The sequence below is a fragment of the Amblyraja radiata genome, chromosome 9, assembly GCF_010909765.2.
Source record: "Amblyraja radiata isolate CabotCenter1 chromosome 9, sAmbRad1.1.pri, whole genome shotgun sequence".
Classification (NCBI taxonomy): domain Eukaryota; kingdom Metazoa; phylum Chordata; class Chondrichthyes; order Rajiformes; family Rajidae; genus Amblyraja; species Amblyraja radiata.
Genome location: NC_045964.1, coordinates 74,054,896 through 74,170,439, shown reverse-complemented (window position 1 = coordinate 74,170,439; position 115,544 = coordinate 74,054,896). Strand labels below are relative to the sequence as shown.

Genomic DNA, 115,544 nt, shown 5'->3' with positions numbered 1-115,544 from the left:
GTCAGGAGCTGCGGTTTCCTCCCACACTCCAAAGAAGTGCAGGTTTGTAGGCTAATTGGTTTGGTATAACTGGAGGAATGTACCCTGGTCAATACGCTTCCCCAACCATCACAGATTCACTGAGGGAAGACACAAAATGCTGGAGTTCCTCAGCGGGTAAGGCAGCATTCATGGAGAACTGGGATGTGATGCTGAGGCTTTATAAGGCACTGGTCAGACCGCATTTGGAGTATTGTGAGCAATTTTGGATTCTGTATCTGAGGAGGGATGTGCTGGTGTTGGAGAGGATGCAGAGGAGATTTACGAGAATGATCCTGAAAACGATTGGATTAATGTACGATGAGTATTTGACGGCTCTGGGCCTGTACTCGCTGGAGTTAGAAGAATGAGGGGAGGACCTCATTGAAACTTACAGAGAAATGAAAGGCCTGGATAGAGTGGATGTGGAGAGGATGTGTCCACTAGTGAGAGAGTCGAAGAACAGAAAGCACAGTTTCAGAATAAAAAGATGTATCTTTAGGAAGGAGATAAGGAGGAATTTCTTTAGTCATAGGGTAATGAATCTGTGGAATTCATTGCCACAGACGGCTGTGGAGACCAAGTCATTGGGTACTTTTAAAGCAGAGATTCTTGATTGATAGAGGCATTAACGGTTATGGGGAGAAGGCAGGAGAATGGGGTTGAGAGGGAAATGGGGTTGAGAGGGAAATTTAGAACAGCCACGATTGAATGGCAGAGTAGACTCAATGGGCTGATGACCTAAATCTGAATTCCATATCTGAACATGGACAGGTGACGTTTCGGGAGAGAGTCAGATACAAGGGTCCCGACATGAAACGCTGCCTATCCATGTAATCCAGGGATGCTGTCTGTCCTGCTGAGTTACTCCAGCACTTTGTTTCTTTCCTTGGTAAACCAGCATCTGCAGTTCCTTGTTTCTACAGATTCATTTCACTTGCCGCTTGTACAACCAACCATGCTGCGTTCTGCATTTTTCTACAAAGCAGTAGTATCGCATTTTGAAAGTAATTTGTTTGATGAGGTGCTATACAAATGCTGGTCCTTACTTACTTCTGCTCAATTTATATTTCACTGATATGCATTGATCCAAAAGGAATATAATAGTGTAATGGGATGGAAACACAGTGATTTACATTACACAGAACATTGCCCTGGAACATTGGACTCAAGTACAGTTTATCACAAACTTTCAAGTATCATTCTGACACACTTTAGATTTCTAAGTTAATTGATATATTCTCTGAGAAAAATGGCAATATCTTGTGTATATTGTAAAAGTCAGGCAATAAATATTTATTCAAATGCATATCTAGAAAAAATTGTAGAATGAATGTGACCTAATGCACTGTGAATGGCACTTGATGTGGATTTATGTGTATAAACTGAGATTATATTATGTAAAAAGTTAAATTAATTGAATGTATTATTATCCCATGACTTATGGGTAGAACAGAATGCCTGCACATTATGTTGTACCCAGAGCAACCTACAGAAGATACCTTATCAAGCAAATGTTGATACATTGATATATGAACATGTAATGCAATGTGCATCTTTAAATAAATACTATTAATACAATGCTGTATCAAAACAAGTGATTTGTTTCAGCCTCTGAATGAAACACTGTGAGGGTAACACGGTGGTGGAGCAGTAGAGTTGCTGCCTCACAGAGCCAGAGACCTGGGTTCGATCCTGACTACGGGTTCTGTCTCTACGGAGTTTGTACGTTCTCCCTGTGACCGTGTGAGTTTTCTCCCGGCGCTCCGGTTTCCTCCCACATTCCAAAGACGTACAGGTTTGTAGGTTAATTGGCTTTGGTAAAGATTGTAAATTGTCCCTAGTGTGTGTGTGATTGTGCTAGTGTGCGGGAATCACTAGTTGGCATGGATTCATCGGGCCGAAGGGCCGAGATTCGGCACTGTATCTCTAAACTGAACGTAAGTAAACTAAACATGGTTTAAATAATTTGTGAAACGTGTGTTTCCCATGGGTTTAACTCAGATTTCTGCAGACAATTATATTTAGATTTTAGGTACACAAAAAAGCTGGAGAAACTCAGCGGGTGCAGCAGCATCTATGGAGCGAAGGAAATGGGCAACGTTTCGGGCCGAAACCCTTCTTCAGACTATTATTTCATCAAAATATTTAGATTTTAGTTTGGCGGCATCAAAGTCAATGGTAAATATAGTCAGACTGCATGCAAACTGGCTCTTCTTGCCAGCTTCTCAATCCTGACTATTTGCACAAATCCTATTTGATTCTCTCCACACTCCCATCAGTTTACCTCAGATTCAGCCACTCACCTGTGCATAAGAGACAACCTAGAGTGCCCAGTGAACCTGCATGTCTCTGACATGTGGGAGGAAACTGATAAACCTGGAGGAAACCCATGAAGTCACAAAGAGAACGTGCAAACTCCACACAGATAGCGGCAGAGGTCAGAATTGAACCCAGGTCTCTGGAGCTGTGAGGCAGCAACTGTACTCGTGGTTCCACTGTGCCGCCACAAACTAGAAAGAAGAACAAATTGCTGTACTCCAACATGGCTTAAATTAAAGTTTGTGTTGCATCAGCCAGATGCAAACTAACCTCTTCCTATAGACACAAAATGCTGGAGTAACTCAGCGGGACAGGCAGCATATCTGGATAGAAGGAATGGGTGACGTTTCGGGTCCTGTCTGTACGGATTTTGTACGTTCTCCCCGTGACCTGCTTGGGTTTTCGCCGGGATCTCCAGTTTCCCCCCCACACTCCAAAGACATGCAGGTTTATAGGCTAATAGACAATAGGTGCAGGAGTAGGCCATTTGGCCCTTCGAGCCAGCACCGCCATTCAATGTGATCATGGCTGATCATCCCCAATCAGTACCCCGTTCCTGCCTTCTCCCCATATCCCCTGATTCCGCTATTTTTAAGAGCCCTATCTAGCTCTCTCTTGAAAGTATCCAGAGAACCTGCCTCCATCGCCCTCTGAGGCAGAGAATTCCACAGACTCACCACTCTCTGTGAGAAAAAGTGTTTCCTCGTTTCCGTTCAAAATGGCTTACTCCTTATTCTTAAACTGTGGCCCCTGGTTCTGGACTCCCCCAACATCGGAAACATATTTCCTGCCTCTAGCGTGTCCAAGCCCTTAACAATCTTATATGTTTCAATGAGATATCCTCTCATCCTTCTAAACTCCAGAGTGTACAAGCCCAGCTGCTCCATTCTCTCAGCATATGACAGTCCCGCCATCCGGGAATTAACCTTGTAAACCTACACTGCACTCCCTCAATAGCAAGAATGTCCTTCCTCAAGTTAGGGGACCAAAACTGCACACAATACTCCAGGTGTGGTCTCACTAGGGCTCTGTACAACTGCAGAAGGACCTCTTTGCTCCTATATTCGATTCCTCTTGTTATGAAGGCCAACATGCCATTAGCTTTCTTCACTGCCTGCTGTACCTGCATGCTTACTTTCAGTGAGTGATGTACAAGGACCCCCAGATCCCGTTATACTTCCCCTTTTCCCAACTTGATGCCATTTAGATAGTAATCTGCCTTCCTGTTTTTGCTACCAAAGTGGATAACCTCACATTTATCCCCATTAAACTTCATCTGCCATGCATCTGCCCACTCCCCCAACCTGTCCAAGTCACCCTGCATTCTCATAACATCCTCCTCACAGTTCACACTGCCACCCAGCTTTGTGTCATCTGCAAATTTGCTAATCTTACTTTGAATCCCTTCATCCAAATCATTGATGTATATTGTAAATAGCTGCGGTCCCAGCACCGAGCCTTGCGGTACCCCACTAGTCACTGCCTGCCATTCTGAAAGGGACCCGTTAATCCCTACTCTTTGTTTCCTGTCTGCCAACCACTTCTCTATCCAAGGTACACAAAAATTCTGGAGAAACTCAGCGGGTGCAGTAGCATCTATGGAGCGAAGGAAATAGGCAACATTTCATGCCAAAACCCTTTTTGTGTACCTTTGATTTTCCAGCATCTGCAGTTCCTTCTTAAACACTTCTCTATCCATGTCAGCACTCTACCCCCAATACCATGTGCCCATATTTTGCCCACTAATCTCCTATGTGGGACCTTATCAAATTCTTTCTGAAAGTCCAGGTACACTACATCTACTGGCTCTCCCTTGTCCATTTTCCTAGTTACATCTTCAAATAATTCCAGAAGATTAGTCAAGCATGATTTCCCCTTCGTAAATCCATGCTGACTCGGACCGATCCTGTTACTGCTATCCAAATGTGCGGCTATCTAATCTAATTGGCTTGGTAAAATTGTAAAATGTCCCTAGTGTGTGTAGGATAGTGGTAGTGTACAGGAATCACTGGTCGGCATGGACTTGGTGGGCCAAAGGGCCTGTTTCCGTGTTGTGTCTCTAAATTAAACTAAAACAGAGGCCAGTTCAGGGCACAAACTGGAAAATAACGGTTATATGAAATTGTTAAATTTGGTGCTGACATCTAAAAGCTGACATATGTTCAGACAGAAGAAAAGACAAACAACGCTCGATGGGCTCAGTGGGTAAAGTGGAGGCAAAGTTCTAGTCAATGTTTCAGGTCGAGATCCTCCATTAGATCATGTTTATACTCCATGATAAGGCACTAGTTCTTGTCAACTTTGCACTTCTTTGGAATAGTAAAGGAAGCCAAAGGCAGGCATCTCTGCGCAGGTAGAATGGAGAATTAAGGTGGCAGGCAACTGGGAGCTCAGTCACCTTCACAAACGGACAAAACAATGACTCTAAAGATAGACACAAGATGCTGGAGTAACTCAATGGGTCAGGCAGCATCTCTGGAGAGAAGGAATGGGTGATGTTTCGGGTTGAGACCCTTCTTCAGACTGGAGTCCAAATATGGATCTTGACCCGAAACATCACCTTTTCCTTTTCTCCAGAGATGCTGCCTGACCCGTTGAGTTACTCCAGCGTTTGGTGTCTATCTTTGGTGTAAACCAGCATCTGCATTTCTTTCCTGCACAAAGCAATGACTACCTGCTTTTGGTTTATCTAATGTCGAGGACAAACTATGAAGGATGAGTGGAGCGCACTAGAACTGGAAGAATCACTACTTCACCTGGAAGGAGTATTTGGAAATCCTGGGTCAAGGAGAGAAGCAAAAGGATAGTTCTGTGAGAAAGGGAATGGGGAATTGATGTAGATGGAAGAATGAACCAGAACGTTGCAGGGGGATGGGGGGGGGCAAAGTGTGTGTGGTGGTGGCATCATATTGAATGTAGGAAATCAAAGAAGATGATCTGTTGAATGTTGAGCATTCCTGAAACAGAAATTGTGTTTCTCCCTCAATAGATGCTGCCTGTCCTTGTGGAGTGTTGTTTACACATATTGCTGTCCCTATTGAATAATAATAATAATAATAATAATATATCTTTTATTGTCATTGCACGTCAGTGCAACGAGATTTAGTGTGCAGCTCCACTGATGTAAAGAAAGGTAAATAAATACAATACATAAATAAACAAGCTGAATTGATTGACGTGACCATCTGAGGGAGATTATCCAAAGGGAGTGGGTGGGGGGGCACTCATTAGGGCCGGTTCAGAGCCGCTATAGCTCTTGGGATGAAACTGTTCCTGAGTCTAGAGGTTCGGGCGTAGAAGGCCTTGTAACGTCTGCTGAAGGGAAGTAGTTGAAACAGACCGTGGCAGGGGTGTGATGAGTCCTTATGGATGCTGAGGGCCTTCCTGAGGCACCGCGTGTGGTAGATGCCCTCCAAGGCTGGTAGCTCTGTCCCGATGATCCGCTGCGCTCTGTTGACGACGCGCTGAAGAGCTCTGAAGCAAGGATGTAAGGGAACTGGAAGTATATACTTAATATATTTAGAGAAAATTTACAGGACTGCTAATCGGAAGGGGCAGATTGTCGAGTGAGGCAGGATTGATTCGGCTGAGCTTGCATTTGTTGTAGTTTAGACTGAAACATATTAGATCTTGAGGTTCTTTGACAAGGTGAATGTGGAGGATGTTTCCTCTTGTGAGAGAATCTGGAAGGAATGTCACTGTACAGCAATAAGATGTTGCCAAGTTAAGAATAAAACTCCCGGTGAGTCTTTGGAACATTTGTTCTCAATGGACAGTGGAAACAGAGTGCTTGAATAATTTTAAGCAAAAACTAGAGAGATTTGTGATCAGAAAGGGAATGAAAGATTATGGGGATAGACAGAAATGCAGATTTGAGGTTGCAGTCAGATCAGCCACGATCTTATTAAATTGCAGGAAGTAAGTGGTTTATTCTGTGGAGGTTCATATTGCTTCTCGCCACAGAGCAGCCACTGCTTATTATGGAGCAGACTACTGTATATAAGAGTGTTCAAGAAGGAACTGCAGATGCTGGAAAATCGAAGGTACACAAAAATGCTGGAGAAACTCAGTGAGTGCAGCAACATCTATGGAGTGAAGGAAATAGGTAACGTTTCGGGCCGAAACCCTTCGTTTCAGCCCGAAATGTTACCTATTTCCTTCGCTCCATAGATGCTGCTGCACCCGCTGAGTTTCTCCAGCATTTTTGTGTACCTACTGTATATAAGATATTGCTCCAACACAATGTACTGTATTTTCATTCCACTGCCCCTTTGCTGAGCATCATATTGAAAATGTTGTTGTGTAATTCTAATGCTAGAGACTTGTCCATTAAAAGGTCTGGATACAATGGATGTGGAGAGGATGTTTCCACTAGTGAGAGAGTCTAGGACCAGAGGCCATAACCCCAGAATAAAAGAACGTACCTTTAGAAAGGGAATACTGAGTTGGATGATCAGCCATGATCACATTGAATGGCGGTGCAGGCTCGAAGGGCCGAATGGCCTACTCCTGCACCTATTTTCTATGTATCTATCTAAAGGAGATTAGGAGGGATTTCTTTAGTCAGAGAGTGGTGAATCTGTGGAATTCATTGCCACAGAAGGCTGTGAAGGTCAAGTCAATGGATATTTTTAAGGTGGAGATTGATAGCTTCTTGATTAGCACAGGTGTCAGGGGTTATGGGGAGAAGGCAGGAGAATGGGAGGGGAGGATGGATCAGCCATGTTGAATGGTGGAGTAGACTTGATGGGCTGAATGGCTTCATTCTGCTCCTACAACTTATGAATTTGTGGATTTATGAGCTTTGTGAACCTAAGATGGATTTGACTGATGATCGGTTTAACTGATTCACCTGTGTCAATTTGTAAGAGAGAAGGTCTGATTATCAGCTGATATGTCCTAACAGAAAAAAAAACATTCCTTCACACCAGCCTCATCTGACAAGGGACAGATGCCATTTGAGGAACTGAATGTAGACAATGAATCTATTAACGGGGTTGAAAATGCCCACTCAACATTAATCCTGCAATTTTCCATGTTCAGTTCAGGGCACCATGTTATAGAAGAGATGTTGTTGGAAAGGGTGCAGGGAAGATTTACAGGGATTAGTTTAGTTTAGTTTGAGATACAGTGCGAAACAGGCCCTAAGGTCCACTGAGTCTGCACCAACTAGCAATCCCCTCATACCCTACACACATTAGGGACAATTGAGGCAGGGACTAACGCAATATTTAAGAAGCAATTAGACAGGTACGTGGATAGAACAGGTTTAAAGGAATATGGGCCAAGTGTTGATGGGACATGTTGGTCATGTGAGCAAGTTGGGTCGAAGGGCCTGTTTCCACTATTCAATCTATGATGCTAATATTGCCATAATCTGTAAGATTACCAAACATAAAATAGGTACAAGAAAGATATTTAAAATGGAGGCACATGGTAATTTCTTTGCACAGAGGGTGGTGAGTCTCTGGAACTCTGTGCCTCAGAGGAATGTGTAGGCAAGATTATTAGAAATATTTAATACAGAGGTGAGATTGTTAGATGTATTTAAGAGGCAGATAAATTATTTTGAAAGACCTGGGAATTGAGGGATGTGGGGAACTGGCATAGAAGAGGAGTTGAAACCAGCAAAATCGACCATGATTATAATAAATGGCAGAGGAAGCTTGAGGGGTCAGCTGGCCTATCCCTTCCATTATTTGCCCGTGTCCTTAAGTACAAGCAATGATTTAACGATCCGTTCTCACCTTCCATGTCTGGAGATGGAGCAACTTGTTCAGCCATGGATCTATGCCGTGCTGTCAGGTCAGTAATCGTAAGGTTCAATTCCCTGGTCATGTAGTGTCATAGAGTGATACAGTGCGGATACATGCCCTTTGACCCAACATGCCCACACCAGCCAACATGTCCCATCTACACTAGTCATAGAGTAATACAGTGCGGATACATGCCCTTTGACCCAACATGCCCACACCGGCCAACATGTCCCATCTACACTAGTCATAGAGTAATACAGTGCGGATACATGCCCTTTGACCCAACATGCCCACACCGGCCAACATGTCCCATCTACACTAGTTCCACCTGCCCGAGTTTGGTTCATATCCCCCCAAACCTGTCCTTTCCATGTACCTGTCTGTTGCTTAAATGTTGGGATAGTCCCTGCCTCAACTACCTCCTCTGGCAGCTTGTTCCATACACCCACCACTCTTTGTGTGAAAAAATTACCCCTCAGATTCCTATTAAATCTTTTCCCCCTCACCTTAAACCTATGTCCTCTGGTCCTCTATGTACTTTTGCTTAGAAGTCCAGGCTGATGTACCAGTGTGATGCTGAGAATGTGCTTTGCTGTTGGAAACACCTTCTGTTGGATGAGTTAAACGGCCCCATAGAAGAAGCGTCCACGTGGTGGGGCTGGGAACTGGAAGTATCCTGAGCTAATTCTGCCACCACCATCATCTATTGTGACAAGTGATGGCTCCCACTGATTGTCGCCGGAAGCTTGCGTCCTTTTCAGGACGGACGATGACAGTGAGGTCAACATTTGTAACAAGATGGGCACAAAACGAAGAAGTTGTTAAACTATACTTCATGGATAAAGAAAGCGTCGGAGATATTCCCTGCATTCTTCTCTGAGGAATTTTATGTCTGGGGAAGGGTCTTGACCTGAAATGTCACCTATCCATTTTCACCAGAGATGCTGCCTGACCCGCTGAGTTACTCCAACATTTTATGTGGCCCTATTGAACCAAAGTGGGCCATATAATCCCCAAACACAACACGACACCTCAAAACACAGCCTCTCCCATAATGGCCACTTTGCCAGTGCCTGCCTTCCTTTTGTATACCACGAGAAGTCACACCCAGGCACTAATCACTGCTCTCCTCCTCTCAGCTGCTCACTTGCTGAAAGGCATGAGAATGGGGTTAGGAGAGAGAGAGATAGATCGGCCATGATTGAATGGCGGAGTAGATCTGATGGGCCGAATGGCCTAATTCTACGCCTATCACTTATGACCCTACGACATGTTGGTCAATGTAGGCTTTGGTCCGAAGGTCCTGTTTCCACGTTGTATGACTTTATGACATGGACAGGCGATGTTTCAAGTTAGGACTTTTCTTCAGACTGAAGAGACTGAATAAGGGTCCTGACTCAAAATGTCGCCTATTCATTCATGCTTCCAGTGATATTTCCAACCTGCTAAGTTATTCCAGCACCTTGTGTTTTGCTTAATAATGTCCCTCGCTCTCTTCCTGATCTCTCAGTCTCCAGTCTTGCACATGTGTGCAAAAATAGATTGAAAATCACAGTGAAGGCATGGGTCACGTTTAACCTCTTTGCCCTTTAGTTTTAGCCATTGACTTCCCTAATGCCCAAAGATAATCCTGAATCATAAAATTACAGTTACAGCAAAAAATCAATTAGACGTCTGGCACATGCCATGCTGCTGGAATTTCAACTGACATTTCGGATTGAGTGTAGACGAGATAAGAAGAAATCAGATTTCATTAATGAAGCAGTTAAAAACAATAGAAAAGACGATAAGGGGAAGTAATGTCAACTGATGTATTTGGAGAGATAAAGGTTTGATCAAAGTCCTTTCATTCGGGCTGTTAATCTTTAAAAAGGCAAGGAAGGGAAGTCTGTGATAACTCCCGAACTACATTTGAGGAATTCAATTAATGCTGCTCTTGGAAGCAGATGCTGCCTCAAGCTGTTTATGTAGAGGATACCAGACCCTTTCATAAAAAATGCCGTTAGACCGAAAGACCGTCTAAAAAAAATTCAGACTGCTACCATTCATCACGTTCTTTCATGATCATTATACTTTGCAAACTTCAGTTTTAACTTTTTCTTATAAGATCTTTTAAATCTATATTTGCTTTTTCTTGTTCTCGTGAAATTTGCTGCAAACTTAACTTATTATTCTGCTGAGTCAAAATAAAGAGCTTCAAAAGTGTGTGTGTGTGTGTGTGTGTGTGTGTGTGTGTGTGTGTGTGTGTGTGTGGGGGGGGGGGGGCGGGGACGATGGAGAGGGCAATAAGAGAGAGGGCTTGTACTCATCGTCAAACACTCTCTCAGTGCTTGTGTGAGAGCTCCAGATGAGTGTCAGCATTGTGGCCAACTCTGCAAAATGAAACCAGATTTGCTCTGGGTTTTTTTGGATCTGGTGAACTACTGCCAGTTTTAAAATGAACTTGGCTCCAAAGCTCGTCAGCTGAAATCAGCGCTCCTCCCACAGTGTGCAGAAAGTTCGGAGTCAGGAACAAAGATCTTAGAGCAGAGCTCTTTGGTCAGGAAAGCTTGAGGTCGTCGTTACTGAAAGCTTGACCACTGAGAACTGCCTCTTCCTGAGATCCCCATTTGATCGCAAAGTACAGGAAGTCAAAGACAGAGAACCCACAGCCACCCCGCCTTCCTCCCTTGCAGCGCCTGGTACTTTTTAAAGTCTGCAACAACAACAAAAAAACCAACGCCATCTTTCTGGCTGAGAGGCAGAGTGCTGTATTTTATTTTTACACATGAAATGTGAAGCCCTTGTCAACTTTGAGAAGTAAAGTTCGCCCCCCACCCCCTCTCCCCCTCCCCATTCTGAGCGCTGCTTCAATGGGTCTACACAGCAGAGCTGAACGATGGAGGCAATGATGAAGAGAACATCTGGAGAAGAAATGGAGACTGGAGTCACGCCAGGGTATGTAGTTTAACATAAAACAGACTGCATAGTTGTAACTCTTCTGGAGAACACCTCACCACCCAGCGGCATTTGATTTATGCATTTCACTTTATCCACATTGAGTGCAGCTTCGGTGAAGGCAAAGATTCATCTCAACACTGCTATTGTGTCAAGTAATCTGTTGACAGCATCATTCGCACTTGCTCGCTGATGTGATGTGACTTTGTGCTATGGCCGCACAAAGTCTATCCTCTGAACAGGATGCAGCAAAACTTACATCTTGTGTTCATTCAGCCCACTGCTAGGTGCGAATGATGAGTGCGGCCAGTCTCATCCTCCAGCCCCTTACCAGCCCCCGCCGTTTCCCGGGATGAGTATTCTGGACAGGCTCATCAGGACTTGCCCGGTGTGGCTGCAACTGAACGCCAGAAAGGAGAGGGTGGCAGAAGTCCTCCAGAAGGAGCCACGCGGGGTAAGTTTGTGCAAAGTACTGTTTCCAAGTCCGGTCAAGTTGCGTCTATTGTCAGTTGTACAGGTATACAAATGGGAAATCTTGCTCGCAGCAGCGTCACTGGCACACGGGGAAATATATTATACACAAATTACACTTAAATCCCTTGAAAACATTTAAGTCTAGACTTTGTAATAGCTGATGTGCAAGAGGTGAAGTGCCCTGAGGGTGACTATGTTAGCTCATTACAGAGATATATAACTAAATGTGGCTGGTCAGAGATTTACAACTCCAGTCAATTGTAAATTGTCCCTGGTGTGTAGGGTGGTGCTATTGTATGGGGTGATCATTGGTTGGCCCTCGTGGTCTAGATACGCCAAGCTTCCACGCTGTATCTCTAAAGTTAAAGTCTGAAGTATAAAACCTCATTTATTGCACTCCATTACTCAGAGATAGCATGCATATTTTTGTTGTTACTCATGTGTCATAAAGTTTTATCCTGGCACAAAGTGAGCCTAAAGAAGGGTCTCGACCCGAAACATCACCTATTCCCTTTTTTCCAGAGATGCTGCCTGACCCGATGAGTTATGGGCCTGTCCCACTTAGGCGATTTTTTTAGGTGACTAGGCTGTCGCCAGGGTGTCGCCTGTATGGTCGTGAGTTGTCTCCTCAGTCGCCCAAAGAGTTGTAGCTTCTTTCTGGTCACCGCTGGATTTTCAACATGTTGAAACATTTTCGGAGACAGTTGGCGACAGTGGGTTTGACGCCAATGAGCGTAGCTTGACTTGTCCTGACGTAGGTGCTGTCGTAGTTGTCGCCAGGTTAACGTAGGTTGTTGCCAGGTGACGTAGGTTGTCGCCGGTGCTGACTTCGTTATTTTTTAGTTGTTAAAGTAATATGAATCTATTTCAAACTTTGTCGAAGGGGGGTCCAGTTGCCGTTTATTTGACGACCTGCTACGACTATGACAGTCGCCGGCAGTCACCTAATAATAGCATAAGTGGGACATGCCCATTACTCCAGCTTTTGGTGTCTATCTTTGATTTAAACCAACATCTGCAGTTCCTTTCTGCACACGCTGCCTAACCTGCTGTTATCTCCATCACTTTGTGTCTTTTTTTGTAAACCAGCATCAGGATTTATTTGTTTCTGCATTTATAGTTTTATCCTTATGCTTTGGGGCAGCTAATTGTTGGCTTGAATCTGCTGCCCTCAGACAGACCACTCCTGAACCCACCTGGTCTGGATTCAGGGGGACTACCTTGGCTGTGTCCAACAATAAAGCCCCAAGCAGAGTAACATTGGAAACTCACAATCTCCTAAACTCCCCTAAGAGACAACTGTGCCCACACTATTTCCCTCATCCATGCTCAAAGGGCATTTACACATCAATGATGAGGATGTGTCCCAACAGCATGTTTCTATTGCTAGTTGGTTGCCATTGGTCTTGGTATTAGCCAATAATGATAGCAGAGTGGAAATTCGGTAGCTAATATACTAAAGATAGACATAAAGTGCTAGAGTAACTCAACGGGTCAGGCAGCATCTCTAGAGAAAAGGAATAGGTGATGTTTTGGTTAAGACTCGGCCATTTACTATCTAGGCTCACTGAGGTCACCCTTGGCTCAGGCTAGTGACACTCTGCTCCGAATCATTGCTGAGGTACAGAGGCACTGCCAGTAGAGCAGTGAACCACTATGTTAGCTGTATTCAACATCCATTGTCTCTGTCCACATTCCAAACTTGTGTGAATTAATAGGTTCAGTGGTGACTGGAAGATGCCCCTAGTTTGTGGATGATCTATTTGTAGGGGAAATAAGGGAGAGAGGGGTTGGGTTTAATGTTTGTAGGCTTGTAGGCTACCCAAGCAGAATATGAGGTGCTGTTCCTCCAGTTTGCGTATGGCCCAGGACTAAAAGGTCAGTATGGGAATGGGAAGAGCAGTTAAAATGGTTAGCAACCAGAAGATCTAGTAGGCCATGGTAGACTGAGCGCAAGTATTCAGCAAAACAGTCGCCGAGTCTATGCTTGGTCTTGCTGATGTACAGAAGGCCACGTCGGGAACACTCTTTGCAATAGATGAGGTTATAGGAAGTGCAAGTGGATCTCGGACTCATCTGGAAGAACTGCTGGAGTTCATGGATGGAGGTGAGGGAGGGGGACAGGTGTTGCATCTCCTGTGGTTGCAGGGGAAAGTACCTGGGGAAGGCATGGCTTGGGTGGTAAGTGATGAAATGAATTGAATACATTTTATTAGCCAAGTATGTATACATAGTAGGAATTTGCCTTGGTGCTTTGCTCGCAAGGATTCAAACACGATATACAGTAGGCAATTAAAAATAAAACATCATTTAAGATTGTGAAAATAAAATACCAGAGTAAAAAGAGGCTACAGACTTTTGGTTATTGAGTAGAGCAACTGCTCATGGGAAAAAAAACTGTTTTTATGTCTGGCTGTGGCAGCTTTGACAGTCGCCTCTCAGAGGGAAGTGATTCAAAGAGTTTGTGGCCAGGGTGAGAGGGGTCAGAGATGATCTTGCCCGCTCGCTTCCTGGCCCTTGCAGTGTACAGTTCATCAATGGAGGGAAGGTTGCAGCCAATAACCTTCTCAGCTGATCGGACGATTTGCTGCAGCCTCCAGGTGTCGTGCTTGGTGGCTGAGCCAAACCAGACCATGATGGAGAAGGTGAGAACCGACTCTACGATGGCCGTGTAGAATTGGACCATCATTGCCTGTGGCAGATTGTGCTTCCTCAGCTGCCGCAGGAAGTACATCCTCTGTTGTGCTTTTTTGACTGTGGAGTCGATGGTAGTCCCCCCCACTTAAGGTCCTTGGAGATGATGGTTCCCAGGAACTTAAAAGACTCCACAGATGTGACTGTGGTGTTGTTGATGGTGAGTGGGGTGAGGAGAGGGGGAGCTCTCCTAAAATCTACAATCAATTCCACTGTCTTAAGAGCCTTGAGCTCCAGGTTGTTGCGATGGCACCAGGACGCCAGCTGTGACACTTCCTGTCTGTAGGCAGATTCCTCCCCATCCTGGATCAGTCCAATCAGGGTTGTGTCGTCCGCAAACTTGAGAAACTTGACAGAGGTGTCTGCGGAGGTGCAGTTGTTGGTGTAGAGGAGAGGGGAGAGGAGAGAGTACGCAGCCTTGCGGTGCTCCTATGCTGAGGGTCAGCAGGTCCGAGATGTGCTTTCCCAGCCTCACATGCTGCTTCCTGTCTGTCAGGAAGTTGGTGATCCACTGACAGAGGGGTTCAGGCACAGTCAACTGGGAGAGTTTGGATTGTAGTAGCTCTGGCATAATGGTGTTGAACACAGAGCTTTAAGGGCCTGTCCCACTGCGGCGACCTAATTCGCGAGTTTAGAAGAGTTTGCCCTCGACTCATACTCGCAGAATGGTCGACACGAGGTCCTAGGAAGTCCTTGTAACTCTCCTTCATGCTCAAGACTAGTCCCCGCGTACTCGAGGCCTCAGCTAGGTTGCGGCGTTTTTTTCAACATGCTGAAAAATGCCCGCGAGGAAAAAATTGATATTTTTTTACTCGTAGGTTTAGTCGAGGTAGGTCGTAGTAGGTCGTAATGCTATCGTAGGTAGTCGAAGGTAAAGCTCGTTGAGAAAAAAAAGGTACGTAAACCAACCGGTAATGTTAAATGCCCACTAAACTTTATTAAAAGTTGTCTGGCTTCTTAAAAGTGTCTCTCTCCCCTTCGCTTCTCCCCCCCCCCCCCCACACACTCTCTAAAGGATTTACCGTAACTGTGTGTGTGTGTGTGCGTACGTGTGTGCGTGCGTGCGTGTGCGTGTGTGCGCGCGCGCGCGGTTGATCGATCCAGCTCGCGGTTTCATCGCTGACGGTCGATGTAGCTCGAGGTTTTCCAGGCGAGTGCCCTCGAGCTTGAAGGTCGAAGCCACTCTTCTGAACTCGCGGATTAGGTCGCCGCAGTGGGACAGCCCCTTGACATTAGTTCTTACTAACTCTGCTTTAGGCTCCAACAGTAGACAGAAACCCGTTAAATTTAGATCCTAGTATATAATATGCACTTCTGGCACAAGAAGTTCCTCATTTCCTCATTATTCAGCAGTCTTATAAACGTTCCGATGTAAACGCTTCACACTTGATTCATTAGTTTCAATTTCATTAAAAAATATATATATACATCTACTTTCGTTGCTTGATCCCATTCTTTAGTTTCTGTTCACGCACAAAAAGCTCAAGAGACACATAGTTCTATCAAAGATTGCAACTGGCGGACACCAGGGGAATCCGGGACATGGCAGAACTTAAAATCTCGTGCCTTTCCGCGGGGCACATGCATATAATGCCTTATTGTTATCAGATACAAATAAATCCATTACCTCAACAAGATTATTTTGAAGAGGTTATACCTATTGACCCATGTTTGTCATACACCGAGAATCCACAGATTAAAAGCTCACATTCTATAAGTACAAGGTGCGGTGGGTTGGTTGGGGAGCGGGATGTGGATGAAGGAGAGATGTTACAAAAGGAGCCTGGGTCTCTCCATATAATGTGGTGATGGTATGGATGGAAGGTCCACCTTCATCAAGGTGTAATTGGATGTCCACATATACATTAATCTCCTGTCTCAGGGTGAGTTTTGCACTGTAAACTCTCCATGTTATTTGATGAGCCTGATGTTACCGTGTTTGCTAGTGACACTAACAGAAAAGGCTGTAAATACACCAGGTTAGGAAGCTTTTGTTGAATAAGAAACAAAGTGAATCTTTCAGGTTGAAGACCATTCACCAGATGGAGTGTTTTTGACCTGAATACAACTCTGTTTCTCTCTTCACAGAGTGTGTGTGTGTGTGTGTGTTTGTTCGCTCTACCCTGCCCTAGTGGGACAGGGCCTTAAATCCACTACCATGTGTGTGTCTGTGTGTGTGCTCTACCCTGCCCTAGTGGGACAGGGCCTTAAATGCACTACCGTGTGTGTGCGCGCGCGCGAGAGATCCGGCCCGCGGCTTCATCGCTGACGGTCGATCCAGCTCGAGGTTTTTCAGGCGAGTGCCCTCGAGCTTGAAGGTCGAAGACAGTCGCTGAAAGGTCTTGTTAGTGGGACAGGGCCTTAAATCCACTACCATAATCCTTGCATAGGTCCCCTAGCGGTCTACGTGCTAGAGGATGAAGTACAGGCCTAGGTTGACCGTGTCATCCACTGATCTATTGGCCCGGTATGCAAACTGAAAGAGGTGGGCCAGTACAAGTCTTTCAAGGGTTTTCATGATTACAGAGGTCAGAGTGACAGGCCTGTAGTCATTAAGGCCAGTAATCCTTGGGTTTTTGGGTACAGGAACAATAGTGGAGATTGAAGCAGGCAGGGACAGTATAGAAACATAGAAACATAGAAATTAGGTGCAGGAGTAGGCCATTCGGCCCTTCGAGCCTGCACCGCCATTCAATATGATCATGGCTGATCATCCAACTCAGTATCCCGTACCTGCCTTCTCTCCATACCCTCTGATCCCCTTAGCCACAAGGGCCACATCTAACTCCCTCTTAAATATAGCCAATGAACTGGCCTCGACTACCCTCTGTGGCAGGGAGTTCCAGAGATTCACCACTCTCTGTGTCAAAAAAGTTCTTCTCATCTCGGTTTTAAAGGATTTCCCCCTTATCCTTAAGCTGTGACCCCTTGTCCTGGACTTCCCCAACATCGGGAGCAATCTTCCTGCATCTAGCCTGTCCAACCCCTTAAGAATTTTGTAAGTTTCTATAAGATCCCCTCTCAATCTCCTAAATTCTAGAGAGTATAAACCAAGTCTATCCAGTCTTTCTTCATAAGACAGTCCTGACATCCCAGGAATCAGTCTGGTGAACCTTCTCTGCACTCCCTCTATGGCAATAATGTCCTTCCTCAGATACAAACCCACGCTAACCAAATAATCATCCTGCCATTACTTTCCAAATTCTCCACAGCACCGCCCTTCCAACCCCACCCACTCAAACGTCCCACCACTGTGTAGACAGAGTATTCTCAAGGAGAAATAGACATGCTTTCATCTGTATTGATATTCCTGTCAGTATATACTAGAACCTTTTTTCTGCTTTGGAAATATCCATGTATTTGAGAGGTTAATGAACTGAAATATCCAATTCTCTTTCTTTTTTGATTGCTTATTTATTTTCCCTGTGAGGTGTATGTTATGTGTGCAGCATTTGGCCTGTTCGTATGTGAGCACAACAATTCTGTAAGATATATATCTTTTACCAAACATAGATCCAATCACCTGATACATCTATCCCTTCTTGTAGGAATTGAGCAAAATCTATAGACTTAACACATAAACTTATCTTGTGCTTAAAAGTCAGGTTCAAAATGACATTGTAAGATTAGTGTTCTTCAGGTGTACTCACTATATTAAGAGCTGTACGCATCGTTAATGGCTATTCACCGGTCCAAGAGCTTCAATCTGAGGTTTCAGTTTCTGTACTGCATTTTAATAACCTATATACTAGATTATTTTGTTCAACATAAGTTGTTTACCATTGAATGCTGGATTTAATGATGTGCCTTTCTTCTATTAAACACTCTGATGTATCCCCTCGGATTTCATTGACAAGAATCTGCTGAGACCTGTCTCTGTAGTTTATTTTGAGTTTAGTTTTGTTTTGCACATTTCATTTCGTTTTGTACATTTCATTAAAAAAAGATTCAAAGTGCTGAAGTAACTCAGTTGGTCTGACAGCATCGTTGGCTACCCAAGCAGAATATGAGGGTAGAGGAGGAAACATTGTCTGGCCCTAGAGATTTCTGGCTTTTCTGTCCCCCAAATAGCTTTTTCACCCCAATTTCTATTGTTAGTGATGGAGAGGTGGCCAGACTGATAAAGGGCAGCAAGAAGAGGGTGCCTAGTGGAGGAGGGCCCAGTCTTTGCAGACTGGAGTCAGGCTGTGAGTAGGTATGAAGTGATGATTGGGGAGGAGTGGGTGGGGAAGAGCCCAGACTTTGCAGAATGGAAGGTACACAAACAAGCTGGAGAAACTCAGCGGGTGCAGCAGCATCTATGGAGCAAAGGAAATAGGCAACATTTCGGGACAATTTTGCAGACTGGAGTCAGGCTGTGAGTGGGTGTGAAGTAGTGATTGGGGAGGAGTAGTTGGGGGAGGGGGTACCAGGGTTATGTTTCTGTCTTTCAAACCTGCAGTAGAACTCATTCAGGTCGTTGGTCAGCTGACGATTGCAGCTGGTGATTTCTTGCAAGCCGTTCCACACCGAAGATGAGTCATTAGCTGAGAACTTGCACAACTTCTCAGAGTACCTTTCTTTGGCAGCTCTCATTCCTCTTCACAGCTTGTACTTGGCCTGCCTGTAGAGGTCTGCATCCCCACTCCAGTAGGCCTCATCTTTAGACTGGTGGAGCTGTCTGAGTTCTGCTGTAAACCAAGACTAGTCATTGTTGAACCAGATCCGGGTCCAGTGTATGTATACTCATCGAGGCTTGTGGTTGCTTCCCTGAACACATTCCAATTAGAGCAGTCAAAACAGGACTGTAGGTTCTCAATGCCCTCGCTTGTCCACCTTTTCATTGTTCTGACCACAGGCTTAGCAAGATTTCTGCCTGTAGGTTGGAATAAGGTGAACTAAACAATGATCAGAGAGTCCCAGAGCCACACGGGGAGCAGAGCGATATGCGTTCTTGATTGAAGTGTAACAATGGTCAAGTCTGGTGAGTCAGGTAACGTGATGTCTGTATTTTGGAAACTCTCGGCTGAGCTCAGCCTTGTTAAAATCCCCCAAAACAATGACACAGAAACACTGTACTGTATCACAGTATGGTATGGCAACTGCTCTGTCTCCGACCGGAAAGCACTGCAGAGGGTGGTGAAAATTGCCCATCGCATCACCGGTTCCTCACTCCCCTCCATTGAGTCTGTCCAAAGCAAGCGATGTCTGCGGAGGGCGCTCAGCATCGCCAAGGATTGCTCTCACCCCAGCCACAGAATGTTTACCCTCCTCCCATCCGGGAGGCGCTACAGGTCTCTCCGTTGCCGGACACCAGCAGGTCCAGGAACAGCTTCTTCCCTGCGGCTGTTACATTACTCAACTCTGCCAATCACCCCCCCCCCCCCCCCCCCCCCCCCCCGGACACTCCTTCCCCCAAATTGCATTACTGCTGCTGTATGTACGTATATATATTTATTGCTCATTATTCTATGTTCGTTCATCTGGGTGAGATTCTAACTGCATTTTGTTGTCTCTGTACTGTACACTGCACAATGACAATAAAGATTGATTCTGAATCTGAATCTGAACATGCCATTAGCTTTCTTCACTGCCTACTGTACCCGCATGCTTACTTCATGGAAGTCACTCTCTACTCTCATTACCTGGTCAGCGAGTTGCGTTTGTGCCTGATGTACGCAGGCTTGGGGGGGGATTAACTCCAGTGAGAATAAAAGAGGTAAATTCCTTTGGAGAATAAAAGGGTTTGCAATTTATAGAAAGTGATTCCAGATTAGGAGAACAGGAGTTAGACAGTACCGTGATGTCGCTGCTCCGGTCCTGCTTAGTATAGAAGCATATTCCACCGCCTGTTGATTTCCCCGCTGCCTCCGCTTCACGTGAACCAAGTCGTTGTGGAGGGAGCAGTCTCTGCGGGCGGTAGAAAGGGGTGGATATGGGAAGGTGTGATTTCAGGCAGCATTTCTGGAGAAAATGGATATGTGACGTTTCAGGTCAGGACGACTATTTCAGGACGATTGTAGAGGGGGGGGGGGGGGACTGGGGGCAAGAAAAGACCATGTTCTCATCCTTAAAATGTAGTGCAGATATAGCCCCATCTCTGTTGCTGAATTCCTTTTAGAAGTGCACCTTTTCAATTCTCTGTCCAGATCCTTCCTACCAAAGTGAATCACCTCACACCTTGATTGGGTTATTGTGTCCAACAAAAGAGTCGGATTAACTTGGATCATTCACTAAAGGGCCACGTATGAATAGGTCATTGCAATCCAATGGATCACTGCAATAGATAGTGAGATCGTTTAGTTTAGAGATACAGCGTGGAAACTGGCCCTTTGGCCCACCGAGTCTGTACCGACCAGTGATCCCCGTACACTATGCACTGTTTACAATCTTACCTAAGCCACAAACTACAAACCTGTACGTCTTTGGAATGTGGGAGGAAGCCGGGACACCCGGGGAAAACCCACGTGGGAGAACGGACAAACTCCATACAGACAGCACCCGTTGTCAGGATCGGACCGGATCTCTGGCACTGTAAAGCTGTACCACTGTGCTGCCCAGAAAAGTCTCGCAGATTCTCAGGGCTATCTTGTGTAGATTCCTTGCAAGGGCACAGAGTGAATATTACCAGTTAGGATTGATTCCATACACTGTAAATCAACTTGGCCGTATTCCATGTGCCATGGTGTGATGCAAACTCATGTTTCTGGATCACTGGTTGGGATTTCTGGCGTTTAATCCAGTACAACCTTCACTGACTATTTAGTGGTGCTGTTGAGTACAAGGATGCCATTCACATTGGACTGGCAACGAGCCCATTTACTGCCGGCTCGGATCGGTTCCCTATTCCCTTAAACCACAGGCAGGCACGAAACTGCCTGTTTTACAATAGAACAGAACGAGGTGTCAGTGAGGGAGCAGCACAATAACTGCATTGCCATTAATAATGGTGATTTAACATGTTGATTCACAAGATGTGGTTATGCCAACAATGATAGTCCATCTTTGTCAATGCCAGTGTACACACCAGGGGAGGCAGATAAGAGTCAAGCATAGACAATAGGTGCAAGAGTAGGCCATTCGGCCATTTGAGCCTTCAATATGATCATGGCTGATCATGTTGATGCTGTGGAATTACATGTAGGCCAGACCTACGAGCTGGATGATTTTCTTTCAACATCAGTCCAGCATTTTGATGATTTCTGAAACCAACTTTTCGTGGAAAATCTTCATTTATTTTGTTAAATTCCTCACCTGCTGTGCTGAAAAAGTGAAGGCTGCATTGGATACAAGACAGCCCAGTAATGTTCATGTCTCGCTCCTTCTTCGGGATGCTTCAGTATTACTTGAAAGTTCTGCTGTGATTGCCGACCGCGTTGTATCCCTTTCAAATTATTGTAACAAAGGAGAACGTTGGCCCTGAAATGAAGAGAGCTGGAAGGTATGTAAAATACTTAGAGAAAATAAATGTCCATGATGACTTGTGGCAGACATTATCACTGTCAGATTATTTATTTTAGTATTCATGCAGGGGATGTGAGCTTGCAGGCTGACCCAGCATTTGGTTCCCATCCCAAATTGCCCTTGAGAAGGTGGGAGTGAGCAGCCATCTAGAACTGTGGCAGCCCTTGAGTCGTGGGTTTACCTACGATGCTGTTTGGGGGAGAGTTCGCAGATTTTGACCCAGCAACGGTGAAGACATATTTCCATGTCAGGATGGCATGTGACTTGGAGAGCAACGTCCAAGTCTGAGTTGCATGAAGTGCATTCTGCAAACAATGCAGAGATTTTACCTTGAACTATGATACCTCCAACTATGGTCTGGGTGCTATCATTACTCATAGAGCAGAATCGGCACAGCAACATAGTGGTGCTGCCTTACAGTAGCAGAGACTCACGTTTGAGATTTTTTTTAATGGGTGTTCTTAGTAGAAAGGGTGAGGAAGAACCACTGAATATAATGTATTCGGAAGGGTTCCACAAACTCCCAAAGTTGGGCTTATAGGACTTGATATTACAATCCCTACTATAATTGGCACCTTCTTACTATCTTGAGTGGGGGTAGGGGTAAATACTTCATTGGGGTCATCAGGTGGGCACCCTCCTTCCTTGGTGATTCGTTGATAGGCCCACGACATCTCCAGAGGGCTCAACAGCAACACCTCACTTCCTAGGTGCGCTCCCCTCATAGGAGATTAGAGAACAAAATCAAAGCACATGAGATTGAAGGTAAGACACAATCATGCATAGATAGGTTGGCAGACAAGAATCTGATTAGGGAAGAATGACTCTTTTCCAAGTGGCAGGCACGAACAATAAGTGGGCTGCAACAGGGTTCAGAGCTTGGATACTGACTATTCACAAAATATATGTTATTAATTCAGTTGATGGAACTAAACACAATATCTCCAGGATTGCAAGCAACAGAAAGATGAGTTGGATTGTGAGTTTTGTAGAGCGTACATTGAGGCTCCAGTAAGATTGGGACAAGTTGCTTCAGTAGATGTACTGCAGATGTGGTTTAATGTGGGGCAAAAACACAAGCAGATAATGATCTGAATGGTAAGAGATTAGGGATGGGGAAAATGCAATGAGAATCGGGTATCCTTGTGCAGCATCAATGATTCAATGATACTTTATTGTCACATGTGCCTACGTACAGTGAAATGCTTTGTGTTGCATGCAACCCTGTACAATCATGCAGCAGACCTCACCAAGGCAGTACCCACGTTTGTGGCACCGACAATTACATCAAGTTAATTGGACAGACTTATGCTGCTCGCATGGCAAATATTGATGACGCAGGTGCAACAAACAGGTGGTCATGAAGCCACTGGCTATGTTGGCCTTTATGACTGGAGGATTTTGAGTGCAGATTCAGCGATATCCTGCTGCATTGTGCAGGGCCTCAGCGAGACTGTATGGAACTCCGGTGTCCTCTAAGGAAGGATGTTCTTGCCACAGAGGGAGTGCAGAAAGGGTTCAACAGACAGACTCCTGGAATGGTAGGATTGACATGGGAAGAGAGATAGGAACAATTCACATATATTTGCTTCAGTTTAGCCAGATAGAAAGATTAAAACTTTTAAAATCTTGACAATACTGGGCAGATAGATGTGGGAAACATGTTCTAGTTGGCAGCAAGTCCAGAGTTTCTCACAGCCGAGCATATATGTTAATCAAATTAACGTACATGTTGAGATAAGGAGAAATGTTTTGACTCCAGGCTGGTGAACTGGTAGAATTTACTATCATTTCTGTGGCGAAATAGCTCAAGAAGGAGAATACGATAAATCTAATTGTGTGTGTGGGGGGCGGGGAAACTTTTTTAAATCTTTCCCCTGCACGGAGAACCCGACTTTTTCTCTGTCGGGTCTCCGTTGTCGTTGGGGCCGAGCACCGTGGAGCGGCCTCCAACCGTAACGACCTGGGGCTCCAGTTGCGGAGCCTGCGGACTTGCCAACCATCGTGGAGCTGGCCGAGTTAGGAGCGGTGGTGGCGCGCTGCTGCGACCCGACCCAGGAGATTCGGGGGCTCCAGCCGCAGGTCTGGTGGACAGTAACACCGGGAGCCCGCGGGTCCCTGGTGGGAGACCGCTTTTCGGCGCTTCCGCAACGGCGACTTCTCCCGCCCGAGTCGCAGGGTTGAGGATGACCCGGAGCGGGGCCTTACATCACCCGGCGCGTCTTTAAATGGCCGCGGGACTTGTTGGCACACGCCGGGGGCTCCAACACCAAGACCCGGAGCGCGGCCTTGCATCACCCGGCGCGGCTTTAATGGCCGCGGGACACTTACCATCGCCCGCCGGGGGCTTTGACTCTGACATCGGGAGGAGAATGAGGAGTGCAGGGGAGAGATAAGACTTTGCCTTCCACCACAGTGAGGAGGAGATTCACTGTGATGGATGTTCGTGTAAATTGTGTTGTGTCTTGGTTCTTCTTGTTTGTATGACTGCAGAAACCAAATTTCGTTTGAACCTCTGGGTTCAAATGACAACAAATAAATTGTATTGTATTGTATTGTAAAAGGTAAAGAGATCAACGGATAAGAGGAGAAGGGAGGGATAGTTACTTAATTTAGATGATCACCCATGATCTTTTTGAAAGCCAGAACAGGATCAAGGGGCAGAATAGTATCATTTGAATTTCATTGTTTCAGTGTTAAGAACTGAGTACACCATGTGGTGTAACATTGATGTGAAGTTGTACCAGGCGCCCACCGTTACTTAGTTGGGAGTTACCATCTTCAACGAATGACATTCTCGAGATATCTCACCCTGTACTTAATCACCTACACCTTCAGCAACACACAAAAAAATGGCGCCCACAGATATTACACTTTCTTAAGCACATTACTACAGGGGCACCATCTACAGGGGAACCATCGAGAGTATATTGCCCTACGGCATCACTTCCTGGTTTGGGAGCTGCAAGGCTTATGAGCAAAACCAACTCAACAGGATAGTGAAGACCGCCAGCAGGATCATTGGTGCCCCACTCCCTTTCCTGTTGGAGATCTATAAGAAGCGCAGCATCAGCAGAGCCATCTCCATTATCAAGGACCCCTATCATCCATCACACCACATCTTCTCCATTCTGCCATCTGGGAAGAGGTACAGGAGCATCAGCTGCAGAACCAGCAGGATGTTCCACAGCTTCTTCCCACAGGCAATAAGACTGGTTAACGGACTGTGTCCCCTCCCCATACATCATACACCAACACATCTAACCTCGCCCATACGTTGACAGCTAGGCACCTGTCAAAGTAAAGCCACTGTTCGGTCTGAATACCTGTTTTTATTTCAATTTTTAGGCCTATTTTAGATATGGTAATTTTTAATTTTTTTAAAGCTATATGTATTTATTCTGTTTTTATTAACCGCACTGATGGTAACTGATCGAGAATTTTTTTTTTTGTTTCATCTGTGTATGTAAGTACTCAGTTAAAATGACATTAAAGTAAATACTGAATACTGAATACTACTGGCAGTTTTCTCAAACTGTATTAATGCCTCAATGTGTGGGAGTCTGACCAACCGTGCCTTCCTGAGTGAGTCTCGCATTTAACTGCTGGTTAAAGACTGCAGATCTGCTCTTGGGGAATAAACTCCTATACTAAATTCATTATTCTTTGATGCAATATATAAATATGATTTGCATGATTATGTAGATTTCACTGAAGTGTGACATCTGTGTTCATGTTTTACATCGTGTGTTCAGTTCATATTTTAACCTGCAACTTCCATCATGCTTGCTTGCATGAACGGACTGAAGCAAGCTAATGCAGGCATGTTTGAGTTTTTTAGCATTATTTCTTTCTCAGTACTTTTCGGGTGTTGTGGTGGTGAACACAGTATTTCCAAAAGTGTGCTCTTATAATAGTCCTTCCTTTGTACAGTCGAGGGAGGGATTATCTTCTTTCCACCATGACCCCGTCAGTTCCACAACACTTCTCCACTGCCCTCTCTATTGGAAGTTGTCCTTTATGACACACTCTTTCAGATTTTAATTTACCTTAGTTTAGTTTAATTTAGAGATACAGCGAAGAAACAGGCCCTTCGGCCCACCGAGTCCGTGCCGACCAGCGATCACCTGTACACTGGTTCTATCCTACACTCTAGGGACAATTTGCATAATGAATGAATGAATGAATGAATAAGTTTAAGCCAATTAACCGACAAATCTGCACGTCTTCAGAATGTGGGAGGAAACCTACACGGTCACAGGGAGAATATCCAAACTCCATGCAAGGTATGCGTGACAATAAACTAAATTAACTAATTCCATACAGACAGCACTCGTAGTCAGAATTGAGCCAAGGTCTCTGGCTCTGTAAGGCAGCTACTCTACCTGTGCCACCCTGTGAAATGTAGGTTTAGTGTTACAGACAGACAGCATGGAAACACTCCATCTGCCTACTACATTGATGCCTACCACTAAACACACATTTACACTAATCCTACATTACACCCATTTAAGTTTTCCACATTCTCATCAACTCTCCACAAACTCTATCATTCATCTATTCACCTGGCACACTTTACAATGGCCAATTAGCCTGTCCTTGGGACGCGGGTGGAATCCAGAGCACCTGGGGAAAACCCACACGATCGTAGGGAGAACATTCAATCCCCAGGCAAGCAGCAATCTAGGTCAGGACTGAAGCTGAGTTGCTAGAGCAGTGAGATGGCAGCTTTAACACCCGCTCCACTGTGCCAGTTCATGTTTCATGGTTGAGCCACCTTAAATCCCTGTGTTCATAACATATTAATACACTCACAGAACCTTATCAACGCATCAACATCTTGATTAGCTGCTATTTTAACAACTCTTCCCCCTCACAAATAAAGCACATGCCAGCTGGATTCTCTGAACCCACTGACTCTGAGTCAGAAGATCATGTGTGTTCAGCTCCCACTGCAGATGTTCGAGTGCATAATCAAGGCAGCAAGCACACTGCAGCCCTTTACAAATGTTACAAGCTTAGAGCTCGAGTTTTCAGATAAACTATTAAAACACCTTTCATAGAAAATAGGTGCAGGAGTAGGCCATTCAGCCCTTCGAGCCTGCACCGCCATTCAATATGATCATGGCTGATCATCCAACTCAGTATCCTGTACCTGCCTTCTCTCCATACCCCCTGATCCCTTTAGCCCCAAGGGCCACATCTAACTCCCTCCTAAATATAACCAATGAACTGGCCTCGACTACCTTCTGTGGCAGAGAATTCCACAGATTCACCACTCTCTGTGTGAAAAATGTTTTCCTCATCTCGGTCCTAAAAGATTTCCCCCTTATCCTTAAACTGTGACCCCTTGTTCTGGCCTTCCCCAACATCGGGAACAATCTTCCTGCATCTAGCCTGTCCAACCCCTTAAGAATTTTGTAAGTTTCTATAAGATCCCCCCTCAATCTTCTAAATTCTAGTGAGTACAAACTGAGTCTATCCAGTCTTTGTACAAACTGAGTCTATCTAGTCTTTCAAAGGACAAAGGACATTTATTGTCACATACACCACTTGGTGCAGTGAAATTTGAGTTACCATGCAGCACACTAATAAGATAAACAGCTGTAAGATATTGACCTGTAATATTTCAAAAATCTTTATTCAGAATAAAAAGTATACTTAAAACAAAACAATGGAAATCTTAATACATTCTTAGTGTCTATACATTCAATATTGCTGGTGTCATATAACTTCTGGGTTGTGATGGGGTTCTTTGTTGATCTTCTATGCATGTGGTTTGAATTCTATCCAGCCATTCACCATGTGTATGAACAAGCAAATGGCGGGTGGAGAATGGGCAGAGATAGACTGGCTCAATGGAAAATGAGCCAACAGATTCAATAAATCTTTCTGTGCCACTGCAGATATATGGGATGGGAGACATCTGATTCCCTCTGCCATGACCCTTAGCCAGTCTCAGCATTGTCATTGAGACCCACACTATCCATGGTGCCATGGGTGTCACAGGAGCACTGAGTTTCCATAACAGTTCCATGCATTGGAAGTACACTAGCTTCATGGATGTACACTGGCTGCCAGCTATTTGCTGGGCAGTCTGAGAAGGATCAGCTTCTTGATGTGGAGCTTAGAATATAGTAATGATATACAATACTTTCAGCTTGTTCAAAAGAGATGATAATGTGGTACAAAAAATAATAACTAGTGAACTATTATCAGATGAGCTGTAATAAGAAATTTAGGAAACTGTAAAATCTGTAGATAATGTTATCACAGTTTTCAAGATTCCAAGAAATATAGATAAATTGATGTAATAAATTGCAGAATTGTGAAGGTTTGATGCAAGCACTTTGTTTGCCATATTCCTCTTACTCATAGCTCGTGATATTTTCATGTCTGGTATAATTCTTGAAGGCCTAGAAATAATGAAAGAGTCTGTTTTCTTCAGCAATACCACCAAGGTATCAAGGATGAACTCATAGAAACAGCACATAGATCTTTTTTTCTCTGTAAAACAAAAGGTTAAAGTTTAACTTAATAGAAAGATTAAAGATTTGAAAGGATATGGGATCTTAAAATAGATAATCCACGTCAGTTGATCAATTCGCAACTGCCCTATCCTATCAACAACTAGAGAGTGGTCCTGAGCTCCCATCTGCCTCATTGGAGACCCTTGGACATCAGTGAGGGAGGATTTGAGAGACGCACTTATAGAGGACCCTGACATGACATTGTATGTAGATGGGAGTGCATCCATTAGACCCTGGGGTGAGAAATTGTCTGGGTATGCAATTGATAATCAAGATGGGGAAAATGTAGAAGCAGCTGCCTTTGTCACCTTATTCAGCACAACAGGCTGAATTATTTGCTTTAATCAGGGCTTGCATTATGGGGACACATATATATGGAGGGGAAACATATATACAGATTCTAGATATGCATTTGGAGTAGTGCATGATATTGGACAATTATGGAGAAATAGAGGATTTCTTATCTCTTTAATTGAACTTTACTGGACTTTATCTTGCACTAAATTGCTGATGCCATATCAGGCAGTGAAGAAAGCGAATGGCATGTTGGCCTTCATAACAAGAGGAGTTGAGTATAGGAGCAAAGAGGCCCTTCTGCAGTTGTACAGGGCCCTAGTGAGACCACACCTGGATTACTGTGTGCAGTTTTGGTCTCCAAATTTGGGGAAGGACATTCGTGTTATTGAGGGAGTGCAGCGTAGGTTCACAAGGTTAATTCCCGGGATGGCAGGACTGTCATATGCTGAGAGAATGGAGCAGCTGGGCTTGTATACACTGGAATTTAGAAGGATGAGAGGGTTTCTTATTGAAACATATAAGATTATTAAGGATTTGAATACGCTAGAGGCAAGAAACATGTTCCTGATGTTGGGGGAGTCCAGAACCAGGGGCCACAGGTTAAGAATAAGTGGTAAGCCATTTAGAACGGAGATGAGGAGACACTTTTTCACACAGAGAGTGGTGAGTCTGTGGAATTCTCTGCCTCGGAGGGCAGTGGAGGCTGGTTCTCTGGATACTTTCAAGAGAGAGCTAGATAGGGCTCTTAAAGATATATGTCAGGGTATATGGGGAGAAGGCAGGAATGGGGTACTGATTGGGGATGATCAGCCATGATCACATTGAATGGCGGTGCTGGCTCGAAGAGCCGAATGGTCTACTCCTGCACCTATTGTCTATTGTCTATAAATCCTATATTTGTACACTATGGACGGCTCGATCGTAATCATGTATAGTTTCCACTGACTGCTTAGCGCTCAGCAAAAAGCTTTTCACAATAAACTAAAGTAACTAACTAACACATTTAAGGTTAGTAACATAAAAATATGATATGAGCATAGATATGAAATGTGCATGAATAGCAAACAAATCAATTTAAACAAGCAACTATTAGACAAGTTGGCCAAAGGATTAATTTCTGTACATACATTGGGATGGAACATAATGATGGCATGGGTACATTGAATGATCTTCACTGGAGGGAAATTTCCACAATAAGCAATCCCAAAGAAAGCTGTACATTATCTGATGCTAAATTGAATGGGGTAATTGCAGTCCATGTAATTGCTATCCTGCTGTGATGACACTAGCTCTAACCTGTGTCTCATTGGAAACTGTCCACCTTCTCAATTCCCTTCTGAACACAAAATGGAAACAGGCAGCATCTGTGAAGAGAGAAACAGAATTGTATTCAGGTCAAAAACACTTCATCTGGTGAATGGCCTTCAACCTGAAAGATTCACTTTGTTTCTTATTCAACAAAAGCTTCCTAACCTGGTGTATTTACAGCCTTTTCTGTTACTGTCACTAGCAAACATGGTAACATCAGGCTCATCAAATAACATGGAGAGTTTAGAGTGCAAAACTCACCCTGAGACAGGAGATTAATGTATATGTGGACATCCAATTACACAATGATGAAGGTGGACCTTCCATCCATACCATCACCACATTATATGGAGAGACCCAGGCTCCTTTTGTAACATCTCTCCCTCATCCACATCCCGCTCCCCAACCAATCCACCGCACCTTGTATTTATAGAATGTGAGCTTTTAATCTGTGGATTCTCGGTGTATGACAAGCATGGGTCAAGAGGTATAACCTCTTCAAAATAATCTTGTTGAGGTAATGGATGTATTTGTATCTGATAACACTAAGGCTATATATGCATGTGCCCCTCAGAGAGGCACGAGATTTTAAGTTCTCCCATGTCCCGGATTCCCCTAGTGTCCGTCAGTTGCAATCTTTGATAGAACTATGTGTCTCTTGAGCTTTTTGTGCGTGAACAGAAACTAAAGAATGGGATCAAGCAACGAAAGTAGATGTATATATTTTTTTTAATGAAATTGAAACTAATGAATCAAGCGTGATGCGTTTACATCGGAATGTTTTTAAGACTGCTGAATAATGAGGAAATTAGGAACTTCTTGTGCCAGAAGTGCATATTATGTACTAGGATCTAAATTTAATGAGTTTCTGTCTACTGTTGGAGCCTAAAGCAGAGTTAGTAAGAACTAATGTCAAGGGGCTGTCCCACTGCGGCGACCTAATCTGCGAGTTAAGAACAGTGTCTTCGACCTTCAAGCTCAAGGGCACTCGCCTGAAAAACCTCGAGCTAGATCGACCGTCAGCGATGAAACCGCGAGCTGCATCGACCAACACGCACACCGCACACACACACACACGCACACACACACACACACACACACATCGCAAAGGCGGGGGCCAGGGAAAGCGGGGGAGCGATGTCTGAAATTCACACCCGCGATGAAGAGGAAGGTAAAAGACGGCTGCACAGTGTACGGTAAGCCCTTTAGAGAGCGTGGAGGGGGGGGGGGGGGGCAGGGGAGAGAAGAGGGGGAGAAGGAGTGGAGACATTTTTAAGAAGCTAGACAACTTATAATAAAGTTTAGCAGGCATTTAAATTACCGGTCGGTTTTCCTTGGTCCTGAAAACTCCAATAAGCCAAATAAAATGCCCGGTCAGTGAAGGAGATTGCCTACGGCTGCCCTCGACTGCCTGTAACTAAATAGCGACCCCACTCCACTGCACTACGAGTTAAAAAGACCCATGCCGACCAATTTTTATTCGCGGAAAATTTTTCAGCATGCTGAAATATATTCCGCGCCCTAGCTGAGGTTGCGAGTATGCGGGAACTTCCCTCGAGCATGAAGGAGAGTTCCAGTGACCTCATAGGACCTCCTAGGACCACGTGTTGACCATGCTGCGAGTTTGAGTTGAGGGCAAACTCTTCTATACTCGCAGATTAGGTCGCCGCAGTGGGACAGCCCTTAAACTGTGCAGAAACTCACTCAGCTGGATGTGATATCACTAGGGTTTCCACATTCATCACAAATGCAACTCCTAATTTAATTAGATCGCATTTGAAGTAGAGTCATGGTATAATAGTCTTAGAGCAAGGAAACGGGTCCATCATCCATCCACTAGCCCAGGCCGACCAATCTGCCCCATCTAAGATAGTCCCATTTGCCCATGTTTGGCCCGTATCTCTCTAAACCTTTCCTATCCATGTACCTGTCCAAATGTCTGTTACATTGTTGTACCTGACTCAACCATTCCGCTGGCAGTTTGTTTCACCATCAATAGAAACAATTGCATCTCGGGTTCCTATTAAATCTTTCCCCTCCCATCTTAAACACGAGCTCTTTAGTTCTCAATTCCCTGTGAACATTTATTAATAAAGCCTTTCACACAGAATGCCACAAACATTCACAAGTAGGCGGTGTAGATGTAAGCCAAGGTGTAGAGAGTAAGCTCCCAGATATAGCAATGTAATAATGATTATATAATGTGGATCAATAAGATTGACTGTTAATCAGGACATCAGAATGCAAGTCTTCAATATGTTGATTGATCTACACCCACCTTACTGAGAAAAATTGGCTTTGGTTTAATGCCTCGTCTAACATTTGGCAGCTCAGACAACGTATTGCCCTTTAACTTCAATGGGTGTACTGAGTCGAAGATAGGTACAAAGTGCTGGAGTAACTCAGCGGGTCAGGCAACATCTCTGGAGAAAAAGAATAGATGACGTTTCGGGACGGAACTCTTCTTCAGACTTCAGGTTCTGACCCGAAGCATTACCTATACTTTTTCTCCAGAGATGAATTAGTTGCTGAGTTACTCCAGCAACTTGTGTCTATCTTCCCTTTCAACCAGCATCTGCAGTTCCTTCCTACACTAGGAATACACAGTCACTGCCTACATCACGTAGCAGGTGTAAATTGGTTCTTTTGAATTATGTCGTGAATTTATGGATATGAATCAAACTGAGAGATGCAATTGACCATTAGTCTTGCCAAAGATTACTTCTTTGCTTGGGAACTAAGTGTACTTTATTTTCAAGACGTGTTAATACCTACAGTTCAATTAAGCACAATGTATTTCTGCTTACAGACATTCATGGTGCGAAAAGATTGCTCCCTAACAAACATGGTCCTTTCGGCGAATTTTCTTGGAGAGGATGGAACTCCTAAAATCATTGACTACTCAATAAAGGAGGAAAAATCAAGTGAGTTCCTATCTATTCACGTTGCTCCCTCTGATCATTACTTAATCTTTCCTTAACAGCATTAATAGATCTGCTCCAAACATCAATAAACCTACACAGCTGATAAGTCATATGATAAACAATTTTTACTATGTAGTGCCTGATGTACTATAGATAATCTGTAATGCCTTTATGAATACTTTGAGACACCTCAAGGATGTTTCCAAAAGAGGAGATGCATTCACTTCTCAGGCAACAGTTCAACACAGTAGATGTTCAAATGTCTGGTTGAGAGGAATAGTCAACAGTTACAATGTGTTGCTTCAATATTAATGTTGTCAAAATGGAAGACTTTAAAATGAAAAATCAAACAAACATTTTGGAGTTGTACATACGTGGTAAGTCAAATGATGCACTATTTTTACTACAGTGCCCTCCATAATGTTTGAGACAAAGACCCATCATTTATTTATTTGCCTCTGTACTCCACAATTTGAGATTTGTAACAGAAAAAAATCACATGTGGTTAAAGTGCACGTTGTCAGATTTTAATAAAGGCCATTTTTATATATTTTGGTTTCACCATGTAGATATTACAGTAGTGTTTATACATAGTCCCCCCCATTTCAGGGCACCGTGTGCTCTTGACTGAGAGAAGGCCCGATCCAAATACATGGTGGTCTGAGACGATTGTACAAAGGTGCTACTCTACAATGACACATACACATACATACAAACACAAAGACACATCCGTGCATGCACACAGGCACACATACATACATGCACGCATAAAGACATCTCCTACACACACTCAGAAGCATTCTAATGCAGACACGGGCACAATTGTTTCCTCAGCCCACTATCCATCTTCAATCCCTCTCCTCCTGCATGTCCCCTCAATTACTATCTTCAATCCCTTCTCCTGCTGCCTCCGTCAATATTCACCTCCATCAGTTGGCTCCCTCCATATCAGCTTCCGTACCACTCACTCACCTTACCTTTTGCTCCTTCCCTCTTACTTTCCCTTTCTACCAACCCAATGCCCACCACACCCCCAACACTCACCCATCGCCCTTGCCTTCCCCAAACCTTCATCTGTCCAGCTCAAGCTGCCTGTGTTCCCCAGGAGTGAAGGCACCAGAACTGACCCTCTTCTGGGCTGTTGCAAAATGCTGATTGCCCTCTTGAGTGGAGATTGACAATAGGTGCAGGAGGAGGCCATTCAGCCCTTCGAGCCAGCACCTACATTCAATGTGATCATGGCTGATCATCCCCAATCAATTCATTCCTTGAACTGCCAGAACCAAAGATCATAGAGGAGCAAGATAGACCACTCCTCCGAAATCCAATGGACTGACGTGTAGTACGTGACGGAACGTCACGGCCGCCATTTCTTTAAGCGACAAGCGACGTATGCCACCCGATGTGATCCAAAGCAAAGATTATAGAGCTCCTCTATAATCTTTGATCCAAAGCAAAGATCCTCGAGTATCTTGTAGCGGAAACAGCCCCTTCCTTTGCGTAGTTTCCCTTGCATTGTATTGTGCAGTTTCCCTTTAACACACACTGCACAAAATTAAATTTAACGTATATATATTTTTAATATATTTATATGAATGTGTCTGTGTGTGAGAGGCAAGTTAGAGATAATAAAGTTTATTCTCATGGATCAGAAGCAACTTTGATTTAAATAATCACTATTAATTCATTTGTCTTGTAAGATGATGTACATAAACCATAAAGAGAGGGAGAAGGGGGGAGAGGGAGAAGGGGGGAGAGGGAGAAGGGGGGAGAGGGAGAAGGGGGGAGAGGGAGAAGGGGGGAGAGGGAGAAGGGGGGAGAGGGAGAAGGGGGGAGAGGGAGAAGGGGGGAGAGGGAGAAGGGGGGAGAGGGAGAAGGGGGGAGAGGGAGAAGGGGGGAGAGGGAGAAGGGGGGAGAGGGAGAAGGGGGGAGAGGGAGAAGGGGGGAGAGGGAGAAGGGGGGAGAGGGAGTGGAACGATAGCACATTATAACGTGCAGCCGTCCCATTCCGACCAAAGATTATAGAGCAGAGCTCCTCTCGTACCTTTGATTGCGGTCGCCACCGCCGAACCCCCCGGCCCACCATTGCACCCAAAGAACAAAACCAAAAACGTACAGAAGTGTTAAAATTGTCTTTATTATTATGGTAAGTAAAGATCTATTAAAAATAAGTCTACTAACTTTCTAATCTACCGACAAACCTAGTTTCACAATGACCGTTGATGGGAGAACAGAAAATAACATTTTCACGACAGAATATCGACAAAAAATAATAATAATATTTTCTTACCTTTCTTTTTTATCGGGGAACCTAAAGAATGACAGGTCGGGTCGTTTAGATTTACGATTAGAACAATTGATAGCGGAGCAGTGAGATGAAGATTTACATGAGGACGCCATGACAGTGTGGGGGAAGCCCAAAAAAATGCTCAATAAAATGGCGTAGACAATCACACACGTGATACTACGCGTTTTTCGAGGAGTGGTCTATCTTGCTCCTCTATGATCTTTGGCCAGAACTGCCAAACCTCTCCTAATAGACTTTGTGCGAGCCATCAGCCTCCACCCAATTCTGCTGCACAGCCACAGATCTCCTGCTGCTCTGGGTGAGTTGGCAGTTACTGGCAATACAGGTGGATTCTCCTCAGTAGGATTGTCACTAAACTCAAAGGGCATCTGTTTCCTCCAGTCTTTTAATATTTATTCATCTTCATATTTACATTAACGTTTTAGTCTCTAAACTTCATGTAAATTGCACATTCAAGAAATTGTTACATTGTAGTGGAGCAAGGCTACCAAACAACTCCGCTATCTGATCAGGATTCAGAATACAGTTGCTCCTCGACTTATGATATTTCGGCTTTACGATGGTGCAAAAGCGATACACATTCAGTAGAAACCGTACTTCGAATTTTGATCTTTTCAGGGGCTAGCGATATGTGGTACAATACTCTCTCGTGATGCTGGGCCATGGAAGCGAGCCGCAGCTCCCAGTCAGCCAAGCGATCTTGAGTATAAACAACCGATACTCTACAGTGTACTGTGTTGCCAGCGTCTACAGAGTACTGTCCATTCCCCCCCCTCCCCCCAACAGTGTGGCGCTCCCTCTGTACCACCCCTCCCACAGTACAGCACCTCACCATAACTCATAGACAACTTAGTCAGCATAGACTAGTTGGGCTGAATGGCCTATATCTGTGGTGTCTGATTATGTTCTCCCTGTGGGATCTTCTGGAACGTTGCGGCGGAGAGTGGGGAAAGTCTGTGCGGCTGGAATTCACCGGGACCCCCACTTCAAGCGCTACATCCAACCCACCGCCATTGAAACACTTCACCGGTCTCTCCGGAGTAGGGGCTGTGAGCAGGAATGGGGAGAGAAGGTGGGGGGGGGGGGGGAATAGAGGGAGAGGGGGATAGAAAGATTCGGGGAGAGGGGGATGGAGAGGAGGGGATGGGAAGAAGAGGAGAGATAGAGGGGAGGTTCCCATTTCTCAGCAGCTGGTACACAGGTGTGGGGTGCTGTGACCACTCGGGACGGAGGGGACAGTCCCAGTCGGTCTTGGACATGGTGGGGCTGGCAGACCGTGCCTCCACGGGTCAGGGGGTGGCTGCCGGGTGGGGAAGCTCCCTGTACACTGGCCCTCTGATGGCCGGCGGGGACCAGGTGCTGGTCTGGACAGGGCCAGGCAGCGAGGGCTAGGGTAGGTTCAGCGGGACATGGCCTCTGCCCCACCAGTAGCCGGGTTTTCTGGGCTACACTTGTACACCCGTGGTGGTGTAGATATGAGTGAGCCCACACGCACATTTTCGACTTGCGATATTTCCGATTTACGATGGGTTTATCGGAACGTAACCCCATCGTAAGTTGAGGAGCACCTGTAGTAGCACACATAGACATTACAGAGAGAAAAGCATGCTTAAAGTTGCATTATACACTGCCCAAATGAAGCTATACCTCTCCAAGTCCACAGTGACTTTTACATGAAGGACTCATTGCTCCCCAGACTGTGAAACAAAACCTTGGGCACCGATATCCTTAGAAAGCGATTGCTAACAATACTCAGCTGGCAGGCATTCTGGCTCCTCTGTCAAAAGACGGTCTTTGTGTCTTTCCACTTCTTCAAATATTTCACATATACCTTCCATAAATAAATTGAATCATTTTGATGAAACATGTCTGCCCCTCACTCAAGGCCCCTTGATTTACGAGAACTCGGCTTAGTTACAAGAAATCAGGTTGGACTTTAGACTTTAAAGATTATGTTTACCATGGGTCGCAACAAGTCTTTAATAAAACGCGGTCCCAAATATTTGCTGGGTTGCCTTCAGTCTGGCTGGCTGCTTGTCTAGGATATGAGCTTGGCAGAAGTACAGAGCGTTTAGTTTAGTTTAATTTAGTTTAGTTTAATGATTCAGTTTAGTTTAGTAGAAACAGCCCCTGTGGCCCACCGAGTCAGTGCCGACCAATCATCCCCGTACACTAGACTATCCTACACATCAGGGATCATTTATAATTTTTACCGAAGCCAATTAACCTACAAACCTGGATGTCTTTGGAGTGCGGGAGGAAACCGGAGCACCCGGAGAAAACCTACGATGTCACAAGGAGAACGTACAAACTCCATACAGACAGCACCCGTAGTCAGGATCGAACTCTGGCACTGCAAGGCAGCAACTCTACCACTGCTCCACCATGCCACCCTCCACCGCGCCACAGGCTCCACTGCGCCGGTAGAGTTAAGGGCCTGTCCCACTTTCACGACCTAATTCACAACCTCTGCCGAGTTTGCCCTTGACTCATACTCGCAGCATGGTCGTCACGAGATCGTAGGTAGGTTGTGATGTTAGTCGTAGGTACTCGTGGCATCAAGTAGGTCGGGCCGTTTTTTCTAGCCTGATGAAAAATTCCACGAGTAAAAAAGGTGGTGAATTAGGTTGTGAAAGTGGGACAGGCCCTTTACAGGGAAAGAAAGAATGTCATCAGGATCTAGAGGGCAGCAAGTGGGTGGGTTGTAGAGATAGAGGGGAACAGACATATCATAGGTGCGTGGTATGGGGTATGTGGAGAGTGGTTTACAGTGATGTTTAGCTGGGAGGAAATGCAGCTTCTGGAGCACTTTTTTCATGCAAGCAGATTTACCACCTCACTGGAAACCCAAACCACCATGGTTAAAAATAAAAGTGGTGTTAAAATATTGACTCATAGCCCTCTAGAAACATTTCAATAGCCAGCCGGCATCCTCCCGACAGGTCATTGCACTACCCCATCATCCCAGATGTGGGCAGGTGTGATGTGTGTTTGCTTCCTGTTTCACATCTGCAACAGAATACAAACCTCTCGATTAGCCTCTGGATGTAAAGCTTGCCATTTTACCAGAAATTACCCAATCATGCCCATTCTGCTGGATAATAATAATAATAATAAATTTTATTTATGGGCGCCTTTCAAGAGTCTCAAGGACACCTTACAAAAATTTAGCAGGTAGAGGAAAAACATGTAAGGGGAATGAAATAAATAGTAGAGACATGACTAGTACACAAAGTAAATACAGAATTCAATACAAAACACAATATGAGGCAATTAATGCACAGATGAAAAGGGACGGGGACGTGGGGCTAAGGATAGGCAGAGGTGAAGAGATGGGTCTTGAGGCGGGACTGTAAGATGGTGAGGGACACGGAATTGCGGATCAGTTGGGGGAGGGAGTTCCAGAGCCTGGGAGCTGCCCTGGAGAAGGCTCTGTCCCCAAAACTGCGGAGGTTGGACTTGTGGATGGAGAGGAGACCGGCTGATGTGGATCTGAGGGACCGTGAGGGTTGGTAGGGGGAGAGGACATCAGTGAGATATGGGGGGGGCCAGATGGTGGAGGGCTTTGTAGGTGAGGATCAGGATTTTGTAGGTGATCCGGTGGGAGATGGGAAGCCAGTGAAGTTGTTTGAGGACTGGAGTGATGTGATGCCAGGATTTGGTGTGGGTGATGAGTCGGGCGGCTGCGTTCTGGACCAGTTGGAGTCGGTTGATGTAGGTGGAGCTGATGCCAAGGAGAAGTGAGTTGCAATAGTCCAGTCGGGAGGAGATGAAGGCATGGATGAGTCTTTCAGCAGCAGGCGGTGTGAGAGAGGGTCTGAGTTTGGCGATGTTGCGGAGATGAAAGAAGGAGGTTTTAATGACATGGCGGATGTGAGGCTCAAGGGAGAGGGTGGAATCAAAGATCACGCCAAGGTTGCGGGCCTGGGGAGATGGGGAGACAGTGGTGCCGTCGATGGTGAGAGTGGGGTTATTGATTTTGTTGAGTGGCTTTGGAGCCTATGAGGAGGAATTCTGTCTTATCGCTGTTGAGTTTGAGGAAATTGGATGGCACAGTGCCACACCTAGTAGAGCTGCTGCCCTACAGCTCCCAAGTTCAATCCTGATCTCCGGTGCTGTCTGTGTGGAGTTTGCATACCCCACCTGTTGCCATTACTGTCTGGTTTCTTCTCATTTCCCAAAGGTTTGTAGTTTGCTTGGCCTCTGCAAATTGCCCTGATATGTAGTGAGCGGTAGACTCTGTGTGGGAGTTGGTGGGACTATGGGGAGAATAAAATTAGTATCAGTGTAAATAGGAGTTTAATGGTCGGAAGAGTTGGCGGTAGGATCTGTTTCTTTGCTGTGTGACTCTGTGGTTTCCAACACCTGCATTGGAATTGTGTTCTTACCATACTCGCCAGCATAAAATCTATCAGAGTTAGATTTCGCTCATAGGGCTAAAGGAATCAAGGGAAATGGGGAAAAAGCAGGAACGGGGCACTGATTTTAGATGATCAGCCATGATCATATTGAATGGTAGTGCTGGCTCAAAGGGCCGAATGGCCTTCTCCTGCACCTATTTTTCAATGATTCTAGCAGTTCCATTTTACAAATGAAGACAATTTATTGGAACATCTCAATCACCTAGCGTTAGGAGGATGGTGGCCAATCGTTCCTTCCAGTGGAGTTCCTCACCTCATCTTAGACCAATGGATAGACATTGATTACCATGATAGGAACCATGGTGATTCATACAATTGACTGCAAAGTTGACAAAAGGAAAAGCTAAAAGATCACTTTTCCATCCTATGTTCCGATGAAAGAAGAGACAGAGAAAAGAAAACATTGGTCGTTAAAATTATCTAAAAATCATCTTGGTGTCAGTTTTTAAAAAAAGGAGCTTTAGTGAGGCAATCAGATCTAAATCCATCTGTCACTAAAGATTTGTATTTTTGACGATAGATTGCAGATTAATTTGCACTTGGTTCTCAGTGAAAGGAAAAGAAAGACTTGCATTTTGTGTAGTGCCTTTCACAATACTCTGAAACACTTTGCAGGCTATTAAGTACTTTTCAACATACATGGCCACTTGCAGCTTATGAAACGCAACAGCCAGTTTATGCAGTTCAAACTCCCACAAAGAATCATGTTAAAGTGAAGAATCAAGAATGCAGATGCTGGCTTACAAATAAAAAAAACACAAAGTGCTGGAGTAACTCAGCGTGTCAGGCAGCTTCCCTGGAGACCAAGGACAGATAGAAGTGATCATGGTATGGCAGTATCTAATGCTGTGACTCATTGTTCCAGGGATCCAGTTTGGATCTGACCTTGGATGCTCTTCAGACATAGTTTGCATCATTTATTTTACTGTATAGGTTTCCTTTGGTGCTTTGGTTTTCTCCCACACACCATTGGCCTCTGCAAATTTCCACTTGATGTTGGTTAATGGTAAAATGAATCAAGGGAATGACTGAGTATGCATGACAGAGGATACGTTACTGAGATTCTGAGAAATGAGGAGAAGGCAATGGAACAAATGGGATTGCTCTCTTGGTAGCTGGCATGGATCTAAAAGGCCTCCAACTTTATAACTACATGTTAATTTGATTTCAGTAAAGTTTAATAAAAGATTAATGTAACTGGGTCTAGAAATGAATCAGATACTCTTCCATGAAATAGTGGCATCGAATCTTTTACACCCATCCATGTGAGCAGAAGGATCCACAGTTGAACAGAAAGGGCAGTTCCAACAGTGCAACACCTACACAATACCTCGCCACGTAGAATATTGTGCACAACCCCCTGAAGATATTCTTCAACCTCCAAATGTCAGGCAAAGTCAATTGTCATTGAACACCAGGAGGCAGAGGTGAATTAAAATCCTGGAGGACCATGCATTGAGAGTGTGGAGTTTGAGATGGAGGAAGATAACAATAGGGAAACATCAGAGGGTATAGCAGGTGACCCCATACTGTCTAAATTAGATTAAATGGAAGTGATAAGGTTGTAAGCCTTGGTGAGCTTTAAAGGCACCAATGTTGGGGTTAGCTCATCTCCATTACAGCAGAGAATGCACAATGCTGCTTGTGAAGGTGTGCTCCTTTTATTTGCTATTTTGACTTTGTATGGGTTTTCAGCCATTGCAAGGCAGCTGAACCGTATGTTATACTGGGAAGTGTGGAACTTTCAGGACAGGGGCCTTACTGTTGTACATGTGATGAATGCTTTTACTGTGGCAACATCAGCAGAAGACTAAGAAAACTACTATTATCTCCCTTTGTAGAATGTAATTTCATTAGCAACGTCCATCAGTATAACTTGAATATCCACATTCCCGCATAGATGTGATTACTTAGCAATGACTGCATAGGATTTCCTGGAGAGTAATTTTAACCTATTGACAAAACATAAGCTCACTATTGTCCAATTTTTTAAAGTTAATTTCAATGGGCAATTGTTGGAGATCATGCATTTAACTATCTACATTTTGCATTTGAAGGGCTTGTTACACCTCTAGAAGCACCCGTCAAAATGTATCTTGTTGTTATTTTCTAACTGCATTGATATCTTTCAGTTGCACTTGACGTATATGATTTCCAAACACGTCTATGTAATGACAAAGTGTACAATGTAAGGAATAACAGCAGTAAAACCTTAGAACAATGGCAGAGCTTCTGAAATGTCAGAATTAAAGGAAGTTCTTTTAGGAAGGAATGAGGATAAATGTCTTTAGTCAGAGGGTGGTGAATTGGTGGAATTCTTTGCCACAGAAGGCTGTGGAGGCTGTCAGTGGATATTTTTAAGGCAGAGATAGATAGATTCTTGATTAGTACAGGTAGAGGTTATGGGGAGAAGGCAGGAGAATGGGGTTAGGAGGGAGAGATAGATCAGCCAAGATTGAATGGTGGAGTAGACTTGATGGGCCGAATGGCCTAATTCTACTCCTATCCCTTATGATCTCTGTTAATGCCAGCATTACAAAAACTTTGAGCTCAAATGCACTTCTGATTGGAACTGAACTATGCCCCAATTATCCTTTCCTAATTTAATCACACTTTTGATTTATATTGAAGATTAACCTCCCCCCCCCCCCCCCCCCCCCTTATAATCCTTTGGATGTGCATTGATGCCAATTCCCAGTTCCTGGTAGAAATGAAAAGGAACAGATCAAAAGAAGCCAACCACATGTGTCTCGTGATTTTCATGTCAGTTTGTCCCAGGACTACTAATTACAACACTGCATTAATTGTCTCTGCCAAGTTCACTGCATGTGTTTAACCACAAATTGAATTGCTGAGGTATTTCCAGTTGATTAAGGAACAGCAATCCGGGCATAATTCTACTTTTGTAAACAGGAATTGTCAGCTAATTGGTCTTGTTTCCATAATGGCGAAAGGAATGCACAAAAGAGTCGTTCTAATAGTCACAAGCCACTGAAGCAAGCAGAATAAGATTTGATAGAAAAGACTCAGTTCCTCCCTTTGCTGCGAAGCTTGTCTCTCAGTGACGACCACTGCTGAGTTACCGTGACAACAAATGCGGATGTTCTATCAGTGTGAAAACCACAGTACTGTACTACCCAGTAATGAGCGTTCAAGTTAGATCGAGACAGTGTCCACACAACTTTGTTTTAAGGAGATTAAGCCCAATAAAACTCCCTCTGAGATGTGTTCTGCTGATATTGCCAGTAGTTTTACTTCTCCTTTCCATTTATATTTTGCTACACCCTTGGGAAGCGGGCTAACAAGAGAAATGTGTCATCCCATCATGTCAGGGTGTATCCTGTAGAAGATGTGGCTGTTCACTTACCAGATGGCAACATTTAATGCTGACAATGCGTTTATTACCATTTCAGCCAAAATTGATTTTAACGTGGACCCTGCTCAGAATCAAATCATTCACCTAATTTGAAACCAAATGTTAGAAGGGTACAAAAATAGGCTTTACAATTATTTATAGTCTAACTCAGCACCTGAACTCATATTATAACAGAGATTGCCAGAGGGGTCACTTCGGTATAACATTACCTAATTATAAATCTTGTGCAATATCAAATCTGACTTACAAATGATTCAGGTATTAGGATTTAGGATATTTTTAAAACCTAATTTATTTTGGTCTTAATGCTGATCGTGTAGGCTTTTTTAATCAGCAACTGGTCTCCTCTACTATAAATAAGGTAGTTGAAACCCCATCCAGCAGGAAGTTAGCCACCCTGTTTAGAAACATAGAAAAATAGGTGCATGAGTCGGCCATTCAGCCCTATGAGCCAGCACCGCCATTCAATATGATCATGGATGATCTTCTAAAATCAGTACCCCATTCCTGCTTTTTCCCCATATCCCTTGATTCCTTTAGCCCTATGAGCTAAATCTCTCTCTTGGAAACATCCAGTGAATTGGCCTCCTGCCTTCTGTGGCAGAGAATTCCACAGATTCACAACTCTCTGGGTGAAGAAGTTTTTCCTCATCTCAGTCCTAAATGGCCTGCCCCTTATTCTTAAACCGTGACCCCTGGACTCTCCCAACATCGGGAACATTTTTCCTGCATCTCACCTGTCTACTCCTTTAAGAATTTTGTATGTTTCTATAAAATCCCTTCTCATCCTTTCAAATTCCAGTGAATACAAGCCCAGTCGACCCATTTTTTCATCATATGTCAGTCCCGCCATCCCGTGAATTAAGCTGGTAAACCTATGCGGCACTCCCTCAATAGCAATAATATCCTTCCTCACCAAAATTGCACCCAATACTCCAGGTGCGGTCTCACCAGGGCCATGTACGACTGCAGAAGGACCTCCTTGCTCCTAAACTCAAATCCTCTCACAACGAAGGCCAACATGCCATTAGCTTTCTTCACTGCCTGCTGTACCTGCATGCTTACTTTCAGTGACAGATGTACAAGCACACCCAGGTCTCATTGCACCTCCCCTTTTCCTAATCTGACACCATTCAGATAATAATCTGCCTTCCTGTTCTTGCCACCAAAGTGGAAAACCTCACATTTATCCACATCATATTGCATCTGCCATGCATCTGCCTACTCACCCAACCTATCCAAGTGACCCTGCAGCCTCATAGCATCCTCCTCGCAGCTCACACTGCCACCCAGCTTTATGTCATCCGCAAACTTGGAGATTTCACATTTAATTCCCTCATCTAAATCGTTAATATATATTGTAAACAACTGGGGGCCCAGCACCGAGCCTTGTGGCACCCCACTAGTCACTACCTGCCATTCTGAAAAGGGCCCGTTAATTCCTGCTCTTTGCTTCCTGTCTGCCAGCCAGTTCTCTATCCATGACAATACCCTGACCCCAATACCATGTGCTCTATATTTGCACACTAATCTCTTGTGCGGGACCTTGTCAAAGGCTTTTTGAAAGTCCAGATACACCACATCCACTGGCTCTCCCTTGTCCATTCTACTTGTTACATCCTCATAAAATTTCAGAAGATTAGTTAAGCATGATTTCCCCTTCATAAATCCATGCTGACTTTCACCGATCTTGTCACTGCTTTCGAAATGCGCTGCTATAACATCTTTAACAATCGACGCAAGCATCTTCCACACTACAGATGTAAGGCTAACTGGTCTATAATTCCCCGTCATATGTCGCACTTCAATAGTGGAATCATTATCACTCCGCAGATATTTAAACTAAAGCAGTTTCTTCCCAGCTGCTATCAGGCAACTAAATCGTCCTCTCACCAACAACCGAGTGTCCCTGACCTCCCATATATCTCATTGGAATCCTTTGAACTATCTTTACTGGATTTTATCTTGCACCAACTGTTATGCCCTTTATCTTTTATCTGTACACTGTGGATGGCTTGACTGTAATCCTGTATAGTATTTTCCCTGACTGGATAGCACGCAACAAAAAGCTTTCCACCCTACCTCTGTACACGTGACAATAATTTAGTTTAGTTCAGTTTATTGTCACGTGTACCAAGGCACAGTGAAAAGCTTTTGTTGCTTGCTAACCAGTCAGTGGAAAGACAATGCATGATTACAATTGAGTCATCCGCAAATACATGATAAAGGGAATACATTTAGTGCAAGATAAATTCCAGTAAAGTTCAATTAAAGATGGTCCAAGGTTCTTCAAAGTAAACTAATCTAAACCACAAATATCCAGCACAATACTCCATAGAAACATAGAAACATAGAAATTAGGTGCAGGAGTAGGCCATTCGGCCCTTCGAGCCTGCACCGCCATTCAATATGATCATGGCTGATCATCCAACTCAGTATCCCGTACCTGCCTTCTCTCCATACCCTCTGATCCCCTTAGCCACAAGGGCCACATCTAACTCCCTCTTAAATATAGCCAATGAACTGGCCTCGACTACCCTCTGTGGCAGGGAGTTCCAGAGATTCACCACTCTCTGTGTGAAAAAAGTTCTTCTCATCTCGGTTTTAAAGGATTTCCCCCTTATCCTTAAGCTGTGACCCCTTGTCCTGGACTTCCCCAACATCGGGAGCAATCTTCCTGCATCTAGCCTGTCCAACCCCTTAAGAATTTTGTAAGTTTCTATAAGATCCCCTCTCAATCTCCTAAATTCTAGAGAGTATAAACCAAGTCTATCCAGTCTTTCTTCATAAGACAGTCCTGACATCCCAGGAATCAGTCTGGTGAACCTTCTCTGCACTCCCTCTATGGCAATAATGTCCTTCCTCAGATTTGGAGACCAAAACTGTACGCAATACTCCAGGTGTGGTCTCACCAAGACCCTGTACAACTGCAGTAGAACCTCCCTGCTCCTATACTCAAATCCTTTTGCTATGAAAGCTAACATACCATTCGCTTTCTTCACTGCCTGCTGCACCTGCATGCCCACTTTCAATGACTGGTGTACCATGACACCCAGGTCTCGCTGCATCTCCCCTTTTCCTAGTCGGCCACCATTTAGATAATAGTCTGCTTTCCTGTTTTTGCCACCAAAATGGATAACCTCACATTTATCCACATTATACTGCATCTGCCAAACATTTGCCCACTCACCCAGCCTATCCAAGTCACCTTGCAGTCTCCTAGCATCCTCCTCACAGCTAACACTGCCCCCCAGCTTAGTGTCATCCGCAAACTTGGAGATATTGCCTTCAATTCCCTCATCCAGATCATTAATATATATTGTAAATAGCTGGGGTCCCAGCACTGAGCTTTGCGGTACCCCACTAATCACTGCCTGCCATTGTGAAAAGGACCCGTTTACTCCTACTCTTTGCTTCCTGTTTGCCAGCCAGTTCTCTATCCACATCAATACTGAACCCCAAATGCCGTGTGCTTTAAGTTTGTAAACTAATCTCTTATGTGGGACCTTGTCGAAAGCCTTCTGGAAGTCCAGATACACCACATCCACTGGTTCTCCCCTATCCACGCTACTAGTTACATCCTCGAAAAATTCTATAAGATTCGTCAGACATGATTTACCTTTTGTAAATCCATGCTGACTTTGTCCAATGATTTCACCACTTTCCAAATGTGCTGCTATCCCATCTTTAATAACTGACTCTAGCAGTTTCCCCACTACCGATGTTAGACTAACTGGTCTGTAATTCCCCGTTTTCTCTCTCTCCTCCCTTCTTAAAAAGTGGGGTTACGTTTGCTACCCGCCAATCCTCAGGAACTACTCCAGAATCTAAAGAGTTTTGAAAGATTATTACTAATGCATCCACTATTTCTGGAGCTACTTCCTTAAGTACTCTGGGATGCAGCCTATCTGGCCCTGGGGATTTATCGGCCTTTAATCCATTTAATTTACCCATCACCACTTCCCGGCTAACCTGGATTTCACTCAATTCCTCCAACTCCTTTGACCCGCGGTCCCCTGCTATTTCCGGCAGATTATTTATGTCTTCCTTAGTGAAGACGGAACCAAAGTAGTTATTCAATTGGTCCGCCATATCCTTGTTCCCCATGATCAACTCACCTGTTTCTGACTGCAAGGGACCTACATTTGTTTTAACTAATCTCTTTCTTTTCACATATCTATAAAAACTTTTGCAGTCAGTTTTTATGTTCCCTGCCAGTTTTCTTTCATAACCTATTTTTCCTTTCCTAATTAAGCCCTTTGTCCTCCTCTGCTGGTCTCTGAATTTCTCCCAGTCCTCCGGTATGCTGCTTTTTCTGGCTAATTTGTACGCATCATCCTTTGCTTTGATACTATCCCTGATTTCCCTTGTTATCCACGGATGCACTACCTTCCCTGATTTATTCTTTTGCCAAACTGGGATGAACAATTTTTGTAGTTCATCTATGCAGTCTTTAAATGTCTTCCATTGCATATCCACCGTCAACCCTTTTAGAATTAATTGCCAGTCAATCTTGGCCAATTCACGTCTCATACCCTCAAAGTTACCTTTCTTTAAGTTCAGAACCATTGTTTCTGAATTAACAATGTCACTCTCCATCCTAATGAAGAACTCAACCATATTATGGTCACTCTTGCCCAAGGGGGCACGTACAACAAGACTGCTAACTAACCCTTCCTCATTACTCAATACCCAGTCTAAAATAGCCTGCTCTCTCGTTGGTTCCTCTACATGTTGATTTAGATAACTATCCCGCATACATTCCAAAAAATCCTCTTCCTCAGCACCCCTGCTAATTTGATTCACCCAATCTATATGTAGATTGAAGTCACCCATTATAACGGTTTTGCCTTTGTCGCGCGCATTTCTAATTTCCTGTTTGATACCATCTCCAACTTCACTACTACTGTTAGGTGGCCTGTACACAACACCCACCAGCGTTTTCTGCCCCTTAGTGTTTCGCAGCTCTACCCATACCGATTCCACATCCTGCAAACTAATGTCCTTCCTTTCCATTGCGTTAATCTCCTCTCTAATCAGCAACGCTACCCCACCTCCTTTTCCTTTCTCTCTATCCCTCCTGAATATTGAATATCCCTGGATGTTCAGCTCCCAGCCTTGGTCACCCTGGAGCCATGTCTCCGTGATCCCAACTATATCATAGTCATTAATAGCTATCTGCACATTCAACTCATCCACCTTATTACGAATACTCCTTGCATTGAGACACAAAGCCTTCAGGCTTGTTTTTACAACACTCTTACCCCTTATACAATTTTGTTGAAAAGTGGCCCTTTTTTTATTTTTGCCCTGGATTTGTCTGCCTGCCACTTTTACTTTTCACCTTGCTACCTATTGCTTCTACCCTCATTTTACACCCCTCTGTCTCTACGCTCACACATTTAAGAAACCCTTTCCCTTTAACTCCATCCTCCACTAGCCCATTCGACACCCCACCCCCCTTATTCAGTTTAAAACTGTACGACAGCACTGAGTAAGTGCTGTCGTACAGATGGTGTTAGAAGTTAAACCTAGACACCTTATACATGTCACTATTTCAAAGTACAGTTGGACAATATTCATCATACAATCAATATCATGAAAACAAATGATCAGATCATTATCACCCTGCATTTGGTGAGACCTCGTTGTGTACAAATCAGTTGCATGTTTCTTACTTTACTGAATTATTAAATTTCAGATGCATTTAATTTGTTGCCAAGCACAAGGTTTAGGTTTATTATTGTCACATGTGCTGAAGGACAGTGGAAAGCTTTGTTTTGCATGCTATCCAAACAGATTAGATCTAGATCTTGATGTATAATCACCTTCACTGGTTGTCGCATACGTTAGGAGGGTCATGTGCTAAGTCGCAATTAAATATTAAAGTGGGCCTTGGAAGTCAGCGTCTTTTTATCGATTGTTTCCAACTTGGTCTTGAAGGTCGTGACGTCAGGTGCAGTGTGAAATATGGTGGCGATGATTCCATTCGTTAATTGTCTTTGGGTACAGTAAATACCGATAAGTAACAGTCTTTATTTGTTTGGATGATGTTGTATTTGAAAAACCCCGATAGCCTAGTCTATGGTTGTCTGGATGAATTTGTAGATGACTCTTGATGTTGCTTGGAATAAACCCGTGCGTTTCTTTATAGATGGTCATCAGGCATAATTTGGTCCTACGGTATAGCATACACATATATATAATCTGTTCACACTCAAGTTTGTTATACTGATTGTATTGGGAAGGGTGATTATAGAGTGATGGGTTGTATATATGACTAAGATACTGTATGGTATATCAGGGTTTTTTCTTTTTTTTTTTCTTTTTTCTTTTTTGTATGGCTTTGTAAATATTTGATTAGTGTTTAAATGTAAATAATTTGGTGTCCATATAGTGGCTGGTGTACATATGGTGTACATATAGCTGCTAAATTTGTACAAGATAATTACAAGCAGTTGAATAAGGGGTGGGAATTAATAAGCTTTGGCTTCTTCCTGCTCCTTTTCGGACACATACGATTTCATTTATTTATAGATATTGTTTATGACACTTTATAAATATTTTTGTTTTGTTTTTTGTATGCTGTTTCACACTTGCTTTTTATTCTTTTATTCTGTTCGAAAAAAATAATAAAATAAATTAAAATAAATAAATGTATTTTGTGGTCAATCCACAAAACCAGAGAGAATCTAGTTTGTCCTCAACGGCGAGGGATTGCCTAAGAGCAGAAGATTTAACGTCCCGTACTTCTAGCAGAATTTGAACTACAGAACCAAAATGGCAGCAACAAAACTAGCCTGCAAGACACGAGGAATGTTAGCAGTAGTCCAAGTACTATTGTGTACATGGAGTTGAGTCCTAGTTCCAGATTTTCCTGAAAAAAAGAAGATCCCCATCACATCAAATCTGCCAAGTCCACTCATGATCTTATGTGTTTCAATTAAATAATTTCCGACACTCCTCTAAAGTTTTAACAGATACTTGCGGATGACGGGGCGCAGCTCGGGGCGTCGTAGGGGCCCATCGGGGAGCGGCCACTCAAAGCCACGCCGGGAGATGTAGGGCCCTGCCCCGGTCTTGATGTTGGAGCCCCCAGCGGGCGCTAGCAAGTCCGCGGCAATTTACAGCCACGCCGGGCGTTGTAAGGCCCCCCTCCAGGTCACTCTCAACCTCTATGATGTTTGCTCTCAACCCCGTAATTCGGGCGGGAGAAGTCGCCGCTGCCGGTGCCCCGCAAAGCAGTCTCCCACCGGAGACCCGCGAGCTCCCGGTGTCACCATCCACCGGAGTCGGGTCGCAGCAGCTCGCCCCCGCAACTCTCCACGCTCCGAAGCTGGCTAGCTCCACGGAGGTAGGTCCGTAGGTCCACAGCTCCCACCGCCGCCCACCGACCCCCAGGCCCACTGCAAGCACGGAGATCCCAGAGACCCACAGCCAGCAGCAACTCCAGCCCCGCTCCAACTCCAGAGGAACACGTAGGGGCAGAAGCTGATGGTGTGCAAGGTACGTCTTGTTCTTGGGGTGGCGGATGAGGGGGCGCAGCTCGGGCTGTGGGCGAACTGCCACTTGTCGCTGTAGCGGCCAAAGATCATAGAGGAGCTCCTCTATGATCTTTGGTAGCGGCCCATCGGGGAGCGGATTCCTCTGGAGTTGGAGGGGGGTATTGTGCTGTTTGATCGCCCCCTGCTATCCCAGGGACAGGGAGACACAGCGGCTTTTTAGACTGGTGGGCAATCACTTCCAAAGTTCTGCCCACACAGTCAGTACACTTCTCCTACACTGTATTTCATACAAACATTTATTCTGCAAGAAAAAACGACATTGAAGACTCAAACTCGCGATCGAGTAACTGCCAGGATCAAGGCGCAAACTCGCGACCTTGCGGATATGAGCCGAGCACTCTACCACTGAGCCAGCCATTAAAAGCTACGCTAAAAAAAATCCATTCCGAAGACCGACAAATTCTGAATTACGAAAAGTGTCATAACCTCCCCAACGTTCTCTCAAGAGCCAACCTGCCCATTCCAGATATTAGTCTACTAAACCTTTATCTGAATGGCTTCCATTGCAGTTACAGCCCTCTTCAGATATGGTGGCGCAGCAGTAGAGTTGCTGCCATACAGCACCAGATGCCCGGCTTCGATCTACATGTGCTTGTCTGTATGGAGTTTATGCGTTCTCCCCATGGCCGTGTGGGTTTTCTCTGAGATCTTCAGTTTCCTCCCACACTCCAAAGACGTACAGTTTTGTAGGCAAATTGGCTTGATATAATTGTAAATTGTCCCTAGTATGTGTAGGATAGTGTTAGTGTGCAGGGATCGCTGGTCGGCGCAGACGCGGTAGGCCAAAGGGCCTGTTTCCGTGTTGCATCTCTAAGCTGAATAATAAAGCCTATTATTGTGCACAATATTCCAGGTGTTTTTACAGTAATCTATATTAGTAAAAGACCACTTCATGTTGTTCTGTATATTGATTTTTGAAAAAGCACTGCCACTTACGGCTGTGATTTTTGGCCATTTTACTCAGAGTTCCCCTCCGCTGTGCAGGACAAGAGGACTTTACCCATCGATTAAAAATAAAAGAGTTATTAGTGTTTAAAAAATGTTGAGATTCTCTCTCCTGAAGGCCACGCCCTTTCCGGAGGGACTATAAAACCCGGAAGTGTTGAGTGCTTCAGTCAGTCTCTGCCAGATGGGGGAGCGAGAGGGTTATGTCTCAGTCTGTGAATAACACTGAACACATGTCTACTAAACTGTGAGTGTGGTTTTACTGACTTTGAGTGCCCTTAATGTGGTTTGAAAATGAAAATGTGGTTGGTTTGAAATGAAGCACAGCAAATGGTTGGTGGTGGTTGGTTTGAAATAAAGCACAGCAAATGGTTGGTGGTGGTTGGTTTGAAATAAAGCACAGCAAATGGTTGGTGGTGGTTTGTTTGAAATAAAGCACAGCAAATGGTTGGTGGTGGTTGATTTGGAGTGAAGCACACCAAATGGTTGGTGGTGGTTGGTCTGAAGTGAAGCACAGCAAATGGTTGGTTTGAAATAAAGCACAGCAAATGGTTGGTGGTGATTGGTTTGAAATAGCAAATGATTAAAAGTCTAAACTTGACAACTTCCTGTTTGCACTGTATATTGATTTTAGATAAAACTCTACCACTTACGGCTGTGATATTTGGCCATCTTACTCAGTCCCCCTCCGCTCATCAGGTGCAGAGGATTCTTCCCATCAATGAAAAATAAAAGTGTTATTAGTGTTTAAAAAAGTTGAGAATCTCTCTCCTGTCAATCATGCCATGAAGGCCACGCCCCTTCCGGTGGGAGGGGGGAGGGATTATAAAACGTGGAAGTGTGGGTGTGGCTCAGTCTCTGCAAGATAGGGAAGGGAGAGGTCACGACTCTGTCTGAGCTGTGAATCAACTGAACACACTGAATGTCTACTGAACTGTGAGTGTGGCGTTTATGTGGTGTTGTGTGTGGTTTTATGGTGGTTTCACCCTGCTTGAAATGGTTTGAAACTGCATTTGAATTTGGTGGCCCTGCACCCGGCTTGAAGTGATAGGAAACTGCACTTGAGTTTGGTAGCCTTGCACCCTGCTTGAAGTGGTAGGAAACTGCACTTGAATTTGGTGGCCTTGATCCCTGCTTGAGTGAGCTGCCAGCACATCAGGCTTGAGGGACTGAGTTGCCACCCCAAGAATCCATTTGGCCCACAATGTCCATACTAGCCCTCTGGAAACCAGTCCCTTCAGCCCACAACATCCATACTAGCGCTCCAGAAAGCCCCCCCCCCCCCCCCCCCCCCCCCCACGGGCCACCAATATTGGCATGGTGGAATAATGCGTTGGGGGACCAGCCCTCCCGTGTGAACATGGGACTCAATGGGTCCCACTTATTACTGTGTAGGGGGCGCTCCTCTGTGTGCAGCCATGTCAGCAGCGCGTCAGTTTTTTCAACTTTTTTAAATTTTTTTGTATGTTTTAAAGTATGTATTTAATGTTCCTTTGTGTGTTTTGTGTGGGGGGTGGTGTGGGGGGGTAAGGGGGAAACCGCTTCGGTCGCCTCCTCCATGGAGAGGCGACTTTTTCCAGGTCGCCTCCCCCGTGGCCTAACATCAAGGATCGGCGCGGCCTTTCCCGGAGACGCGCCCAGGACTTCAGCGGCGGGCGCAGTGTGGACTCTCGGCGTGGAGCGGGTGAGCCCTCGCTGGAGGGGAGCGCTCCGTTTCGCTGGCCCGGGGCAGCCGGCAGACTGAAGTCGCAGCCTGAAGCAGCGGTCTGCAGAGCTCCAGCTGGTGCGGCGTCTACAGCCCGGGATCCCTCGTGGGGGACCCGGGGGAAGAAGAAGCCATCACTGCCGGCCCGTGGCCAACTTCTACCGCGGGGCCGGCATGGACTTACCATCACCCCTGGAGGGGAGCTTCGACCGCCGGCCCTGCAGTCTACGGTGCTTCTGGCTGCGGCGGGGACTTTAAATCTCGACCGCCGGCCTGCGGCCTACACCAACTCCGGTGAGGAAGAGCCGATCCTGGACTGACTCTGGACTCTGGTCTTGTCCACGGGGGGGAAATGGAGGAGGACTGGCCAAATTTTGTGCCTTCCACCACAGTGATGAATGCTGTAGTGGATGTTTGTGTTACAGTTTTATTGTGGTTGTGTGTTCTTTATTATTGTATCGCTGCTGACAACCCAAATTCCACCGACCCTGGCTGTGTGGCAAATAAATTCTATCTTATCTTATCTTATCTTATCCTAGTATCCTATATAACTAAAGCAGAATCTCCCTACTTTTGTACTTAATTCCCCAACGAATAAAAAATACCAATCTTTCCTTTTCCTATATTACTAATTGACATGAATTTGCAAATCATGTTTTAGAATCTCTGCACCTCAGACTGTAGCCTCTCACTATTTAGATTTTTTTCCTCCCAAAATGAGCAATGTTCCCATGTTTTACTTTGCCCACTCACTTAACCTATCTATATAAATTCATAAGATGGACACAAAATGTTGGAGTGGCTCAGCGGGGCAGGCAGCCTCTCTATAGAGAAAGAATGGGCAACGTTTCTACCCAAAACGTCACCATGCCTTCTCTCCAGAGATGCTGCCTGTCCCGCTGAGTTACTCCAGCATTTTGTGTCTATCTTCGGTGTAAACCAGCATCTGCAGTTCCTTCCTGCACACATATAAATTCATAGCCACCTTATATCCTCTTCACAGCTTACTTTCCTACCCATCGTTATGTTATTAGCAAATTTAGTAACCATGCATTCTGTGCCTTCATTCCATTTATATAAATTGTAAATGATCGTGGCCCGATCATCAATCCCAATAGTACACCACTCATCAAATCTTCCCTACCACATAAAGAGCCATTTTTGTCCATTCTGTTTCCTGTTTGTCAGCCTATCTTTTATCTATGCACGATGCCACCTCCTCCGTCGGGCTTTTAGTTTCCACAATAACCTTTGAAGTCACCCCTTATCAGACACCTTCTGGATATCTCAGTCTCATACATTCACCAATTCTCCCTATCTGCAGCACCCGTTTCTCCTAAAACCAGCTTTGATAAATTTGTTAGACGTGATTTTCCTTTTCGCTAAGCCATATTGATGTTGCATTTAGATTCGTGCCTTGCTAAAGGTCCTTAATAGAGTCAAGAGTCAAGTCAAGAGTGTTTTATTGTCATATGTACCGGTCGGGACAATGAAATTCTTACTTGCTGCAGCACAACAGAATATGTGAATATATAATGGGGGGGGAAAGATAAAAAGTTCAATAAATAACAAATATAGTGCAAATAACAAATAATAATATAGTCTTTTGCAGTTCAGAGCTCATAGTTTATTCATTGTGTTTAATAGCCTGATGGCTGTGGGGAAAACTGCTACTATTTCCACTAAGATAGATACTAACCTCAGATAGACATAAAATGCTGGAGTAACTCAGCGGGTCAAGCAGCACCCCAGAGAATATGGATTTCGAGTCGGAACCCTTCTTTAGACTGATTGTAGGGGGGGTGAGAAAGGAAGCTGGGGCAGGACAGTATGGTCGGTAATCAGTGAACACAGGCGAGAGGGTTATTTGATAGGCAGATTGTTGGTCAAGAGCCAGGGATTAAATGACAAGTGCGAGCCCACGAGGATAAAGACTAGCAAATTGTTCAGTTCAGGGATAGAAAAATTGCAAATTGTGTATTCATTGTAAACAGTACAAGCCGAGGGGGGGGAGGGGTGCAGGGTCAGCTATGTTTTAGGGGAGGGGTGTAGAGGGGAGGGGGAGATGGGGGGTAAGGTGAGAAGTGGGAGAGGGAAGGGGGGTTGGGGCAGGAAGGGGAAGGAGGGGGGGTTCTTGGGGGAAGGAGGCAGATGTGGGTTAGTTATTTAAAATTGGAAATGTTACTGTTCATACTGTTGGATTAGAAGCTACCCAGAACAAATAGTTTAGTTTAGACCCACTGAGTCCGCACCAACCAATGATCACCTATACAGTCATTCTGTTTCCCAGTTTCACATCCTACACACTAAGGGCAATTTGCAGAAGCCAATTAACCTACAAATATTCAAGTCTTTGGAATGAGGGAGGAAACCCCGGAGCACCCGGAGAAAACCCATGTAGTGACAGGGAAAATGTACAAATTCCATACAGACAGCACCTATAGTCAGGATTGAACCTGGGTCTCTGGCGTTGTAAGGCAGCAACTCTATAGCTGTGTTACTGCGCCACCCTGGGGCGCTGTTCCTCCAGTATGCATGTGGCCTCACTCTGGCAATGGAGTATTGTAATAAATAAGGGAAGTTAAAATGGTTTAGAAACCGAGAGATCCAGTCGTGCTTAGTTTAGTTTAGTGTAATTAAAGATACAGAGCGGAAACAGGCCCTTCGGCCCACAGGGTCCACACTGACCAGCGATCCCCACATATTAAAGCTATCCTACACACACTAGGGACCATTTTTACATTTACCAAGCCAATTTACCTACAAACCTGTACGTCTTTGGAGTGTGGAAGGAAACTGAAGATTTCGGGGGAAAAACCCACGCAGGTCACGGGGAGAACATACAAACTCTGTACAGACAAGCACCTGTAGTCAAGATCGAACCCGGGTCTCTGGCGCTGTAAGGCAGTATCTCTCCCACTATACCACCATGCCGGCCTATTGAACAATATTGCTATTGAACTACCGATGCGCCACCGTGCCGACCAAAAGTGCTTGGTGGACTGAACGCAAGTATTCAGCAAAGCGGTTGCAAAGTATACGCTTGATCTCGCCAATGTACAGGAGCCCACATCGGGAACACCACATGTGTTAGGTGCTTTTAGAGCAGGTGCATGTGTACCTCTGTCTCACTATTAACATGAACCTTGAAACATTAACATGAAAAGAGGTTCATATTTTCCTCCTTTTCATCTTTCTTTTTGAATAAATTACTCATGCTATTTTCCGATCTACCTGTCCATTCCCTGGATTTAGGGAATTTTGGAAAAGTACTGCCAACGATCTCATTGCCCCACCGTTTAAGTATCAAGGATGAGGTCTGTCAACCCACAGAATTGTCAGCCCATACCCCATTATTTTGTTCCTTACCATTTCCCTGGTGATTATAATTCTCTAGTGGGAGACCATCCCTTCTTTCAAATCCCTGATTTACAAAACTAACGAAAAGTCTTTGACCTCAAATGTAAACTGTTTCTCTATCTATAGATGTAGCCTGACTTATTGAGAACTTCCAGCATTTTTTATTTCTATTTTGATAAAAAATAGTTGTTTAGTCCACCTGTCATCTCCTTATTTTCCATTTTATGTTCCCCACGCTCCCTTTATTTAATAGTACCAACACAGGGATTATGGAGGTTTTGGAAAGGGTGCAGAGGAGATTTACCAGAATGTTGCCTGGATTTGGGACTATGTTACAGAGAGAGGTTAGACAGGCTTAGATTGCTTTCTTTGGAACGTTTTGGGCACCATTTGTAGGTCTTCCAGCCAAATTCTTCCTTCCAGTTCCATCATCCCTTCTATATCTTGAGTGCAATTATCCTTTAATGTACCATTGCATCTAGCCTCCCAAATACTGTAGCTAACCTGACCATTATAATTCTGCAGTTGGATGGATCAGTCTGGAGAAGGGTGTCGACCCGAAACCTCACCCATTCCTTTTATCCAGGGATGCTGCCTGTCCCGCTGAGTTACTCTAACATTTTGTGTATATTATTCTACTTAACTATAGCCAATAAATCGCTGAGTGTGCATAATCCTAATTTGAGGAAAGACATTCTTGCTATTGAGGGAGTGCAGCGTAGGTTTACAAGGTTAATTCCTGAGATGGTGGGACTGTCATAAGCTGAGAGAATGGAGCAGCTGGGCTTGTACACTCTGGAGTTTAGAAGGATGAGAGGGAATCCTATTGAAACATATCTAGATTGTTAAGGCTTTGGACATGCTAGAGGCAGGAAACATGTTCCTGATGTTGGGGGAGTCCTGAACCAGGGGCCACAGTTTAAGAATAAGAAGTAAGCCATTTAGAACGGAGACGAGGAAATTTTTTTTCTCACAGAGAGTTGTGAGTCTGTGGAATTCTCTGCCTCAGAGGCGGTGGAGGCAGGTTCACTGGATACTTTCAAGAGAGAGCTAGATAGGGCTCTTAAAAATAGTGGAGTCAGGGGATATGGGGAGAAGGTAGGAACGGGGTACTGATTGGGGATGATCAGCCATGATCACATTGAACGGCGGTGCTGGCTCGAAGGGCCGAATGGCCGACTCCTGCACCTATTGTCTATTGTCTAATCAAAAACATGCACTTTCAACGCTGCTGCATGTTGCACGCAAACGTAAACTTTTTAAACAGTAATATAAGTAGCAAAAAATATCATTAAGTGCATTTGAAAATTGTAGCTGCTTTCAAATGGAGACTTTAGAAGTTCAAGTGAACTCTGTGATTCCATTGAGACAATGAACAAAGGAACAAGGAAGCAATATCAGCCAAGCCGTCAGATTTTCTGGCCAGTAACCTGTCTGAGAAACAGAGTGTCGAAGGAAGAATTTGTAGCCTATATTGAACTGGACTTTGGTGTTAAACCATAGCAGGCATTAGTAAAAATGCTAGTGTATCTCATTGACCACAAGGGAAGAACACTGAAACCCACCATAACATTTCTATATGATGCTCTGGAGAGTGCATTACATTTACAAGCACATTGCAAACCTCTTGAAAATGAAATAGTTCACCACCATTAGATCTTTGCACACAATTAGGAACACGAAGAAACCTTAATTACAATTTTGCAAACTATAAGAACTATGCAATCAGATATTGGATTCCATGCAGGATGCAGGCATCCAGCTGGCCAAAAAGGTTGCTTGGTGAAACTGTTAACCCTAGAAAAATGTATACAGATGTGCAAAGCTGCAGAGCTGATGGCCAAGAGAAGGAAGCATGTGCTGTGAAGCAGAGGCATAGCGAGCCAAAGGGAACAAGAGAATACAGCCAAGCTGGCTTAGATGTTGCAAATGGAGTGGCTGTAAAGAAATGCTCTGCAGATGGGAAAGAGTGTGCACGATGAAGATTGATAACTAATTACTGCAAAGAGTTCACCGTGAAGGGGGTCACGGGAAGTCCATGGACATTCGGAGACAGATACAGTGGCTTGCAAAAGTTTTCATACCCCTTGAACTTTTCCACATTTTGTCACGTTACAACCACAAACGTAAATGTATTTTATTGGGATTTTATGTGATAGACCAACACAAAGTGGTGCATAATTGTGAATTGGAAGGAAAATGATACATGGTTTTCAAGTTTTATTACAAATAAAAAACTGAAAAGTGTGGCGTGCAAAAGTATTCAGCCCCCCTGAGTCAATACTTTGTAGAACCACCTTTCGCTGCAATTACAGCTGCAAGTCTTTTGGGGTTGTCTCTACCAGCTTTGCACATCTAGAGACTGAGATTTTTGCCCATTCTTCTTTGCAAAATAGCTCAAGCTCAGTCAGATTGGATGGAGAGCGTCTGTGAACAGCAATTTTCAAGTCTTGCCAGAGATTCTCAATTGCATTTAGGTCTGGACTTTGACTGGGCCATTCTAACACATGAATATGCTTTGATCTAAACCATTCCATTGTAGCTCTGGCTGTATGTTTAGGGTCGTTGTCCTGCTGGAAGGTGAACCTCCGCCCCAGTCTCAAGTCTTTTGCAGACTCTAACAGGTTTTCTTCCAAGATTGCCCTGTATTTGGCTCCATCCATCTTCCCATCAACTCTGACCAGCTTCCCTGTCCCTGCTGAAGAAAAGCATCCCCACAGCATGATGCTGCCACCACCATGTTTCACAGTGGGGATGGTGTGTTCAGGGTGATGTGCAGTGTTAGTTTTCCGCTACACATAGCGTTTTGCATTTAGGCCAAAAACTTCAATTTTGGTCTCATCTGACCAGAGCACCTTCCTCCACATGTTTGCTGTGTCCCCCACATGGCTTGTGGCAAACTGCAAACGGGACTTCTTATGGCATTTTTTCAACAATGGCTTTCTTCTTGCCACTCTTCCATAAAGGCCCGATTTGTGGCATGCACGACTAATAGTTGTCCTGTGGACAGATTCTCCCACCTGATCTGTGGATCTCTGCAGCTCCTTCAGAGTTACCATGGGCCTCTTGGCTGCTTCTCTGATCAATGCTCTCCTTGCCCAGGCTGTCAGTTTAGGTGGACGGCCATGTCTTGGTAGGTTTGCAGTTGTGCCATACTCTTTCCATTTTCGGATGATGGATTGAACAGTGCTCCATGAGATGTTCAAAGCTTGGGCTATTTTTTTATAACCTAACCCTGCTTTAAACTTCTCCACAACTTGATCCCTGACCTGTCTGGTGTGTTCCTTGGGCTTCATGATGCTGTTTGTTTACTAATGTTCTCTAACAAACCTCTGAGGCCTTCACAGAACAGCTGAATTTATACTGAGATTAGATTACACACAAGTGGACTCTATTTACTAATTAGGTGACCTGAAGGCAATTGGTTGCATTGGATTTTATTTAGGGGTATCAGAGTAAAGGGGGCTGAATACTTTTGCACGCCACACTTTCAGTTTTTTATTTGTAAAAAAATTTGAAAACCATGTATCATTTTCCTTCCACTTCACAATTATGCACCACTTTGTGTTGGTCTATCACATAAAATCCCAATAAAATACATTTACGTTTGTGGTTGTAACGTGACAAAATGTGGAAAAGTTCAAGGGGTATGAATACTTTTGCAAGCCACTGTACATGGTCAGATTCAGAGGAACAATTGGACTTAGTGTTAAAAGAGGTCTAACCTGTGACAAGGACACAGACTAGGGTGGCACAGTGGCACAGCAGTAGAGTTACTACCTTACAGCGCCAGAGACCCGGGTTCGATCCTGACTACGGGCACTGTCTGTACAGACTTTGTACATTGTCCCTGTGACTGCGTGGCTGTTCTTCGGGAGCTCCGGTTTCCTCCCACATCCCAAAGACATACAGGTTTGTAGGCTAATTGGCTTGATAAAATTGCAAATTGTTCCTAGTATGTGTAGGATAGTGTTAGTGTACAGGGTGATCACTGGTCGGTGCAGACTTGATGTGACGAAGGGCTTGTTTTCACGCTGTATCTCTGAACTGAACTGAATTGCACTAGGTGTATCAACATTAAGATGCCAATGCAAGGGCCACCAGTGATATCTCATCTCAATGCTGCAGCAACATGTAACATCCCAAAGCAGATCATCAATTTCAAGATGATGCCAATGAGTTGTGCTATTGATATAGGAAAATAGACTATTATATAGTTGCTACCTGAACATGGTGAACCCAAATAATCCCAAGATAGCTATAATATTAATTTAATTGGTGTGAACCAGAAAGATGTCAAGCTTGTACTTGGAACTAACACAGAGTGGAAAACGGTACTGATATTGAACATTGCTTCACTACGAGCAATCACTTTATGGTATCCAACTCCTAAATGCAAATGTATTTCATGGAACAAAGAAACTTGAAGGCAAATGTCACCAAGACCTAGATGGGAGGAAGCAGAACACACGCCATTTTCTAGCTGAGAATCTGAAAGCCAAGTTGGACGCTCACTATGGTAGGGTTATTAGACCCAGCAGACATGCCCACCAATTGGGAATCTGAAAATACAAAGTAGGAATATGAGATCAATTAGCCCTTTATGACTGCTCAACTATTTAATATGAACATGATTGGTCACCCAAATTCAGAGCTTTCTTTGTGTTTTCTTCTTGATCCCCTTAGCCTATTTAACTCTTTCTTAAATGTATTCAGTCATTTGACCTCAACTGCCCTCTGCAGCAGAAAACTCCACAGATTTACCTCTTTTTGGATGGAGGATATTTTCATCACCTCAATCCTAAACAGCCTACCCATATCCTTAGGCTGCGGCCCGCATTTCTGGCAATATCTAGGCTGACAGATTCTTCACTATCAATCTTCTTCATTTTCTGTCTGCTATAAATGACTATAATTCTTAACATGGCCCCTTCAGACACGCTCAAACATTAATGTTATAGGGCCATCACACCATACATAATTTCTTCCTCATGTTTTCTCCTATGGGCAGAGTTTAAATTAGCACATGGCATATCAAAGCTACAAACACAAAAACAGTAAACAGGCGACACTGTAGTGCAGTGGTAGAGTTGCTGCCTTACAGCACTTGCAGCGCCAGGGAACCGGGTTCAATCCTGACTACGGGTGCTGTCTGTAAGGAGTTTGTACGTTCTCCCCGCCTCGTCTTACGAGGCTTTTGAGGAAGTACTGGAAGTGGTCGATGAGGGTAGGGTGGTGGATGTTGTCTACATGGAGATTTCTATCAGTGGAAACAAGGGATATGGGGGGAAGACAGGCACGGGTTATTGATTGGGGACGATCAGCCATGATCGCAATGAATGGCGGTGCTGGCTCGAAGGGCCGAATGGCCTCCTCCTGCACCTATTTTCTATGTTTCTAGTAAGGCATTTGATAACGTCCCCCATGTTAGGATGATCCAGAAGATTAAAATGCAAGGGATTAACAATGATTGGTCACATGGATTCAGAATTGGCGTACTTGGCAGTATTGGGCAGCACGGTGGCGCAGCGGTAGAGTTGCTGCCTTACAGCCCTTGCAGTGCCGGAGACCCGGGTTCGATCTTGACTATAAGTGCTGTCTGTGCTGAGGTTGTACGTTCTCCCCATGACCACGTGGGGTTTCTCCGAGATTTTCGGTTTCCTCCCACACTCCAAGTTTGTAGGTTAATTGTCTTTGGTAGAAGTATAAATTGTCCCTAGTGTGTGTAGGGCAGTATTGATGTGTGGGGACCGCTGGTCGATGCAGACTCGGTGGGCTGAAGGGCCTGTTTCTGCACTGTATCTCTAAAAGAAAAGGTTGGAAGTACTTAGTGGGTCAGACAGTGCCTGTGGAGAGAGGAACATATCCTGATTTACATGATGATGGTGGCTCATACCCACATGTTCCGAATGTCCTCGAGGTCTTTCCTTTCTTTCTGACTGCAGAGCCAATTATCATATCTGGGCAGGTGTCATTTGGCAAGAATTCTACTGATACCTTTTGAAAGGGTAAATAATAGATTTCTCATGATACTGGAACTGTCTAATTTGCACACACATAGTCACTTGCTTGCTTTAGACTGTGTTTAGTGGAATTTACATTCTATCAATTAATTTCCAAAGTTTGGGCGGCAGGGTGGCTCAGCGCCAGAGATCCGGGTTCGATCCTGACTGTGGGTGCTGTCTACGTGGAGTTTGCACCTTCTCCCTGTGACCACGTGGGTTTCCTCCTGTACTCCTGTTTCCTCCCACATCCCATAGACGTGGTGGTTTGTAGGGTAAATGGGCTCTGCAAATTGTCCCCAGTGTGGAGGGAGTGGATGAGAAAGTAGGATAACATAGAACTAGTGTGAAAGGGTGATGGATGGTTGCCGTAGACTCAGTGGGTCAAAGTGTCTGAAGAAGGGTCTCGACGTCACTTATTCCTTTTCTCCAAAGATGCTGTCTGTCCCGCTGAGTTACTCCAGCTTTTGTGTCTATCTTCGGTTTGCAGTTCCTTCCTACACATTTGGCCTGCTTCCATACTGTGTTTCTAAACTAAAACTAAACTAAACTCTCTCCGACATATGCCTCAGGCAATGCCTCCTTTAAACACCAACAACCTTAGATTTTGAAAAAGAGTATGCAAAGACTCAAGGCAGCATACAATGATGCAATGAGGATGCTGCTTCGTGTCCCTAGGTGGCATAGTGCCAGTCAATTGTTCGTGTCCACTAGAGTGCCAACCTGTGAGGCACTCTTAAGACAGCTGATGTTTAGTTTTATGTGTCAACTGGACAAGTCAGAGAACCATATAATTGAAGCCCTAGTCAGCCCTCTGAAAAGCTGCTATAGATTCACTTCTAGGCTAAGACTGCATTGGTGCAATAGCTTGTATATTTTATAGGCTAATATGCAATTTTTTTAATGTATTTTTGTATCTTCTTGTTTTTCTGTTTGATGTGTTATATGGACCTGTGTCTGTAATAAAGCTTTAATAAAAAAATAATAATTTGCCACAAGTTCTCATCATTCAACTGCATTCCACTCGGATTTCATCGTGATTACTGAATGTGGCTTTAGAATGCACAGAGACACAGTGTATCTATCCATAGAGGTAGAGCTTAATCACAGGATATAATATTTACAAGTTAAATCTCTAAGCCTTGCTGCAAAGTGTGTACGGTGAAGATTGAATAAAATAATTTCTGCAAACAGTGCACAATGAGGAGAACACTGAAATCTTATGCTGAGAAAATTGATGGAAAATAGAAGATGATAGCAACTAAGTAAGAGGAAACAGTGACTTGCTGTACAAAACTTTCTAAAGCAGGAAAGGTGAAATAAAGTAAGATAGATGAAGAACATCAGCTGAGATGCATTATTAGCTGTCAGAAAAACTTAGAACCTACCAACAAACTGCTGGAGGAACTCAATGGATCAAGCAGCATCTGTAGGGGGAGGTGAATTGTCATTACTTCACAGGCTTTCAACCCAAAACATTGACAATTCTTTCCCTTCACAGATGCTACTTGACCTGCTGAGTTCTCTGGCAGATTTTTTTGTTGCTCCAGATTCCAGCATCTGCAGTCTCTTGTCTCCAAAATAACTATAGAAGCTGTGGTCAGTATCTAAACGGAGAAACAATACAATGCGCAATAAGATGTATGTACATTGAAACTTAATGTAACCAGAAAACAGAAAGCTTTTACGGATCAAAACAGTGAGATAGAAAGAAGGTAAATTGATAATAAATCTAGGTCTACAGCCATAATTGAATGGCAAAATAGACTGGATGGGCTGAATGGCCTAATTCTGTTCCTATGAGCTATGAACATAAGGAAGCCCTGAGAGTTCTCTTTGAAAACTGAACATAACAGAATAAAAATATTTTTCATTCTCTCTAAAGCATCATATTGAACTCATTTACATCAGCAAGCTTCCTCCTTGAAAATATGTATGTATAAAATAGTTGCTTCCTGATACATAGCATGTTTTTCATTCTTTTCTAACTTTCTCGACATGAGTGAGTCCAGGGATTTAGTGAAGGCAATTATAGAGGCAGGGAGACTAAATGTTGTCATGAATGAGGTTTTTACTTCCTTATTCCTTTGAAAAGTTTGGGTGAAATTCTCAACATGATAACACTATGCACAATTATTTTTTTTCAATTTTCTTCTGCTAACTTTTACCAAGTATTGAATTTCATGGCAGGCATGTTTTGTGGTGTGTCTCATGTCAAATGACAGGAAGGCAGATAGCTTTAAAACTGAACTGGAGGGACAGTAACAGGAAGACTGGTTTGCACCAATGTTTATATGTGCATATACATTTTAGAGTTTCTGGTCAAGAGAGTCATGTTTAAACCTCAAAAACGAACCAAGGCAACTACAAAGGCCACCAGACCTCCTGCAAAGCTGCAGGATGTAACTATAAGGCACATTTTTGAGCTGTCAAAAGATGCATCTGGTCGGGACTTATGGGCCCCTGCTTTAAATGTAACCAAGCCCTGACTGCCATTGAAACTGTGAGCGTCAGAGGAGAGCCTAGCAGAATGGGCAATCGGCGTAAAATAGGTGCAAAAAGGGTAACATTTCCACATTTTAACTTTTTTTGCACGGGCCAGGAATGAGAAAACGTGAATGTGTTTTTAAACTGGAAAGAGAGCAGAGAAGATTTATGAGGATGTTGTCACAACTTTAGGGCCTGAGTTATAATGGGAGGTGAGAAGTTGGACAGGCTAAGACATTATTCCTTGGAGCGCAAGAGCATAGAATAGTACAGCACAGGAACGGTCCCTTCTGCCCACAATGTTTGTGCCCAGCATGGTGCCCAATTGAACTGATCTGATCTGCCTGCAAGTGATCCATAACCTCCCATTCCCTTCAAATCCACGTGCCTATCTAGAAGCTTCTTAAACTCCACTATCATATCTGTCTCTACCATCACCCCAGGCAATGCATTTCAGGCCCCCACCATCCTCTATGTAAAAAACTTGCCCTGCTCATCTCCATCACACTCTCTTCCTCACCTTATAGCCATGGCTTCTAGTGTTGGACATTCCCACCCTGGGAAAAAGATTCTGACAGTCCAAGAGGCTGAGGGGCGATCTTATAGAGGTGTATGAGATCATTAAGGAAATAAATAAGGTGAATACACAGAGTCTTTTACCCAGAATCAAGAACCAGAGGACATAGGTTTAAGGTGAGAGGAGAAAGATTTAATAGGAATGATGATGGTGGGTATATGGGTAAAAATTGCTCAGGATTTGCACTGCCAACCTCAATCTCCAACCAGGCCATACCCATCCTATCATTAAATTGGAGGCTCAACACAGTGAATTCTGAAATTGCTTTATGTGCCATTTCATGTTGGCCAATATTTTGTACCTGTGATTCTAGTAATGAAATTCTTAATTCTATTCATCTTTTGTTTTCAGTTATGTACTTGGATGGCTCCTTGTTGGTGTTTGAAGATATCTTCAAAATGGTAGCATTCTATTGTGTAAGCAGGTAGGTCACTGTTTGCTGAATCTATTCCCCACATATAACATGTTGTATTAATATGTTATATATTAGTATGCTCTGTGCATTAGTTTTAGTTATTAGCTTTAGTTTAGAGATACAGTGCAGAAACAGGCCCTTCGGCCCACCAAGTCCACGCCGACCAGCAATCCCCGCGCACTAAAGGGCCTGTCCCACGAGCATGCGACTCCATGCAGCAAGCGCGACCTAATGTGGTCGCTTGAACCGTACGGACTCACGGGGCCGGTCCCACTTCGATCGGCGGAGCCGTATGGAGTTGTGCGGAGTTGGTCCCGACATCGCGCGGGGCTACGAAAAACTGACCTTGTTAAAAAATTCCGCGCGGCAACGGCCTACCGGCCCGCAGCTGCATTGAGGCCGTACGCAGCACCTTGACGGGCGTACGCACCATATCGACGCCGTACGCAGCGTCTCGACGCCGTACGTCACGCGCGAACCTCCCCAGGACTTCGCTCGAACTTCACGTCACTCACTCGACCTCCGCGCGGCCCCTGCTTCCGGTTTGGTCGCGCTTGCCGCATGCTAGTCGCATGCTCGTGGGACAGGCCCTTAACACTATCCTACACACACTAGGGACAATTTTACATTTTATACCATGCCTGTACATCTTCAAAGATCTCTGAGAAAACCCACGCAGATCATGGGAAGAACGTACAAACTCCGTACAGATAAGCACCTATAGTCAGGTTTGAACCCGTGTCTCTGGCGCTGTAAGGCAGCAGCTCTACCGCGATGCTATCATGCCGCCAAAGTTGTCCCCAGTGTATGGGATAGTGCTAGTGTACAAGAATCACTGGTCAGTATGGACTCGGTGGGATGAAGGGCCTGTTTCTGCACTTCATCTCTAAAGCCTAAAGTATAAAGTCTAAAGGGGGGGGGGGATGAAATGGTGAAAATCGGCATCCAGTACAGGATGAGATATTAAGAAAGGCAAACTAATTTTAGGAAGACGAATGCCAATTTGAAGAGTGGTCAGAGAAGAATAGAGCTTTAGTGTGAATTGAACGCATTGGGTGGATTTGATTGTTTTGCCAGGTGTCAATATCATTGCTATTTCAATGAGGTGGATATCTGCCTGGCTCACATTCAATCACTGTAGCAAAGTTTCCAATGCCGACCTTATTTAGTTGAGAGATACCGTATAGAAACAGGCCCGTTGGCCCACTGATCAGCAATCCCCGCACATTAACATTGCCCTACACACATCAGGGACAATCTACATTCATACCAAGCCAATTAGCCTACAAACCTGTACGTCTTTGGAGTGTGGTAGGAAACCGAAGATCTCAGAGAAAACCCACATGGTCACGGGGAGGACGTACAAATTCCATACAGACAGCACCATTAGTCGGGATCGAACCCAGGACTCTGGCGCTGAAGCGCTGTAAAGGGCCTGTCCCACTTTCCCGAGTTATTCACGAATTCTCCTGAGTTATTCACGAATTCTCCCGAGTTTTAAAACTCGCAGAATGTTCGTAACGAGTCCGTAGGAGTCCGTGGATATATCGTAGCGGCTCGTTCTGCCAGCCGTAGGTACTCTGTGCTATTTTTTTACACGTGGACATTTTTCATCATGCTGAAAAAACGTCCCGACTTACCTGATGCCCCAAGTACCTACGGCTGGCATTACGAGCCGCTCCGATATATAACTCAGGAAAGTGGGTCAGGCCCTTAAGGCAGCAACTCTACCACTGTGCCACCGTGTCGAACTGAGTATCTGGCAGTTTTGCAGCCTAAATCTGGTAGTGTACCTCAGGGGACAAACGAGAATCATTGCTAGGGCTTTGGATATCTACCGCAGAGAGGCCTGGCAGCCCAATCAAGGAGAAACTAAACAAAATGATTCATGCTTTCAAGTTCCTACAGTTCCAAGCAGGAGCATAATTCGTATCCCTCTTTGAGAAAATGTTCCACCAATCATTAAAATAACTGTGGAAGATCATTATAACGGTTTCACTGACATCGTTCAAGATGAAAGTTTAGTCAAATCAACTTGAAACCCCAGGAGATGTCTGAGACTTCAGATCTCAGCAACTTTGCTTCAACAACTGATTCGCCAGGTTAACAGAACTATTGCACAAAATTATTTGGAATTGGAGTCTGGATAAGGAACTCCAAAATACAACAGGCAACATAACATTTCACCCCAGCGATTACTCCAGAGTATAAAGTGAACTGACTGTATTGTATTCCCTGCTTCTGTATCTGGTTGAAGCATTGGACATATTCCTTCTAATGATCTTCACATGGACTGGGGAATTTGAACATTGCTATTGTGTAAAGCGGGAGGTAACGAGAGGGAAGACAGAAAGCCACAGACTGCTGTGGAGGCCGTTAATTGGTATTTTGGGGTATATTTAAGGTGGAGTGAGAGATGTTTGATCAGTATGCCATGTCAGAGGTTATGGGGAGAAGGCTGGAGAATGGTGTTGAGATGGAAAGATAGATCAGCCATGATTGAATGGCAGAGTAGACTTGATGGGACAAATGATCTAATTCTGCTCCTATAACATGAACATGGAGACAGATTCACATCTCCTGGTTTTATTTCCATTGATTTGATTCACATTGTAAGATTGGAGCAGTTTACGAACAGGAAAAAGACGAATCTGCAATCAATAATTTGGTGAAAGGTTGAACATATCTAAATTTCTAAATTCTAATCTAAACCACAGGCAATAGTTAAAATTAAATCTCTGCCCTCTGTCTCTGCAACCTTTGGTCTCTCCAGTCTCTGTGTAGGGACTTCGTAAAATGACATATGGACTATGGTACATCGTTTTGAGCTCCTCACCAAAGAAAGGATGGATTTTCCATGTGGGGGTGTGCAGTGAAAATTTACCAGACTAGATGGACACAAAATGCTGGAGTAACTCAGCAGGACAGGTAGCATCTCTGGCGAGAAAGAATGGGTGACGTTTCCGGTCTAAACCCTTCTTCAGACTTCCAGTTCGAGGAATAGTGGTTTTGCTATTTGAGGAAAGATTGAGTAGATATGGGACTGTATTTTTAGGTTTAAAGAATAAGAGGGGATCTCATCAAAGCTAACGAAGTTCTTAAAGCGTTCAACAGGCTAAAGAGAGGATCGGGGGGGGGGGCACAGTTAGAGAATCAGAGTTAAGCCCTTTAGTACTGGGGTGAGGTAAGTTTTCTGGATTCAGAGGGCATGATAAAAAAATCTTAGGCTCCAAGTTTCCAGTTTATAAGACCAAATAAAACCATATTCAGTGGAATCAGTTCTGTGGAGTCATGGAAGATAACAGCACAGAAACTGGCCATTGAGTTTATCAAAAGCACAGTGGGCCTTTCACCCATATCATTCAGCGAATCTCTGCATGGCCTAAGCTATAGGGAGCTGTTGACCAGGCTAGGACTTTACTCCTTGGAATGCAGGAGGATGAGGGGTAATCGTACAAAATCATGAGAGGAATAGATCGGGTAACTTCACAGTGTCTTTTGCCCAGGGTAGGGGAATCGAAAACCAGAGGACATAGGTTTAGGGTGAGGGGGAAAGAATTAAGAGGAACCTGATGGATAACTTTTTTTACACAAAGTGTCGTGGGTGTATGGAACATGTTGCTGGAGGAGATAGTTGAGGCAATGTTTAAGAAGCATTTAGACAAGTACAAAGGACAGAATACTTTTAGAGGGATATGGGCCAAACACAGGCAGGTGGGACTGGAGTAGATGGGACATGTTGGTTGTAGTGGGCAAGTTGTGCTGAAGGACCTGTTTCCAAGCTGTACGACTTGGCTCTATGCCCTTTAACATTCTTCTCGTTCATTTTACTCTCTTGCCTGGAACTGTGGAGGCTTTGGTTTCTGATGATTGGAAACGTGATAATTGTGCTGTATTTCATAATATTGCACTTTAACATTGTCATCAGCGGGCATTTAACTTACCATTAGCCAATATGCAACTTGCTCTTAATATTAACACATTTTTTATTTCACTTGCCTTTTGATCTAAACATATTTGTAGCAAAAGTCCCCTTCGTGCCATAGCTGTAAGTAGATGCAATTGTGAAATCCTGCATGAATCATCAATGATAATGCAAAGCCACAGACACATGTTGTGGAACAGAATTCAGCATGATTGACGCTATTACTGCAAAGCTTATCATATCTTGGAAGTCATGAGAAATAATTTACTCATGTGCATCACAATTCCTCCAGGAGAAATGTGTGGGTAGACACAAAATGTTGGAGTAACTCAGCGGGACAGGCAGCATCTCTGGAGAGAAGGCATGGGTGACATGTCGGGTCAAGACCCTTCTGGTTATTTGTTAGTGTGATCATGACTAAATGGTGGCACTATCAGGTCTCAGGAGAATTGAGCACAAAATAAAGATGAGTCTCCAGTGTGGTATTAGGTAGCTGTTATCAGGCAATTGAACCATCCCACCAAAACCAGAGAACAGTCCTGAACTACTATCTACCTCATTGATGACCCTCGGACTATCCTTGATTGGACTTTGCTGGCTTTACCTTGCACTAAACGTTATCATGTATCTACACACAGTAAATGGCTCGATTGTAGCCATGTGTTGCTTTCCCGCTAACTGGATAGCACGCAACAAAAGCTTTTCAACACACCTCGCTACACGTGACAATAAACTTAACTGTAACTGGTACTGAAGGAGTACTGTACTGACAGAGATGCTGCCTTGAGATGAGACATTCCACTGATGGCCTTTTGAACAAGACATGAAAATGTTGAAATCAATATTTATCCTTAAATAAACGCCAGTAAAAAAAAAAAGAATTATCAGGGTGCACTAGAGGTTTACCAGAATGCTGCCTTTATTAGGGTGCACTAGAGGTTTACCAGAATGCTGCCTTTATTAGGGTGCACTAGAGGTTTACCAGAATGCTGCCTTTATTAGGGTGCACTGGAGGTTTACCAGAATGCTGCCTTTATCAGGGTGCACTAGAGGTTTACCAGAATGCTGCCTTTATTAGGGTGCACTAGAGGTTTACCAGAATGCTGCCTTTATTAGGGTGCACTAGAGGTTTACCAGAATGCTGCCTAGATTTAGCTGCAGAAGAGGATTACCAGAATGCTGCCAGGATTAGAGGGTATTGGCTGCATGGAGAGTTTGAACAATGTTTTGTTTTTTATAGAGCTTCGGAAGCTAAGGGAAGACCTAATAGAAATATATAAAATGATGAGAGCCATTTATAGGGTAGACAGATACAATAATGGCATTTAAGAGGCTCTTGGATAGACACATGGATATGCTGGGAATGGAGGGAACTTGCTTGTGTTCAGGCAGACAAGATTAGTTTAACCTGGTATCATGTTCGAGCCGGACATTGTGGGCTGAAGGGCCTGTCCCTTGTGCTGAATTGTTCTATGTCCTATCATCATTTATTTAATTGTTATTGCTGCTTATAAATTGGTTGCAACAATTACTTTTTTTTAAATAGTTCAAGGTCTTAGGCCATACTTCATACTTCAAAATCAAAATGAAGCTGTGAAACATTATATAAAACAGCGAAGGAAAGGACTGATGCTAGAACGTTGTAGGAACCATACATTCCCAAATAATCTTATTTCATTATTTAACCCCAAGGAAGTTAGAACGTGTTGTTGAGTCCTTCACCACTACCTCATTACTCCCACCCCCACAATCTTGCAGACTTCCCAAACATTTGACTCCAAAGGTTTCTCAAATTATAATTCATTTATCTGACATCGTACAAATAGTTTCCTATGGTTGCATTGTCCCGGAAATGGGATATATTGTAACTTATCATCATTCCTTCTCTGTGAAGACAAACATTGTCAGTGAAATGTTATTTCTAATATATATTAGACCAAAATGGTAATCAGTTACAAAATTGCTGGGGAAACTCAGCGGGTGCAGCAGCATCTATGGAGCGAAGGAAATAGGCGACGTTTCGGGCCGAAACCCTTCTTCAGACAGTTAATTACTTTTTATTCTGTTGCAGGTTTATTGTTCACCCCCTGAATAAATGGTGATAAGCCACTTTGTCAATGTTGGCCTTGTGGTGAAGGCAATCCCATTGAGCTGTAGTTAAACCAAAGTATTGTCCTGCTAGTCCATTCCAAACTCAACAAGGTAGCCATCCAGACCTAACTGGATAAAGACAACAGATTTCTATCTTAAGTCATTTAAAATCTAGTAGTTACTCAATACAAGACAACCGCAGCCACAATGGCGCAGCAGTAGAGTTGCTGCCTTACAGCACCGCAGACCCGGGTTCGATCCTGACTATAGGTGTTGTATGTACTGAGTTTGTACGTTCTCCCCGGCGTGGGTTTTCTCCAAGATCCCCTGCATGGGTTTTCTCCAAGATCTTCGGTTTCCTCCCACACTCCAAAGACGTACAGGTTTGTAGTAGGTGAATTGGCTTGGTGTATGTGTGTAAATTGTCCCTAGTGTGTGTAGGATAGTGGTAATGTGCTGGGATCACTGGTCGGTGCGGACTCAGTGGGCCGAAGGGCCAGTTTCCGTGCTCTTGTTGTAAACTAAAAACAATAGTTTTACATGGACACAAGGAACTGCAGATGCGGGTTTACAAAAAAAAAAACAAAGTGCTGGAATCAATGAGTCTGGCAGCATCTCTGGAATACATGGATAGATGACATGGTGGGTCAGGACCTTTCTTCAGACTAATTGTAGTAGGAGAGAGAAAGCTGGAAAAGATATGGGAGCAGAACAAAGCTTGCCAAGTGATAGGTGGATACAGGTGAGAGATAGTTTTGTGGTCTCCATTATTGATACCAATATTTTTAAGTAGTTAACTTAATTTCAGTTTCCAAGCTGACTAGGCTATGTCATTGTATTATCAAATCAAAATGATCACACATTTTGCCATATTCTTTCATTGGACAATAAAATGTATTGTTTTTCTTTATGCTTGTAGGGATATACTGCCATCACCCTTAATTCTGCCACAAGTGATAACAGAAGCAACAAACTCTGAAGAACTGGAAGTTGTTTCACAGCTGGGAATGGGTATGTACTCAAGGAACGTTTGTTGCCACCTTAGCATATTGAATAAGGAAACAAGTCACTGAAAGATGCAATGCAAGTATACGAGTGATTAAAAAGGCAAATTGTATATTTTTTGAGAGGATGTGAACAGAGGAATAAGGAAATCTCATGCAATTATTCGGGCCCGTGATGAGACTGGATTAGTACAGGTGTCATAAGTTATGGGGAGAAGGCAGGAGAATAGGGTTTGGGAGGGAGAGATAGATGGCACAATGGGCTAAGTGTTCGGCTGGCAACCGGAAGGTAGCTGGTTCGAATCTCGCTTGGAGTGCATACTGTCGTTGTGTCCTTGGGCAAGACACTTCACCCACCTTTGCCTGTGTGTGTCCTTGGGCAAGACACTTCACCCACCTTTGCCTGTGTGTGTGGATGTAATTATGTGAAGCACTTTGGGGTCAATGCAAGTTGACTAAAAATGTGCTATATAAATAAAGAAATTTAATTTAATTTAATAGATCAGCCATGATTGAATGGTGGAGTAGACTTGATGGGCCGAATGGCTTATGACTGCACCTGGAATATTGTGCACAGGTTTCCGTACCCAAGAGAGTAAACAGAGAGATAATGTAACAAAGGTTCACTAGGCTGGTTCCAGCAAATTGAGTTTGCCAGAAGAGGAAAAATTGAGTGTATATAAAGTCTGTGGAATTCTCTGCCTCAGAGGGCGGTGGAGGCAGGTTCTCTGGATACTTTCAAGAGAGAGCTAGATAGGGCTCTTAAAGATAGCCGAGTCAGGGGATATGGGGAGAAGGCAGGAACGGGGTACTGATTGGGGATGATCAGCCAAGATCACATTGAATGGCGGTGCTGGCTCGAACAGCCGAATGGCCTACTCCTGCACCTATTGTCTATTGTCTATTTGCTGGAGTTCAGAAGAATTAGATATTTAATTGAAATCTACCAAATTCTGATGGTGTTTGGGATACAGGAGTAAGATTCCATTGAAGGAAGACTGATCCAAGGGTCACAGTCAGAATAAAGTGTAGGTTGTTTGCGATTGAGATAAGGGGATTTTTTTTCCCTCAGAGAGCAATAATTTTCTCATCTGGAGGGCAGCAGATGTTTAGTCATGAAGTCTGAAGAAGGGTCTCGACACAAAACGTCATCCTTTTCTTCTCTCCAGTGATGCTGCCTGTCCTGCTGAGTTACTCCAGCTTTTTGTGTCTACCTCAGATGTTTAGTCATTGTAGTTGTTTAAAACAACAATTGATAGATTTCTGGATATAAGGGAATCAAGATAATTGTGGTGGAACAGACTCAAAGGCCCAAGCCACCTGCTCATACTCATATCTTATATTCTTCTCTCAAACATCATTGCCTCAACCAAAATATTTCATTTGAAAAAGCTAAAAGCGGACAATAATAATAAAATATTCTATTGATTATCATGGGACCCCAGAAACATGTTGGGGTACAATCCAAAATGTGGCTTTGCTGCCTATTCACTGCACCTGGGTGCACAGGTCATTAAAACCCAGGAATGTTTTGCCAAATGGTATGGCTTTTGTTGGAATTTCTGTGGCACTTCTGCCATAGTTCAGGTGAGCAGGTGAGAAAACTATGGAAATCACCTCAACATATTTAAAAAGGGAAATGACAACTGTGCATCAAAATGAGGATCTTGTGGTTTGTTGTAGCTTGGCTGGTTGCAAGAAGTTGAATTCTTTGTTCTTAATTTAACAGACACACCATCTCAATGTTTGAGATTAGTTTAGAGATACAGCGCGGAAACAGGCCCTTCGGCCCACTGAGTCCACGCCGACCACCGATCACCCGTACACCAGCACTATCCTACACACTAGGAACAATTTGCAATTTACAGAAGCCAATTAACTTACAAACCTGTACGTCTTTGGAGTGTGGGAGGAAACCAGAGATTGCATTCGTCGAAACAGGGCGGACCACGTGAAGGTTGCAATCTTCCACCCCACACAAACTGCTCACACTCCAACTCTGCCAACATCAGTCCCATGTGTTGAGGTTCAACAGAGATTTGAAATCTGAGTGCAATGAATATCAGTGAGGTATTTAGGTTTGCATAGATGCAAGCAGTGAAAAATGTAAATGAAATTGATAACTACGTATAAGCAATAGAATGGCAACACTATTTAATCAGTACTTATTGTGGACTAAAGATCAACATAATATGTCCTTCTGCGTGTACAATCTCAGTTCTCATTCTTCTTCCTGCTTTAGATTTCTGGACTTCTTATATAAACAGAGGGCATCGTGAAGGGAATTTGAAAGATTCGAAGGACTTGAACGTTTTTAATCGGCAGACTCATAACTCGGCAGCTGCTCTACATTTGGCTGCTGACAAACGTACATGCTCATGTGAGATTGAACTGTCAGCAGGAAATGACAAGTTGTGGTTTGTCAATCCTGTATTTATAAAAGAATACTGCAGCGCTGCCCCTTCATCTGTGCCACCTCCAGAGCAAGGCTCAAGCCCAACGAGTAACAGGGATCTAAAAGTGAGGAGACCTCCACCCCTGCCTCCCCGTCCAAAGCCATCAGAGGTGACCGCTGCAATGTCCGACTTATGCTGGGAGAATAGCCAGTCGCCGCAGGGTGGAGAGCCCGAGAAAAATGCAGATGCTTGCATCGCAAAGAAGCGAGAGAGTTTCGCCGAGCCGATAGAGGGACTCGGGGGGAAAGACGTGGAAGTGGGGGCAGAGGGCGTTAAAATGCACCACCCCGACCACTTGCCACCAGTCCCACCAAGGCGCAGGCCTTTTGAGAAGCAGCCCACAGACATTACAGGCCACAAGGAAGAGGAGCCGGTACACAGCAATGGTAACACGCAGAGTGACGAGCTATCAGATCAAAGTTGCATGGCGAGTGAACAGAACGTGTTGGTGAGTGAGGAAACCACTAATGTTGATTATGGTATTAATAACAGCACCCCTATTGGGCCCAGCACTGAGCATCAGAAACTACTGTGCCAGTCAGCACCCATTGCTCCTCCCAGGAGGAAGAAAACTGCCAGGAAAGTAGCTGAACAAAGAGACACTGTCGCAGTTGAGGAAAGCAAAACGCCAACTAGGCCCAAATTAGAGACGGTGAAAGATTTGTCAGAAGATGCTTCAGACGCCTCAACCCAAAGCTTAACTAGTGCTGACAGCAGATCGGTTGAACCATGGAACCTGAACGAGCTGAAACTTGCTGATGTATCCCTGTACTCTCCTGACAGTTCTGTCCTCAGCCCCATTGCAGAAATAGACTCTTATTCAACCAGCAGCACCGAGGAAGAGGTGGATTCGGCGAATACCCCACCGCAACTGAAGAAGCAACGTCACTCGATGATGCTGGGCAAGGCGAGAAACAGGTTGTCCATCATGGCACTGACCAACGTTTTGAATGCCTTCCGTTCCAGGGACAGAAAGGTTCTGAGGAAAATAACAGAACTTGCTCAGGAGAAGGGTTCCTACTTTGGTCAGTTGATCCAGGATTATCGAGCCTACACTCTGGAAATGATGAGCAATCAGACGGCAAGCACAGAAATGCTGCAGGAGATACGACAGATGATGACACAGCTCAAAAGCTACTTGTTACAAAGCGCAGAGCTGACCTTAATTATGGATTCATCGTATCAGTCTGAAGATAAACTAGGTGATGGTTGACTTTACTCTTTCTAATATCTCAGGTGGAAATCTAGCATGTCCCCTGCATGAATTAAAGGGGAATTTTAATGAAAGTCAAGTCAATGTTAGAATGCAGCAATTGGATGGTCGCGTGCAAAAAAGAATGATCTGGTGATGTGGAATTTGACTTCCACATGTTGGTAAATTTAAAATTATCAATTAAATATATCAGGAATATAAAGTTAACATTGATAATGACAATCATGAAACTAGTGGATTGTTGTAAAACCGATCTGATACTACTAATGTCCTTCAGGAAAGGAAATCTTAGCATTTGTATCTAAATGTAACTCCAAAGCCACCTATAGTTGAGTTTTCTCCCCTCTCCCATCAGGCAGGAGGTACAGAAGTGTGAAAACGTATGCCTCCAGATTCAGCGATAGTCTCTTCCCAACTATTATCAGGCAACTGAATCATCATATCACCAACTAAAGAGCGGTCCTGAGCTTCCATCTACCTCACTGGAGAGCCTCGGGCTATCTTTAATAGGACTTTACTGGCCTTTATCTTCCACTAAATAAACGTTATTCCCTTTATCCTGTATCAGTACGGCTTGTGTAGCCTTTCCGCTGAATGGCTAGCACAAAAACAAGAAATCTTTTTACTGTACCTCGGTACATGTGACAATAAACCAAACTAAACTAAACCAAACTGCACTTAAACTAAGCTAAACTAAACCTTTGAAACAGCCCAGCACACCACCCAGTTCAGAAGGATTTATGCTTAGCTAGCAATGCCTACATCCTGCCAATGAATAAGAATTAAAAAAAGAATATTAACAGATACTGGGGTTAAGTAATGGATTACAGAAGATGGCCTCAGTAGTGTGGACGGTATGATGCTTTCTGCACCAGAGCAGTCTTTGATTTTAAAGTTATTTTGCAAGAATTTCTTGCTTATAAGTTGCTACTTCCAAAAATGTGAAGTAAGTTGAAAAGTAACAAATGAAGAAGTGGCAATAGTTGACCAAGAGATATACAGAAGAGATTTGTTGTCGTTTCTAAATTGAGATTTTGATTTTAAAAGTCTGTCTATTAGTCTTCTACAGACAAAACTGTTCTACAGTAAATCTGTTTCAGTACAACAAGAAAACATACCTTTAAATCTGTCAAACCACCTAGCCACGGGTCTTTTGCACTTCAACTACTTGTCATGGGGCTCCCTGAGATTAGCTGGTGGACCGATAGTGAAAGATGCATTTAACTGGTTTATTAATGACATTGGCATATCTGGGGCTGGAAGCACCGTAAGGCAGCAACTCTACCACTGCGCCACTGTTTCATAGAAACACAATTTAGTCTTTCATAATCTTATAAATTTCAATCCACTCCTGACTTTATAATTTCTAAAGCATTATTATTTGGGTCTATCTGAATAAATAAATTGAGACTTAATCTTCTGACTTCCCTCCTCATTTCTTCCAGAGCCTCAGTACCATTTAACAAGTGAGGAAACTGAACATTGTATTTCCAATAAACATAGCCTTGCATTGGACATTTCATACTGAAGTGTCCTATAGGCATATGATCATGGAAGTTAAGCTGCAATCAAAATGTATCTTTAGTCTTTCAACAACAACTTGTAAAGCCAAATATATATGGCCTAGAGATCTCATTGCAGGATTAGTAAAAAAAACTAAAATTATGGCTGTTATTTCTAAAAAACACACAGCCCGTTCCCATTTTACAATTTATATACCTAAATAATTTCTAGTCTGAAGAAGGGTCTCGACCTGAAACGTCACCCATTCCTTCTCTCCAGAGATGCTGCCTGTCCCGCTGAGTTACTCCAGCTTTTGTGTCTTATTTCAACTAAATTCTGGAAAGCTGCCAATTATTATGAAGGGGAATTGTTCTATGGCCAGGGGAAAATAGTTGCTATCAAAATATAATGTGTCAGGGAAATGTGTTAGATATAATGTACTGATCATAGTAAATCTTTTACCATTGAACGGTGCACATTGACTGACTAAAGACAACTCTTTAGGGCCAGTTTCCACACTGTATGACTCTATGGGCTATATCGGTGGATATAAATTGCACAGGTTATTTTCAATATCACAATCTGACATTGGAGAGATGGTCAGAGGTCAATGAATAACCTCAGAGGTTTCAACCAGTGGAGCAGGTCAACTCCTGACCTCCGGTGCTCCCCATGTGGAGTTTGCATGTTCTCTCTATGACTACATTGGTCTTTTCTGGATGCTACGGTTTATTTCCACAAATGTGATGCTATTCACGGTACTAGATGCAAATTCTAGATACTATTCACAGTAATAGATGCAACTTACAGGGGCCAATTAATCTACTAACCTGTGTGCAGGTTGGCAGGTTAATTAGCCACTAGCTTGCATCTGGTGTGTAGGTGAGTGTGAGAATCCGGGGAAATGTGTTACATATAATGTAGTGATCATAGTAAATCTTTCATCATTGGACAGTGCGCATTGCCTCTCTAAAGAAAACCCATCTTGTCCATTTCAGAGGCCGTTGTGGAAGCAGCATTGTGTAAATGTGTTCTGAAACCCCTAATGGACAACATCAATACCCAGTTACAAGAAATTCATTCCAAAAATGGCAATTTGAAGCTTCTGAAAGAAAACCAGCAGATAGTGCTGAATACAACAACCACCGATTTGGGTGTAACCACCAGTGTGCCAGAATTAAGTGTCCTGGAGAAGATCCAGCAGAAGCTCAGCATCATGCACCAGACCTACTCCCCAGACAAGAAGGTCACCTACCTGCTCAAGTTCTGCAAAATGATTTATGATTCCATGGCAGCTGGAAATAATGGTAAGAACTTTTGCAATTCTACGTTTCTGTAAGATTTGCTTTAGATTAGCTGCTGAAAGATAGTGAAAGATGCATTTGACTGGTTTGTTAATGACATTGGCATCTTTTTTGGACAGGACATGTTTAGAGGGATATGGGCCAAATGCACACAAGTGGGACTAGTGTAGATGAGACATGTTGGCAAGTTGGACCATAGGGCCTGTTTCCACACCGTGTCACTCTGACTTATATTGGTGGATACAGATTGCACAGGTTATTTTCAATATCACAATTTGACATTGGAGAGATGGACAAAGTTTACGGAATAACCTAGAGGCTTCAACCAGCGGAGCTGGTCAACTCCTTATCTCAGGTGCTCCCTGTGCGGAGTTTCCATGTTCTCTCTGTGACTGCATTGGTCTCTTCTGGATGCCACCATTTCCTTCTACAAATGTGGTGCCATTTACAGTGCTAGATGCAAAAAACAGTGGCCAACCTAAGGGTGTGCAGGTTGGTTGGTTAATTGGCCACGGTAACTTGCATCTAGTGTGTAGGTGAGTGTGAGAATCCAGGGGGATGTTGATGGAAATGTGGGAGTATAAAATGGGATGAGTGCAGGATTAGTGTAAACAGGTGCTTCATGGTCAGTACGGACTAGGCGGGCCAAAGGGCCTAGTTCATGCTCAATATCTCAATGCCTTTGGGAGTAGAGAGTGGATCAACTCCATCACTTTGTTCCCAAGGTGATGAAGTTGGAAATAGCCCATATGATTTTGATTGGTTAACAGTCAACCTTTAACTTCATGATAGTTGCAATATAAAAACCGAAAGTTCTGGAGTTTTTCTACTGGTCAGGCAGCTGTCGAAAGGAAAATTGAGTCAGTTATTCTTCATAGCATTTGGGAGAGAGGATAAAAATGGCTTCACTAATGGTGAGCAAACCACTAAGCCAATATCACAACATATGAAGAAGCAAGGAACTGAGGATGCTGGTTTATAATAATAATAATAATAATTTTATTTATAAAGCACTTTAAACAACTGCAGTTGCCACAAAGTGCTGTACATGAGAACTCATGAACAAAAAGCTATTACAAACAATTAAAAACCATTAAAAACCGTAAAACGAAGGACTATAAAAAACACACTAAAAATTAAAAGACATTAAAAGCACTAAAAACAGGAGCAATGCCTCAGCCAGTGTCGAAAGCCAAAGAATAAAAATGTGTTTTTAGGGAGGATTTGAAGATGGACAGTGAGGGGGCCTGTCTGATGTGCAGCGGCAAGGTGTTCCAGAGTGCCGGAGCAGCAACAGAAAAGGCTCTATCCCCTATAAAAGAAGGCCCAGAGTGCTGGACTAGCTCAGCAGATCAGGCAGCATCTCAGAAGTCATTCTTGAGTCAGAGGGTGGTGAATCTGTGGAATTCCACAGAAGACTGTGAGGGCCAAGTCAATGGATATTTTTAAGGTCAAAATTGATAGATTCTTGATTAGTATGTGTGTCAGGGGTTATGGGGAGAAGGCAGGAGAATGGGGTTGGGAGGGATAGATAGATCAACCATAATTAAATGGCAGAGTAGACATGATGGGCCGAATGGCTTAATTCTGCTCCTGTAACTTATGAAGAACATGAGTAGGCAATGTTTCGGGTCAGGACCTTTCTTCAGACTGATCAGTTCCTTCTTCAGTCTGAAGAAGGGTTCTGACCCTAAAATGTTGCCTATCCATGTTCTCCTGAGATGCTGCCTGAACTGAACTGCTGAGCTACTCCAGCACTCCGTGTCTTCTACCACAATATATGACGCTCCAAAAATGGCCAATTCTGATATGGACAGAAAAAATGAGTTATCTAAAGTTGGAGAATTAATTAGACTCTAAAAGCCTGCAATGTGCCCAGATGTGGTGCTGTTCCTCCAGCTAGCATTTGGGCCTTGTTGTACAGTGCTAGAAGCAACAGAGATAGGTCAGAATGGGAATGAGATAGGAAGCCTAAGGTCACCCTACGGACTGAATACAGCGCTTTGCAAAGCAAGTGATCCACCCAGCAGGCCGTTTCATCACTGAAGCTACTATATTGTGAACATTGAATGTTTGTACACTTATACACAGTTGCTGCCTGAACGACTGAGTATTTCCAGCCTGTTCTGCTTTTATTTCTGATTTCCGGCATCTGCATTTTTTTTAATTTCAAGTGCCTCGTTCTTATACGGTAACACAGGGCAAAAACACACTGTTATATAAAACTCACAAAAGCCATGGACCCTCCTTTGTTTAAAGCAAAACGCCACCTCTGGAACACAGATCTCAAACAGCTGAATCCCCACAATCAAGCCACGATTCACCCCACTCATTAGTTTTCCTGTTTGAAAAAAACCTCAATCATCATGACTATGGTTTGTTTCCACTCTTTTTAACCAACCTCACCTGGATTTCCACATCATTATGAGGCAGTGAAACTGGAAGCAATACGTTGGCATTCTATGCACTAATATTAAACAGTTTAAAGATTCTGAAGCTTTATTTTAAAGATGGCATTAATTATTTAATTTTCTCACTACATTTGTTTCTGGTCAACTCCTATTTTTAGACACTAAAAGCAGAAACGGAATATTTATTTCACACCTTTCCTGTTTCCTTATTCTTCATTGTTTATTACACTGTCTTTCTAAAGGGTTGAAGTTTTGTTTTTTAGTTTAGAGATACAGTGTGGAAACAGGTCCTTTCGTGTTACCAAGTCTAGGCCGACCAGTGAGCTCCGCACACTACTATCCTACACACACTAGGGACAATTCACAATTTTTAACAACCCAGTTAACCTACAAACCTGTACGTCTTTGGAGTGTGGGATGAAACCAGAGCACCTGGAGAAAACCCATTCAGGTCACCCCTCCCATACAATATACTCCAGGCCTCAAATAGTCCCTGCAGTCTGGGGTTTTGTGAAATGCCTTTAAAGTGGAGATTAACAGGTTCTTGATTAATAAGGATGTCAAAGATTACAGGGAGAAGGCAGGATAATGATTGAAAAGGAAAGATAGATTAGCCATGATTGAATGGTGGAATATTCATTGGGCCGAATGGCCTCATTCTATTCCTATGACATGAACTATATCACACTAGTGGGAAAAGATGTTCCTAAATCTTCCAAAGCATCACTGTTTTGAAAGGATATCCAAGGATTAACAGGGAAAATAAATGATAGGTATAAAGTGTTGCACTTCACTTTTCAACTGTGTGGTGCATAGATCAGAGTTTTGACTTGTATTGAACATCATCATACATGTGTTTGCAGTAGATCAGGTGTAGCGCAGGAAATCAACCATACGTGATGTGGCTGCACTGAACCGCTGTCAATCGTGCAAAATCCACAGCATCCCGTGAAGAAATGGCTTTGTGAAAATGTTGATCAACTTAAAACATACTTTATTTTTCCTTTGCAACACATTAACATTGCAAGAATATGGAAAGGAAAGGTTTGGAGGTAAATTGGCCCGGCACAGACAAGTGGGGTCAGCTTAGTTAGGCAACTTGATTGGCATAAACGAGTTGGGCTGAAGAGCTTGTTCCTGCGTTGTACAGTTTTATGGCTCTGTGGCTCTAATATGCAAGTAAAGGAGGAATTGTATTTCTTTATAAAATGTATTAGACTGGGGCACAAGAGGCCCTATTGTTGGTATGAAAAGCAGGCATTATTAAGATTAAATCCATCTTTTCCATTCCTCTTCTGAAGATCAACCAGGCATCCCACAACAAAGAGAGAATTTTCATTGATGTGGGATCCCTTTTGTACTGATGTATAACAGCAAGAACCAAGGCAGAAAATGTTTCTGATCACACAATAAATCAGGGAAACTTTGAGTGGAAAATGTTGTGCAATTCATGAATGTTAGCAGGATGCTGCCGTGAATTATTGTTCACGATTCTTTGCCAGAGGTTTGTTATTCAAGTAGGTGTACGAAGCTTGGTTTACATAGTTCTTTTCACTCCAGCTGTCATCCCTTTCTCTCTCCTTTTATGGCTTCTGAAGCTATCGTCTATACTGACCCTAATACAGATACATCCTGGAATATAATAGGGGAAATATCGCAATGGAAAACAGATGGGAACTCGGGCAAGGAAAGTTTCAAAGGGCTCCACGTTGCAGCCCCAATGACAACGGAGATCCGACAGGGAAAAGGTCGGGTTCTTCGTGCAGGGGAAAGATTGTAAAAGTTTCCGCCCCCCCCCCCCCCCCCCACACACACACACACACACACACACACACACACACACACACACACACACACACACACACACACACACACATACACACACACACACATACCCCATCAAAAAAAAAAAAAAACTACATTAAAACGGGACAAAAAATAACAAAAAGACAGACAGACTGCAGAGGCCGCTGCGACGGGTCTCCATCTACACTTCATGCTGCCTCCGAAAATCAACCAACACAATCAACCCTAGTAATTCCTTCTCCTCCCTGCTCCCATCAGGCAGAAGATACAGAGGCTTGAAAGTGTGCACCACCAGACCGAAGAACAGCTTCATCCCCTCTGTTATCAGGCTTCTGAATCATCCCACCATAAGCTAGAGAGGTGTCTGATTCACCTCACTGTGGAGTTCACTTCTGGGGTTACTGATCGAGTCAGAAACTGTCAATATTTCATATTAAATTGAATCAATTGAAATGAAAGATAAAGAGTTTGAGTAAACATAATTAGATGCATATGCTGTAATAGAGAGTAAACAGATTGAGTTGAATGACCAATTCCCAAGTAATGTGTAACTGTTGCTCTAAGCGGATCAGTTTTATTTAATGTGTATCAAGTGTAATATCTCATGGATTTATTGGGAGTAGAGGATCAGAGTGGATTAATATTTCCATTCACAAATGACCAAAGTCAGCCGTAACCAGACTCTCCACTGCCATTTGTGTTTTGTGAGAAAATGATCACATTTCTGTCTTTATTTAGGATGCATTAGAAAACGATTCTCTTTAATCAATAACTTTAGCCCATCGCTGATAGAATACCTTGTAGGAAACAGTATCAGAGGCTCAATACAATAGATACCCCTACTTGATTAGTGAGGGTGTCAGGGGTTCTGGAGAGAAGGAAAGATTGATCAGCCATGATTGAATGGCGAAGGAGACTTGATGGGCCGAATGGCCTAACTCTGCTCCTAGAATTTATGAACTTATGAAAACAGGTGTTGCCTTTGATTATCTTAGTTCAGAGATAATGAAGGATAGCCAATCATCATAGTAGTTTTATAGGATTTTGGTTAGGCTGCTTATGGAGTATTGTGTGCAGTTCTGGTCACCCCATTACTTAGATAGATGTGGAGACTTTGGAAAGGGTGCCGTGGATGTTTATCGGACTGGATTATGAGGTATTAGCCCCAGGGAGAGGTTAAACGGAATCATCTAATTTTCTCTGGAACCCCAAAGGTTGCAGGAAGGCCTGCTAGAAGTATATACAATTATGAGATGCATTGGTAGGATAGACAGTCAGAAACCTTTCCCCATGATGGAAAAAACAAACATAGTTTAAGATGAGAGAGGTAAAGTTTATAGAAGGGCAGGGCAAGTTTCTTGCACAGAGGGTGGTGAATGCCTGGAATATGCTGCCCAGTGTAGTGGCTGAAGCAGATACATTAGTGGCCCACGGAGTGCATGCTGACCAATTGTCACCCATACACTGGTTCTATGTTATCCCAGTTAGGAGCAATGTTTTTACAAAACCCAATTAACCTACAAACCTGCATTTCATTGGAATGTGGGAGTAGCTGGAGAAAACCCACATGGATAACGTACAAACTCCATACAGACAGCAGCCGTCGTCAGGATCGAACCTGGGTCTCTGGCACTGTAAACCAACAACTCTACCACAGTTGCCCCAACAATCATACTTCAAAAACATATAATTTAGCTGGCAATTTCAATTTGACCATACACAATAGTGTATTCAAACTTGGCTGGTACTTGAGTGGACTTGGACGTGCATTAATGAACCACAGCTCATGTATCACTTCATGTCTGCTTTGATAATCTTGTTTTCTGGAGAGTCTGGTCGAAATAACCTTAAGGATTCGCTGTCTTGGTTTTGTAATTTCGCTGTTTAACTACTTAAGAATCTTGGTACAAGTTTAATTAAATTCTATTTTTATGCTAAGTACAGCCTTCAGGAGATTTCCATACCAGACAGGAATTGAGGGAATTGGCTCATTTGTGCAATGCCTATTTTTGCATCCCACATCAAATTAATGCACTCTTTTCCAATGAATCATCCATCATTGATTTTTGAAACATCAGTGAGTTTAGCACACACATTCACGATTACAGTTCCAGACCAATCTGTGAAGGTATTAAAATACTATGAAGGTTCACATCAGCAGAAAACTAGGGAGATTCTACTGAGCATAAGGGACGTGGGTTTGCTTATTTCCAAGCCCAGTAATACTGAACCCTAAAGACTTCCTAGTGAACTAATTTGAAAAAAGTTCTATTTCTGACTGTAGACAATAACTTGGAGGCATATCATTAAGCAGTTCTGTTTTCCAAATGTATCCAGCTTTTACGAATAATTAATTGACCTTATACCCCTTTGTTATGAGTTGCAAGTAATATTCTCCTGAGGTTTTTAACCACACAATGCTGAATAAAACAGAGCAGAAATTAATTCAGGAACCATTACATGAGGCATTCATCAAAAACACTTGTTCAATGTCTCTATTTTAAAACTAAATTAGCATCTGCAATTTTCCTACTTGCGTTTTGTACACTTAGGAATATGAAGTTTTCTCTTTCGTAAAAGAGGGTTTTTTAAAAGGTGGATATTGATAGATTCTTGATTTGTACAGTTGTCAGCAGTTATGGGGAGAAGGCAGGAGAATGGGGTTAAGAGGGAAAGATAGATCAGCAGTTTTTGAAAGGCGGAGTAGGCTTGATGGGCCGAATGGCCTAATTCTCCTCTTAGAACTTATGAATATAAAAATTAGAATAGGAACATTTTTCAATACCAAATCAATCATTTAGTACTTAAGAAACAGATTATGCCTAATATATTAAGTACATACATGTAAGAGTGTGTATTTAATGAGTCCCTCCAAAATTGGGTAAATGTTAAGTCCTATGCATGTCCCTACCAAAAGACAAGAGACAAGGACTGGATCTATCATTCTGTGAGGACTGGATCTATCATTCTGTGAGCAAGGCCATGGTATGTACAACTCCCTAACTGTGGTGACATCAGGAAATGGATTTTGTAGAATGGTCACAGTATAGCTTTTAGGATGGTGCTCAGGGATAAAGATCTTGTTTAGGAGCCAACATTTGTTGGAATCTGCCACCACTACAGGTCAGGTGGATGCTTGACATCCAATGACAGTGATGTGATAATACGTTGAAAAATCAAGCACATTGAAGGATTATCGCAGAAGTAGAATTCATTGTGGAATTCATTGCCACAGACGGCTGTGGAGGCCAGGTCAATGGGTATTTTTAAGGTGGAGATTGACAGATTCTTGATTAGTCAGGGTGTCAGGGGTTATGGGGTGAAGGCAGGGGAATTTTGGTTGCGAGGGAAAGATAGATCAGCCATGATTGAATGGCAGATGAGACCCGATGGGCCAAATAGCCTAATTCTGCTTCTTGAACTTATGAAAAAGCAAAAATTCAGCTAATGCTTTGAACACTTAACAGAGCACCATGTATAAATTGGAACATACAATTTAGGTGCTGAAATATGAACAAAATAATTAAATGTTCTCATTTAAAATACATTTTATTTAACACATTTATCTGATGGAGTTATAATCCATGCAAATAAAATGGAAGGGGGGCGGGGGGGGAATCACGGTTTGTTGAGATTAAAAATCACCTATGATGGAGCAAAGCATAACATTTTATGTATTCATCATATCATACGGTCATAAGCGATAGGAGCAGAATTAGGCCATTTTGCCTCAGCCTTCACAGTTGTAAAGAATTCCACAGATTCACCACCCTCGGACTCAAGAGAGCTATCCTAGTTGGAATAGTTTGTAAATACTTATGTCAGATCATGGATCTGGTGATTTTGCTGCAGAAAATCACAGCAAACCAGGTGGAGATTTAGGGAATTACCCTCAGTATCTTCTGGATTCACACCTATAATTTATTTACAAGCTGATATAAGTAATATACTGTAGGTAACCTATATACAAATAAGACATTAAACATGTTGGAAAGGCTGTGCAGGAAGGAACTACAGATGCTGGTTTAAACCGAAGTTAGACATAAAATGTACATAGACACAAAACATAGACACAAAAAGCTGGAGTAACTCAGCGTCTCTGGAGAGAAGGAATGGGTGACGTTTCGGGTGCCTAGAGACGTCCAGCGACCCAGAAGGGTCCCGACCCGAAACATCACCCATTCCTGCTCACCATAGATGCGGCCTGTCCTGCTGAGTTACTCCAGCTTTTTGTGTCTATGTTTGAAAGATTCACCGCTTCTGATAAGAAAATTCTGCATGGGTGATGTCAGGTGCACAATTGGAAAAAAAAGTGACAATGGTATGGAAATCCTATTTAAACAAGTTTCTAACAACAAACAAGTTGTTGAGTATGTGCATTTGAAATGTTTCCCAATGTTCTGTTTTTTGTGTGTAAAAAATGTGCAAAATATAAATCCAAAGAACATGAAGTACGTCTGAAAGATATCAGGATATTTCTGAACATTAGTCCTTCCTGAAGAAATCTAGTGACAACTTTGTGGGGATGTGGAAGGTGCTAACTCAATTTCCAATTCCGCTTCTGTTTTAGCGAAGTCTTATGGTGCAGATGACTTCCTCCCTGTGTTAATGTATGTGCTGGCGAGGAGCAACTTGACATCACTACTTCTGGACGTGGAATATATGATGGAGTTACTGGATCCTTCATTACATTTAGGAGAAGGTAGGAATGCTCTTGTACAAACTGCCCCAAGCCCTCTAACGGAGATTACTAAAAACGCAGGCTAAGTAAACTCAATTCTCAAACTCAATTCAAATTTCCCTCCATAAATTTATCTGCAATAACTTCTCCTATTACTTATTTTTCATTGGTATATGAAAAGAAAAAGTTGTAGACAAAAGGAACCTCAGATTCTGGTTTACAAAAAAAGACACAAAGTGCTGGAGTAACACATCAGGTCAAGCAGCATCTATCATTTATCAGATCTTCAAGATTATTTGCTTTTTGATAATGATTATGCAATTTCTTCCCATCAATAGTAGATTTGGAACCACTTTAAGAACCCGTGTCTGTACTAGGGCTGTGTGAGGCTGATGGTACAGTTATTGAAACACCATTCTTAATGGTTCATTCATAGAGTCATAGAGCACAGGAACAGGCCCTTCAGCCCAATTTGCCCATGCCGACCAAGATGCTCCATCTACTCTAGTCCCACCTGCCTGCATTTAGTCCATATCCTTCTGAACCTTTGCAATCCATGTACCTGTCCCTGACTTTGAACAGGTGTGGATCTTTAAATTTGACACACCAACCATGTTTTCTGGAGCTTGAGACCTTGCATTCAGCTAAATGACAGCTTCATCACATCGCGCTTTCACTCTGTACCTGGAAGACTCAAATCTCCTCCTCTTTGTCCGTCAATGTGAGTGAAATAAACAGTGCGCGCTCTGAACTGTGTCCTGTCATTTCTTTTCTAAACTGCAAACGTCTGCAGAATGACCAGGTTTCTTTTCCAATGTATAGAACCACTGCCTTGACCATATTTTTAACGGAATAAATTAAAATAAGGATTATACCTCACGAGGCATGGTTTTTATTCCCGTTTTGCTCCGACTTATCGACCTCACCCCCACGTACCATTGATGATTAACTGCATTCCCTACATATCCCCCATCACAGATCATAGAAACATAGAACCATAGAAAATAGGTGTAGGAGTAGGCTATTCGGCCCTTCGGCCCTTCGAGCCAGCACCGCCATTCAATATGGTCGTGGCTGATCATCCAAAATCAGTACCCTGTTCCTGCTTTCTCCCCATATCCCTTGATTCAGGACAAGGGGTCACAGCTTAAGGATAAGGGGGAAATCCTTTAAAACCGAGATGAGAAGAACTTTTTTCACACAGAGAGTGGTGAATCTCTGGAACTCCCTGCCACAGAGGGTAGTCGAGGCCAGTTCATTGGCTATATTTAAGAGGGAGTTAGATGTGGCCCTTGTGGCTAAGGGGATCAGAGGGTATGGAGAGAAGGCAGGTACAGGATACTGAGTTGGATGATCAGCCATGATCATATTGAATGGCGGTGCAGGCTCGAATGGCCTACTCCTGCACCTAATTTCTATGTTTCTATGATTCCTTTAGGCCTGAGAGCTATATCTAACTCTCTCATGAATACATCCAGTGAATTGGCCCGCACTGCCTTCTGTGGAAGAGAATTCAGCAGATTCACAACTCTCTGGGTGATAAGGTTTTTCCTCATTCGTCCTAAATGGCCTACCTTTTATTCTTAAACTGTGACCCCTGGTTCTGGACTCCCCCAACATCGGGAACATTTTTCCTGCATCTAGCCTGTCCAATCCCTTAAGAATTCTTCCAGCAGAAAGATCACCAGCAGTTGCCTCTCGCTGTGCAATGCACAGAGGACCCGAAACGTTGCCTATTTCCTTCGCTCCATAGACGTTGCCTCACCCACTGAGTTTCTCCAGCATTTTTGTCTACCTTCGATTTTCCAGCATCTGCAGTTTCTTCTTAAAAGTGGGATCCATGCCTGCAGTGATGTTGAAAATCGATGGTCTAGAAAATCCGAGTAATATGCAACTTAAGAGATGCTGCCCGACCCGCTGTGTTACTCCAGCACTTTGTGTCTTTTTTTGTTAACCAATATCTGCAGTTCCTTGCGTCGACAACTTTATTCAAAAAACATCCAACTAAACGCCAAACTGCCTGGATTGTACTAAGGATTTGGGGCATTGTTTTTTGTCTTTGCACTATTATTGTTTATTCGTTTTTATAGAATGAACTTATTTTTATTGTTTATAATGGTATCTACGGTGTGCTAAGTTTACATATATGTTGTGCCTCTGCAAGTAAGAATTTCATTGTTCCCTTTGATCGAATAATCTTGGGGATGATGGGGTTAACATATGAGGAGCCTTTGAAGACTCTGGCTTGGGATTTAGAACGATGAGAGGGGATCTCATTGAAACCTATTGGATAATGAAAAGCCTTAATAGAGTGGATGTGGAAAAGATGTTTTCTGTAATGGGAGAGTCTAGAACCAGAGGGCATAGCCTCAGAATAAAAGAACATACCTTCAAAATGGAGGTGAGGAAGTATTTTTTCAGCCAGATGGTGGTGAATCTGTGGAACTCATTGCTGCAGATGACTGGGAGAATGTACCAATGCCGTACAGGCAGTACCGATAGTCAGGATCAAACCCAGGTCTCTACTGCTGTGCCACCGTGCCGCCCACAGAGCTACAAAAAGATGTCAGGTATTTAGAGAATCTCAAAAAGACAGGAAGTAAACTAGCCTTGGGAGATCCTAGAACATTACATTAAAATTTAGAAGTGTGTACATACAAAGAGCTGATTAGAGCAACAATGGAATAACATGAATGACTACACCTGGTGATTTGGAGTAGGATAAACTAATTGCACCTCTATATTTTAAATAATACATCCAAGTGGTAAGTAACACAATGATTCTATGCATCGCACAGCCAACAGGAAGGCTCTGTGGGGGAGAACCAGGGTCCGATGCTACACACTAGGGGGCAGGGTGTGGTGGAGATGCCCCTCAAACGAGGGAAGGGATATCACCCCAGGGGGCCACATGAATGGCAAGGGTGCCGGGTATATAATGAAATTTGTGAACGACGCAAATGAATGTACATAAGCCTCCAAGAAGAATTTTTGCACAGTTCATGTTTTGTATATATTTTTTACTCTGAATAAAGTTTATACGATACGATATGATACAATAGAACTTTATTTATCCCAGGAGGGAAATTGATCTGCCATCAGTAATAAAAAACACAAAATATATGAAACATGAAATTAAGGTGATGATTAAAATAAAGATGTTGATTTTGATTTTTAAATGCATTGGTCAATTGTACACATGGTGTGAGTTGATGGATGTTGCTGTGTTTCAGGGTATTATTATCTAACTACCACCTACGGAGCCTTGGAACATATCAAACACTTTGATAAGCAAGCTGTTACTCGCCAGCTCAGTCATGAGGTCCAGGATTCAATCCACCAGTGGGAGAGAAGGAGGACTCTGAACATGAAACAACTGTCCCGGTCATCAATGCAGGTCAGTGTCATCGCGAACGTAAGCAACTCCATTCCAGCATCAAAGTAAGATTTGCAACGTCCTCCAGTTCAAAAACATCACAAATAATAAAGTGTGCAGGAAAATAAAGGACATGATCTTGCGTTCAGGCACAACTTTATTGATCCTTGTCAATTCTTTAGTTTAGTTTAGTTTAGTTCAGAGATACAGCATAGAAACGGACGTAAACAGCATCAGCAAAAATGTATCCCGTACACAAACAAGCCCACTGAGACTGCACCGACCAACGATCACCAGTACACTGGTTCTAACTGACACACTGGTGGCAATTGACAGCAACCACTTAACCGACAAACCTTCATGTCTTTGGGATGTGAATGTAAACAGTGGCACCTAGAACAAAACCACAGTCACAGGGAGAACGTACAAACTCCGTATAGATAGCACCCGTAGTCAGGATTGAACCTCCGGCGCTGTGGGGCAACTACTCTATTCCTGCGGCATTGTGCTGCCCTCAATAGTGACTTTATAATTTCTTAAAAGATTCAGTTCCTTCTGTGCCAGCTCTCCTGACTGCTATCAAGGGGACATGGCAAATAATACTGTGAACAAAATCCCTTTAAGGAATACCTCCTTTAAATGAACATGTACTATTCTGACCACTGCCCTCTGCCGTACCACTTGGTTTACGAAAACGGGTTTGGTTTTCTTGTTCCTCAATGTGGCAACATTAGCAAATCAAGAATGAGGATTTTAAAAATCCCTTCGTTTGTGCGAATAGTTTAATGACAGCATCAGCAGAAAATGTGTAGGAAGGAACTGCAGATGCTGGTTTAAATCAAAGATAGACACACAAAAAGCTGGAGTAACTCAGCAGGACAGGTAGCATCCCTGGAGAAACCAGAAGGGTCTGAAGATGGGTCTCGACCCGAAATGTCACCCATTCCTTCTCCCCAGAGATGCTGCCTGTCCCACTGAGTTACTCCAGCTTTTTGTGTCTATCATCAGCGAAAATATATCCTGGAAACAAACAAGTTTCAACCATTTAATGAGCTCGAACCACAGCACACATCTTCAAACTATCTGTTTGTGAAAGGAAACTAATTAGGATAAATATTTTGCATAAATACATTAATATGCAACAAGGTTATTTCCAATGAGATCATAAGAAACACAAGCTGAGTAGGTCATCCAGTGTCTCCAGTCTGTGTCATAGTTCACAGCTGATCCAGTGTATCAAGCATAACTGCAACTCTGCATCAATCCCTCTCTCCTGTGTGATCCACAAAACCACGATGTCCAATAATAAATCAAACTCATCCTTCATCATCACACACAGTGACTGAGCACCCAGCCCCCATCAGGGGAAAGGATTCCAAAGATTTACAACCCATTGATTAAAAAACAGATACCCCTCATCTTAGTTTGTCCAGAGACAATCTCCTGATTTGACAGTGTAGAAAGCAACTGCAGATGCTGCTATATACCGAAGATAGACATAGAGTGCTGGAGTAACTCAAGTGGGTCAGGCAGCGTCTGTGGAGTAAAAGGATGGGTGACATTTCGGGTCGGGACCCTTCTTCTGACTCTCAGATTTGGCTGAAGAAGGATCCTGGAGAAAGGCTCTAACTTCAACACCAAACAAGGCAGGAGTGGATCCCTCTTCACACTTTCAGCCAGTAGATGCGGAAACCTGAAGTCCCACGTTGCCAATTAGAGGGGCAGCAACTTTCCCACATCGATCAGGTTCGTGAACCGACCTGCACAACCCGAATCCACAGCAACAGAACACTACACCTACCACTTACACTACCATGGACTTGGTTTTTCAATTATAGCTTTGCACTAAAGTGTTTTTGTGGCCGTCTGCTGTCTCGACCCGAATCATCACCCATCCCTTCTCTCCAGAGATGTTGCCTGTCCCGCTGGATTACTCCAGCTTTTTGTGTGTTGTCTGAGTCTATGTGCCTGCGATCCTACCACAAGCAAGACCTGTACCTCACTGTACTTGTGCACATGATAATAAACCCAACTGCCCAAGGCAGTGCAGCTGACCTGGAAACATGTCATAGACACAAAGTGCTGGAGTAACTCAGCGGGTCAGGCAGCATCTCTGGAGATAAAGGATGGATGACGTTTCGAGTCGAGATCCTTCTTCAGACTGAAAGTAGAGGGGAGGGAACTGGAGGTGAGAAAAGGCCAGAACAAAGCAGGACCGGGCAACAGTTGTCCAAGGAAGCGGGGAGCACATAATGGCCAAGAGAGAGTTAGATTCAGCTCTTAGGGCTAACGGAATCAAGGGATATGGGGGGAAAAGCAGGAACGGTTTTCGATGATCAGTCATAGAAACATAGAAACCTAGCAAATAGGTGCAGGAGTAGGCCATTCGGGCCTTCGAGCCTGCACCGCCATTCAATATGATCATGGCTGATCATCCAACTCAGTATCCTGTACCTGCCTTCTCTCCATAACCCCTGATCCCCTTAGCCACAAGGGCCACATCTAACTCCCTCTTAAATATAGCCAATGAACAGGCCTCAACTACCTTCTGTGGCAGAGAATTCCACAGATTCACCACTCTCTGTGTGAAAAATGTTTTTCTCATCTCGGTCCTAAAATACTTCCCCCTTTTCCTTAAACTGTCATGATCATGTTGAATGGCGGTGCTGGCTCGATGGGCCAAATGGCCTACTCCTGCACCTATTGTCTATGTTTCTATGTTGGCTGAGGCAGAGATGATGATGAAGGAATACGATGTGAACAGTGGAACTGAACTGGTAGGATGACCTGGGTTGGGGGGGGGGGGGGGGGGGGGGGAGGGAGGGAGGGAATGCCTGTCACATGGGCTTCCTGCTTAATTTCCTCCCTCCCCAGGAAGTTGAGCAGTCTGCAAAGCCAAAATTAGTTCCAGATCTCGCGGAGTTAACTGAAGCAAAGTCTGGTCACCGGCTGCCTTGTACACATCTACAGGCTATAAAGTGTGTGCAGTCATGGAACGCTGCTTATAATTTGAGTTTTAATCTGTTTATTAATCACGAGAATATGCTGAGTGCAATCACATTCTGAGGCCTGAAGCTTGAACACACTCAGGAATTGGAAAATAAATGAGGCTGATTGTGTCAAGTAATTCTCTGTGGAAACTCTGATCACAGCCGTGTGACCAGCAGGCCCTGCCAAACCAACAATAACCAGATGATTTGTAACATAACATTTGCAAATGTTTTCCTATGTTTTGGCCAACTTTCTTATCAAGTTAGCACTTGTGTGGACAAAATTGCTCACCTCAACCCACGTTTGTGCTTTTTCCTCACTTTAGCGAGAAGGGGAAAATGTAAACATCGTGCAAAATCCCGCAGGAGTAAAAAAAATGCTTTCAAATTTGATTGAGTTCTGAATTTACAGCTCTCTCCGCCTCCAGGGGAATATACAATACTTTGTTTAAGGAAACCTTCACGTTTAACTGATGCTGCAATGGAATTGTGGATGTGAAATATAAGGAACTAGAAATACAAGAGTGTAGTTGCTTATTCATCCAGCTTCTTTCAATTAACCTCATAACGACTTATGCAATGTTATCTGAGGGAAAAGACATCTCGTCTGAGCTGAATAGCAACAGTCTTGCTTGAGTACTAAAAGATGGTGACTTGACTGAGTAGGAGTAGGAGTTATCTAAATTGCTAAGAATGGGTTGAGATAAAAGGGCGGCATGGTGGTGCAGAGGTAGAGTTGCTGCCTTACAGCGTTTGAAGGGCCGGTGACCCGAGTTCGATCCCGACTATGGGTGTACGGAGTTTGTATGTTCTCCCCGTGACCACGTGGGTTTTCTCCGGGATCTTCGGTTTCCCCCACACTCCAAAGACATACAGGTTTGTCGGTTGATTGGCTTGGTATAAATATAAACCTACCCTAGTGTGTGTGTAGGGTAGGGTCAATGTGCGGGGATCGCTGGTCGGCGCGGGCTCGGTGGGCCCAAGGGACTGTTTCCGCGCTGTATCTTTAAACTAAAACTAAAACTAAAAAAGGGAACTCAGCGGTGTTGTTGATTGCCCTTCCGATCTTTGGATCTTACAGAGGAAGTCCCCTGCTTCGGCAATCTCGATGATAGTCTCGTCAGGAAGCTTGTGTTTTGTTTATGAGTCAGCCCATTGTGAGAGTCGGATACGTATTTACCGCTAAGTTATTGTCTCCCATCAGTCTCACCCAGTAGCTGTCCAGTGACACACGGCAGTGGGGGGGGGGGGGGGGGGGGGGGGGGGGGGGTTTAAAAGACAAGTTCAACTGGCAAGCATCCAGTATTGAACACAAATGAAATTAATTGGCAGGCAGAGAAGAAGAGAGATTGTGAACTGTTCTTGTGCCTATGCATAATGACACTAGACTCAACTTCAGCAGGAAACATAATCACAAGATGACAGCTAACCGGGAACGCATCCAGTGAAACATTCTGATTAGTACTACTTCTACTAGAAAATAATGGGATTAATATAGATTTAGTGTAAATGAATGACAATAGACAATAGGTACAGGAGTAGGCCATTCGGCCCTTCGAGCCAGCACCGTCATTCGCAGTGATCATGGCTGATCACCCACAATCAGTACCCCGTTCCTGCCTTCTCCCCATATCCCCTGACTCCGCTATCTTTAATAGCTCTATCTAACTCTCTCTAGAAAGCATCCAGAGAATTGGCCTCCACTGCCTTCTGAGGCAGAGAATTCCACAGATTCACAATGTCCTTCCTCAAATTTGGAGACCAAAACTGCACACATTAGGGCCCTGTACAACTGCAGAAGGACCTCTTTGCTCCATACTCAACTCTTATTATGAAGGCCAACATGCCATTCGCTTTCTTGACTGCCTGCTGTACCTGCATGCTGATGTTCAGCATGGATTCAGTGGGGTGAAGGGCCTGTTTCTGCGTTGTACAGCTCTACGATAACCTGGTTGTAATGACTATCTGCGATCAGTAACAATAAGCAGGTTGCCTCCTCTATATTCAATATATCTGAACTAAAGAATTTTCTTGTGTCATTCCCTGCTGAACAAAAGTAATGAAGTCATTTCAGAAACATCTGTGTTTTTAACACGGAAACTTTAGTGTAGGCCGTCTGTGAATTGTAACTCGAGAACTTTGCAAGTTTTATATATGATTAATCCCTGGTGTTGGATGGTTTACCATTTGTGGAGTTCCATCGGAAAATTGCAGCTTCAAAGAAATGCAGCAGCATTTTTTTAGAACTGGAGCTGCGATGAAATCAAACAGTTAAAATAACTCTAAATAGATTGCTGTTAGGAAGAAGGAAAAGACACTGAGAAGTCATAGAATCGTAGCATCAAACAGCACAGAAACAGACCCTTCGGCCACTGAGTCTGTGCCACCCACTATCAGCCACCCACTTGTGATATTCCCATGTTTATCCTAGTTTTTATTCTTCCCCACTTTCCCAACAATTCCCCCCGGATTCTACATTTGCTGAGACACTCGGGACAATTTACAGCGGACCAAATAACCTAGCAACCCCCACCCGTGTGGGATGTGTGAGTAAATCCAGCACCCGGAGGAAATCCACACGATCACAGAACATACAAACTCCTATGTATGTTGTCCTGTGCAAGACCCAAAGTCAGGGGTGATTCTGCACTAAAACAGCAGCTCTATTAGCTATGCCACTGTGGAGTTTGGAGCTCAGGTGGTGGTTACAGTGTTCAATAGCCTGATAGTTGTTGGGAAGAAGCTGCTCCTGAACCTGGACTTTAGAGTTTTCAGGTTCCTGTACCTTCTTCCTGATGGCAGGAGTGAAATGAGAGCGTGGCCAGGGTGATGTGGGTCTCTGGTGATACTGGCTGATTTCTTGAGGCAGCGACTCCTGTAGATCCTTTCACTAATGGGGAGGTCAGGGCCTGTGATAGAATGACCGGGTTGGAAAGAGTCTTTGCTTATGTTGACTGCTTTTCCAAGGAAGCATGAAATGTAGATGGTGTCGACGGAGTGAGGGTGTGATCTGTGTAATGGATTGGACTACATCCATAACTCTCTGTAATTGTACAGATGCACCATCGAAAGCATAGTGTGGGATTGCATCACAGCTGGCTTTGGGAACAGTTCTACCCAAGACAATAGACAATAGATACAGGAGTAGGCCATTCGGCCCTTCGAGCCAGCACCGCCATTCAATGTGATCATGGCTGATCATCCCCAATCAGTACCCCGTTCCTGCCTTCTCCCCATATCCCTTAACTCCACAATCCCTAAGACCTCTATCTAACTCTCTCTTGAAAGCATCCAGAGAACCATCCTCCACTGCCCTCTGAGGCAAAGAATTCCACACACTCACAACTCTCTGTGTGAAAAAGTTTTTCCTCATCTCCGTTCTAAATGGCTTACCATGAATGGGTCTTTAAAGAACAATGGCCCAAGTTAAAGGTTGGGTCTAAAGGGCCTGTCCCACTGTACGAGGTAATTCAAGAGCTCTCCCGAGTTAAAAAAAAAATCAAACTCATGGTAAAGTGGCCTTTTCACGGGGCGACTTGACGCAAGAGTTAACCAGAGTTTAACATCGTGGGAACCTCGTGCGATAACAGTACGGCATTCGTGGACCACCGTGGACCACCGTAGCGCTAACGGCAGGTAATCGTGTATCTTGGTCACTCGGGAGTATATTCAAGCAAGTTTGAATTTCTCCAAGAGTGACTTGTACACTTGTGGTTGAGCATTGCAACATTGTATGAACATAGTGGCCAGTGCGATATCCGTAATAACTCTTGCGGGTACCGTGGGAACTCCTGCGAACGGTGAACCCGGAAGCTGGACAGAGGGGACAGAAGGTGAGTAAAAATTGTCTTCTGTGGGATTGAATTTAAAAAATAAATAAAAATAAAGATTTGCATCCGCATATGGACATCAACTTATTCATGAGTTATGTTAATGAGATTCAAGAAAATAACTAATCTTTAAAAGGGACTTTAAAAGGGACTTTACTGAAAGGTTACGCATTTTTATGGTCTGTGAGAAATTTTTCACGTACTTCTTTGAGAGATACAGCTCGGAGTCCTCGCCGACTAGCGATCGATGCCTTTCCGAAGCAGGGTCCGGAACGCTACCAATCAATGTTCTCCAGAGACCCGTGTAAGGAGTGAACTGCACATGCTGGTTTAAACCGAAGACAGACACAAAACGCTGGAGTAACTCAGCGAGTCAAGCAGCATCTCTGGAGAAAAATAGCTGATGTTTCGGGACGAGACACATCTTCAGATTCAATTCCGATTAGGATGTCTGAAGAAGGGTTCCGATTCGAATCGCCACCTATTCTTTTTCTCCAGAGATATCGAGACCCTTCTGATATGCTGCCTGTGGTTGATAAATGCGTAACCTTTCAGTAAAGTCCCTTTTAAAGTCCCTTTTAAAGATTATAGTCGAGGGAGAGGAGGGGGAGACAGATGGGGGTGTCTTCATTTACTGGCGTCGGGTGTCTGTCACTGAAACAGGCAGGTGAGATTTCACATCCACCTTGTGTGTGCCTCTCTCTCTCTCTCCCTCCCTCTTACACAGGCTGAGAGACTCTGCCTCTGTGAGTGTACGTCTCTTTCTCCCCCTCTCACACACACAGTAAGACCGAGGTACTGTGCTCAGTCCATCTGTGTCTCCCACATACACAGTAAAACATGTCTCCAAATGAGCCAATTCAACCAAGGGAGGATATTTATAGTGTGTGAAAAAAAAAGTTACATCTTTTGTGTCACGTGTAGTTCACGATGTTCATTCAAGATTTAACGCGAAAGCTCGGGAGACGGACAAGTCACTCGCACAAATAACAGAAATGCCGAGTACCGTGGGAACTCTTTATCTACCCCCGTTATATCGTGCGAGACTCGTGCTGGACCACGACCACTTCACTCTGGTGACATCTTGCGTCAACTCGCCCCGTGAAAAAGCCCCATAAGCACGTAGAATGTACGTATCGGGTACGTCGGAGCTCGGGACGTCTCTTAGCGGCTCGTAACGCTAACGGCAGGTACTCGGGTAACGCGGTAAGCTCGTGAAGACTCGTGAAGATTTTTCAATATGTTGAAAAATGTCCACGAGAGCCCTGAGTACCCACGAGCGGCCATTACTGTAAATCTCCAAGTTAGAATCAGGTGAAACTTGGGAGAACTCTTGAATTAGCTCGTACAGTGGGACAGGCCCTTTAGTTCTATGAGACCAAGAAGAAAATGTAAATAATTAAAACATATATATATATATACGGGGCAACGGATTGAATCCTACCTAAATTCACCAAAAATAGTCCACACATTTTAAGGGATGTGATTCAGATTACAGTATGCAGCGCCCTCTACTGGTTACGCCTCGAATATGCCTTAATTTATTTTCAATGGGTTTCTTTTGTATTTTGCAGGATTTCCTGAGCGTATCCTTTTTGGAGTTTGGTTCCAACATCAAAACGTTTGCCATAAACCCAGAGGTAACTGCGGAGAAGTTGTTGGAGCAGTGCGCTGTAAAGTTTGGTGTCTCCGAATCCTCAGACCACTGCTTGTACCTGGTCGTGGAGGAGAAGAGCATGCGACTGGCCGCAGATGCGATCCCTCACCACCTCAAGTCCAGCCTCCGGAAGAGGCAGCCACTAAAAGACTATTACTTCATATACAAGCGGGCAGATCAGCCAGAAGAGACGGAAACCCCCCCCATTAACGACCTCCCACCTTTCTGATGCCCCTTTCATTTCATGATAGTCCATGGTTTCGTAAATCGAATCCAAACGCTGGAAATCTGAAATCAGCAAATGCAGGAAATTTGCCACAGAACTGCCAGCATCTTAAAGCAAAACCTGGGACCACATTTCAGTTCTGACCTTTCATAGGAACTTCAGTATATTCTCCCCCTTGCTAGTGTAGGACTTAATATCTCAGTTTTCCAATATTTTTTAACCAATATTAATTATTTATATCTTTTATTACAAATGTGAATAAAATCTTGTTTCCCTTTGGTTCTACGCTTGCTCCTCAAGCCATTATTTTAAATGGAGGCTTGCAGGGAGAATGTCTGCTGTATTTGTCAGATTTGAATGAATCAAAATGCATTAAAACAAGAGAATGAAAGCCATGGTTTAGATCTTGTTTTACAGTGGCATTCAATATTTAGGGCCTATCATGTAAGGTGACAATATCAATAAAGTAGGATAGCTCTCTGTGGCTTTGGTGAATATACCAGTCCATCCCTTGTTGGAATAATAACAACAAACAGAATGGACGTGTGGCCTTCAAGTGATGCGTGTTAGTGAGGTGGTCTCACACTGAAGGCACTGGCAGGAGAATGGTTTATGAGCCTGTGATATCCATGCAATAATTCAACTGTCTTAAGGGCCTGTCCCACTTTCTTGACCTAATTCACGACCTTTTTTACTCGTGGATATTTTTCATCAGGCTAGAAAAACGCCCCGACCTGCTTTATGTCACGAGTTCCTACGACTAGCATCACGGCCTGCTATGAACTAACTACGATCTCATGACGACCATGCTGCGAGTATGAGTCAAGGGCAAACTCGGCAGAGGTCGTGAATTAGGTCGTGATAGTGGGACAGGCCCTTTAGGTTAACGGGGAGGGAGGGGTAAAGACAAGAGGGTCTAACCATGGTAACCTGTATTTATATAGCACCGTTAACCAGGCTAAAAAAAAATAAAGAAAGACTGGTCAGGGAAATGGGTCGTTGGAAATGGAGAAGAGTGATGAAGAAGCAGAGATGTTTAGGGCAGGAAGTGTGGGGATCGAGAGTCATGTCTGAAAAAAGGTCAGAGGGATTGAGAAACAAGGAACTGCTGGTTTACAAAAAATACACAAAAGGATACAACGTGCTGAAGTAATTCAGCGGGTCAGGCAGCATCTCGTGAATAGGCGATGTTTCAGGTAGGTACCCTTCATCGGTCTACATAGGAGGGTCCCAACCTAAAGATTGTTCCCGATGTTGGGGAAGTCCAGAACAACGGGTCACAGTTTAAGGATAAGGGGGAAATCTTTTAGGACCGAGATGAGAAAAAAAAAAATTACACAGAGAGTGGTGAATCTCTGGAATTCTCTGCCACAGAAGGTAGTTGAGGGCAGTTCATTGGCTATATTTAAGAGGGAGTTAGATGTGGCCCTTGTGGCTAAAGGGATCAGGGGGTATGGAGAGAAGGCAGGTACAGGATACTGAGTGGATGATCAGCCATGATCATATTGAATGGCGGTGCAGGCTCGAAGGGCCGAATGGCCTACTCCTGCACCTATTTTCTATGTTTCTATGTTAAAGAGTCACGTATTTACAGAGATGCTGCCTGACCACTGAGTTACTCCAGCACGTTGCCTCCCCAGAATACATGAGCCCATGAATTACAAAGACAATGATTAAATCACAACTCCCGACCTCTGCAATTCACTGTTGCACCGAACACCACAGCCCCCCCTGGCTCGGACCTGCCCCGCAAAGTGGGTCACCCTGAGCCGGCTCTGTACAGGGGTCGGCAAATTCAACGCCAACATGCATCGCAGGGGGCTGCGTTCATCAGCAGCCTGCGTGTGTGGAGCAGACCAGCAAACAGCGCAGCAGCACGGCATTTACAACTACGCTGTCCTCCACCCCCCTGGTGGAGGGTTAGACCTCACGGCCATCTACAACAGTGCATTGAACTGGCCTGGAGGGCCTTACATGACCTCTGCTGCCTCAAACGCAAGAAGAAGATTAAACCAAACAGAAAGTTAATTCCAATCTTTCAGTATTTATTTCTCAGTACATAAAACATAGGGAACTTTTACAAAGATTGCAAAAATAACAAGTTAATATAACAATAACTGCCTCTGCCTCCTTTCAGACCTAAGGATTCACCTGCTCAGAAACCCAATGTCTGTGAAACCACGTCTCATCCCCTTAATCCTGATGTGATTGCATATTGATATTTTAAAAAACTATCTCACCATCCCTACTCAAGGTCAATCAAAACCAATCAAATATGCGCGCACACACACACACACGTGTATACGCACACACACACACACATGTGTATACGCACACACACAGGTGTATACGCACACACACACACATGTGTATACGCGCACACACACACACACACATGTGTATACGCACACACACACACACACACATGTGTATACGCACACACACACACACACACATGTGTATACGCACACACACACACATGTGTATACGCGCACACACACACACACACATGTGTATACGCACACACACACACACACACATGTGTATACGCACACACACACACACACACATGTGTATACGCACACACACACACACATGTGTATACGCACACACACACACACGTGTATACGCACACACACACACACGTGTATACGCACGCACACACACATGTGTATACGCACACACACATGTGTATACGCACACACACACACACACATGTGTATACGCACACACACACACACACACACATGTGTATACACACACACACACACACATGTATTCCCGTATCACACCACTGTATAAATGTAAATACAGCCTCATAACGTTACTTGAGATGCTACTGTGAGAGTTATAAAGCATTTGAAACCCAAATACATATTCAGATACGTACATCATACACACAAAAGTTGCAGTTTAACATAGACATAGACCTGAGAGGTGGTGGAGGAGGAGATTCTCACAATACTTGAGAAGAATTTAAATGAGTTCTTGGAACAGCAAGCAGTACAAGGCTAATGACCAAATGCTGGTAAATTGAATCAGTTTTGATGGACACAGGATTGTCACCATGGATATTATGGGCCAAAGGGGCCTGTTTCTATGGTGAATGACTCAATGACAGTAAGTCCCAATTGTGGACAAATTCTTCTGGGACACTTTTAATTGTACCTCTCCCACAGGCGATTATCATTGTATCGAAAATTCTGTTTACTCCTTATGTAAATTTAAACTCAATGGCTCCTTCCATTCTGTGCCAGCTAATTCCATCTTATTGTGCGATGGCAGAAACAATGTAAGTTCCTCCAAGTGACGTGTCAGAGAATTGATCATTTAAACACTGGATGTTCTCCTGAATTACATTCACCGTTTCTCAATGAAATGTTTTCAAGTAACTGCCGATGCTTCAGTGCAAATCCACCACACGTTTCTACCAGCTTGTTACTGCACACATAACACAGAACGTAAGACAGTCCCTGAGGATGCAGGATGAGGACACACAGGATGAGGCTAATGTGGAAAAGCACAGGCTCTTCCATAACTGGGGTAGGCAGCTCCTGGTGGGGCAGATGGCACTTTAGTTTACTGTAGATACAGCTCAGAAACAGGCCCGTCGTCCCACCAAGTCGGTGCCAACCAGCGATCCCAGCACACTTACACTATCCTACACACACAAGAGACAGTTTACAATTATACCAAGCCAATTAGCTACAAACCTGTACGCCTTCGGAGTGTGGGAGGAAACCGGAGAGCCCAGAGAAAACCTACACAGGTTACGGGGAGAACGTACAACATACATAACTTTCTCACTCCCAAATAAGGGACAAAAGGTCAAATTAAGGGACAAATTCCCGACGGCAATTCGTTAACCGACTTGGCCGTGGCTGGGTGAATGATGAGTTGGCCCGGGTGCTGGACTGCACACAAAGCCAAGATGGCGGGCCAGCTGAGAAGCTTTGGCCCTGGCGCCGGACTTTGCGCGCGATGTCGTGCGGCCCGGGCCAAAACTCCTCAGTTGGTCTGGCGGCTAGTCTTTGTGTTCTGCTGCACGCAAAGTCTGGCGCCCCATGCAACTCATGAACCGATGATCGGCCATGAGAAGGAGAGGTGGTGGTGTTGGCGGTAAGCAAAGGTCCAAAGGTTAGACAGCTGGCCGGGCTGCCGACCAACTGGCGAGGTACTGCTGCTGCACTCCATGGGCTGCACCACGTCGGTACGGGTGAGGCGGGGCCAGATGCGGCGCTCCGAACTGACTGTCACCTCAGCCCGAGTAGTAGCAATCAAATACGGGCCAATACAATATTCAATACAAAACAATTTATTTGTGTCATTTGAACCTCATTGAGGTTCAAACGAAATTTGGTTTCTGCAGTCATACACACAAGGAAAAGAACCAAGACACAACACAATTTACACTAACATCCATCACAGTGAATCTTCTCCTCACTGTGGTGGAAGGCAAAGTCTTATCTCTCCCCTGCACTCCTCATTCTCCTCCCGATGTCAGAGTCAAAGCCCCCGGCGGGCGATGGTAAGTGTCCCGCGGCCATTAACGCCGCGCCGGGTGATGCAAGGCCGCGCTCCGGGTCTTTGTGTTGGAGCCCCCGGCGGGCGCTAGCAAGTCCCGCCGCCATTTAAAGCCGCGCCGGGCGATGTCAGGCCCCGCTCCAGGTCATCCTCAACCCTGCAACTCGGGCGGGAGAAGTCGCCGTTGCAGGAAGCCCCGAAAAGCGGTCTCCCACCAGGGACCCGCGGGCTCCCGGTGTCACCGTCCACCGGACCTGCGGTTGGAGCCTCCGAATCTCCGAAGCTCCGGGGGTCGGGTCGCAGCAGCGCGCCACCACTGCTCCTCCCGCTCCGAACTCGGCCAGCTCCGCGATGGTGGATGAGTCCGCAGCTCCGCGACTGGAGCCCCAGGTCGTTCCGGTTGGAGGCCGCTCCACGGTGCTCGGACCCAACGACAACGGAGACCCGACAGGGAAAAGGTCGGGTTCTCCGTGCAGGGGAAAGATTTTTAAAGTTTCCCCCCCCCCCCCCCCCACACACATGCCCAGTTAAAAAAAAAGCACTTTAAACTACATTCAAACATTCAAATGCGACAAAAAATAAAAAAACGACAGACGGACTGCAGAGGCCGATGCGATGTGAGTCGCGCCGTCCACCAAGGGCGGTCCCGTGTGGGACAAACTAATTTAGCCCAATATACGGGATGTCCCGGCTAATACGGGACAGTTGGCAATCCTACTGGCAGTGTAAGGCAACAACTCTACCGATGTGCCACCGTGTAGCCCTTTACCATACCGTATGGCTGTGTGGTTTGTGAGAAGATGTGTGCTCCTTTCACTATTTATACAGGACTGTCTGCTGCCACTATATGGCCTGAGTTTCCTCTCCACTTAGGGCCAGGGATTACCAAGTAACATTGGAAAACGTGCAATTTTCAAGGAGACGTTGAGAATATCCTTGAATCTTTTCCGCTGCTTGCCTGGGCAATCTCTTCCATAATCTCTCCCGCTGAGCTACTCCAGCACTTTGTGTCTATCTTGGGCAATCTCTTCCTCTGACAGACCTTGGATAAGAGTGCCTACTTCCAGAATATAGTCGGATCCTGCAAACAACATGACTCACCCAATGAAGTTAATTGAGTCAACGGAGCAGGATGGTGGCGCATCAGTAGAGTCGTTGTCTTACTGCACCAGAGAACAGACAAAAGAACCTGTTTCTGATCTCTATAACTCTATGATTCCATGACTGAATCAAATTTGGCAGTTCCCAAGCAGACCACTAGAAGGAACTGCAGATGCTGGTTTAAACCAAAGATCGACACAAAATGCTGGAGTAACTCAGTGGGACAGGCAGCATCTGGTGAGAAGGAATGTGTGACATTTCGGGGCAAGACCCTTCTTCAGACTGATGTCAGGGGAGAGGGAGATATATAGATAAGGAATTGGAGTGTGTAAATAGAACAAAGGGAATGGAGTTGAAGAAAAATGTAGAATAGATCATTGTTAGTTGGGAGAAGGTAAAAATGAAGCAAACAGACATAAAATGTAGTCGGAGACAGTGAGGCTGGTGGGAGAACTGGGAAGGGGGAGGGATGGCAGGAGAGGGGAAACAATGGCACCTTGAAGTTAGAGAAGTCAATGTTCATACCGCTGGGATGTAAGCTGTCCAAGCGAAATATGAGGTGCTGTTCCCCCTATTTGTGCTGGGCCTCACTCTGTCAGTGGAGGAGGTCCAGGACAGAAAGGTCAGTGTGGGAATGGGACGGGGAGTTAAAGTGTTTGGCAACTAGGAGATCAGGTAGGTTTAGGTGAATGAGCGGAGGTGTTCATTGAAACGGTCGCCGAGCCTATGCTTGCTCTCGTCGATCTACAGGAGCCCATTGGACGGCATGTGTTACTCTGATGATAAATCTGTTGGTAGAAATAAAGAACTGCAGATGTTGGTTAATACACAAAAGGACACAAAGTGCTGGAGTAACTCAGCAGGTCTGGCAGCATTTCTGGAAAGCGTGGATAGGTGACGTTTCGGATGAAGACCCTTCTTTAATCTGCTAATCTGTGACCAAGCTCATTCCCTCTATAAACATTGAACACTAGAAGATTCAGTGGGTCGGAAACCCCACCTCACCCAATGCAGACAAAACAGAATTTGCAATTTAAAGACTTGTATATTACTGGCTTTTCAATCAAAATGCATATTGGCAAAATTAGCATTATTCTGTGGCAGTTGTCAGGGACAACGAAGCATAATATTGACAAGTGCAGGACTTTACATATTGGTTGAAGGAATGAACCTTTGTGAAATATGAATATGAATTATGAATAAAAGTCATTTCCAATACTATTTAAAATTGCATTGCTAGAATGAGACATGGAATTCTAAGCATCTGAGAAGTCTGAAGCTTGGACTGGTCTTCCTTGACCTTTCTGGATTCCATACTCTAGAAAAGATGCACAGCCACTGAAACAAGAGGAACGGCCACCATTCCGGGGGTAAGTGAGAGGAACTACTGTAGAAATGTACCATCAAGCAGTAGATTAATCTCTAAATTATTCTGGAATCGGCATGCTTGTCCAATGCAATCCGGGCTAATAAATCTTAGGTTTAAATTAGTGAAGGTTATACTAAAATAGCGCATTAAACAAAAATAAACTCACTGAGGCCATGCAGTTAGAATTATTCAACCACAGAGTTTGGGAATTGATGGCATGCCAATATTTATTGATCTCAGTGAAATAGGTTAGCTGAATAGAATAGAATGCTATTTATTGTCATTCAAACCTGGGTTTGAACGAAATTCCATTTCTACATTTTTTTACATTACAAAACAATCCAAGACCCACACTTAACACAGTTTACATAAACATCCATCACAGTGAGTCTCCAACATCTCCTCACTGTGATGGAAGGCAAAGTCTTTATCTCTTCCCTTTGTCCCTTCTCCCGTGGTTCAGCAGTCCAACTGCAATGTCGAGGTGAACTGGGGCTCCGATGTTAAAGCCCCCGGCGGGCGATGGTAAGTCCCGAGGCCGTTTAAGCCACGCCGGGCGATGTTAGGCCCCGGCTCCATGTCCTTAAACCCGCGATTCCAGCGGGAGAAGTCGCCGTTGCGGAGCTCGGAAATGCGGTCTCCCACCAGGGACCTGCGAGCAACCGATGTTCCCGTCCACCGGGACTGCGGCCGGTGCCTCCGAACTCCAAAAGTCGGGTCGCAGCCGTGCGCCACCACAGCTCTTCCCGCTCCGAAGTTGGCCAGCTCCACGATGTCAGTTCCGCAGGCTCTGCAACTGGAGCCCTCAGGTGAGTCCCGGCCGGAGGTTGCCGCCGGCTCCACGATGTTAGGCCCAACGACATCCGAGACCCGACAGGGAATAGTCGGGTCCCCGCACAGAGAAGAGATTAGCGGTTTCCCCCACAGCCCCCCCACCACCCCCCACATATACACAGCTAAAAAAAATTAATAAAAACTGACTCAAAGACATACATTTAACAAGACAAAAAATAAAAAAGACAGACGACTGTAGTCGAGCCGCTGCCGTTAGGCGCTGCCACTAACCAAGGTTCTGAATTCATCTGTATGTGTTAGACAGCACATGCAGGAAGAAAGGCACACCTAATGTGAACTCAAACTCAGTGGAGGGAATAGGCAGATTGAGCAAATTCAATTTGATTGTTTGATGGACTAAATGTTTCTTTATATCACCCTTGGTTTCATTTAAAATAAAAAATAATTAATATGCTGCCCCCAGAACAACAAATTTGTGTTCACACAAGAAGGTGTGGTTGTCTTCCTCTGGTTAATTCCATGAGGGGTTGGAGAGGGGTGAATAAATAACTGTATGTGCTGTCTAACACATAGAGATGTACTCAGAGCTCTCCAGGGAGCCCAGCAGTTTGAAAAATGGGATACACAGCCAACATCTAAACTATAATAACACTCTGCCTCCAAAGCATTATCCCTTTTCAACCTGCAGCTATTTGTTTTGGAGATGCCAGTTCAATTGAGCCTTAACCATATACTGACCACTAGATGCTCCAAACATTATTTTGAAGACTGCTGTTATCCTGTGACTTCCAATGAAGAGATGTTACCTTCAAGAGAACATTCCAATGGACTGTTTGCTGGAAATTAGGGGACTAATTTATTATTTGACTTCCCAAACCTGCTAGCACACTGGGTCTAGCTATTTTGTGGGAAGAAATGTACTTTGTCTTGCTATATCTTTTTAAGTTATGACATGTAATTTTACATGGCATTTCCCCATACCTGGATTGCCCACAACAACTTTAAATATTAACCCTGCTTCCATCCACAGACACAGCTTAACCTACTGTCGATTTCAGAGTTTTCCATTTTCGTTTTGGATTTCCACCTTCTGCAGTTTTGATTTGCTCAGATAAATTCACTTCCATCAAAAAACTTTGGAGGATGAGAAAAGTTACCTGTTTTTAAATAATATATTTTTTAATAACGTTTAATTCCTAGAATGTTGGCAAGGTTGTGCCCTTGACGCCCATGCCTGTGCCCTTGTGAAAGTGGCAGCGGGCAATCTTCATCCATAACATTAATAGTCCAGTCATTCCTTCTCAGGTGTGCCCCAATGTTTCAGGTCCTGATGAAGCGTCTCAACCAAGGTTTAGGTTTATTATTGTCACGTGTACCATGGTACAGCTTTGTTTTGCATGCTATGCCATCAAACCAGACAATACTATACATAACTACAATTAAATCCATCTCAAGTACAATAGGCAGAGCAAAGGGGAAGATAAAAAATGCAGAACATAGATCTCAGCACTGTGGTGCCATGGACAAGGTTCATGTCCACAATGAGGTATAGGTGATTCAGATAATACCCTAGCTTATGGAAGGACCTGATAGAAGCCTGATTCCTGGGGAAGAAGCTGTACATGAGTCTTGTGGTGGGCACTTTTAAGCTTCTGTACTTCCTGTCAGATGGGAGCAGGATGGGAACGTTGATTTATACCTTTTGCCTCCACAGATGCTGCTTGACCCACTGAGTTCTTCCAGCATTCTGGCTTTTGTTCAAGATCTGCAATCTCTTTTGTCTTCAGAATTTCATTCCCTCTCATTTCAAAATGTCTTGAATTCATAAAATTGTTGAGTGTATGTTATACAGAACATTCGACTCAACAAATACATCATGTCATGTCAATTCAATTGCTAAATGTTGGTAAGACATCAGTTATCAATTATGCACAATCATTGGGTGGCATGGTGGAATTGTGGTGCGGTGGTGCATTGGCAGATTGCTGCCTTACATCACTTGCAGCGCCGGAGACCCGGGTTCGATCCCGACTACGGGCGCTGTCTGTACGGAATTTGTACGTTCTCCCTGTGACCGCATGGGTTTTCTCCGAGATCTTTGGTTTCCTCCCACACTCCAAAGACGTACAGGTATGTAAGTTAATTGGCATTGTGTATGTGTAAATTGTCCCTAGTGTGTGTAGGATAGTGTTAGTGCACAGGGATCATTGGTCTGTGTGGACTCGTTGGGCCAAAGGGCCTGTTTCTGTGCTGTATCTCTAAAACTAAAAAACACATTGAGCAAATAATTGTTGGAATGTTAAAACAGATTCTAATTAGAATGCAGTGGTAGGAAGCCCCCAACAGTGGCCCATCCCCATGGAGCCTTGTCCCTCAGCACAGAGTCCTGGACCATAGTTCTGAAGTCTTGCACCATGTTCCAATTGGGTCCGGTGTACTATTTATAGTCATGGACAATGCTTTGCTCTGGAATAACACTGTGTTTTGAACAGATCGGAGGGAATTGTTCACACTGAGTACGGTTCTCAAGTAGCAGTTTCATATTTGTGGTAATGTTTGCCTCTGATAGTGACCCCAATGGTTCAGGATCAAGTTCCATACACTGAGTGGCTTTCTTGCGCTATTCAGAAGATAGTAAAGGGCAAAGATAGACATAAAGAGCTGGAGTACCTCAGAGGGTCAGGCAGCATCTTTGGAGAAAAAGGATGAGTGACGAGGATCGGGGCCCTTATTCTAAAGAAATGTGCCTGACCCGCTGAGTTACTCCAGCACTTTGTGTCTATCTTTGGTATAAACCAGTTTCTGCAGTTCTTTATTTCTTCGCAACCATGTTGCTGGGATTCTGATGCAGGACTTAGGCTGAAGCAGGTAACTTCCCTTGCCTGGCGGAGACTGCTGATCCTGATGGATTTCATGCTAACCAAGCAGATTAGTATAAATAAAGTTGACAAAACTAAGAAAACACGAAGACTTTGATCACTCAATCAACATTCTATTTTGTTAATGTTTTACCTTCAATGTGTAAAGTTGCTGTGACTGGAAAACAACCCACGATCTAAGGCTCAAGGTTAAGTTTGAATACTGTATTTCTTTCTGGAAATCCAATTCACCCTTTCACAATAGTGTTAACAATTCCAAAACTCTTAAGTGTCAAACATCACAATTTTTAGAATCTGAACAGGTTAATGATTCATTTATTGAACACGTCAACAATTGCAAGACTTGGCAGTGATGAGAGTCTGTTCTCGTGCTTACTGACGTCCAGGAGTCACTCTTCTCCAATCACGCAGCAAATGTTGACTCATTTTCCTGTCACGTGTTGAAAGGTTCTGCTATTCTGAAGCCCATTTACTTCCATTGAGTACTCATAAGGTCATAAGGAATAGGAGTAGAATTAGGCCATTCGGCCCCTCAATATTGACACTGCTTCCCTCCACAGACATCGTTTAACCCACTGTCAACTTCAGCATTTTTCCATATTAGTTCCGGATTTTGTTTCGGAATATTGACTCCACCATCCAATCATGGATGATCTATCTCTCCCTCCTAATCCCATTCTCCTGCCTTCTCCCCATAACCCCTGACACCTGGAATTACTCACGAGGAACGCATGGGGAATGTGCCCCCTCAAATGAAATGATATCATAGTCAAATTAAAAGGACTCAAAGCACCAAAGAAGCCTCAGGGTTGGGTGGCACTGAGAAAGGATGATGTTATGCACTATCCACATCATTTCAGCTCAAGGGAGATATTCTACAAGAGGCAGTTTACTGCTCTATCAGCCTCCCATTACATTTGGAGAGATAAATTTGAAGGAGCAGAGGGAGAGGAATCACATAAACATGGAAATGAAAAAGAGATGGGGAAAATATCTGTGGAGGTCTTCACTCTTTAGTTTTCCCCTCCAATCTGCCGTTTCCAATACAAATAAGGGCGGCACCATGTCACAATGGTGGAGTTGGTGCCTTACACTCCTGACTGCACGTTCTGTCTGTAAAGAGTTTATACGTTCTCCCTGTGACCTGCGTGGGTTTACTCCGGGATCTCCAGCTTTCTTGATCTCATAGTCTCCATCATTAGAAATAGACTGTTGACTGACATCTATTCCAAACCCACTTACTCCCACAACTATCTCGACTACACCTCTTCCCACCCTGCTTCCTGCAAAGACTCTATCCCCTACTCCCAATTCCTCCGTCTACTCCACAACTGCACCCTAGAAGAGGTGTTCCATACTGAACATCCGAGATGACTTCATTCTTTGGGGAACGGGGGTTCCCTTCACCCATCATAGATGAGGCCCACACTCGTGTCTCCTCGGTACCCCGCAGTCCCTCTAGTCCTTACCTTCCACCCCATCAGCCGTCGCATACAACACATAATCCTCCGAAATTTCAGCCACCTCCAACGGGGTCCCACCACTAGCCACATTTTCCCATCTCCACCCCTTTCCGCCTTCCGCAGAGACTGTTCCCTCCACAACTCCCTGTTTAACTCATCCCTTCCCACCCAAACCACCCCCTCCCCAGGTACCTTCCCCAGCAACCGCAGAAGATGCAACACCTGTCGCTACACCTCCTCCCTCGACTCTGTCCAGGGACCCCGACAGTCCTTTCAGGTTAGGCAGAGGTTCACTTGCACCTCCTCCAACCTCATCTACTGTATCCGTTGTTCAAGATGTGGACCCTCATACATCGGTGAGACCAAACGCAGACTGGGCGATCGTTTAGCGGAACACCTTCGCTCAGCCCACGTGAACCAACGTGATCTCCCGGTTGCTGGACACTTTAATTCTCCTTCCCATTCCTACACAGACCTTTCTGTCCTAGGTCTCCTCCATTGTCAGAGTGAGGCTAAACGCAAATTGGAGGAACAGCATCTCATATTTCGCTTGGGCAGCTTACAGCCCAGTGGTATGAATATTGATTTCTCTCACATCAGGTAGCCCCGGTATTCCCTCTCTCTCTATCCCTCCCCCACCCAAGTCGCACCAGCTTCTCATTTTCACCCAACACACGCTAACAACGGCCAGTTTCCTTTATCATTGTTACTTTTTTGCGTATCTTTCATTCATTGTTCTTTATTTCTCCACATCACTGTCTATATCTCTCACTCCCTTATCCCTAACCAGTCTGAAGAAGGGTCTCGACGCGAAACATCACCCATTCCTTCTCTTCAGAGATGCTGCTTGTCCTGCTGAGTTACTCCAGCTTTTTGTATCTACCTTCGGATTAAACCAGCATCTGCAGTTCCTTCTTGCACAAAACATCTCTCTGATTCTGGACGTACTGGTAATTTGACACAGCATTCAAATAGGATTCCTGCTCCCAGTCACAAAATTCTTGGTCTTCAACAGTAGGGGCAGAGCGTCTGCTCCCAAAGAGGGGCCGTGTATTCAAGAGGCAGGAGATCTTTGGGACGACAGATGGCACAATGGGCTAAGTGTTCGGCTGGCAACCGGAAGGTAGCCAGTTCGAATCCCGCTTGGAGTGCATACTGTCGTTGTGTCCTTGGGCAAGACACTTCACCCACCTTTGCCTGTGTGTGAATGTGTGTGAGTGATTGGTGGTGGTCGGAGGGGCCGTAGGCGCAGATTGGCAGCCACGCTTCCGTCAGTCTGCCCCAGGGCAGCTGTGGCTACAGAAGTAGCTTACCACCACCGAGTGTGACTGAGGAGTGAATGAATAATGCGATGTAAAGCGCCTTGAGTATTAGAAAGGCGCTATATAAATCCCATCCATTATTATTATTATTATCTTATCCTTGGCCAACTTGTCCGAAAACAGGCCCAACAAAGGTAAATGAATGGCAGGGATTGTTTTAATTTAGTTTAGATACAAAGAATGGGACCAGCCTCACGGTCAGCCCAGCAAGTCTCTGCTGGCCATCAATCACACTAGTTCAGTGCTATCCAACTTTCTCATCCACTCCCTGCACACCAGGGACAATTTACCGAGGCCAATTAACCTACTGACTCGCACGTCTTTGGGATGTGGGAGGAAACCGGAGCACCTGGAGGAAACCCATGCGGTCACAGAGAGAATGTGCAAACTCCATACAGACAGTACCTGAGGTCAGGATTGAACCTGGGTCTCTGGTGCAGTGAGTGAGCAGATCTACCACTCCGCCACTGAACCGCCCACCTTCCAAGGAAATGACAAGATGCTCACTTATTCAGTTCACTGGGCAACCCTGGGAATCATTGAGATGGATAATAGAAATATAGAAACATAGAAAAATAGGTGCAGGAGTAGGCCATTTGGCCCTACGAGCCAGCACCGCCAGTCAATATAATCATGGCTGATCATCTAAAATCATTACCCCGTTCCTGCTTTTTCCCCATATCCCTTGATTCCTTTAGCTCAAAAAGCTAAATCGAACTCTCTCTTGAAAACATCCAGTGAATTGGCCCCCAATGCCATCTGTGGCAGAGAATTCCACAGATTCACAACTCTCTGGGTGAAAAAGATTTTTCCTCATCTCAGTCCTAAATGGCCTACCCCTTATCCTTAACCTGTGACCCCTGGTTTTAGACTCCCCCAACATCGGGGACATTTTTCCTGCATCTATCCTGTCCAATCCTTTAAGAATTTTAGATGTTGCTATAAGATAACCTCTCATCCTTCTAAATTCCAGTGAATACAAGCCCAGCCGACCGATTCTTTCGTCATATGTCAGTCCCACCATCCAAGGAGTTAACCTCGTGAACTCCCTCAATAGCAATAATGTCCTTCCTCAAATTAGGAGACCCATATTGCACACAATACTCCAGGTGCGGGCTCACCAGGGCCCTGTCCAACTGCAGTAGGACCTCCTTGCTCCAAATCGCAAATCCTCTCACAATGAAGGCCAACATGCCATTAGCTTTCTTCACTGCCTGCTGTACCTGCATGCTGACTATGTTAAGGGGAACATAGGGGAACAAATGCTAAATTTGTACAAGATAATTACAAGCAGTTGAATAAGCGGTGGGAATTAATAAGCTTTGGTTTCTTCCTGCTCCTTTTCGGACAGATATGATTTCATTTATTTATAGATATTGTTTATGACACTTTATAAATATTTTTGTTTTGTTTTTTGTATGCTGTTTCACACTTGCTTTTTATTCTTTTATTCTGTTCGAAATAAATAATAAAAATAAATAAATAAATAGGCTTGTGCCCAGCCCCAATACCACTGGCAGTTGTAGCCAATGCTGCTCCAATAAAGGAGCGGGGAGATTTTGGTTGAGTAGCAAAACAACGGTGGCACCTGCCAGAGTTTGCCTCATTCCCCTCTGCTAATCCTTCCATTCCAAGCAGGATCACTCAGCTCAATCCAGCCAAAATCCAGTTTTACAAAATTATTAAAGACGGCACACAATATGTGGAATAGATTGTACATTTTAAAGCGTTTATAATCTCGTGACAACTGACTC

The 115,544-nt window shown here is 44.1% G+C and overlaps 1 protein-coding gene across 1 annotated transcript; it reads left to right on the top strand.

The window, feature by feature from the left end:
- The first annotated feature begins 10,413 nt into the window (after positions 1–10,413).
- rin3 (Ras and Rab interactor 3) lies at positions 10,414–100,730 on the top strand. The gene is made up of 10 exons (XM_033027756.1): positions 10,414–11,033; positions 11,310–11,487; positions 32,589–32,703; positions 65,801–65,873; positions 72,800–72,891; positions 75,127–76,542; positions 79,055–79,363; positions 88,148–88,279; positions 91,492–91,655; positions 100,029–100,730. The coding sequence occupies exons 1-10, from the start codon at positions 10,975–10,977 to the stop codon at positions 100,338–100,340; spliced, it is 2,850 nt and encodes a 949-aa protein (XP_032883647.1). The 5' UTR covers positions 10,414–10,974; the 3' UTR covers positions 100,341–100,730.
- The last annotated feature ends 14,814 nt before the right edge of the window (positions 100,731–115,544 follow it).

What these genes read in the sequence shown, in the direction of transcription:
- rin3 (XM_033027756.1), top strand. Translation starts at nt 10,975, where the DNA reads ATGGAGGCAATGATGAAGAGAACATCTGGAGAAGAAATGGAGACTGGA. An exon ending in TCCAGAAGGAGCCACGCGGG is followed by an intron (nt 11,488 to 32,588) that starts GTAAGTTTGTGC and finishes TTCTGCTTACAG; the next exon opens with ACATTCATGGTGCGAAAAGA. An exon ending in TGTCCCGGTCATCAATGCAG is followed by an intron (nt 91,656 to 100,028) that starts GTCAGTGTCATC and finishes TGTATTTTGCAG; the next exon opens with GATTTCCTGAGCGTATCCTT.